Source organism: Phacochoerus africanus, chromosome 9 (genome assembly GCF_016906955.1).
Source record: "Phacochoerus africanus isolate WHEZ1 chromosome 9, ROS_Pafr_v1, whole genome shotgun sequence".
NCBI classification, from domain to species: Eukaryota; Metazoa; Chordata; class Mammalia; order Artiodactyla; family Suidae; genus Phacochoerus; species Phacochoerus africanus.
In genome coordinates this window covers 124,379,486-124,517,764 of record NC_062552.1, presented here as the reverse complement: position 1 = coordinate 124,517,764, position 138,279 = coordinate 124,379,486, and the positions used below count along the sequence as shown (strand labels likewise).

The 138,279-nt window shown below is 44.9% G+C and overlaps 4 long non-coding RNA genes, 55 other non-coding genes and 9 pseudogenes across 62 annotated transcripts; all 68 read right to left on the bottom strand.

The window, feature by feature from the left end:
- Window positions 1–28,829: 28,829 nt before the first annotated feature.
- Window positions 28,830–28,976, bottom strand: LOC125137052 (small nucleolar RNA SNORA79). The gene has a single exon (XR_007137359.1). It is a non-coding gene; the product is annotated as a small nucleolar RNA SNORA79 (small nucleolar RNA).
- A 2,807-nt stretch (window positions 28,977–31,783) lies between these two features.
- On the bottom strand, window positions 31,784–31,860 carry LOC125137015 (uncharacterized; annotated as a pseudogene).
- A 535-nt stretch (window positions 31,861–32,395) lies between these two features.
- Window positions 32,396–32,465, bottom strand: LOC125136972 (small nucleolar RNA SNORD113/SNORD114 family). Its single transcript, XR_007137295.1, has one exon. It is a non-coding gene; the product is annotated as a small nucleolar RNA SNORD113/SNORD114 family (small nucleolar RNA).
- Window positions 32,466–35,811: 3,346 nt separating this feature from the next.
- On the bottom strand, window positions 35,812–35,887 carry LOC125137002 (uncharacterized; annotated as a pseudogene).
- A 1,416-nt stretch (window positions 35,888–37,303) lies between these two features.
- On the bottom strand, window positions 37,304–37,382 carry LOC125137034 (uncharacterized; annotated as a pseudogene).
- A 2,748-nt stretch (window positions 37,383–40,130) lies between these two features.
- Window positions 40,131–40,203, bottom strand: LOC125137007 (small nucleolar RNA SNORD113/SNORD114 family). Its single transcript, XR_007137325.1, has one exon. It is a non-coding gene; the product is annotated as a small nucleolar RNA SNORD113/SNORD114 family (small nucleolar RNA).
- Window positions 40,204–41,678: 1,475 nt separating this feature from the next.
- On the bottom strand, window positions 41,679–41,753 carry LOC125136994 (small nucleolar RNA SNORD113/SNORD114 family). The gene has a single exon (XR_007137317.1). It is a non-coding gene; the product is annotated as a small nucleolar RNA SNORD113/SNORD114 family (small nucleolar RNA).
- A 2,023-nt stretch (window positions 41,754–43,776) lies between these two features.
- On the bottom strand, window positions 43,777–43,846 carry LOC125137017 (small nucleolar RNA SNORD113/SNORD114 family). Its single transcript, XR_007137331.1, has one exon. It is a non-coding gene; the product is annotated as a small nucleolar RNA SNORD113/SNORD114 family (small nucleolar RNA).
- A 1,031-nt stretch (window positions 43,847–44,877) lies between these two features.
- LOC125136970 (small nucleolar RNA SNORD113/SNORD114 family) lies at window positions 44,878–44,949 on the bottom strand. The gene has a single exon (XR_007137294.1). It is a non-coding gene; the product is annotated as a small nucleolar RNA SNORD113/SNORD114 family (small nucleolar RNA).
- Window positions 44,950–45,177: 228 nt separating this feature from the next.
- LOC125136102 (uncharacterized) lies at window positions 45,178–52,395 on the bottom strand. Of its 4 annotated transcripts, XR_007137117.1 has the most exons (9): window positions 52,358–52,395; window positions 51,131–51,213; window positions 50,497–50,574; window positions 49,400–49,610; window positions 48,822–48,903; window positions 47,594–47,679; window positions 46,961–47,038; window positions 45,864–46,074; window positions 45,178–45,491 (listed from the first exon to the last, which is right to left on the bottom strand). It is a non-coding gene; the product is annotated as an uncharacterized LOC125136102 (long non-coding RNA). The 4 variants fall into 4 exon arrangements; XR_007137114.1 differs by lacking the exon at window positions 45,178–45,491 and having other exon boundaries at window positions 45,738–46,074; XR_007137116.1 differs by lacking the exon at window positions 45,178–45,491 and having other exon boundaries at window positions 45,738–46,074; window positions 47,594–47,676.
- LOC125137029 (small nucleolar RNA SNORD113/SNORD114 family) lies at window positions 45,858–45,929 on the bottom strand. Its single transcript, XR_007137341.1, has one exon. It is a non-coding gene; the product is annotated as a small nucleolar RNA SNORD113/SNORD114 family (small nucleolar RNA).
- Window positions 47,171–47,245, bottom strand: LOC125136983 (small nucleolar RNA SNORD113/SNORD114 family). The gene has a single exon (XR_007137306.1). It is a non-coding gene; the product is annotated as a small nucleolar RNA SNORD113/SNORD114 family (small nucleolar RNA).
- Window positions 48,164–48,235, bottom strand: LOC125136967 (small nucleolar RNA SNORD113/SNORD114 family). Its single transcript, XR_007137291.1, has one exon. It is a non-coding gene; the product is annotated as a small nucleolar RNA SNORD113/SNORD114 family (small nucleolar RNA).
- On the bottom strand, window positions 49,394–49,465 carry LOC125137028 (small nucleolar RNA SNORD113/SNORD114 family). The gene has a single exon (XR_007137340.1). It is a non-coding gene; the product is annotated as a small nucleolar RNA SNORD113/SNORD114 family (small nucleolar RNA).
- LOC125136982 (small nucleolar RNA SNORD113/SNORD114 family) lies at window positions 50,707–50,781 on the bottom strand. Its single transcript, XR_007137305.1, has one exon. It is a non-coding gene; the product is annotated as a small nucleolar RNA SNORD113/SNORD114 family (small nucleolar RNA).
- On the bottom strand, window positions 51,701–51,772 carry LOC125136966 (small nucleolar RNA SNORD113/SNORD114 family). The gene has a single exon (XR_007137290.1). It is a non-coding gene; the product is annotated as a small nucleolar RNA SNORD113/SNORD114 family (small nucleolar RNA).
- A 531-nt stretch (window positions 52,396–52,926) lies between the features above and the next one.
- LOC125137027 (small nucleolar RNA SNORD113/SNORD114 family) lies at window positions 52,927–52,998 on the bottom strand. Its single transcript, XR_007137339.1, has one exon. It is a non-coding gene; the product is annotated as a small nucleolar RNA SNORD113/SNORD114 family (small nucleolar RNA).
- Window positions 52,999–54,240: 1,242 nt separating this feature from the next.
- Window positions 54,241–54,315, bottom strand: LOC125136981 (small nucleolar RNA SNORD113/SNORD114 family). Its single transcript, XR_007137304.1, has one exon. It is a non-coding gene; the product is annotated as a small nucleolar RNA SNORD113/SNORD114 family (small nucleolar RNA).
- A 923-nt stretch (window positions 54,316–55,238) lies between these two features.
- On the bottom strand, window positions 55,239–55,310 carry LOC125136965 (small nucleolar RNA SNORD113/SNORD114 family). Its single transcript, XR_007137289.1, has one exon. It is a non-coding gene; the product is annotated as a small nucleolar RNA SNORD113/SNORD114 family (small nucleolar RNA).
- A 1,159-nt stretch (window positions 55,311–56,469) lies between these two features.
- On the bottom strand, window positions 56,470–56,541 carry LOC125137023 (small nucleolar RNA SNORD113/SNORD114 family). Its single transcript, XR_007137336.1, has one exon. It is a non-coding gene; the product is annotated as a small nucleolar RNA SNORD113/SNORD114 family (small nucleolar RNA).
- A 1,249-nt stretch (window positions 56,542–57,790) lies between these two features.
- Window positions 57,791–57,864, bottom strand: LOC125136997 (small nucleolar RNA SNORD113/SNORD114 family). Its single transcript, XR_007137320.1, has one exon. It is a non-coding gene; the product is annotated as a small nucleolar RNA SNORD113/SNORD114 family (small nucleolar RNA).
- A 2,135-nt stretch (window positions 57,865–59,999) lies between these two features.
- LOC125136980 (small nucleolar RNA SNORD113/SNORD114 family) lies at window positions 60,000–60,074 on the bottom strand. Its single transcript, XR_007137303.1, has one exon. It is a non-coding gene; the product is annotated as a small nucleolar RNA SNORD113/SNORD114 family (small nucleolar RNA).
- Window positions 60,075–60,976: 902 nt separating this feature from the next.
- LOC125136992 (small nucleolar RNA SNORD113/SNORD114 family) lies at window positions 60,977–61,046 on the bottom strand. Its single transcript, XR_007137315.1, has one exon. It is a non-coding gene; the product is annotated as a small nucleolar RNA SNORD113/SNORD114 family (small nucleolar RNA).
- A 1,155-nt stretch (window positions 61,047–62,201) lies between these two features.
- LOC125137026 (small nucleolar RNA SNORD113/SNORD114 family) lies at window positions 62,202–62,273 on the bottom strand. The gene has a single exon (XR_007137338.1). It is a non-coding gene; the product is annotated as a small nucleolar RNA SNORD113/SNORD114 family (small nucleolar RNA).
- LOC125136250 (uncharacterized) lies at window positions 62,203–64,000 on the bottom strand. The gene is made up of 3 exons (XR_007137140.1): window positions 63,956–64,000; window positions 63,318–63,395; window positions 62,203–62,419 (listed from the first exon to the last, which is right to left on the bottom strand). It is a non-coding gene; the product is annotated as an uncharacterized LOC125136250 (long non-coding RNA).
- On the bottom strand, window positions 63,528–63,602 carry LOC125136979 (small nucleolar RNA SNORD113/SNORD114 family). Its single transcript, XR_007137302.1, has one exon. It is a non-coding gene; the product is annotated as a small nucleolar RNA SNORD113/SNORD114 family (small nucleolar RNA).
- Window positions 64,001–64,526: 526 nt separating the features above from the next.
- LOC125136964 (small nucleolar RNA SNORD113/SNORD114 family) lies at window positions 64,527–64,598 on the bottom strand. The gene has a single exon (XR_007137288.1). It is a non-coding gene; the product is annotated as a small nucleolar RNA SNORD113/SNORD114 family (small nucleolar RNA).
- A 1,159-nt stretch (window positions 64,599–65,757) lies between these two features.
- LOC125137024 (small nucleolar RNA SNORD113/SNORD114 family) lies at window positions 65,758–65,829 on the bottom strand. The gene has a single exon (XR_007137337.1). It is a non-coding gene; the product is annotated as a small nucleolar RNA SNORD113/SNORD114 family (small nucleolar RNA).
- Window positions 65,830–67,080: 1,251 nt separating this feature from the next.
- Window positions 67,081–67,155, bottom strand: LOC125136978 (small nucleolar RNA SNORD113/SNORD114 family). The gene has a single exon (XR_007137301.1). It is a non-coding gene; the product is annotated as a small nucleolar RNA SNORD113/SNORD114 family (small nucleolar RNA).
- Window positions 67,156–68,077: 922 nt separating this feature from the next.
- On the bottom strand, window positions 68,078–68,149 carry LOC125136963 (small nucleolar RNA SNORD113/SNORD114 family). Its single transcript, XR_007137287.1, has one exon. It is a non-coding gene; the product is annotated as a small nucleolar RNA SNORD113/SNORD114 family (small nucleolar RNA).
- Window positions 68,150–69,352: 1,203 nt separating this feature from the next.
- LOC125136988 (small nucleolar RNA SNORD113/SNORD114 family) lies at window positions 69,353–69,425 on the bottom strand. The gene has a single exon (XR_007137311.1). It is a non-coding gene; the product is annotated as a small nucleolar RNA SNORD113/SNORD114 family (small nucleolar RNA).
- A 1,449-nt stretch (window positions 69,426–70,874) lies between these two features.
- Window positions 70,875–70,949, bottom strand: LOC125136977 (small nucleolar RNA SNORD113/SNORD114 family). The gene has a single exon (XR_007137300.1). It is a non-coding gene; the product is annotated as a small nucleolar RNA SNORD113/SNORD114 family (small nucleolar RNA).
- Window positions 70,950–71,872: 923 nt separating this feature from the next.
- LOC125136961 (small nucleolar RNA SNORD113/SNORD114 family) lies at window positions 71,873–71,944 on the bottom strand. Its single transcript, XR_007137285.1, has one exon. It is a non-coding gene; the product is annotated as a small nucleolar RNA SNORD113/SNORD114 family (small nucleolar RNA).
- Window positions 71,945–75,020: 3,076 nt separating this feature from the next.
- Window positions 75,021–75,095, bottom strand: LOC125136976 (small nucleolar RNA SNORD113/SNORD114 family). The gene has a single exon (XR_007137299.1). It is a non-coding gene; the product is annotated as a small nucleolar RNA SNORD113/SNORD114 family (small nucleolar RNA).
- A 1,117-nt stretch (window positions 75,096–76,212) lies between these two features.
- LOC125136985 (small nucleolar RNA SNORD113/SNORD114 family) lies at window positions 76,213–76,284 on the bottom strand. Its single transcript, XR_007137308.1, has one exon. It is a non-coding gene; the product is annotated as a small nucleolar RNA SNORD113/SNORD114 family (small nucleolar RNA).
- Window positions 76,285–77,463: 1,179 nt separating this feature from the next.
- Window positions 77,464–77,537, bottom strand: LOC125137030 (small nucleolar RNA SNORD113/SNORD114 family). The gene has a single exon (XR_007137342.1). It is a non-coding gene; the product is annotated as a small nucleolar RNA SNORD113/SNORD114 family (small nucleolar RNA).
- Window positions 77,538–78,996: 1,459 nt separating this feature from the next.
- Window positions 78,997–79,069, bottom strand: LOC125137003 (small nucleolar RNA SNORD113/SNORD114 family). Its single transcript, XR_007137322.1, has one exon. It is a non-coding gene; the product is annotated as a small nucleolar RNA SNORD113/SNORD114 family (small nucleolar RNA).
- A 1,871-nt stretch (window positions 79,070–80,940) lies between these two features.
- On the bottom strand, window positions 80,941–81,015 carry LOC125137011 (small nucleolar RNA SNORD113/SNORD114 family). The gene has a single exon (XR_007137327.1). It is a non-coding gene; the product is annotated as a small nucleolar RNA SNORD113/SNORD114 family (small nucleolar RNA).
- Window positions 81,016–81,563: 548 nt separating this feature from the next.
- LOC125136999 (uncharacterized) lies at window positions 81,564–81,644 on the bottom strand (annotated as a pseudogene).
- An 892-nt stretch (window positions 81,645–82,536) lies between these two features.
- On the bottom strand, window positions 82,537–82,605 carry LOC125137018 (small nucleolar RNA SNORD113/SNORD114 family). The gene has a single exon (XR_007137332.1). It is a non-coding gene; the product is annotated as a small nucleolar RNA SNORD113/SNORD114 family (small nucleolar RNA).
- Window positions 82,606–83,481: 876 nt separating this feature from the next.
- LOC125137016 (small nucleolar RNA SNORD113/SNORD114 family) lies at window positions 83,482–83,551 on the bottom strand. The gene has a single exon (XR_007137330.1). It is a non-coding gene; the product is annotated as a small nucleolar RNA SNORD113/SNORD114 family (small nucleolar RNA).
- Window positions 83,552–84,442: 891 nt separating this feature from the next.
- LOC125136993 (small nucleolar RNA SNORD113/SNORD114 family) lies at window positions 84,443–84,515 on the bottom strand. The gene has a single exon (XR_007137316.1). It is a non-coding gene; the product is annotated as a small nucleolar RNA SNORD113/SNORD114 family (small nucleolar RNA).
- A 733-nt stretch (window positions 84,516–85,248) lies between these two features.
- Window positions 85,249–85,317, bottom strand: LOC125137022 (small nucleolar RNA SNORD113/SNORD114 family). Its single transcript, XR_007137335.1, has one exon. It is a non-coding gene; the product is annotated as a small nucleolar RNA SNORD113/SNORD114 family (small nucleolar RNA).
- A 2,397-nt stretch (window positions 85,318–87,714) lies between these two features.
- On the bottom strand, window positions 87,715–87,789 carry LOC125136975 (small nucleolar RNA SNORD113/SNORD114 family). Its single transcript, XR_007137298.1, has one exon. It is a non-coding gene; the product is annotated as a small nucleolar RNA SNORD113/SNORD114 family (small nucleolar RNA).
- A 921-nt stretch (window positions 87,790–88,710) lies between these two features.
- Window positions 88,711–88,782, bottom strand: LOC125136959 (small nucleolar RNA SNORD113/SNORD114 family). Its single transcript, XR_007137283.1, has one exon. It is a non-coding gene; the product is annotated as a small nucleolar RNA SNORD113/SNORD114 family (small nucleolar RNA).
- Window positions 88,783–89,987: 1,205 nt separating this feature from the next.
- On the bottom strand, window positions 89,988–90,060 carry LOC125136987 (small nucleolar RNA SNORD113/SNORD114 family). The gene has a single exon (XR_007137310.1). It is a non-coding gene; the product is annotated as a small nucleolar RNA SNORD113/SNORD114 family (small nucleolar RNA).
- Window positions 90,061–91,509: 1,449 nt separating this feature from the next.
- Window positions 91,510–91,584, bottom strand: LOC125136974 (small nucleolar RNA SNORD113/SNORD114 family). The gene has a single exon (XR_007137297.1). It is a non-coding gene; the product is annotated as a small nucleolar RNA SNORD113/SNORD114 family (small nucleolar RNA).
- A 349-nt stretch (window positions 91,585–91,933) lies between these two features.
- On the bottom strand, window positions 91,934–104,669 carry LOC125135219 (uncharacterized). The gene is made up of 4 exons (XR_007136917.1): window positions 104,597–104,669; window positions 99,317–99,389; window positions 94,632–94,716; window positions 91,934–92,018 (listed from the first exon to the last, which is right to left on the bottom strand). It is a non-coding gene; the product is annotated as an uncharacterized LOC125135219 (long non-coding RNA).
- On the bottom strand, window positions 92,335–92,406 carry LOC125136990 (small nucleolar RNA SNORD113/SNORD114 family). The gene has a single exon (XR_007137313.1). It is a non-coding gene; the product is annotated as a small nucleolar RNA SNORD113/SNORD114 family (small nucleolar RNA).
- LOC125136986 (small nucleolar RNA SNORD113/SNORD114 family) lies at window positions 94,432–94,504 on the bottom strand. Its single transcript, XR_007137309.1, has one exon. It is a non-coding gene; the product is annotated as a small nucleolar RNA SNORD113/SNORD114 family (small nucleolar RNA).
- LOC125137032 (small nucleolar RNA SNORD113/SNORD114 family) lies at window positions 103,077–103,147 on the bottom strand. The gene has a single exon (XR_007137343.1). It is a non-coding gene; the product is annotated as a small nucleolar RNA SNORD113/SNORD114 family (small nucleolar RNA).
- On the bottom strand, window positions 103,995–104,069 carry LOC125136991 (small nucleolar RNA SNORD113/SNORD114 family). The gene has a single exon (XR_007137314.1). It is a non-coding gene; the product is annotated as a small nucleolar RNA SNORD113/SNORD114 family (small nucleolar RNA).
- Window positions 104,670–105,247: 578 nt separating the features above from the next.
- Window positions 105,248–105,327, bottom strand: LOC125137001 (uncharacterized; annotated as a pseudogene).
- A 1,064-nt stretch (window positions 105,328–106,391) lies between these two features.
- On the bottom strand, window positions 106,392–106,466 carry LOC125136996 (small nucleolar RNA SNORD113/SNORD114 family). Its single transcript, XR_007137319.1, has one exon. It is a non-coding gene; the product is annotated as a small nucleolar RNA SNORD113/SNORD114 family (small nucleolar RNA).
- A 452-nt stretch (window positions 106,467–106,918) lies between these two features.
- On the bottom strand, window positions 106,919–106,993 carry LOC125136968 (small nucleolar RNA SNORD113/SNORD114 family). The gene has a single exon (XR_007137292.1). It is a non-coding gene; the product is annotated as a small nucleolar RNA SNORD113/SNORD114 family (small nucleolar RNA).
- Window positions 106,994–109,391: 2,398 nt separating this feature from the next.
- On the bottom strand, window positions 109,392–109,466 carry LOC125136969 (small nucleolar RNA SNORD113/SNORD114 family). The gene has a single exon (XR_007137293.1). It is a non-coding gene; the product is annotated as a small nucleolar RNA SNORD113/SNORD114 family (small nucleolar RNA).
- An 893-nt stretch (window positions 109,467–110,359) lies between these two features.
- On the bottom strand, window positions 110,360–110,435 carry LOC125137012 (uncharacterized; annotated as a pseudogene).
- A 1,196-nt stretch (window positions 110,436–111,631) lies between these two features.
- On the bottom strand, window positions 111,632–111,708 carry LOC125136971 (uncharacterized; annotated as a pseudogene).
- A 2,222-nt stretch (window positions 111,709–113,930) lies between these two features.
- LOC125137000 (uncharacterized) lies at window positions 113,931–114,007 on the bottom strand (annotated as a pseudogene).
- A 662-nt stretch (window positions 114,008–114,669) lies between these two features.
- Window positions 114,670–114,744, bottom strand: LOC125136989 (small nucleolar RNA SNORD113/SNORD114 family). The gene has a single exon (XR_007137312.1). It is a non-coding gene; the product is annotated as a small nucleolar RNA SNORD113/SNORD114 family (small nucleolar RNA).
- A 3,015-nt stretch (window positions 114,745–117,759) lies between these two features.
- On the bottom strand, window positions 117,760–117,831 carry LOC125136960 (small nucleolar RNA SNORD113/SNORD114 family). The gene has a single exon (XR_007137284.1). It is a non-coding gene; the product is annotated as a small nucleolar RNA SNORD113/SNORD114 family (small nucleolar RNA).
- A 1,909-nt stretch (window positions 117,832–119,740) lies between these two features.
- LOC125137013 (small nucleolar RNA SNORD113/SNORD114 family) lies at window positions 119,741–119,813 on the bottom strand. The gene has a single exon (XR_007137328.1). It is a non-coding gene; the product is annotated as a small nucleolar RNA SNORD113/SNORD114 family (small nucleolar RNA).
- Window positions 119,814–120,344: 531 nt separating this feature from the next.
- LOC125135030 (uncharacterized) lies at window positions 120,345–122,892 on the bottom strand. The gene is made up of 3 exons (XR_007136887.1): window positions 122,851–122,892; window positions 120,741–120,774; window positions 120,345–120,624 (listed from the first exon to the last, which is right to left on the bottom strand). It is a non-coding gene; the product is annotated as an uncharacterized LOC125135030 (long non-coding RNA).
- On the bottom strand, window positions 122,170–122,244 carry LOC125136998 (small nucleolar RNA SNORD113/SNORD114 family). The gene has a single exon (XR_007137321.1). It is a non-coding gene; the product is annotated as a small nucleolar RNA SNORD113/SNORD114 family (small nucleolar RNA).
- A 1,606-nt stretch (window positions 122,893–124,498) lies between the features above and the next one.
- LOC125137004 (small nucleolar RNA SNORD113/SNORD114 family) lies at window positions 124,499–124,573 on the bottom strand. Its single transcript, XR_007137323.1, has one exon. It is a non-coding gene; the product is annotated as a small nucleolar RNA SNORD113/SNORD114 family (small nucleolar RNA).
- Window positions 124,574–127,280: 2,707 nt separating this feature from the next.
- On the bottom strand, window positions 127,281–127,355 carry LOC125137010 (small nucleolar RNA SNORD113/SNORD114 family). Its single transcript, XR_007137326.1, has one exon. It is a non-coding gene; the product is annotated as a small nucleolar RNA SNORD113/SNORD114 family (small nucleolar RNA).
- Window positions 127,356–129,179: 1,824 nt separating this feature from the next.
- LOC125137020 (uncharacterized) lies at window positions 129,180–129,257 on the bottom strand (annotated as a pseudogene).
- A 1,649-nt stretch (window positions 129,258–130,906) lies between these two features.
- On the bottom strand, window positions 130,907–130,981 carry LOC125137014 (small nucleolar RNA SNORD113/SNORD114 family). Its single transcript, XR_007137329.1, has one exon. It is a non-coding gene; the product is annotated as a small nucleolar RNA SNORD113/SNORD114 family (small nucleolar RNA).
- Between the last annotated feature and the right edge of the window lie 7,298 nt (window positions 130,982–138,279).

The following is a 138,279-nucleotide window of genomic DNA, read 5'->3' as shown; positions in this document are numbered from 1 at the left end:
GGCTCCTACTTATTTTTAAAAGGCAGGAGGGGAAGCCCCTGAGAGGGTGACCCCTCTTGAAATACTGCAGATTCACCCTGGCCCCAAAGCCGCCTACATCTTCTCCAAAGTTGCCACGCGCACCAAGATGCCATGCCACTGATGGACTGGGTGCTGATGGGTAGTCAAACGGGTGACCTACATCGTAAATGAAGTGCACGTCACCGGTCTACCATCCTCTCAGCTACCCTGGAGAGCGGCCGGTGTGTCCACAGAGCCATCCGAGCAGGACCTCACGTCGAAGCGCCACCAAGCCCCCACGCGTCACCAGACAGACGGAAACTGCCAGGAGTGACCTCCCTCCGCCGCGGAAACACAGGCCCTCTTCCAGCCTGGGCTTCCCTCTGAGAAGCCAGCCGTGGAGGACTGGATCCCAAGGGCCACCCTCCACCTCCGCCCCGGCACCCGGCGCAGGGCCTGCCTTCCTCGCGCCTACCCAGACTGCAGCTGGCAACGTCCCTTCCCTGAAGGCCGCATCAGGAACAGGAAGTGCCTCCAGGGGGGGATTTGATACTAAAAAAGAGGTTTCCCGTGTATGTTTCATCATAAGTAAAGAGAAGACAACACGGACAACCTCTCCTTCGAGTATCGAAGCTTAGCACCGATCGAAAAAACAAAAATAACACCAAAAACGAAACTGCTGAATCTTCACAGACATGGGTGGCACCTGCAGGAAGTCTTCCCACAGCCACTGTGCCCCTGGCAGACCAGATGTCAAATGTCCTATTCGGGCGAAGAGTCTGATCAAGGGCCCTGGAGTGGTATCTGGAGGTCAGCCAAGAAACTCTTTAAGACTTGATACCAAGAAGAGGTCACATGTGACATTTTCCCCCAGCAATCAGAGACCAGTTCGTGTACAACCTCTCTCCAGGGCCTGGAACTTTCCTGATGGTGTGACCACTGTCTCTTTCTCAAGGTCAGCGCATCAGGAGAGGACTCACAAATAAACCCCGCACTTTGCGGTCAAGAGGCAGGTGATGCGGTCTGCTGTGGACTAACACCCAAGCCCCTGCATGGAACCAGCCACGAGTCCAGGGAATCTTCTGGGCAAGGTGTGGTTCTGCAAACAGAGGTACGGTATTAGGTTAGTCGTGACTAAAGGGAGTACCCGCTGTGACCTCCTGCCAAGGCGAGGCGGGAAAAGCTGGGAACGGGCCCAGGCCCCCATCCTCCAATAAGACAGTACTTAACGCCTTCTGCTGCCTTCCACTTAATTCAGCAGAAATGAGGAAGAAAGGCGATTTTCAGCTCTGCCAGTCAGTGTGCCAAATGTTTGTGCCAAATCTGGGTTGGCTTTTCTGTTTTGCCACAAAACCGTGTTGAGCACACTTCTTTCACTGCAGTGGGCATGTGGGTACCTCCCGACCTTTTTTCATCCTCGTAGGGAGTTAGGCCAACCCTGATGGGACTGGAGAGACAGGAGTCAAAACTCAAGGGTGAGAAGAGCCCAGGTGTCCTCTCAGAGTTGTGCAATTGTGCACCAACCCCTCTCCTAAGCTGCCCTCTAGACAGAGGTCCGTGTTCGGGTGCTCAGCACGCCGAGAAAAACTCTGCCCTTCTCAAGACCCCAACGACCCTTCCTTCTCCAAATGCCACAAAAAAGCCCAGAACCAAGTCACAGTTTACTGCCATCAAAACAAATGCGCCGCCAACAACCTACCTCGGTGCCCAGGCTTCAGAACCACTTCCTTTCCTAGAGGTTGGCATCGCTTCCACCCAGTCCCCCTGAAAAGGATGGGTCAGGAGCATCAGTGCCAGACGTGACACACAGAGCAAGGGAGGCAGATGTCTCGGCTCGCTCACCCTGGACTGGGCCTGACAACTTGCAGCTGGATCAGGAAGTCTTCCGAGTTGGTATTTGATACCGAAGAGGAGGTGGGTGGGAATGATTTAGCATCAACAAATTGAATACCCACAAGGGAACCTTTCCTCGAGTACCACGGAGAAGAACCAACTGCAGAAGCACAGCCTCTTCCCTGACGGCAGCATTGCCTCCTGAGGATGAATCAGATACAGTGGTTGGTGGACCAGGTAGGTGTGTCCCTGGCGAAGCACATGGCCTGTAGTCAGGGAGCTGCTCATTTCTCCCGGACCAAGGGTGATGAGAAAGCCCTCTTCCCTAAACTGGTAGACCATCAAGCACTCGTCTTGCTTTAAAATACGTCCGCTCTAGAATTCTTGACTCATTTCATAGATCTCCACCCACCCCAAGGCCTCCTCTTGATCCCAGAACCAACCTTCCTTCCTAAAGATGTCCAGAGCATCTTTTCAGAATCAACTGGAGGCTGAGGGTGGTGGGTCCGGCCACCTACGTGGTCTGCCCAGGGCATGGTCCCCATGTAACAGGCATTCACCACCGTGGGTTGGGCTATAGCTCCGAGGTAAATAAAAGCACAGGTAACCTACCTGCATGTTCCAGGCATGGTGCTTTCATGGGGACCCGTCTTCCTCCAGGTGAGCTTCACCTTGGGGAGCATTCCTAAGAATGGATGAGATATCGATGGTTAGTGGAATAGAGAGAGGGTTAACGTCAGAAATATGGGACAGGCTTTGGAGTCAACCATTTATTCACGTCCACAGTACCCCTTCCCTGAAGCTGAGCTCTGGACCAGACATCCCCCACGGGAGGATTCGACACTGGAAAAAAGGTTAACCAGGGGTGTTTCATCCTCATGAAAGAAACAGAGACCCAGAAAACCTCTCTTCAGGTACCGCGGGGTACCACTGATGTGAAAGCCACTGATTCGTCCTGAGGCGTGACATCCACTCCCGGAAGTCCTCTTAACACGGACTGGACACTGGCGGTTCGAAGGTCAGGCGACACTCGGCATATGTATACACACACGCATATAAGGCACAGGCTTTGCAGTCCACCACCCATGTCTGTCCACGCGAAGGGAGCCGACAGTAATGCCTTTCCCTGAAGCTGAGGTCTGGACCAGAAGGCCTTCGAGATGGGATTTGATACTGGAAAAGAGGTTAACCAGGTGTGTTTCATCCTCATCAAAGAAACAGAAACCCAGAAAACCTCTCTTCAGGTACCACGGAGTAACACACTGACAAGGACACCAGTGATTCTTCCCCAGACCTGACATTCAGTCCCGGACGTCCTGTTAAACACGGAATCAGACAGTGTACAGTAGTCGATGCCCTGGTGGAAACCATTAGATGAGTGCATGCTGTCCATTCACCACCCACCCAAGCACCCCAGTGGAGCAGCCCCCCATGGCATCCTGAACTTTCTGAAGCTGGCAGCACGGCCAGAGGGCGGTGAGATGATTATTAGAGATGCTGCTCATGAGAACTGTCACATTTTTGGTGAAGCCCCAGGGCAAACGTTTCTCCGTTGCCATAGAGACACGGTCGGCCCAAGCCAAGCCGGGCGCCCCCCAAAGGTCCTCCCAAGGACTCTCTGGACACTGAGGTGTGGTGGGTGACCTGGGTAGTCAAGAACGTGCTCGCACTCTGGTCAGCTGGTCACTCGAGTACTTTGGGGGTGGTGCAGACAGCATGCCCCTTGCCCTGTGTTTGGACGGCCTCATGTCTGGGAGGCCCTCCAAGGAAAGCGATCCCACTGAAATCAAGTCCAAGTTTGCCGGATCTGGCACAGGTGTGGCGAACGCCTTGCCGATGTTCTCTCTTCCGAGGCTCGCGGAGCCCGGCTGCTGGCCCCGCTGCAGTATTTCCATCGCCAGCGTTGGCACTTCTTCCGGAAGTTCTCCAAGGGGGGGATTAGATACTGAGGGTTAGTGGACCAGGTCACAAACGGCACAAATAAAGCGTGTGCTCTCTGGTCAACCACCTCATGTACCCAGGCACGTGTTGACGCCACTCTTCTCATCCAGAAGTGAGCCCTGCCCTTGAAGCTGCCAAGCCAGAGGGGTCTGCTGAGGAGAAGGCTGCCCCCCAACCCCCGACCCCGCGGGGTAACACCACACACGAGACAAGCGCAGCACAAACCAAGCCCGCTGAGGTGCAATGGGCGTGGACCCAGCGTCCCACCCCACAGTTGATGTTAGCTCCAGGAAAGCTGGCCAGGCGGGATTAGATACCGCAAAGAGGTCGACCGTGTAATGTGCGCCATAAATAAAGCGAACGCGCCACGGACCACCTCTCTCCAAGTACCAAGCAGCAGCAGCACCTGACACCAGGACAGCGGCTCTTCCTCAAAGCTGGTATCGCCTCCCGGAGGTCTTCCGAGGCGAGATGTGATATTGAGAAGAAGTAGACCATGTGTCCTACGTCACAAATAAAGCGTACACACCATGGTCAACCGCATCTTCAAATACCATGAAGTGACGCTGAGCCCACCTCTCTTCCCTGACTTTGGGGTCACCTCCAGGAAGCCCTGGCGGCACGCATGGCGAGTGATCAGCGATCAGCAGCGAGCACAGCCCCACGCCCAGTGCCCCATCGCCTCCAAGATGCCCTGTCAGGCCGGGACGGAGTGCCGAGGAGTGCTCTGGGAACCCGGAGGTCACAAACAAAGCACGCGGCCTGCGCCTGATGGCGCCCACCACACAGGCCCTGCTCTCAAGCCGGCACGGCCTCCAGCAAGTCCCCGCAGGCTGGCCGATGCTGAGAACCAGTGCACCGTGTGACACACGTCAAAAAACAACGTCTACGTTTCAGGGTTGACCATCTCTCCACCTACGGTGGGAGGGTGCTGACGCCAGACCCAAGTGTCTCCCACGAAGTTGGCTTTGCCTCTGGGAAGCCCTCTGCGACTGAATTTGATATTGAGAAGACGTGGACCATATTACATACGACACAGAGACAGCGCATGTCCTATGGTCAACCATCTTTTCAGGTACCGTGGAAAGGGCTGATGTCAGAACCGGCGTCTCTCTCTTCCCTCTCATCAGCCTCACCTCCGGGAAGCCTTCCGAGACTGGACTCGGTATTGAAAAGAGGCCACCCTACACCGTCTGCTATAGACAGTTGGACGCAGCCCAGGGAAAGCCCCCCGAGGACCCGGAGTGGAGATGCTGCCAGAACGAGTGCCCTGCCTGATACTCAGCAGGGCCTACAGGACCCCCCCCCACCCCCACCCCGAGGTGCCTCTGCTGTTGTGAAACCGTAGCTGCACCAAATTCCATGCGTGGTAAGTAAGACGTATGAAGCATGGTCAACTTCTACTAAGTATCCCCCAGCAGCACTGGGGCCAGAACCAGCACCTCGTCTCCGGAGGCTGACACCCTCCCCGGAGACCTTCGAGGCTGGCTGTAATACTGAGAAGAAGCCGACCGCATTGCATACGCTGTTAAGGAGACACATGCAGTGCGGCTGAACCCTTTCCAGGTACCGTGAGGCAGGAGCTGGCGCCAGAACCAGCGCTCTGACACGCCCCTCAGGCTGGCAGCCTCCTCGCCAGGTTCTCCAAGGCTGGAGCCGAGGCAGGGGGAAGAAGCGGGCCGTGGAACGTGCATCACGGGTAAGCGTACGCGGCCGGGCCAATCAGATCTTCGTGGAGAAGCGATGTTGAGTCCCCGGCCAGGGCATCTTCCCCGAGAAGACTATACTTGAGACGGAAAAAAGATAGACTACACGCATCGTCAATGACACACACGGGTCGGTGTGTCTTCAAGTACCTGGAGTGGCATCATCTTGCAGGCACCGGATCTGCCTCTACAGGGGCACTCGGTCCCGGAGCCATCTGGGGGCAGCTTGGAGGACGCCAGGCGGCAGAGGGTGCACCGCGCCTCCTGCGTGAACGTCCGAGGCGCCGGTCACCGTGTCTTCAAGGACTCTGGTTGAGGGGGGGGGGCTACGCACCCAGGCGAAACTGGGACACCTTTCTAGAGGTTCTCCTTGCCCTAAGGAGGCCCTTGGAGGCTGCATTTGACACTGAGGAGAAGACGGTGTCGCAAGCATTAACAGGTTAAGTACACACCTAACAGTCTACCAGTCCGCCAAGGACCACGGAGCGGGGGGCGGACGCGGAGGCCAGCGTGGCTTCTTTGACTTCCGGTTCTGTCCAGGACGGTTTGGATGGCTGGGCTGGATACCAAGAAGCGGTTTACCGTCCCACATACATATGCAAAATGTATGTGGGACGGTAAACCATTTCTTCAAGTACCGCACAATGGCAGGGACGGCTGGAGGACGGCTCCTGTCTGCCAAGTCACCTCCGAGGAGCTCTTCCGGGCCGGAGTTGATGCTGAGAAGAAGCAGGTCATGGCGGACACTAAACAAGAGTTTCGGAGTCAACCACGTCACCGAATGCCACAGAGCAGCACAGGTCCCAGAAAGAGAATCAAGATCTCCTCCCCAGAGCCGGCGAGATTTTCCCGAGGCAGAACTTGGTGTAAGAAGAGCGACAGAGTGTCACTTCGCGTCATGCAGCAAAGAGCATGCCATACAGATAAACCATCTCTTGGGTGCCGTGGCGGGCCTGACGCGGGGTCCAATGGTGCCTGCCCGGAGACGGCGTCGTTCGCGGGAGCCTCGAGGATGGATTTGATACTGAGGGTTAGTGGACCGTGTTACATACGTCACAGATAAAGCGTACGCTATACGGTCTACTATCTCTCCAAGTACCACACGGGGACGCCGAGGACAGAGGCTGCGGACACGTCCAGAAAGCCTTCCAGAGCTGGAGGGAATCAGAGGGCGGGTCGCGTACAAGACATGCATCATGCGACAAGCACACACAGGCTAGGGTCTTGTCTCCACGGTCAGGAGCTGATGCTGACGTTGGAACTGCGGGCTTATGCCCCAAAGCTGGCCACTCCTCCGGGAAGCCCTCCAAGGCGGCAAGTCCCACTGAGCAGAAGCGGACGGCGCTCTGGATGTCACCGATCCTGAAACACTGATCGCGTGCCTACCATGTGCCAGGCAGCGTGCTGGATCTGAGGGCACGGGCAGGTGGGTGCAGCGGGAGGGTGGGCCTGGCACACGGCTGACAGAACCATGTGAGGGGGTGGCAGGCAAAAGGAGAAACAGAAGCTGGCCTACGTGCAACCCAGAGGAACCCCTGTCTACTTAGACTGCGTGGGCCAAGCAGAGTCTCAGGGCACGTGAAGCCCAGGTCACGAGCCCTAGCTTTGAGCGTTAAGAAAAAAAAAAAAATGCCACAAGAAAGACTGACAGCTGTCTCTGCCCCAACGCCCAGGGCATTTCCAGGAGGTCCTCTTGGATCTGAGCGGCAACCACCAGGCCATCTTCATAAACCAAGTAGACGTAGTTTGTTGGTTTGTTTGTTTTGCTTTTTCTTTTTAGGGCCGCGCCCGCGGCATATGGAAGTTCCCAGGCTAGGGGTCGAATGGGAGCGGTAGCTGCCGGCCCACACCACAGCCACAGCCACACCAGATCCGAGCCATGTCTGCGACCTACACTGCAGCTTGTAGCAACGCTGGATCCTTAAACCACTGAGCCGGGCCAGGGATCGAACCCACACCCTCACGGAGACTATGTCAGGGTCTTACTAACCCCCAGGCCATGACGGGAACTCTGCCGGTGCTGCTTTGGTCAAATGACTCCCTAAGAGGAGAACCTCCGTCTCATTGCCAGTTGTGGCACTGCCTCTGGGAAACCCCCGGGACGGAACTTAACATTGAGCAGGTGGCTCTTGGCACGTACAGAGGAACCCTGACCCAGGGTGGTATCTCTTTGATGCCACGGAGCGTGATGGAGGCTGGGCTGCTGGCTCTCCCTGAAGGCGTAGCACTGGTTCCCTGAAGCCCCCCCCCCACCCAAAGCGGGCCGGGCTCCTGGGGAGGGTGGAGCGCATCGCACAACCCTTTCCTGGCGTGTGTGGCCCTCGGCAAGCTGTCTCTTCAAGTGTCCACAGCTGAGGCCGGGACTGGTGTCTGTCCCCCAAGCTGTGCCACCTCCAGAGAAGCCCCCAGAGGGTGCCTTTAAGAGGCCCTGCTGCAGGACTGGGACGTCCACCATGGGCCAGAGGGATAACCAGGCAGCAGGGCCTCCGCTACAGCCAGGGTTCTGCTCCCTCACGCTGGCAACACCGAGGCTGGATTGGATCCTGAGAGTGAGTGGACCATGTTACATAGGTCAAAAGTCACAACGCCTACGTTCCACAGTCTACCACCTCTTCAGGAACCACGGAGCGGTGCCGACCCCAGAGCCAGGGCTTGTCCCTGAAGCTGGTGTCGCTTCCAGGCTTCCAGGAAGCTTTCTGAGGCCTGCCTGGGCATTGGGAAGCAGGCACCTGGGGAACATAAACTGCCCCCCGCCAAATATGGGGGCACAGTTGTGACAGGGAAAACGTTCCTCCACCCTGAAGCAGCATCTCCCCCGGGAAGGCCATGCCAACTCAGACAGACTGCGGAGGGGCAGACCATCGACACGGACCCTGCTTTGGCCATTACATGGTCAACCGTCTCAGTGAAGCGTAGTGGTGGGCTCTGCACGGCAGGATGGGAAGCTCTCAGAGCAGCGCTCATAGGTGAAAGGGGGGGCCCTCAACTTCTGGGTGGCAATGGGTCCCACCTCCCACGAGCTCTGATAGCCCTCGCCATGTGCCACACAGAGCTGGGCGGGTAGCAAGCTCTCCTCCCGAACCTGCTCGACCTCGCCATCTGCTCCCGGGGGGCTTCCTTGGGTCCTTCCGGCCCCTCCTGCAGCCCAGCTGTCAGGCCCTCCCCCCTCTATGAATGGGAGGCCCAGCCAGCAGGTTGGTTGATATCCAAGGAGAGGACAAGGACAGGCTCCGGGGCAGCGCGGTGGGAGGCACGGCTGTCCTCCAAAGTCTCAAAGCCCATGGCAGGTCATCCTGCTCACGACCCAGCTGTCAGGGACCAAACTCCTCCGAACAGCACGCACCCCTCTCTCTTGCCTGCTCCCCAGGCCCTGACGCTGCCTCGGCCAGCTCAGGCCTTTGCCTCCCCTGACCTTCCGTGGCTCCCTGCCCTCGTCTTGCCTCCCTGATGACATCTCCCATGTGGTCAGTCACAGAAATGACCTCATCTTGATGAAAACCCTGGAGTGCTGGAGCTGGAGCTGTGAACAAAGCAGGGTCTCCAGCATCCTGGAGCATCTAGCTTAGCAGGGGCGACTCACATCGAAATAATTATTGCAGAGTGTTGATGTCATAATTAAAAGGGGCCAAAATGCTGTGAAGGAATGGGGAGCGTATGAGAAGAAGAAGATGGTCTGACTAATTGGGGGAGCTTCTCAGAAGAAGCCTAGAGTAAAAGATGAAGACTGAGGAGACTAAGCTAGGAAGAGAGGGGACAGGAGGGGACGATGCAGGTTTGAAGCAGAGGAATGGATGGAATGTGGACTAGAGAGATGGCTCATGGACCTGACAGGTAGAGCAGGAGCCAGATGCAACACGGAACAGATGGAGCATGGAACCGATGGAGCATGGAACCGATGGAGCACGGACCAGACACATGGCTCATGGGCCGGATGGCTCATGGACCACACAGAGCATCATCCAGATGGTGCATGGACCACACAGGTGGCTCACGGACCAGACAGAGCATAGTCTGGATGGAGCACGAGCTGGATGGACCACGGTAACCAAGAGAGCATCTACGTGAACTGAGCATGGAGAGCCAGAAATGTGCCAGAAATGATGCTGAGGGGCTAGGTGAGGACTAGATCATGCAGAGCCTTACAGCAAAGATATAGGATGAAAGATTTTTATCCTCAAGCCAAAGGAAAGCCCTCATTAGCTGATAAAGGTCTTGAGCATCACATTTTTACCTCTCTCACTGATGTGAAAAGAAAGTGCTGGAAGCAAAAGAAGGGGAGGGAGAAAGAGTGCAAGAGTCCAAAAGGAGAGAGTGACACCTTGGACAGGGCAGGAGCCATGGAAATGGGTACAAGGGAGCAGGTTTGGGGATAGTTTAGCAAGAGGAGCATGGGAGACTTGCTCAGGTTCCAGATCAGGAATGGGGAACAGGAAGAAAATGAGAAAAATCCTTGCAAGTGTTTGGCGTGGAAGCCAGGGGAGGGTGGTGGCGCCCTCTGAGCCACCAGATGAAGCACAGGAGTTGGCAGGGGAGCAGGGGTCTAGTTGTGAACTTTTTTTTTTTTTCCCATTTGAAGTGTTGGTGAGAAATCCTAGCAAGAATGTGGAGTCAGCGATGGAGGTCACTGGTGATCCTAACGGAAGCCCTTTCGGTGGAAAGGTAGTGTCGGAAGTCAGGCAAAAAAGAGAGAAGAGAACCCACGGAGAGGATGGTGGAGAGGAGGTGGGTTCCCGAGAGTCTTCGGATTCACAGGACCACGCTGTGGTGAGAGCCAAGGGGAGGTTCTGGAAGGGGGCGTTGGCCGGGGCTCTGTGACACTCCCAAGAAGCTGCAGGGATGGAGCCTAAGCTTGGGGGCAGGTGCCACCGAGCCAGGGGCCTGTCACTTCCTCCACTGGCCGTAGGGATGGAGAAACATGGGAACAATGACGGTGGCTTTTATTTTCCCTGTGCCCGTGATGGAAGAGGAAGTCCCTCTCTTGCCCCCTTGGTGTGGGAACTCCTCTGTGGCACGAAGGGGTCACTGACCTTGGCCTTGCATCTCCAGCACCCAAGAAGGGATCTCCACAGGGAAAGAAAAGACAACTCTGAATAGCAGAGACTGGCCCTGAAAGCAGACTTGTCCTTCCGTGTACGTGACATGCATCCCCCACTTGCCTCCTGGATCTCTCGAGAGGTGGGCCAGCCCACCCTCCTCACCCAGCCTCCCGTCCCCGATGACCGGGGGCCCTTCTCACTCATTTCCAGGCCCCAGGCATCACTCCACTCCCTCACCCGTCCACCTGCTCGGCCATTCTTTCAACAGCCCCTTGATACACCCACCTGCTCACACACTCTTCTTTCTCACCAACACTCCTTTGGGCACTTTCTTGCTACCCCGCTGCTCATCCTCACACCGACTCAACCCTGCATCCTCCCAGGCCCTCAGCCAGGAACACACGCGTGCCGGCACGAGTCCTGCGCGGAGGCCAGGGTCATCCTGGGCCAACACTCAGGATTCCTAACCCCCAGGAACGCCCAGGATCGGGGAGAGATGGATACGACCCACACAGGGACCCCTGGTCATGGAGGGGCCGAGTAGTAGGAGTAGGAATAGTACGGAAGTTCAGCTGCTGCAGAGGGGGGCGGGCCACCAAAAGCACAGAGGCCATTTGCTCCTCTTGAAGGGTAGGGCGCGGGGGTGGGAAGGTAGGAAGAGACGGTGATAGAGCCCACTCACGACTTAGCGTTTGGAAGGGGGTTCACGGGATAACCGGGAGAAACAGCTACATCCTCAACATAATAAGTTACACACAGAGCAGAGGGAGGGCAGAACGCTTTCACTTTTTTTTTTTTTTAAGCCACTGGGAAATACACATGTAAGCATGTTTGTTTGTTTGTTTTAACTGAGATGTGAGCAATAATAGACTTAGAAACTGAATGTATGCTTTCTGAATCATCAGAATTTTTTTTTTTTTGGCTTTTTAGGGCCGCACTAGCAGCATGTGGAGGTGCGCAGGCTAGGGGTCAAGTCAGAGCTACCACTGCCAGCCTATGCCACAGCCCCAGCAACTCAGTATCTGAGCAGAATCTCTAACCTACACCACAGCTCACAGCAATGCCAGATCCTTAACCCACAGAGCGAGGCCGGGGATCGAACCTATGTCCTCACAGATACTGGTCAGGTTTGTTACCGCTGAGCCACAACAGAAATTCCAGAAAAAAAAAATTTTAAAGAAAAAATGTAGCCTGTATAATATAATAAAAGACAGCAGGAAAGAAAGAAGGATGAAGAAAAAAAAAACCCAGCATTAAGTGCAGTATTGTTAAATTCAGACAAGACAATCCAGGAAAAAAATGTAAATGAGTTACACACCCTTAAAAGAGGGAGTTTTTAATTCACACCAAACATTCTCAAATCCAACTGTATGTTGTCTACTTGATGCACACTTTAAAGAAATTCACTCAAAAGACCCCTTCGAATCCAAGGGATAGGCCTCAATTTTCATGCGTTTGACTCTCAGGCAGCCCACACAATCATGCACTAACATCTCAAAAAACCATGGAATTTACATAGCGGCCGAATGCCAGCAATCAACTTCTGATCAACGGGATCCCCAGTTCTGCATACGCAGCAATTTGTTCCGTTTGCTTGTGCAATTGCTTAAATATCTCATTGCAGAGGTTTTTAGAAAGTATTCTGAGGGGCACAACCCTCCCACCCCACCACCCCATCACCCCGTCACTGTCAGGATGGTGCCTACAGCTCCGGGTCTCTGCCCAGCTCCACACGGGGCAGTTTTGATTTGATCTATTTTACTTATTGGGCTTCTGGGTACTATTTGGTCTGAACAAAGGTTTTGGCTGTATTTGAAAACCAGTATTTAAGTACATTCTGCTCTTATTGTTTTATAAAAATAGTGGAAAATGGAAAAATAAAATTGCCGCTATCTGTGGTAAGAGCACAGATTGTGTATATACTTCAGAAATTAAGACAAAGATGGAAATCATTAGACAAACCCAATGGAGCCAATCCTTAGCCTCAATAATCGAATTGAAGGCAGTCAACTATGTGTTTGGAAAGAAAAGAATTAAAGAACATCTGTGGAATGCTAGAAATTGCCTGGAAAGGTACAGAATACTGAGCTCTCGAGGAGCAGAATTCTTTGGAACATGCAAGTGTCTGGTTCAACTTTCAAACAACACTCTGCCTTGAATACAGACTTCCAGAAACAATTACATGAGCAAGCAGGGTTACCTAACTCAGGAACACACATGAAAATAAAGCAGAGGTACTTCTGCAATTTCAAGTACCCAAGAGTGAAGTCATTAAACAGGTGGAAGAAAACCACCCGAGACAGAAGGTACCATCCACAGCAACCATATGACATTCACGAATATTTACATTAGGAATAAAACTCCACCCCAAGATGGGGAAACAGAAACACACGTTCCAGAGCCTTCTCAATCCTAAAGACATCAAATAGGCAGCAAGCAAATGATAAACACACCTCAAACCTAGAGGCAAGCAAAACCATACTGAACAAAAAATGAGAAATGAAGAAAAGATGCTTGCTTCATCAATATTAGTTAACATGCTCCAAAAAGCGCTGACCAACATAACAAAACAAGAGATAAATGTTCTAAACTATTAGAATGAGGTTTAAAATATGGTTACGTACAGATCACTTAACTCTTTACCAAGAAAATCCCAAAGAATCAACTGAAGAGATAGTAAAGCTAAATGTCTTTGCACCAAAATCTGTATCCTATAAAGAAGATGCATATCTTACTTTGAAAGGCCTGTGAAACATTCACATAATTGATTATATAAGGCACAAAGAAGACATCCGTAAATTCCCCAAAGTAGAATTTGTGTGTCCACATTCTCGATCCACAATGAAATATGACCAAAATTGAATAAAAAGATATAAGCAACAATATACAACCCAAATAAATTAGAAATTAATTTTTAAAAAGCTCTACTTTTGCACATTTAATTCAGATAATCATTTCTTCTAAGAACAAAAAGAAATGAAAAGCACAATTACAAATATTTTAAAATATTGAAAAGACTACATATTAAAACATATAACATGCAGTCAAAATTGCAACCAGAGGCAAATTCATACTGTGAGATGTTTTCATTATTAAAGAAGAATAACATAAGGGACATGAGGATAGATCCATAAAACAAGCTTAAGAAAAGCAGAAGGAAAGAATCAACAGAGATAAAGGCAGATATTGTTGAATTTGAATACGTGCCCGTGCACACACACACACAAATGAACAGTTAAATTGACAAATTACTCCAAGAACTAATTCCTCGAAAAACCTCTAAAACAGACGCTCCTCTAGCTCACCTAGTAAAAAAGAGATAAAGTACACATACGCAAAATTGAGAATGAAAAAGATGACATAATCATAGAAATGGATAAATTCTATTTTAAAATAGTATGTATAAGTCTATTCTAAGAAATACTTAAATCTCAGAAAAATACATTATTTTCTCGGATTAATATTAGCTTAAAAAAATCATGGAGCATTCACTATGTGTCAGGCGCAGTGCAAGATACTTTATCTCTTTAATGCTCACAGTGGCCCTCTTAGCTACATGCTCTCATTAACCATTTAACAAATGCAGAAACAGAATTAGGGAGAAGACATAGTTTTCCTGAGGTCACATGAGAAATGACAGAGCAAGAATTTGAACCCAAGTTGTCTGATTCCAGTCTCTGCACATTTAAACATTGAGTTGTATTAGAAAAAGAAGCAAACATTCTAAAGATGTAGAAAAACCTAAAAGAATCCAATAAATACAGAAGAAATAGGAAAAGTTGCCAGAATTATTACAGGAGAGTTATATGGCTGAGTTCTTTCAAGCTTTCATGGAATAAATCATTTAAATGATGTTTGTATGGTACAGAATATAGAAAAGGATGGAATGTCCCCTGATTCATTTTACAAAGCCAGCATAACTCTGATATCAAGTGAACAAAAAATTAATTTGAGAAGTCCTAAATGAAATACTAGCAGGGCAAATCATGTAGTATCATGTAGTATGTTAAAGAACAATATGCCATAACCAGGTAGAATTTGATTCAAGAATGTTTCAGAGTTATGAAACATTATTATAATTCATTGCATCAACAGGTCAACAGAGAAAACAACAATATCAAAAAATTTCACAAAACACTAAATCCATTCCCAATTTTAATCATACATAAACTAGAAATAAATTCTTCATTAGCATTATAAAAAACATACAGCCTAAAAAATTATGTGTCATCATACTTAACATGAGCCAGAAATGAGACAAAGATTTCTGTTATCAGCAATTCCATGTTTTGGAAGATCTAGCCAATATGATAAGACAAGAAAGAGAAATAGAAGAGATAAAATATTTCTCAAATTTGATATAATGCCATAGATATGAATGACTCTTTACCTAGAAATTCCAAAACATTCAACTAAAAATTATAAAACATATCAGAGAATTCAACGAGAGAGACAATAACAATAAATACACAATCTCTTCCCTACATACCAGTAATAATCAGTTAGAAAATATAAGAAAACATTCATAATAGAAGCAATACTTAATTCCTTGAAATACACCTAATGACAAACTGTGAATGTGTCAAAGTTGACAAATTGTGTATATATCAAAGTGTAACATATGCAAAGCCCAAATATCAAAAATATCAATTCTCTTTAATTTACAATTTTATAAAGTTCCACAGAAAATCTATAATGAATGGTTTTAACCTCATTGCATCACTAAAATTCACCTGGAAGAATAAACAAGTGAGACGAATCAAGAAAAACAAGAATGAAAAAAGACTACTGCTATCAAATAATAATATTTGTTATAACAATACAATATATTATAACAAATCAATACTAGGGTAAGAATAGAGAGATTAATGGCATAATAGAGAGCCACAGCAAGAAACAAAAACTACAGAAGTATCTAGCATATGGTAAATGTGGAAATGGGGCACACAGCTGCTTCTCACAATAACGAAAGGATTAAAGAGTCAATATAAAGATGAAATCATGAAAGAACTAGAAAAAAATTAAAGTGACTAATTAGATGAGCCTGGGGTAGGAGAGGTCTTTCTAAGCAAAGAAGAAAAAATAGAAATAAAGAAAAGAAATAATTAGTAATAGATTTTTGAATATAAATTTTTTAAATGAAAAATTTAAAAGCTCCACAAACAAAATGGAATGGCAAATGAAAACTGGGGGAAAAATGGTAATATAGGGTGGAAAGAAAAATCACCATTCTTATTTTGAAAGGTCTTATAAATTAAAAATAAAAGATACGCAGAGGAAAAAAATAGGTACACAATTTTGAGTTCAATGTGGTCAATACAGATGTTTACCTACTCGCTTTCATATATATATTTACATATCAAATTTAAATAAACATATATAAATCTATACCTTTATCTATATCATCTATATCTATATATCTCTCTATATGACCAGAGAGTTGAGCAAAGCACCTAACATGAAAGTTAGAGAAACACTTAGAAGGAAGAAAAGAAAAAAACAAGCTTGGAGACTCTTTAAGAGAAAGAAAATTTCAGAAAACCTATTATTAATATTAAAAGGACAATCAAGAAGCAATTCCATCCATGAAAGAAACTGTTATAAAGTAATATTTAGGGTATAATTTTAAAATCTTGAAAATCAGATATTGCAGAAATGAAAAGAGGTTAAAAGATGAAGACAGATAAATCTCTCAGGAACAAAACAAAGAGATTAAGAGATGAAAATCAGAGGAAAAAATACATGAATTGTAAAGCACTAGTCAAAGAGATCCAACATACAAACAATATAGATTCTAGCAAGAGAAAACAGAAGGACATTATCCAAGGAAGTGTTCAAGAAAACTGCCCACCACAGAAGGGCACACATTTTCAGATCAAAAGGGCCTGGCAAAACGGATGAAGGTAGATCCACATCAAGACAGATACACACGAAACTCCAAACACGAGAAGACAATGAAAAAACACAAGTTCAGGCAGGAAGAGGGAAAGGTCCCTTACAGAGCTTGCAGACTTATCAACAGCCCTCGAAGTTAGACGACAACTCTTCATGCTTTCCAAATCTGAGGGGAAAAAAGGTACCAACTGGAATTCTATACCCAGTCAAACCATCAGCATCAGTGTGGGCTAGGCATTTCCCTTTTCACACGTAAGAGGTCCCTAACATTTCACCTCACGTGAACCTTTTCTCAGGAAACCACCAGAAGATGCACTCTAGCTAAATGGGGGGTGGGGGGAGTAAACAAACAAACAAGAAGGATAACATGGGCTTTACAACATCAGGAATCCAACCACGGAGTGATGGTCAAGGGAATCCTCAGGAAGAAAACAAGGAGGACATCCCAAGATGAGGGCATGAAGCCTGAAGATCAAGCAATCCAAAACAGCCAAGGAGGTTCCATGGAGAGATTTCTTCAAACCACTTGAAATTAAAACAAAACAAAACAAAACAAATGCTAATGGGATTGGATGTATGGAGGGGCTCGGGATAAATGTGTGCCAAGTTAGGTTCATTAACAACTACGCAACCAGTCAAAGAGTGAAGGGAAAAACACACACAAAAACCAAAACAATTATTAACTCCAGAGAAAACAAAAAGCCATAAGAAGTAAATAACCTTCATGCTGCCGTTCAGCTATCAAGAGTGTTTGCACTGTTTTAATAACAGAAACACTGACAATTGACCAAACCGAAATTGTGAACTAAAGATACTGAAAGGATGGGACAGAGAGCTGTTCTTGTGTGTGGTGAGGCCAAGGCATTTCTGGAAGAGAATTCGAACCTTCATCTTCTGTTGAAAAGTCAAGGTAATGCCTACACTAAAAAAAAAAAAATGTTTTTGGATAACTAGAAAAATGTTATCAGAAACAGGGTTGTAAGTATCAAGACACACTATAAATCAACCATAACAAAAAATTTTTTAAAAAAGAGTCAAATAAAAAAAGTATCAAGACAATCAGTTAAAAGCTGTTGCTTCTGTGGAGCAGACTATGGGGTTGGAGTGGAAAGCTAGAGCTCTGATGCTTCTACAAAACCTTGTTTAAAAAAAATGATTTGACTCTTCGAATGAGGTATATGCATGACTTTGACAAAAATAAAACTAAATGAAAACTGAAAAATGCAAAGAAACTTCACTGGCAATTCAGATACACAGAACCAATGAAGGTATGAGGGGAAAAATGTTCTTATCACAGGTAATAAATGAATGGAAAATGAAAAGAATGAAATTATGTTTTGACAAATTGGCAAATGTTCAAAACCTTGATAATTCCCAGAGAAACAGCTGCTTCTTAAACTCATTCTGAGAATGTAAGTTGGTACAAAGGTTAAGGAGGGAATCTGGCCATAAAATGCTCACATCTTTTGACACGGCCATTCCACCTTTAGAATGCACTGCAGGAAAGATAATCAGAGACATTTGTGAAGATGCATAAACAACGTTGCTCATCCTAACTTACAGCATCCAACTTCTAAAAAGCATGTAAATATCTGACAAGAGTGGATCCATTAAATCAATTATGAAATAGCTTAGGATATTAGGCATCATTTTAAAAAAACCATGAGATGGGAAATTACTTTATGGCATGAGAAAATGTTCAGGATGTATATATAGTCAGGTGAAAAATTAGGACGACTATGATAAATCCAATTAAAAATATACATACATATGTACACACACACACACACACACACACGCTTATGTAAAACAAAAGACCAGAGGCTGATCACCAAAACGTTGGCAGTGGTCATCTCTGAGTGGCAAGGCCAGGGTGACTCCTATTCTTCCTCTTGTTCTTTTTAGCATTTTACAAGCTTTTACAATAAACATGGATTTCCTTTCTCGAGAATCATTACATGTAATAAATTTTAGTTATGACCTTAGTATTTTTCATGGCTCCCCCTTATTTATTCTCCACTACAGAAATGAGTTAACAAAACACAATTGTCTGCATAATGTGTGAAAGAGACTCACTTGGGGCAGGGGTGTGAAGGTGACCCCAGGCCCCAACTCAAGCTGCCCTAAAGGACTGGTGTCTGGTCAGCTGCAAAGTGGCCACCTGGGTGGGAACCAGAGATGAGGGCCAGCTGTCCAGGGTCGAGCCCCTGCTGACCTCGCCTCTTCACTCTGGGTAACTTCTGAGCGGCTTTGTCCTCCACTCAGGGAAGCAGCTGCCAGGACCGGCCTGGCCTCTGGGCATTTGGGGCATGCGGGCCCTCTGAGGCCCTCAGCTTGCTCCAGCCCTCCGCCCTTCTCTGATCACCTCTAGTCTTTACGTTCTCAAGACCACGCCTGCACCCCCCGTCGCAGGTCCATATGCCTCTCAGAACATAGCCAAGGAAAGCATAACTCACCCAGCGAAGCAGGCGCTCCACCCATCCACAGACGTATCCCCAGAGAGTCTTGCGTTCAAGGGACCTCACTTCCACGCTCCACGAGGATGGACCTTCCAGGGCGAGAGAACCAAGTCACAAAGCCGAACCCAACTGAGTGAGCGCGTGCCGCAGGTCTGACCAACGGGATGCATCCATCCAGGGTTGGAGGCGGGGGGGTGTGAGGCCGGGGCAGAGCTGGCTCCTGCCCGTGGGAAGCTCATAGCCCAGTGTGAAATGAACGGCCGTGGAATTCAAGGCTGGAGCTCCGCATGGGGCTGATCATGGGGGGTGAGGGGAGGTGTGACCTGGGGAAACTGGAGAAACGGGCTGGAAACAGGCGGAGGCGAGGAACGGGAAGGGGACCTCGGTTTCCAGCAGCCGGGACAGTCACTGAGATAAAGAGCCCAGGGGTCTCTGGGACTGGCCTAGCCGATCGGGGCGGAGCCCCTGACTTCTACCCAGCCAGTTATCACTATTGTTGGTGTTACTGCTACTGTCCACTGCATTCAAGGATGCACGGAATTGGACTGTTCCGTCTTCATTCCATGGCACTAGTCATCGCTGGTCCATGAATGGCTCTTTCACTTTATTCTCTTTATTCAACTTTTAAAGAATTTAATGCACATGCAGAAGCCCGCCAGAGCTCCAAGCCAGAGCCAGGACACTAACTGTAGCGTGCCTCCCCCAGGGTGGAGCAGACGTCCCGGGGACTCCCCTTCACCCTGACATTAGAGGCTGAGGCCCATCCTGGTGACACCCCCTGACCCTAGGTTCAGAGCTACTGACTGCCTGCCCGGGTCAGCATGGATCTCCACTCCATTCCGGCCTGGGAGCCACGCTCAGCCAGGCTCTCTCTGCTGGGAAAGAAGAGGGCTGTTCTCAACAACAGAGAAGGCCCCACTGGGGTTCTCCCTGAGGTTGTGGAGGCCAGGGCTTGGGGGCTCTGGGGCGGTGGGCAAGCTCAGGTCGGCCACAGGGGGCCCTGGACCCTCACCCCTGATGGGCCGGGCCAGAAGTAAGCTCGTGTGTCTGCGACTTGAAACATGCTATTTGGGGCAACTGTCAGGAGCAGGGAAGTGAATTTTCCAGATGCTTCCCTGCAGGGATTTCATGAAAGGCCACCAAATGGGTAAACTTAGCCAGGAAAGTTTCAAGTTCTCTTGTCCTGATGAACAAAGCATGAACATGTGTTGTGATGCTCTCAGGACCCAAACCCACACATGAGAGGGGACAGTGCCTCTGCTCCCACAGAGGGAGGTGGCAGACATCCAGGCTCTGGGCACAGAGCATCCCCTGCCCCACACTTCCCTACCTGGGGCCAGGGGACACACACTGAGCTCAGGGCAGGGCTGGGTTCGCCATGCTCCTCTAAGCTCAGTTTGCTTCTCTGCAAGAAGGGTGACGATGAGCCCCCTGCAGCACTGGGGGCTTCACAGCAAGACCCACCGGCTTAGCCCACTCCAGGGGAGATGGGGAAAGGGAGGGCGGAGGTGGGCTGGAGGTCCAAGAAGGGCCTCCCCCTCCCTCCTTTCTCCAACATCTGCCCAGCGCTTTCTAGGTCATCTTTCCTCTGTGCTCTGCTGCATCCCAGAGAATGGCCACTAGGTGGGGGACCTCGTCTCCAGGCAACCCCGCCCCATAGCCCCCTCCTCTGCCTCTGCACACAATGCAGTCCCTGAGAAGGGGTGGAGAGGAGAAGGAGCCCGGGAGGAGAAGCAGGGAGAGGTGTGAAGTGAAGGACTCGAGCCAGAGGGTCTCAGTGGCCCTCTGCAGTTCTGGGACTCCTTTGGTGGGACCCCCCCCCCTTTAAGTTTGGCTCCTTCAAGTCTGATGAGCGCCACCCGCTGGATTGACAGCTGAGCCAAGGCGTGTGGGCTGACCATGCTGGGGTACTGAATATTTGGATACATGACCTGCAGAGCAGTGGGGGCAGAGGGGAGGGACCGGTGGGTATAGAGAGGGCGGGTATGAACGGGAGCGGGCAGAGGCGCAGAGATGCAGAAAAGCAGCAGAGCGACCTAAGGGGCACAGGGACCTCGACAAAGGGGCAGTAGCACCTGCCGACTCTGGGAACATCTGCTGGGCATGAGGTCCAGCCCCTGCCAAGCTCGCTGGACTCTCCTTGTGCTGAGTTAAAAAAACAAAACAAAACAAAAAAAACCAAAACAAAAAAAACAACAACAAAAAAACACGTGCTGGTAGGAGACACCTCAGATCAGAGGGAAAAGAAAATCAAACTGGCCCCCAAATTGCAACTGAGGCTCAGGGGTCCGGAAGGACAGAAAAGAGGAGGGTGAGGACTGCAGTGAAACGGGGAGAGGTCTTTTCTCCCTCCCGCGCGGACACGGTGCGATGGGGGACCCTGGGGTCATCAGCCTTGCTCTAGCTCTAGAGACGGGGAAACTGAGGCCAAGCCGGGCAGTCAGTGGCTCCAGCCCAAGACTCAGACGGTGAAAGGAAGGACCCTCCGCGAAGGGACAACTGGCAGCACCTCTCGGGTTTGGGGGCGCAGGACGTGTGACACAATGTGCACGCGTCCCGGGGTCCAAGAGCGCCACGCTGGGGCCACGTGCTCACTCACGTGCCCAGCTCAGAGCCCTTTGAAGGCGTCTGCAGAATGAATGAAATTGACTTCCCTCTTAAGGACGATGGCAGTGGAACGTGGAGGGTCCCGGTGGCTTCTCCAAGGGCACACACTGCTACCTTTCCTGGCAGAGAAGAGACAAAAAGAAGTCAAGAGAGAACAGGAGACAAGAGAGTCACCTGTCCTCAGGGCCAGTCCAGAGCCAGCATCCACTCCACCAAGGACAGTGCGACAGGAGGACAGCAGTCGCAGGGCTACCTGCCCCATGCCTGCCCCCACCAGCCACTTCTGTCATCTTGGGGCCCAGCCCCAGGCTTTGCTCTGTGCTCTGGGTGCCCACGAGAAACATCCCAGGGAGAGCATGGGACATGGAGTCATGACTGCCTGGCTAAACAGTGGCCCTAGTGGGACCCAGGGAACAGCACTGCCCTCCCCAGGCTCCAGGGGCCTTGTCTCCGCAGTGAGGAACTGAGGTCACCCTCTGCTGAGTCTGGTGACAGCAGGCACAATATAACGTTATTATGCTTTCTCCTCAATATCACGACCGACCAGGCTCCGAACCCCAGCTTCCCTGAGATCTGCCCCCCCACACCCCCACCCCACTCCCTGCCCTGGGAAAGCGAGCCTCTGGCCTCAGTGGGCCTCCAAGCAGGGCTGGACAGTCCCCAGGCCTGCCCTTGTGCATCTGTCCTCCAGGCCTGGGCCAAAGCCTGGGTCCCTCTAGCGCTCACACATTCATTTGGCGACAAACTCAAAGTCCCCTCTGGCTTCCGGAGGGTTTGAGGTCCCCTGTGGAAAGCTTGAAAGAAGAGCTGCTTTCAGGGTGACCATGCCCACTCGAGTTTCATCAGAGCAAAACCAAACCACGCAGTTCTGTTTTGCAAGCCCTCATCTGCCCCAGCGACAGCTGAAGCCTTGTTTTCTACATTCACTCTCCTTCTTGGGAGGAAGCCCCAAAGACCCCCACAAGCTGGACTTGGCTCTGGCCAGTGGCCATGGGGTGTCAAATTTTGAAACGGGCCTTTTGCCGAATGTTCAGTTTCAAGCCCTGGTCCAATTGCCCACATCCTGTCCAAACTTCCTGGGGGGGTGAGATTTATTTAAGAAAAAGGAATGAAGACTCTGTGTTCACGCCATTGACGGAAAACACCCTCCGTCGCAGGCAAGTTCAAGGGTTAAGGGGACATATCTCTTAATGAGTCGCAGGCGGAAGGCAAAGTGGAGTTGGCTGGAGCGGGAGGGCCAGCCTCGGTGGTGGGGAGATGCTGGTCCTGAGGCCAAAGACCCTGGTTCTCTGCCAGGGATGTAATCTGTCCCCAAGTAGGGCCACGCAATCATGCTTTTGTGCATTCATTCTTTCACTCACCCAGCTTCCCTACTGATGGATCAGCTACTCTGTGCAGGTTCTGTACTGAGAGTGGGGGGTCTGAGGCACCCAAGACCAAGCACCCCCAGTTGGGGAACTCAAGGTCTGGTTAGGAAGGCAGATGCCTAAATAGGTGACAGAAAAGCAACAGGACAAGTTTCTGAATGAAAGTCAAGTTCAAGGTCATGATGAGTTACCAGGTGATTCATCCCCCTGCAGAGACGGGACAAGCCGTGCAGTGACTGAGCACTGTGAGGAGTGGCCTAAGGGTTGGGTTTGTGCAAAGGTACAGAGACACGGTGCATGAAGACTTGAGGGAGGGGGAGTCTGCTGGGGATGCCCAAGGCCAGGGAGCTTGGCCGGAGGTCAAGTCTTGAGATCCTGGAGATTGGAGCCAAGGAGCTTGGGCTTCCCCCTGGGACTTCTGGAACTCACAAGAGAGCTCTAAGGAGCAGGGGACTCTTCTCCAGGCATTCTAGAAAGATGCACAGGGAGGAGAGCAGATTGGAGGAGGAGCAAGAAGACCAAGCAGAGGCTGATGCCAGCCCCAGGAGCTTGGACGGATGCAGCAGTGATGGAGAAGAGAGGCAGATTCATGGGCTTACCAGATGCCATGGGGGTTGGACTGGGGTTGGGGGTGGAAGGAGGGAGGCCCTGGGGACGGTGACTTTAGAACGTGAGGGCAATGTCAGCGTCAGCCAGCGTCCCAGGCAGCCGCTTTGAGAAACCCGGCATGAAACGTGGTAGAGGACAGGTCAACGTGCATTCTACCCGCGGTCTGTCATCTGGCAACACCTCGAAGAGAAATGCTTGAAAGTTGATGGGGCAGCTCAAACCCTGACACTCAATAGAACCTTCCTTAACAAGCACGATGTTTGAGTGACTGCAGGGGATGGCTGGCTGGTCACAACTGCCCAGGAAATGACCAGGCAGCAGCGGCACGAGCTCCAACAACCCACTGGTCTCTCTTTCCTCCGAGGACGTCCGAAGACGCCGCTGACCTGACCGAACCCGGAGATCCAAAGCCACTGACCAACTCCCACCGAGGTCCTAGCCTTGCCTTTCTTCCAGTGAAGACGCCAAGTCAGAGGCCCAAGTGTCCACAGTTAGGAAGGGGGGAGTCTACCCAATTCAGGCTGAAGTAGAAAGGCCCATGATTTGAGCCGACATCAAATCTTTGTGAAGGAGACAGCTCTGGTCCAAGCCAGAGGACGCAGCACCGCTCCCACGTTCAAAGGAAGGATGCAAGACCAGGTTGGGAGATGGAATCCAGGGTCAGGCGTGGATGCTGACCATCTAGCTGCGGAAGCGAGGGAAGCGGGGAGAGAGGTGTAGGAGGATGGAGAGAGGGAAGGAAGGAAGGGGAGGGGGGAGGGAGAGGGTGAATCTTGGCCAAATGCCCCATGGAGTGCAAAAGTGCTGCCAACTCACACTTCTTGGTGTCTGTCCCTGGTGGAAGGACACACTGTCCTGCCTGAAAGGTACCAGGTCTGGCCTGGCCCGTCCCATTCGGACGGGCACGCTTCCAAAACGTAGCTGAGGTCTCCATTCTTCTGGGACAGGGGGACATGGGAGCTTTTATATAAATGCCGTTGACACCGTCAAGGTCAGCTACTTCAGGTAATTTCTAAGGCATCTGTCCCCCCAAGTGCCGCACTACGTACACAGCAGGTATTATGTCCTGTGAGGGCCGGTGCTGAGCTTTTGTTCGACAAGGTTAATTCTCAGGGCAACCCAGCCGGGTAGGGATGTACCCTCCTCTCATAGGTGGAAGTGAGGCCGGAGGCCTCAACCTGCTGTGTCCAACCCACAGTCTCGAAACTAGGACCAGGAGGAGAGTCAGGGAGTGGGCCCACTGGCTGGCGGCGTACAAGTAGGACTGGGTTATTTTCCACCTCCTGACTTGGCAGAGGCCAGGGTGGCTTTCGGGAAGATCCAGGGCTTCCATTCCACCCTTCCAAGCGAACATTGCCCAAGGATGGGCCCGTGTCCAGGGCAGTCAGAACTGCCAGTGTCCTGTCTCACTGTCTGGCAGGAGCCAGACTCGGGGAAGAACGTGCAGTTGCGTAAGAGGGGCTGCAAAGGGTCTGACACACAGCATGCCTCCCCGCAGAGCAGCCCCCAGGGCCTGCAGAGAAGGGCCAGCCTGGTTCCACAAAAGCACAGGTATTTTTAGCTCTTTGTTCCTTCATTCACATTCAGCCACCATTTTTTTGTCGTTTATTTTGTCTTTTTTTTTTTTTCAGGACCACACCTGCAGCTTATGGAGGTTCCCAGGCTAAGAGCCAAATCTGAGATGCAGCTGCCGGCCTTTACCACAGCCACGGCAACGCCAGATCTGAGCCATGTCTGCCACCTACACCACAGCTCACACTAACGCAAGATCTTTAACCCACTGAGTGAGGCCAGGGATCGAACCCATGTCCTCACGGATACTAGTCAGGTTCATTACTGTTGAGCCACAACAAGAACTCCCCATTCAGCCATCATTTACTGGGTGCCTCCTGGGCCTGGGCTGGGCAGGCCCTGGGGAGACCGAGAAGACGCTGACCCCAATCCTGGCTCTTGGGACCGGTCAGCTCAGTGATGACATAGAAACAAATGCCCAGGACAGAGTAGAACGGGTGCCCTGGGCAGTGTTTCTAAGGTGCTGAGAGGCTCCCTCTGTCCGGCGTGGTCAGGGAAGGATGCCCAGTGTGACCTCATCTGCTCTCTGCCTCGCACGTGGGTGACCGACTCACTCACTCGTCGTCTGCTGATTCCGACACTTTCCCACCCGCTCATTCACAGAGCATGGATTTTCTCCTGGGTGACATATACTCCTTCACTGCCTCCTTCACCCGCTCGCTGATGATTCTCTGATCCGATGACACTAAGATGTCCCCTGCTCCATCCATCTGCCTATTCATTCCCGCATCAAGGTGCCTCCTGCACTGACTGATGTATTTACCCCTTCGTTAAACTGTTCAACGCCGTCCTCGTTTCATTGTCCGATTTATTTACTCACTTATTTGTTGACCTCTTAATCAATTCATTCACTTTGTTCCTCACTGACTCCCTGGCTGATTCATCTCCTCGTTACTAATTCACTTTCGCTAATCCATCCATTCATAGACTTGTTCAGGAATCCACTCATTAATTCACGCATCCGTTGTGCACTCATCTTTCACTTATGGAGCCCCTGACCCCCGGGTCTTTCATTCCTTCCTTCCTCGACTTCCTCGTCCATCACTCACGCCCACCTCTTGACGTCTCTTACGCCCTTGGCTCATCCAGATGTATATGCATCATACCTGTGTTTCAGTTCATGAATGTCAGTGGGGCAGAACTGTAATAATCGCAATCCTTGTTTCACTGGCCCATGATGTGACTTCTTCTCATTTAATTTTTCACGGACTGATCTGCAATAGTGAACAGTCATCATGATGAACACAGTAACACTCCTGAACCCACTGAAATGCAAGAACAAAACCAACAGACATTTTACCATCTACGTCCTCAGGATGAACCACGTCCTCTACACACGCACACACACGCACACACACGTAGATACAAAGATACGGACACACGTATTTATCTATGTCCAATGTCACATTAAATCTCTTAGGTTAAGTGGATCTCGAACAGGCAAAATTGGGTTGATGATAATTCTTGCTTCGTACAATTGTATCACTGGGACACTTGGGTTACTTTAATTTTCTTTATATATAAATTTTCCCTCGTTGTTAATTTAGTCAGGCACTCATTTTCAAAAATAAAGTCAAAAGTAAAGACTCTACTTCCAAACAAGGGAGAAATTTTTGACTGTTAAGTCTGTGTACTTCTTTTTTGTGTGTCTTTTTGCCATTTCTTGGGCTGCTCTCATGGCATATGGAGGTTCCCAGGCTAGGGGTCGGATCGGAGCTGTAGCCACCAGCCTACACCACAGCCACAGCAACGCGGGATCTGAGCCGTGTCTGCGAGCTACACCACAGCTCACGGCAATGCCGGATCCTTAACCCACTGAGCAAGGTCAGGGATCGAACCCGCAACCTCATGGTTCCTAGTCGGATTCGTGAACCACTGCGCCACGACAGGAACTCCCAAAGTCTATGTACTTCTTAAGTAGAGTGGCAAACTGTTAACCTGAATTAAACCAATTCTTGTTTTATGAATAATCACATCATTGGTCATGAGTGGCCGCTGTGATTTTACTGGCTCTTTATCTTTAATTTTTACGTTTCTTTCTTTTACCAGCTTATTTTGTGGTTAATTATTTATAACCCAAGGAAAACACAACCAACCCAAGAACAAGATCCTTGACCAAGCCTAGAAGTGCCTATAATCTTCTTACTCTAAGAGGTGGTAATCAACCTTTCTAATGGAAACCTGTTTTTTCGGTTTTGCAAAATGATTGAACCATGATCCTTTTCAGACAAGTTTTTATCATTGGTCTCTGCCTGTGCTGCTTTGATTTGTTTTATGATTGCATGAAGACATCTCTTTTTTTTAAGAATCATAGGCCATCCATAAACAAAATGATGAAACCACGAATAAATATTTCATCTGTTACTTACCCCAATCTCTCTGCTCTCCTTGGCCACAAAGGTAAGAGCCAAGATCTTCATCATTAAACAAGGACGGAAACAAACAAGGTGCAGCCATTCTGGGGCACAAAGCAGATGTCAAAAAGAATACAATACATCCATCATCGGTTCATATTTTGCACCCATCCACTTAGTTAACCATTTGTTTAATCCTCATTTCTTCATGAGTCAAATAGCTAGTAATCCACTTCAAACGAAGAGCAAAGCATGGACTATTAAACACCTCTTTTTAGCTGCTTCTAACATAAAGTGGTAACACTTCATGTATATGTTTTCTTAATGGACCAAGGTGTTACAGAACTGAAGTAATATTCCTTGTTTTATTTCACAGCTTCAAAATTGGTCTGTGTTCTGACCTCTTTCTTTTCTTTCACACGTATCTGTTTATTGACTCATTCCTTTATCCACTAATAATATAAAACCAATGTCCACGAACCCTCTCAACTAGAGTCTCACTTCCCTAAGATCATCCCCCCCACAAGTTATACACCAGCTCTCTTTTTGCCGTGGACCTCAGTGGTTCAAAACACGACTGATCATAATTTTTATTCAGATGCATTCCCTTTACATCATTGGTCCAGGCGTGCCCCTTCCGCATTTAATTCGAACGATTTTCAGCTGCTACAAAGAACAGCCATGAACCTGCCATCTTACTCCACAACCGAGTACCGACTCCCTAAATGAGCAGCTGCCTGGGTCTTTATCAAGAGGAGGATGTTTAAATAACCAATGCGACAAACATAAAATGATATGCTTCTGTTTTGAAACAAAGGAAAGCTACCGGGTTATCGGGGGCCTCGTCTGTGCTAAATTGCATTCATCATAAACGCTGGTTCCCAGCACTTGCTCATCCGCGCATGCTCTATGCATGACATGGACACGTTTAAGTACATTTCCTCTTTTTTAATGATTCCATAGAAGCTCGGGAGCTCCCCACCCAAACCAAGAACTTTATTACTCACATGACATGACATGGCCCTTTCTCCGAGGGACAAGGTGGCAGCTCTCCATGACTGGGGAATAATTTAATCAGCTGTGGGTCACACATCCTGTGGAGTGTAAAGTTCTTGATGAATGAAAAGGCCTGGATTTGGGGTTGAATTTAGTGAACAGGAGGCAACCATGACAAACATTCATTTTAAACAATGATTTATTGCACATTCTTCTCTCTGGTTCATGCATGGACCACATGTATTCAGGTACCCATTTTAATAACATAATCAGCACCCTTACGTAAGCCACCCAACATGAGAAGAACAAAGAGCCTCTGGGTCCCTAACCCACAGAACTGATTCTGAAGAGTGTCTGTTGTGCTGAGCCAGGTTTATTATGAACCTTGGTTTAGGACAATCTCATCATTGGTCCTTATGGGATCTTTCACTACCTTCCGTACCTTCTATTGTTCAACTGTTTGACTCTGCAAAAATCAAGAGTCACTATCGGACGGACAATCCATCCGCATGGTGCTCTGAGTGAAAACAGACCAGCTTGCTCTATGATGGACTGAAATCCCACCACCCACGGTGCAAAGTAGTGAGAGGAACAGCCATCAATGATATCCCACAGTTTTTCAGCACACATTGAATACGCTAATTAGACTCCCCAGCAAAGACAGGACAGAGAACTCGACTATTACTCACCTTGAACCATGTGGGTCTTGATCATTGCGGCGTGATTATCAGCGCCTGTCCGTTCTGTGAAGCACAAAGCAAACAGCACCGAAAAAGGGGGAGAGGGGAAATGAATATACATTCTTTTATAACTTTAAATTTTTAAAATAAGACAAGGTATATGGATTTTCGTGTTAAATAAAATAAGCATATCCCTTGGCCAAAAAAAGAAAATTGCAAAATTCTCTCCGCTGCTTCATGGTTCCCCGCCAAGATTGACTTGCTATTTAGGTATTAATTCATTCATTTCATTCGTTATTTCTCTTAATTAAATAAACAAACTAGAACTCATCACTGATCCAGAGCAAGAACACTGACGATGACTATTCTCCGTCTAAATGGCCTTTGCCATAAAGAGGCAACATCTCTGATGTATTTGGTAATGAACCTCAGAGTTCATTAGGATGACATTCAAATACAGACAGTTCGACAGTCGCCTGACTGATCACATCCTCATCCTTGGTATGTAACGCATTCCTGTTTCTGGTCTTTTTAAATTCTGTGTACGGATGTAGCCAATTATCCATTTTTTGGTAACACAACGAACACCCATGGGGAAACTACCCACCCGAGGATGCGAACGTTGTGTGCCACCCTTACAGGTCTGCAAGCTTCTTACCCAGAGACTCCCTGACCACCCAGTTTACCCGCGAGGAGCCACTCTGGGGAGTAGAAAGCAAATGCTAAAAAGAATGAAACATCCTAGATTTCCAATGTGCCCCGATATGCTAATGGAGGCAGGGAGAGCGGGTTTAGATTAATCTTAACCTTTGGGCCATGTCCCTTGCTTCAATTGGCAGAAAAGTCACATCTCCTTTGATCTAATTATCTCAAGGATGAATTTTACAGTGTTACCTAATATCACATATATGTGGAATCGAAAGCATGGCATTTGTGTAGAGACAAATGAACATATATGCAAAATGGAAACGGACCCACAGACAAAGAGACCAGACTCGTGGTTGCCAAGGGGGCAGTGGAGGGAGTGGGATGGGCTGGGATTTGGGGTTGGGAGGTGCAAACGATGAGATTTAGAACGGATAAGCCATGAGGTCCTGCTGCCCAGCACAGGGAACTTCAGCTGGTCTCTTGGGACAGACCATGATGGAAGATGATATGAGAAAAGGGAATGTGTGTATATGTACGACTGGGTCGCTTTGCTGTACAGCAGAAGTAGGCACAACATTGTAAATCAACTATACCTTAATTTAAAAAAAAGATTAAAAAAACAAACCCAGATACCTTTGAATCCACCATCTGAATCAAGAGCCAGAGCTGTCTGTGAGGCTTCCATCCCAATGCTTCACCCATACAGATAACCACCTGCCTCGCTGAGCCTCCCTTGTGCAGAGTTAGAGTCGTCTCTTTTCAAGGAAATGTCATACCAATGAACAATGAACTCGATCCTACTTTATTCATTTATTTATTAACTTACAAATTAATGCAGACGCTATTCATTCTTTTTAAAGAAAGGGCACAAGAGTTAAAGCTTCAGAAACCCAGGAAAGAAATGCTATTGCGTCTGTCTGTGTTCTTAACCAAACTTGCCAGAGCCAGGATTTTTGTCTTAAGAGGAGCATCATGGGAGTGGAACCGGTTAAATCAATAATTCTTCCAAGACACGTTCGTCACTGGCCCATGCTTTGTCCCTTCAAGCTACTGATTGTCATTAACTTATTCATTTATTCACTGTAATGATAAAATTGCACACACTCAGTGCAACAGAACTGAATAATAGTAATGCATGTGCAGTTAGTTGCTCATTACTAAAGAGATAACAGACTGTGTAATTCTGTAATGGAATTTAGTGAGAACAATAGCTGTTGTTGCATGACAAACTGTTATCACTGGCCTTCTTTAATTTAAATAGTGCTTAATCTTTTATTTAATTTTATAAATGTTTTTCCTATTTAGGAATAGAACAAACCACCAGTAGACCAAAGAATATCCCAGAATGTAAAATTGACAATTCATATATCTGTCTATAGGTGCTGCATTCTGAAGGATTTAAAAAAAAAAAAAAAAAAAAGAATCCGGCTCCTCCAAAATAGATACGTGTTTCATTAGGTAGGTATAGTTGGTTCATGTTTTTATTCACTTATTCCTGTATTTTACTGAAGTATAGATGATTTACAATGCCGTGTTAGTTTCAGGTGTATAGCAAACTGATTCAGGTGTGCATACACATTCTTATTCTCCTTCAGGTTCTTTTCCCTTATAGGTTATTACAAAATACTGAGTAGAGTTCTTTGTGCTATAGATTAGTTCCTCACTGCTTATTTATTCATTTTTTTTAAGGCCACACCTGCAGCATATGGAAATTCCCAGGCTAGGGGGCGAATGAGAGTTGCAGCTGCCAGCCAACACCACAGCCACAACTGAGCTGCGTCTACAACCTACACCGCAGCTCATGGCAATGCTGGATCCTTAACCCACCGAGTGAGGCCAGGGGTCGAACCCACGTCCTCATGGATAGTGGTTAAGGTCACCACCTGCTGGGCCACAATGGGAACTCCCTATTTATTCCTATTTGCTACATCTTCATGCATTAATTTACTTAGACTGCACTTGTAGTAATAGGATCATTACCCTTGACCCAGAAAAGTGCAACAACAGCCTAACGGAGTATATGGCACGGCTCTCCATAGGGCCATTTCCAGCAGAGGAATGGGTTAGATGTCTTCTCGCATTAGACCTCAGATGTGCAAACAATGCTATTAACCAGCCTTGACTTGGCTGACACCACTAGTTGTCATCAAAGGTCCAAGCACATGAATCTTCTTCTTCACTTACTCTTTGCCTGTGGATTTGCTTATTAAGTTACGACTTACGAATAAAGAAATACACATGAATCAGAAAAAAAAACTGGAGTAAGAGCCTTGATATCCCGAATGTCTACCTAGAAAATCATTTCCCAGACACTAGATCTGTTTCTTGAATTGACCTCAGTGTGTCCTACATGGACGCCTCAATGCAGTATTTCCTATCAATGCCATGTTCCTCCTTGGACTATGGCTGCCCTTCTGCGATCAAAGTTCCTACTTCTTAAGAAGGCATTGGCCCCTAGAAACCACCCAAACCAAGACGAGTGCTTTGAAGATTACTCACACGATCTCCACGCTCCTAAGAAACCACTGAGTATGAGGCCAGGGCAGAGTGCTAAAATCAGCACAAGACTGACTGTTCTGGGGGTACAAGAACAGAAGATCCAATTTGAGACCGTCTACGCACTGGTCACTTGCATTCCACCATGCATGTACTCAACCAATGGATATTTATTAATTCACAGTATTCTTTCCTGTTGGATCTCAGAGTTCCAGACACGTAGTCATCGTGCAACTCATACGCCACGGGTAGTCATCATCGATCCAACACCAGCCCTCTCTTTCTTCATTTACTTCTATTTGCATATTGATCAAATCACTAGTTCACTCATAATAATGTTTAATTCCTATGATTCATAAAAACCCAGGAAGAGTTTTCATATGTATAATCGGTACACAGAATAATTTGCCCATCGATATATTAATATCAGGGTTAATCTTTAATTTCTTGCTTGAATCCCTGAAATCATGCCTGTAGAACTCCATCAAACATTTGTACTAAGCTCCCTAATAAATCTACATTTTTTTGCCCTCAATCTTCAGTTTTACGTATGTTCGGTAACCAACATGTGCATCATATATGGCTCATCTGCAGTTGGCCATCTTGGATTATGTTTCACACTTTTGAATCATATTTTGCAAACTCTTAAGCAAACCACCCAAACAAGACAAGAACTTTGTAACTCACACGGGTCTTCAGGCTCCTAACACAGACGCATCCAAAGAGCCCCTGACCATGGGAGATGCTTAAATCCACTCCAGCGTATTCATCCTGAAGAGTACAAAGCAGACCAAGAAATTAAAAAAAAAAAAAAATCAGACCTCATCTCCATTGATCCTTGATTTCTGTATTTCCATTACTCATTGAGGTATTTATTACTTTTCCAAAACGAATCTATTTTTTTTTTTTTTTTGGTTTATAAAAGGAATAACTTCAAACTTGGCGCTTATCCAGACCAAAAATTGGCTCTTACTAGACAACGTCTATGTGATCCTAAACCAAAGAGGTGACATTCTGGAATTCTTTCTTAATGAACATTAATGTTTTCTGTTAACTGGTAGTATTTTTTGCCTCACCACATATGTTCATGTTGAAAAATGCTTCACCTTCCTCTTTACTGATTTATATTTGTTGACTGGTTCTATCATTGCGTCACGACTAACAGTAAATCTAAATCTATGAATCTAAAATAAGGACATGATGTTTGTATACTACTGACATCTGCCCCAGGATCATTTCAAACAGAGGAATAGACAAGGTCTCACTTTGAACTTCAGAGTCCCATACATGTATTACGCATCACCTGTTAACGGTCCACGTTAGCCCCTCATTTTCTTCATTTGTTTCACATGTGTATTGATTAAATCATCAATGCATGGATATTAACAAAAATCACATTATTTAAGAAAACCCAAGAACAAGACCCTTAGATATTCTTAAAGTCTGCCTGTAGAATCTTTTCCCACATGTACTAAACTTTTTCATTAAATGCCTTCAGCATCAATTAGTCCATAGGATGTTTCCTATGACATCTCTTATTGGGCAATGGGTAACTTCATCAAAAGTGTATTTCATACGTTTTAATAACACCAGGAATGCACTTAAACAAATGACTGTAACCAAGATGAGATCTTTGACTACTGTTGACACCAAGCAGAACCCTGTGGGCTCCTGGGCATAAGCCTTTCTGTGTCCCCCATTTCTTGTTTTTAGAGAGTAAACTTGAGCCTCCATGACCTTCCCTGAGCTCCTAGGGACGGGTTCAAACAGTTGCTAATCAGGGAAGGGAGGGGATGCAGAGACCAGGGAGGAGCCACAACAATACAGGGAGGAGAAACAACAATGCAGCCTTGGGGCAGGGTCCTGGTTCCTCCTCAAGTACTATAGATAACAATATCTTTGAGTTCTGCATCATTAACCCCCCCCCCCCCAAATGCAAACAAGAGAAGACAACCACCAGAACCAGCCCTGGGCCACTAAACACCTTTGAAGAAGAGCGCAAGCTCGCACCTAACCGATCCTGATCGGTGGCCCTACTTCCTGCTGCCAAACTGTAGAACCACTTCCTCTTCTCTTCCAAAGGGAGGGCACAGGCTTTAGGACCTTAGCCTGCCATGGCCCCTTTGCCTGGCAAAGCCATAAAGATAGTTGTTTAACCTTTGGGCACAACTCTGGCTCCGCATTTGTATTTGGCACCAGTGGACAGAGGTGGAGTTCTGGCGATGCTATCACTTACCTGTTCTCTTTTCAGCATCTGCTAAGGGTCCATGGTAGACAACACATTAGGCAACATATTCTTGACTGCGGCAGAACCTAAGATCAGTGTGATGCGGCCGTTCTGAAGGGTACCCAGCAGACACAATGATTAAAAAAAAAGTTGAGACATTCTTCTCTCCCCATTTACCCACACTTTCCATCCTCCATGTGCATAACCCTGTGTTTATTAATCCACAGGAATTTTTATTTTTCTTTCAGTACAATAAATATCAAACCTGCAACGGACTCAGGGCAGTAACTACTACTTATCACTGTCCATATCACGCTTAATTCACGACATACTATATCTGGGCCCTTTATTATCTATTCTAGTATATATATTAATATTCATTTCCTGACTACATATTTTATTGATGAACAATGCTTCACCCTCTTCATCTTTATTCATTTACACATTTGCTAATTTATTCTGCCATGGATTCTTTTATAATTATATTTTTAAAATTCATGAACGCAGAGACCAGGAAAAAGACCACTGTATAATCCTGAAATCTATTTACAGTCACTTAGAACAGGGTGAGTGTACCAGAGACCTTTGGTGCTGGACCTCAAAGTTCCAGACACGCAGAATCTCTCACATATGACATAGGACACTCATCATCTTTAGACCATGACTGGCCATCTTTCTTTGCAGTCTCATCTATATTTGCTTATTCATTCATTAATGCAAAATAAGATTCTCGAATATCCCATAACATCCCCCGTAGTCCTTCCTTTTAACTGTCTCTTTCACTGAACGGAAATCAATGTCCACTGATGGCTTACTCAATGTAAAGGTTCATGTTAATCTGATACTAAACATCAGTATGGCTGGGGCTCTTTGAGTACATGCAATACTTTTTAGTAACACAGTGAATAATTTTTTAAAAACCCGCCTAAACCACGTCAAGAACTTCATTACTCACGATGTCCTCCACGCTCCTGATACAAAGACGCAACCACACAGCTTGTGATTCTGGAAGAATCCTTACATCAGCACAAGCACGTCCATTCTGAAAAGCAGAGAGCAGAGCAGATGATTAAAAAATTGAGACATTCTATCCATCGATCCATAGCTTACACCATTCATTTATACAATCATGCAAGGATTTACTGAAATAGAGTAATATCTTTTTCTTAATAAATCAGATTGTCAAACTGGATTTGAAAGTGTGGCAGTCAATAATAACTGACGGTTCTATTTGCCTCCGTTCATCAAAGACAGGACGCACTTGGTCAAATACACATGGTACATGTATTGTTCATTTGACATCACGACATTATTTTCCCTCACACATTCCAGACGTCAGTTTGAAAGGTCAATTCGAACAGAGTTGATGAGCTGGATTTTGCCCATGGGACCCTCAGAGTTCCAGACACATATCCACCATATATGATAACTCATATACCATCAGTGATCACCACTGATCCAATAGTGTCCCTTTTTTCTCCGTTTACTTCTGTAGGTTTGTTGATAATTACTTCACGAACAGTAATTTTTAAATCCTTTGATTCGCAAAAACTCAAGAATACTTTTTATATCCCTAATCTGTATATAGAATTATTCTCATAATATATTGCTCATTAATGATCCACAGTTTTTCTTAGCTACATTAATTGGTATAATGGTAACTATATCCTATCTTTATCACTGAATAGAATGGCATTCTTTCAATATATTTCGCACCTTTTTAAAATGAATCTCTTAAAAAAAATGCAACAACACTGAAACCAAGAAAGTAGCTATTACTCACATCAATCTCTGTCTTGCTATCATATTCAGGCAACTGCAGAGCTCTGGACAGTGGAAGATGCTGAAATCTGCTTGAGAGCATCTGTTCTGGGAAGTACATCACAGAGCAGACGGTAACAAAAATTGAGACCTAATCACCAAGGATCCTTGCTTTCTACATTTTATTAACTTTCTTTCCTTCTTTCTTTTTCTTTCTTTCTTTCTTTCTTTCTTTCTTTCTTTCTTTCTTTCTTTCTTTCTTTCTTTCTTTCTTTCTTTCTTTCTTTCTTTCTTTCTTTCTTTCTTTCTTTCTTTCTTTCTTTCTTCTTTCTCTCTCTCTCTCTCTTTCTCTCTTTCTTTCTCCCTCTCTTTTCTTTCTTTCTCCCTCTCTCTCTCCCTCTCTCTCTCTTTCTTTCTTTCTTTCATTTCAGACCTGAGCCGCAGTTGCGACCTACGCCACAGCCGCAGCAATGCCAGATCCTTAACCCACTGTGCGGGGCCGGGGATGACTGTATCCCAGCACTATATAGACGCTGCCAATCCTGTTGCACCACAGTGGGAAATCCAATTTGTTATTTTTTCTTACTATACATTCTGTAATCCTAACAAAAGGAAAAGCTCGATCTTGAGACTGAACAGAAAAATAAAATTGACTCTTGCTTAGTGGTGTCTATGAGCCTGAGCCACAGAGGTGACCTCTTTATGCATCAATTTCTTTACTTTTAAGTTAATTTTTTTGGCCTCGCCCCTGGCATGCAGAGGTTCCTAGGCCAGGGATCAAACTCGAACCACACTGGTGAGCCAAGCCACAGCAGTGACAATGCAGAGTCCTTAACAGCTAGTCCACCGGGCAACTCCTACATCAACCTCAACAGACATCAAAGTTTTCAATTTTATTAATAATATCTTTTGCCACACAACATACATTCAAAATTGGACAACACTTCAGCCTACTCTTTTTATATCTTTAAATTTGCCCAATGATTCTATCATAATTCCATCAATAATAACAAATCTAAGTCTCTGAAATCAACACAAGAGTATGATCTTTGTATGTATCCCACATCTCTTCATAGACACAATTACAACAGACGAATATGCTAATTTGGTTCCAGGTTGGTTCCTCAGAGTTTCAGACACATATTTTTTTCATCGTTTCATGATTCTCATACCATTCATTCTCATCATTAGTCCCTGATTTGGTCTAGTCTTCCTTTGTATGATTGAATAAATTAAATTATGAATTCATTGATAAGAACAAAAATAATACATGGTTCATAAAAACTCTAGAACAAGATTCAAAGATATTCCTATAGCATCGGTTTCCTGAGTCATTCCCCACAAAAACTATATGTCTTTTATTAACAGATCTCAATTCTTCACATTGTTGATTAATCAACATAATATCATGTTTCATATCATATTTATCATTAGGCCATGGTGAACTTTTTTCTTTTTTGCTTTTCGGGACTGCACCCACAGCGTATGGAAGTTCCCAGGCTAGTGACTAATTGCAGCTACAGCTACCAGCCTATGCCACAGCCACAGCAACACCAGGTCCGAGCTGTGCCTGTGACCTACACCACAGCTCGTGGCAATGCCAGATCCTTAACCCACTGAGTGAGGCCAGGGATTGAACCCACATCCTCATGGATCCTGGTCGGGTTTGTTAACCACTGAGCCACGAAGGGAACTCTGATGAACTTTTTAATTAATATTTTTAATAATAGGGATACACAATGAGGTCCTGCTGTACAGCACAGGGAACTATATCCAGTCTCTTGGGATAGAACACGATGGAAGAGAGTGTGAGGAAAAGGATGTCTACGTATGGATGACTGGGTCACTTTGCTGCATGGCAGAACTTGGCATAACCCTGTAAGCCAACTATACTTTAAAAAATACTGCAAATAGCCTCACACAGGTGACCCAATCTGAGACCACAACGGTGACGGTTACTCACCGTGGTCTCTTCCCACTTAAGCAGGCAGTGGGCCATCTTGGTGAGAACAGAAGCCAAAATCAGCTTCAGCATCTGCTCTGAACAGTCACAAGCAGAGAAGACGATAAAAATCATCTTGAGACTTTCTCTCCACTGACTCAGTTTCTTTTTTTTTTCTTTTTTTTCTTTTTTTTGGTCTTTTTGCCATTTCTTGGGCCGCTCCCTCGGCATATGGAGGTTCCCAAGCTAGGGGTCTAATGGGAGTTGTAGCCGCCAGCCTACGCCAGAGCCACAGCAACTCGGGATCCGAGCCACGTCTGCGACCTACACCACAGCTCGTGGCAATGCCGGATCATTAACCCACTGAGCAAGGGCAGGGACTGAACCCGCAACCTCATGGTTCCTAGTCGGACTCATTAACCACTGCGCCACGACGGGAACTCCCCAGCTGACTCAGTTTCCACAGTTCGTTGGCAAAGCCACTTAGGCATTTGTTAACTTATGGTAACATTGACTTATTTTTCTCCTAGTGAATCAAAGGCCCACAGTGTAACGGAATCGGTCGACACACTACCATTCTCACTCGAGGGCAGGCTCCCTCGATCCTTTTCTCTTCCTTTCCAGTTCACGACAGTGCGGGTCTTTGGGATGTATTTTAACAAGGAACGGTGTTTCTGCTCTTCGGATTCATTCATTCACTTGATCTATCCTGCTACTGATTTCTTGGTAAAGCTGCATTGAGATGCTCGTGTAGAAAGAGACTACAAACATGATTCTCATATATGCCTGACACCCCCAGAGAGGATCCCCCCAATGGGGCGGGGGTGCGTTAGATTTCTTCCGTAAAGGACCTCAGAACTCGAGACTGTAGGTTCCTCACCAAAGACTCTACCAAGTCATTTATTGGGTCACTTACCTAGATTTGGCTGTCATTACCCTCATTCATGGCAACCTAGTTTTCATTGATGAATTCATCCATTCACTAATAATAATCAAATAAATGCTGAACGGTCACAAAAAGTTTAAACAAACAAGATCCTTGGCTCTTTCACTCGTCTATAGAATTATTTCCCACAGAAACGGTCCTTAATTGACCTCCAAGTTTCTTTTGTTTGTTTGTTTGTTTCTTCTTAGGGCCACACCCACGGCACATGGAGGTTCCCACCCTAGGGGTCCAATCGGAGCTGTAGCCGCCGGCCTCCACCACAGCCACAGCAACGCCAGACCCGAGGTTCATCTGCAACCTACACCACAGCTCACAGCAACACCGGATCCTGAACCCACTGGGCGAGGCCAGGGATGAAACCCGTGTCCTCATGGATACTAGTAGGATTCATTTCCACTGCGCCACAGTGGGAACTTCCGACCTCAAAATTTCTGATATAGATCTATTAATATAACACTTCATACTAACCCTACTTTTACTATTCGGCTGTGGTTGATAAAGAATGCAATGAAAACCTTATAAAAAAATAAAAGCACAAAACCAAGACCAGAATTTTAACTATAACTCACATTGTTCCCTACGTTCTTGACAAAGTAGGAGATTAAAAAGAAGTTACGGTGATACATTCATTAGTCCTGGAATTTTACCTTTCATTTAGTCAGTTACAGAAGTAGGTAGTGAACTGGGAAATTTTATATTTTATTTTCCCCTAAGCAAATGAGGAATATGGATCTCGACACCGAGAGAGAAGGCACCTATTTCACTTACCAATAACTATATCACCCTTAGTCAAAGAAGAACATCCCTGTACCATGCATTTCCTAGTGAATTCTTGCTTTTAATATATATATAAATAGTATTTCTGGCCTAACAACATATTTCTATAACTGGACAAAGTTTCACCGCCCTCATTGTCATCTATTTGTACACTTACTATTTCATTGATCCAATTATAGAAATGGAAAGAAAACGCATCAACATAAAACAAGATCCTTGTATGTTCCTGACATGTGTCTATAGGATCACCTGAAACGGGGGCAATGGGCCAGAATCCACTGGACCTCAGAGCCGCAGACATGTATTCATTGTCCACGACTCACAATGCACTGGAGAGGCATCAGTGATCCAGTGTTGTACCTATTCTCTTCATTCATTTCTACAGTGTTTACTAATTCACTAATAATAATTTTAAAGCCCAATCATTCACAAAAAGCCAGAAAAGCCCCAAATCCCTATTTGTATACAGAATTAGCTTCACATCAGTGCATCTCTTTTCTTTATGCTCTTTATTTTTATGTGACATATTGATTCAATATTTATCACTGGGCTATATTGGGCCATTCTTAGTACATACGGTAATTTAAAACGATAAAATAAAAACCCTAACAAATCACTGAAATCCACACAAAATTTGACCATAATTCATATTGGTCTCCATGCTCCTAACACAGAGATGCAATCTTAAAGCTCACTGAATCACTTCAAGTGTGTTCTTTTTGAACAACACAAAGTGGTTGATAATAAAAAAAAAAGAGGAGAAAAATTACTACCATTGATTCCTATTTTATACATTTAATGCATTCAACCATCAGCAATTTATAACTTTATCACCGTGTGGAGATTTTTCTTCTACAGTCAAAACCAAGCTCAACCTTCATTGGGGCCCAGTCCGATAAACTGACTCAATTCTTTACACACATAAGATTCTTGGGCAAAGAATTGGTATACTTGAGCCATTTATTACAAAGTGGGTATCAGTGGGGCCATTTTCACCAAAACATCTTCCCTGTCCTCAGGTCTTCCTGGGAAGCAATCGTTTAACTTATCTTCTCCGTGTACTCTTTCCATATCTTCCAGGGTTCTATCATTCATCCATTAGGACCCTTCCATCTGAAGGTCTTAACCCCAATGGAAGACAGGAATGGATCCAGTCCCAACACCTCTCCAAAGGAGCCAATACGAGACCAAAATGGACTTTGGGTTCTCTGGGGCCTCAGGGATCCAGACAGCGATTCCTCGTTGACCATGCCTGATACGCTACCAATCCTCACTACAGGCTCATTGAGGTCCAACTTGACACCCACGCATGTCTCCATTCCTGTCAAGCCCATCATTACTTCACTGACAAGAATCCAAGCGAGACATGTGGATGAGGGGCAACAAAGACCCCTCAAAGACCAAGACCCTCCAACCTCCCTAACTACTTGTTCCTCCTGACCCTCTTTCCTTCTTGAATATCCATGTTCTATATCCTCAACGCATCAGCATAAGGGGGTATTTCTTCCTGGTTGGTGCACCATCATTCACCTTGGGATTCTATTTAGGACCCCGGCAATGACGTTGAAATCCGTGATACCAATAACCCAAATCAAGACAGCAGCATGGGCCAAGACTCACCTTGGTCTCTCTCCTGCCCCAACCCCAAGAGGGGGAGTCTCATCCCACGGAGGCTGGCATCGCCTTCGGCTTCTGCCCTAAAAAGTACCAAATGGAGAAGACGAGACAAAGACTGAGATTCCATCGATTGGGTTCTTGATACTTTCCTTGGTTCTATTAGAATCAAGGATGAAAAGGCATGAAGAGAAGGACTGTGTTTCTTTGGTATGGATCTCAGACTTCCAGGCATATGTTATTCGTCATCGATAACTCATACTTTGGAATCTGTCATCATTGATCCATAAAAGACCACTTTCTCTTCATTCACCTTATATTCTTTATTGACTAGTTTGTTAACTTACTGGTTACAATGTTTAAAACTCCATGGTTAGTAAAACCCAACAAAGCCTTGGTATCTATGGTATGTTTCTAGAACTTTTCTCACTTCATAATCTCTCATATTTATTATCAGTTTTCACATATTCATGAATCAATATAATATTTTATATTAATTGCTTTATTATCAATTAAATAAAATGCCCTTCTTTAGTTATAAGTCAAACATCTTATTAATACAGTAAATGCACCGAGACAAACCACCCAGCTGAATTTAGTAATTTGATTCTGCTCACACTAGTCTTCTGGCTCCTAAGACAACGATGCAGTTCTCACCTGGTGTTCAAGGAAGAGGGCTTCATTTAGGTCCAGTGTGTCCATTCTGAGGAGTATAAAGCACAGTAGTTGAAAAACAGGGTTGAGACAATTTCTCCATTGATTCCTGATTCAACACTCACATAATTATTTAGACAATCATTACTTTAGGGTAAATGTTTAGTGTGTTGAGAAGAAGAACAACATTGACCTTGACACTGAGCCAGAACATGACCATCATTTGTAACTTATCCTGTGTCCGTCATCCTTACCCTAAGTGGCAACAGTCATGAACCATCCATTTCCTATTGCAATTCAGGGTTTCCATGGTAGATGAATAGCATTTCTTATCTCAAAACATATTTTGCTACTGGCAAATTGTATTACAACATGGGTCCTTTTATATGATGTTTATTTATAAAATCTCGCATTATCAAATGATCATAGTGAGATGAAAATGCATGAATATAAAGGGCAAAAAAAAGATCTTCCTTATTCCTGACATCTGCCTATTGGATGCCTTCTCCACTTGAAAACAGACTAGACCGATTTAATATTGGACTTCACATTCCAGACACATTCACTGTAAACAACTCGTATTGATGACCAGAAATCATGGATCCAATATTATTCCTTTTTCTAAATACATTTCTATTGATTGATTGATTTTGTAAAATTCACAATAATATTATCAACACAATTTAAAAACACAAGGAGAGCTGTGATGTATATAGAATTCTTCTTCCTTTAACATATCTCTCATTAAGCTCTCAGTTTTCTGGAGTTTCTGTCGTGGCTCAGTGGTAAACGAACCGACTAGTATCCATGAGGACATGGGTTCGCTCCCTGGCCTCACTCAGTGGATCTGGTGTTGCTGTGAGCTGTGGTGTAGGCTGGCAGCTATAGCTCTGATTCGATCCTCAGCTTGGGAACTTCCATATGCTGCAGGTGTATCCCTAAAAAGACAAAAGACAAAAGACAAAAAAAAATTCGCCTTAATCAACATAGTGGTTTGTACATTGATCCTCAACACTGGGATGCAGCTGCCTCCTGTACTTATATTCCACTGTGATAAAGCAATGAATTACTTTAATAAACAAATTGAGAAAAGAACTTCAACCATCATTCACATTAATCTCCATCCCGCTATGACAGAGAGGCAACCACAGAGCTCACGCCCATGGAAGACGCTAAAGCACACGCATAGAAGGTGATGAAGATACTGAGACCTAATCGCTACTGATCCTTGTTTTCTAATTTTCACTTATTCAGTATTTGCTATTTTTTCTTTCTGTCTATATTTTTTTTGCATTGTTAAAAGAAAAAACTCAATCATTCGTCTGAGGCAGAACAGTTAAAGCGACCCTTACTTCTGCTTTTCGATCGAACCTCGGTCAGAGAGGTGGCCCTGCCCCATTTACTTAACGAGCATCCCTGCTTTCAGGGTTTACGGACAGTTTCTTTCCCCCACGAGATATGTTCCTACTTGGACACTGCATCACCCTGTGTTTCCTCACGTGTTAGTTTACGCTGGCTTGATGGCTCTAACACAGCTCTAGTCAGAGCCGCAAATCTAAGTGCGTGAAATAACACGAGGAGGTGATGTCTCCGTTTTCCTGACATCGCTCTACAGGCACAGTGACACCCGAGGCGAGAGGCGACTCGGGCGCTGGGTTGGACCTCAGAGTTTGAGATGTTGTCATCGTTCAGGACTCCTCCCGTCACGACCCTCATCACTGGTCCACGACCGAGTCTCTGTATCTCGCTCATCTCCGTACCGGGGTCGATGCTATCGTTACGTCATCAAGAAGTGTCAATACAATAAAGGGTTCGCGACGTCCCCCCAGAACAAGGTCCGCCAACACCCCTTAGCTCAGTTGGTAGCGTCCTCTCCCACCGAGGGGCTCTCTCTTCCACTCTCCCACCTCAGTCCTGCCCAGCATCCCTCACCAGGCAGTGAGGCGCAGCCCCTCTCGCGTGGAATGACGAGTACCTTTCGGATTCGTTCCACGCTTTCTAATAGTACCCTGAGTACCCGCAAACAGATCACCCGAGCCCGACAGCAACCTGCCCCACGGTCACCTTCGCTTCTTTGCGGGCGCGGAGGCGGCCTGACAATCTTGAGCTCAGCAGAAGCCGAAAGAGCGGGAACATGTCCTCTGAACAACAACAAGCAGACAAGGTTTTAAAAATATTGAGATAGTCTCTCCCTTGATCCAAATCTTCCACTATCCATTTGCACAGTAGTGGAGTCACTTATTAATTCTAGGTAAGTTTATTTCTTTTTCCCTTAAGGAATAAAATGTCTAAGTAGTAACTGACTCAGTCAGTAGCTATTACCTGTGACTTCCTATATCACCATCAGCCTAAGATGTGATAACCAGATACCATATCTGTCCTAATGGTTATCAGTCTTTTCAGTATGTTAATGTATTAATATAAGTTAGTAATTTTAGCCCAATAATATATTTCTATAATTAGATATGGCATTACATTCATCTTTATTTTTTGGCTGTGCCCAAGGCATGCAGAACTTCCTGGGCCAGGGATTGAACCCCCACCACACAAGTGCCATGCTAAATCCTTAACTTCTAGGCCACCAGGGAACTCCATCATTTTAAAATGTTCACATTAGTATATTGACTCTTTCATTGATCCAATTAAAAAAAATGCAAATGGCATGGTCGCAATGACCAAAAAGAAAGATCTCTGTGTATTCCTAACTTCTGCCTGAGAGATCACCTCAAACAGTTCATCGGACCAGATACCCCCGCACTGGACCTCAGCGTTCCAGACATGTATTCATCGTTCACGACTCACACGCCACCAGGAGTCATCATCGATCCGATATTGTCCCTCTGTTTCTACATATAGTTCTAGCTCCTCATTGTTTCAATCAAAAATGCAACAATCATTTTCGAAGTACAACTACAGAAGTACAAGCACCAAAGAAACCAAGAGCCTTGATGTACATCGAATGACTCCTCGTTTAATCCATCTCACATAAATACTCTCAGTTTTCCATATGTTCAAAAATCAATATAATACTTTGTATAACCACACTCAACACTACATGCAGCTGCCTCCTGTACTTATATTTCACATTTCTTAATAATACAGTGAATTACTCTGATAAAAAAACCATTCTGAGAAAAGCACTTCAACTATTAACGCACATTAATTTCCATCCTCAGACTATGCAGAGGTGACCACAGAGCTCACGTCCACGGAAGATGCTAAATTACTCCAGTTCCTTCATTCTGGGCAGCACACAGAACAGACGATGACAAAGGTATTAGGACGTAATTGGCACTGGTCTCTGTTTCCTGTATGTCACTTACAAAGTATTAAACCATAAATTATTCTTTTTTCTGTCCATGTATTTTACCCTGTTAAAAGACAAAAAATGAAAATTTTAATCTCAGGCAGAACAATGAAACTGCCTCCTACTTATGCATTTGCATCTAACTTTGGACAAAGAGGTGACCCTTTCCCATTTATTTCCCGGAATAAAGGTTTACAATTTTTATGCACACTATCTATTACCTCCCAAGACAATTCCTACTTCTACAATGCTCGAACATATTTCTTCCATATACATTTACTGTATATTTGCTTAGTGATGCTGACACGGATCCATTCCTAACAAACCCAAGTCAAAGAAATAAATACAAGAACACATGACCTTTTTATATCCCTGGCATCTCTCTACAGACACAATTTCACCCGAGAGAGGAGACTACTTAGGTGCTGGGACAGACCTCAGAGTTTCAGAGATGCTTTCATCCTTCAGGACTCTTCCCGTCACGCGCCTCATCACTGGTCCGTGACGGAGTCTCTGTGCCTCGTTCGCGTGTGTTACTTCATTGACGGATTCAGTAATTCCCACACAGTCATTCAAACACGCAACCATTCACAACACCCAAGAGGACGTGGGACGTCACCGTGGGATCACGCTCAATCCGCTCCAGCCTGAGCACGTTTGACAGCACAAAGCACAGCCCATGATTAAAAGGAGAAAGAAAAGAAAAGGGATCACCATCGAGTCTTGCATCTACATTTCATCTGCCCTGTTACTGAAGAATTTAAAGCATAGCCATGCTTTAGAGACTGTTTTTTCTCTTGACTGAAAGAACTACCGCCAACTTGAAACTGACTCACAACAATACAGGAAATTCCTCACACTTAGAACTCTTCAAGGCCCTCTGATAATTGGCCACAAAGGTGACAATTTTACTGATTTATCTCATAAGGAGCGCTGCTGTTGGCAATTTTTATTAATATTTCTTTCTTCAACATATTTGTTCATAATTAGACAACAACATATGCTCTTCAGCTACCATCTATACCTTGCATGGGGTTCTCATTGCTTTATTAATACTTTGAAAGCACACTGTAAGAACCCGAACTTTGTATGTTCCTAACATCTGTCCACAGGATGGACTAAACAGAGCAAAAGAGGATGGACTGTGTGGGGCCACAGGGCTTCAGACCCTTATCATTCTCATTCATGACTCACCATTGGGCCCTGTCCCGTGTTCTAGTCATCACGGGTACATTAGGCCAATGTCACTTCCCATGTTCATGTTTTTGCATCAATTTAATGTTTCACTGGTAACTTGATTAACAAAAGTCAAAGTACAAGACACGTGAATATCCCTGATGATCTAAGTAGTACCAAAAGAGATTGTATCTTCCTTTTGTGAAATCCCTATTGTCAATTAACCAGCATAAAGGTTCATGACTTAGTTATCAAAGGACGATTATTCACCTTGGGATTCTACATAGGACATTTTAAACATATGGAAAACACTGGCCCCGATGACCCAAACCAAGACAGCCCAAGGCCATGCCTCACCTTGGGATCTCTCCTGCCACCACCGCCACTGGAGGGGTCTCGTCCCCACGGAGCCTGGCCTGGCCTTCAGCTTCCACCCTACAAAGGACCCAAGAGACAAGGGGAGACCCACAGTGAGAGGCCATCGGCAGGGCTCCTCGGGCGGTCGTCGCTGCCCCGTTGGGCTCGAGGATGGAAAGGCAGGAAGAGAAAGGCCCCGTTTCCTTGCGAGTGGACCTCAGAGTTCCAGACACACATTATTCGTCATCGATGCCTCATACGCTGGCATTGATCATCATCGATCCAGAAAAGGGGGACCTTCTCTTCCCTCGCCATGGCCCGTGGAGTCAGGCATTCCTCCCCGCACGGCCACTGGGCAACCCAAGGGGCCCGCCCCACCCAACGAGGTCTCGCCATCCCTCGGGCGGCCTCTAGGACCCGTCCCCTGGCTTTCGGTCTCTCTGGGCCACGGAGGACCAGCTGGGCCCCTGTGCAGGACGCCCAAGAGACCTTCCTAGCCAGAGCCGTCCCATCCCTGGGACGCCAGAGCCCTTCTGGACTGCTGGCCTCGCCCGCATCTGCCGCCCACCCTCCACCAGCCCCTCGGAATGCCCTGCCCAGCCCAGCCCCGACAAGCCCTGGGATGCTGCTCACACTGCTCCCCTGGCTCCAAAGACAACGCTGCCATCCTCGCCTGCTCATCCAGGAAGGAGCCTGCCTTCGGGCCTGGCGGCTGCCTGCTGTACACAAAAAAAGCCAAGAGCAGGAGACCCAATGGCACGGCCATTCTCCAGGCTCGCGGCTTCCACACGCACACCTCCATCAGGGCAACCCTGCTGGCAGGGCAGAGCCGTGTCTCGGGACACCCACCAACCACCAGCTGGCCACCCAGCCCCGGGACAGAGGGGGGCCCTCCCTGACCCTGCCTACCTCACCCTTGCCCCACGGCCTCAGCCTCGCGGACATCAGTCCACGACCTCTGGCCAACCTGCAGCCCATGGCATGGCAAGAGGCAGACCATGGGGGGTGGGGTCACCAGGGACCTGGCGCCTTGGGAATGCCGGCCCTCCCTCGCTCTCCTCCTTCAGTTCTGGCAGGCTGGTCCACAGGGGCTCCCACTGGCCCACTGCGCGAACCCAAGCACCGGGAAGGCCCCCCAGAGGACACATGGATGGCCCCCCTGGATGCCTGGCCTCGCCCGTGAGGGTCACGGCACGGAGGACATTGGACCTCAGCGTTCCAGACACGTATTCATCGTACACGACTCATACGCCACCAGTAGTCATCATCGATCCAATACTGTCCCCCTTTCCTACTTAACCCTCGAACTTCTTTGGTGACTCAATTAAAAAAATGCAGTGGTTCTCTGGGGCCTAGCATCTAAGGATCAGCCTTGTCACTACTGTGGCCGGGATTGGATCCTTGGCCTGGAAACTCCTGTTTTCCACACAAGGACCAAAATAAATTAATCAAATCAAAAAGTTAGGAATAAGTTTACAAGTACCTTTCACAAACAACATACTAAACAAGAACCCCGAATCTTTCTTCCTTTAACACATCTCAGATCAACGCTCTCTTTCGCTATAGGTGCCTTAATCAATAGCATGGTCTATCCTCCATACTCAACACTCAGATGCTGCTGCCTCCTCTCCTTAGATTCTGCATTTCTTTTGGATTCCGTACTGGATTTTTTTATTTTCTTCCCCGTGACTGTGGCACAAGAAAGGTCCCACGCCCGTCCTCAAACCCACACCACAGCAGTGACCCAGGTCAAGCCCGATCCTTAACCCACCGCTGTCAGGAAACTCCCCCGCATTTCTTAAGAGTACAGTAACCACTTGAATCGAAAAAGTCCAAGGAAAGAAACTCAGCCGTTACTCACATTAATCTCCATTCTACTACATAGAGGCAACCACGGAGCCCGTGCCCGTGGCAGGTGTTCAACCATCTCTAACGCCTTCACCCTGGGCGGCACAGAACACAGAGGGTGACAAAGGCGTTAGGATCTAACTGCCACTGATCATCGTTGCCCGACTTCCACTTACACAATATTTATGCATTTATCACTTCCTATATACTTTCATTCTAGTGAAGGAAATAAAAAAAAGAAAAACCTCAATCTTTACTCCGGGGCAGAACTGAAACGGACTTTTATGAACGCATTGCTATCTAACTTTGGTCAGATAACCGACCCTTGCCAGGTATCTGATGGGCCGCACTGTTTTCAATGTTCATGAACAGCCTCGTTTCCTAAGCCTGTTCATATGTGGACCATGATTCACCCTATTTTTCCTTATTTGTTCACTTACATTTGCTTAATGATGCTGGCACGGATCCATTCCTAACAAACCCAAGTCAAAGGAATAAATACAAGAACACATGACCTTTTTATATCCCTGGCATCTCTCTACAGACACAATTTCACCCGAGAGAGGAGACTACTTAGGTGCTGGGACAGACCTCAGAGTTTCAGAGATGCTTTCATCCTTCAGGACTCTTCCCGTCACGCGCCTCATCACTGGTCCGTGACGGAGTCTCTGTGCCTCGTTCGCGTGTGTTACTTCATTGACGGATTCAGTAATTCCCACACAGTCATTCAAACACGCAACCATTCACAACACCCAAGAGGACGTGGGACGTCACCGTGGGATCACGCTCAATCCGCTCCAGCCTGAGCACGTTTGACAGCACAAAGCACAGCCCATGATTAAAAGGAGAAAGAAAAGAAAAGGGATCACCGTCGAGTCTTGTATCTACATTTCATCTGCCCTGTTACTGAAGAATTTAAAGCATAGCCATGCTTTAGAGACTGTTTTTTCTCTTGACTGAAAGAACTACCGCCAACTTGAAACTGACTCACAACAATACAGGAAATTCCTCACACTTAGAACTCTTCAAGGCCCTCTGATAATTGGCCACAAAGGTGACAGTTTGACTGATTTATCTCATAAGGAGCGCTGCTGTTGGCAATTTTTATTAATATTTCTTTCTTCAACATATTTGTTCATAATTAGACAACAACATATGCTCTTCAGCTACCATCTATACCTTGCATGGGGTTCTCATTGCTTTATTAATACTTTGAAAGCACACTGTAAGAACCCGAACTTTGTATGTTCCTAACATCTGTCCACAGGATGGACTAAACAGAGCAAAAGAGGATGGACTGTGTGGGGCCACAGGGCTTCAGACCCTTATCATTCTCATTCATGACTCACCATTGGGCCCTGTCCCGTGTTCTAGTCATCACGGGTACATTAGGCCAATGTCACTTCCCATGTTCATGTTTTTGCATCAATTTAATGTTTCACTGGTAACTTGATTAACAAAAGTCAAAGTACAAGACACGTGAATATCCCTGATGATCTAAGTAGTACCAAAAGAGATTGTATCTTCCTTTTGTGAAATCCCTATTGTCAATTAACCGGCATAAAGGTTCATGACTTAGTTATCAAAGGACGATTATTCACCTTGGGATTCTACATAGGACATTTTAAACATATGGAAAACACTGGCCCCGATGACCCAAACCAAGACAGCCCAAGGCCATGCCTCACCTTGGGATCTCTCCTGCCACCACCGCCACTGGAGGGGTCTCGTCCCCACGGAGCCTGGCCTGGCCTTCAGCTTCCACCCTACAAAGGACCCAAGAGACAAGGGGAGACCCACAGTGAGAGGCCATCGGCAGGGCTCCTCGGGCGGTCGTCGCTGCCCCGTTGGGCTCGAGGATGGAAAGGCAGGAAGAGAAAGGCCCCGTTTCCTTGCGAGTGGACCTCAGAGTTCCAGACACACATTATTCGTCATCGATGCCTCATACGCTGGCATTGATCATCATCGATCCAGAAAAGGGGGACCTTCTCTTCCCTCGCCATGGCCCGTGGAGTCAGGCATTCCTCCCCGCACGGCCACTGGGCAACCCAAGGGGCCCGCCCCACCCAACGAGGTCTCGCCATCCCTCGGGCGGCCTCTAGGACCCGTCCCCTGGCTTTCGGTCTCTCTGGGCCACGGAGGACCAGCTGGGCCCCTGTGCAGGACGCCCAAGAGACCTTCCTAGCCAGAGCCGTCCCATCCCTGGGACGCCAGAGCCCTTCTGGACTGCTGGCCTCGCCCGCATTCTGCCGCCCACCCTCCACCAGCCCCTCGGAATGCCCTGCCCAGCCCAGCCCCGACAAGCCCTGGGATGCTGCTCACACTGCTCCCCTGGCTCCAAAGACAACGCTGCCATCCTCGCCTGCTCATCCAGGAAGGAGCCTGCCTTCGGGCCTGGCGGCTGCCTGCTGTACACAAAAAAAGCCAAGAGCAGGAGACCCAATGACACGGCCATTCTCCAGGCTCGCGGCTTCCACATGCACACCTCCATCAGGGCAACCCTGCTGGCAGGGCAGAGCCGTGTCTCGGGACACCCACCAACCACCAGCTGGCCACCCAGCCCCGGGACAGAGGGGGGCCCTCCCTGACCCTGCCTACCTCACCCTTGCCCCACGGCCTCAGCCTCGCGGACATCAGTCCACGACCTCTGGCCAACCTGCAGCCCATGGCATGGCAAGAGGCAGACCATGGGGGGTGGGGTCACCAGGGACCTGGCGCCTTGGGAATGCCGGCCCTCCCTCGCTCTCCTCCTTCAGTTCTGGCAGGCTGGTCCACAGGGGCTCCCACTGGCCCACTGCGCGAACCCAAGCACCGGGAAGGCCCCCCAGAGGACACATGGATGGCCCCCCTGGATGCCTGGCCTCGCCCGCGAGGGTCACGGCACGGAGGACATTGGACCTCAGCGTTCCAGACACGTATTCATCGTACACGACTCATACGCCACCAGTAGTCATCATCGATCCAATACTGTCCCCCTTTCCTACTTAACCCTCGAACTTCTTTGGTGACTCAATTAAAAAAATGCAGTGGTTCTCTGGGGCCTAGCATCTAAGGATCAGCCTTGTCACTACTGTGGCCGGGATTGGATCCTTGGCCTGGAAACTCCTGTTTTCCACACAAGGACCAAAATAAATTAATCAAATCAAAAAGTTAGGAATAAGTTTACAAGTACCTTTCACAAACAACATACTAAACAAGAACCCCGAATCTTTCTTCCTTTAACACATCTCAGATCAACGCTCTCTTTCGCTATAGGTGCCTTAATCAATAGCATGGTCTATCCTCCATACTCAACACTCAGATGCTGCTGCCTCCTCTCCTTAGATTCTGCATTTCTTTTGGATTCCGTACTGGATTTTTTTATTTCTTCCCCGTGACTGTGGCACAAGAAAGGTCCCACGCCCGTCCTCAAACCCACACCACAGCAGTGACCCAGGTCAAGCCCGATCCTTAACCCACCGCTGTCAGGAAACTCCCCCGCATTTCTTAAGAGTACAGTAACCACTTGAATCGAAAAAGTCCAAGGAAAGAAACTCAGCCGTTACTCACATTAATCTCCATTCTACTACATAGAGGCAACCACGGAGCCGTGCCGTGGCAGGTGTTCAACCATCTCTAACGCCTTCACCCTGGGCGGCACAGAACACAGAGGGTGACAAAGGCGTTAGGATCTAACTGCCACTGATCATCGTTGCCCGACTTCCACTTACACAATATTTATGCATTTATCACTTCCTATATACTTTCATTCTAGTGAAGGAAATAAAAAAAAGAAAAACCTCAATCTTACTCCGGGGCAGAACTGAAACGGACTTTTATGAACGCATTGCTATCTAACTTTGGTCAGATAACCGACCCTTGCCAGGTATCTGATGGGCCGCACTGTTTTCAATGTTCATGAACAGCCTCGTTTCCTAAGCCTGTTCATATGTGGACCATGATTCACCCTATTTTTCCTTATTTGTTCACTTACATTTGCTTAATGATGCTGGCACGGATCCATTCCTAACAAACCCAAGTCAAAGGAATAAATACAAGAACACATGACCTTTTTATATCCCTGGCATCTCTCTACAGACACAATTTCACCCGAGAGAGGAGACTACTTAGGTGCTGGGACAGACCTCAGAGTTTCAGAGATGCTTTCATCCTTCAGGACTCTTCCCGTCACGCGCCTCATCACTGGTCCGTGACGGAGTCTCTGTGCCTCGTTCGCGTGTGTTACTTCATTGACGGATTCAGTAATTCCCACACAGTCATTCAAACACGCAACCATTCACAACACCCAAGAGGACGTGGGACGTCACCGTGGGATCACGCTCAATCCGCTCCAGCCTGAGCACGTTTGACAGCACAAAGCACAGCCCATGATTAAAAGGAGAAAGAAAAGAAAAGGGATCACCGTCGAGTCTTGTATCTACATTTCATCTGCCCTGTTACTGAAGAATTTAAAGCATAGCCATGCTTTAGAGACTGTTTTTTCTCTTGACTGAAAGAACTACCGCCAACTTGAAACTGACTCACAACAATACAGGAAATTCCTCACACTTAGAACTCTTCAAGTCCCTCTGATAATTGGCCACAAAGGTGACAGTTTGACTGATTTATCTCATAAGGAGCGCTGCTGTTGGCAATTTTTATTAATATTTCTTTCTTCAACATATTTGTTCATAATTAGACAACAAACATATGCTCTTCAGCTACCATCTATACCTTGCATGGGGTTCTCATTGCTTTATTAATACTTTGAAAGCACACTGTAAGAACCCGAACTTTGTATGTTCCTAACATCTGTCCACAGGATGGACTAAACAGAGCAAAAGAGGATGGACTGTGTGGGGCCACAGGGCTTCAGACCCTTATCATTCTCATTCATGACTCACCATTGGGCCCTGTCCCGTGTTCTAGTCATCACGGGTACATTAGGCCAATGTCACTTCCCATGTTCATGTTTTTGCATCAATTTAATGTTTCACTGGTAACTTGATTAACAAAAGTCAAAGTACAAGACACGTGAATATCCCTGATGATCTAAGTAGTACCAAAAGAGATTGTATCTTCCTTTTGTGAAATCCCTATTGTCAATTAACCGGCATAAAGGTTCATGACTTAGTTATCAAAGGACGATTATTCACCTTGGGATTCTACATAGGACATTTTAAACATATGGAAAACACTGGCCCCGATGACCCAAACCAAGACAGCCCAAGGCCATGCCTCACCTTGGGATCTCTCCTGCCACCACCGCCACTGGAGGGGTCTCGTCCCCACGGAGCCTGGCCTGGCCTTCAGCTTCCACCCTACAAAGGACCCAAGAGACAAGGGGAGACCCACAGTGAGAGGCCATCGGCTGGGCTCCTCGGGCGGTCGTCGCTGCCCCGTTGGGCTCGAGGATGGAAAGGCAGGAAGAGAAAGGCCCCGTTTCCTTGCGAGTGGACCTCAGAGTTCCAGACACACATTATTCGTCATCGATGCCTCATACGCTGGCATTGATCATCATCGATCCAGAAAAGGGGGACCTTCTCTTCCCTCGCCATGGCCCGTGGAGTCAGGCATTCCTCCCCGCACGGCCACTGGGCAACCCAAGGGGCCCGCCCCACCCAACGAGGCCTCGCCATCCCTCGGGCGGCCTCTAGGACCCGTCCCCTGGCTTTCGGTCTCTCTGGGCCACGGAGGACCAGCTGGGCCCCTGTGCAGGACGCCCAAGAGACCTTCCTAGCCAGAGCCGTCCCATCCCTGGGACGCCAGAGCCCTTCTGGACTGCTGGCCTCGCCCGCATCTGCCGCCCACCCTCCACCAGCCCCTCGGAGTGCCCTGCCCAGCCCAGCCCAGCCCCGACAAGCCCTGGGATGCTGCTCACACTGCTCCCCTGGCTCCAAAGACAACGCTGCCATCCTCGCCTGCTCATCCAGGAAGGAGCCTGCCTTCGGGCCTGGCGGCTGCCTGCTGAACACTAAAAAAGCCAAGAGCAGGAGACCCAATGGCACGGCCATTCTCCAGGCTCGCGGCTTCCACACGCACACCTCCATCAGGGCAACCCTGCTGGCAGGGCAGAGCCGTGTCTCGGGACACCCACCAACCACCAGCTGGCCACCCAGCCCCGGGACAGAGGGGGGCCCTCCCTGACCCTGCCTACCTCACCCTTGCCCCACGGCCTCAGCCTCGCGGACATCAGTCCACGACCTCTGGCCAACCTGCAGCCCATGGCATGGCAAGAGGCAGACCATGGGGGGTGGGGTCACCAGGGACCTGGCGCCTTGGGAATGCCGGCCCTCCCTCGCTCTCCTCCTTCAGTTCTGGCAGGCTGGTCCACAGGGGCTCCCACTGGCCCACTGCGTGAACCCAAGCACCGGGAAGGCCCCCCAGAGGACACATGGATGGCCCCCCTGGATGCCTGGCCTCGCCCGCGAGGGTCACGGCACGGAGGACATTGGACCTCAGCGTTCCAGACACGTATTCATCGTACACGACTCATACGCCACCAGTAGTCATCATCGATCCAATACTGTCCCCCTTTCCTACTTAACCCTCGAACTTCTTTGGTGACTCAATTAAAAAAATGCAGTGGTTCTCTGGGGCCTAGCATCTAAGGATCAGCCTTGTCACTACTGTGGCCGGGATTGGATCCTTGGCCTGGAAACTCCTGTTTTCCACACAAGGACCAAAATAAATTAATCAAATCAAAAAGTTAGGAATAAGTTTACAAGTACCTTTCACAAACAACATACTAAACAAGAACCCCGAATCTTTCTTCCTTTAACACATCTCAGATCAACGCTCTCTTTCGCTATAGGTGCCTTAATCAATAGCATGGTCTATCCTCCATACTCAACACTCAGATGCTGCTGCCTCCTCTCCTTAGATTCTGCATTTCTTTTGGATTCCGTACTGGATTTTTTTATTTTCTTCCCCGTGACTGTGGCACAAGAAAGGTCCCACGCCCGTCCTCAAACCCACACCACAGCACTGACCCAGGTCAAGCCCGATCCTTAACCCACCGCTGTCAGGAAACTCCCCCGCATTTCTTAAGAGTACAATAACCACTTGAATCGAAAAAGTCCAAGGAAAGAAACTCAGCCGTTACTCACATTAATCTCCATTCTACTACATAGAGGCAACCACGGAGCCCGTGCCCGTGGCAGGTGTTCAACCATCTCTAACGCCTTCACCCTGGGCGGCACAGAACACAGAGGGTGACAAAGGCGTTAGGATCTAACTGCCACTGATCATCGTTGCCCGACTTCCACTTACACAATATTTATGCATTTATCACTTCCTATATACTTTCATTCTAGTGAAGGAAATAAAAAAAAAGAAAAACCTCAATCTTTACTCCGGGGCAGAACTGAAACGGACTTTTATGAACGCATTGCTATCTAACTTTGGTCAGATAACCGACCCTTGCCAGGTATCTGATGGGCCGCACTGCTTTCAATGTTCATGAACAGCCTCGTTTCCTAAGCCTGTTCATATGTGGACCATGATTCACCCTATTTTTCCTTATTTGTTCACTTACATTTGCTTAATGATGCTGGCACGGATCCATTCCTAACAAACCCAAGTCAAAGGAATAAATACAAGAACACATCACCTTTTTATATCCCTGGCATCTCTCTACAGACACAATTTCACCCGAGAGAGGAGACTACTTAGGTGCTGGGACAGACCTCAGAGTTTCAGAGATGCTTTCATCCTTCAGGACTCTTCCCATCACGCGCCTCATCACTGGTCCGTGACGGAGTCTCTGTGCCTCCTTCGCGTGTGTTACTTCATTGACGGATTCAGTAATTCCCACACAGTCATTCAAACACGCAACCATTCACAACACCCAAGAGGACGTGGGACGTCACCGTGGGATCACGCTCAATCCGCTCCAGCCTGAGCACGTTTGACAGCACAAAGCCACAGCCCATGATTAAAAGGAAGAAAGAAAAGAAAAGGGATCACCGTCGAGTCTTGCATCTACATTTCATCTGCCCTGTTACTGAAGAATTTAAAGCATAGCCATGCTTTAGAGACTGTTTCTTCTCTTGACTGAAAGAACTACCGCCAACTTGAAACCGACTCACAACAATACAGGAAATTCCTCACACTTAGAACTCTTCAAGGCCCTCTGATAATTGGCCACAAAGGTGACAGTTTGACTGATTTATCTCATAAGGAGCGCTGCTGTTGGCAATTTTTATTAATATTTCTTTCTTCAACATATTTCTTCATAATTAGACAACAACATATGCTCTTCAGCTACCATCTATACCTCGCATGGGGTTCTCATTGCTTTATTAATACTTTGAAAACACACTGTAAGAACCCGAACTTTGTATGTTCCTAACATCTGTCCACAGGATGGACTAAACAGAGCAAAAGAGGATGGACTGTGTTGGGGCCACAGGGCTTCAGACCCTTATCATTCGTCATTCATGACTCACCATTGGGCCCTGTCCCGTGTTCTAGTCATCACGGGTACATTAGGCCAATGTCACTTCCCATGTTCATGTTTTTGCATCAATTTAATGTTTCACTGGTAACTTGATTAACAAAAGTCAAAGTACAAGACACGTGAATATCCCTGATGATCTAAGTAGTACCAAAAGAGATTGTATCTTCCTTTTGTGAAATCCCTATTGCCAATTAACCGGCATAAAGGTTCATGACTTAGTTATCAAAGGACGATTATTCACCTTGGGATTCTACATAGGACATTTTAAACATATGGAAAACACTGGCCCCGATGACCCAAACCAAGACAGCCCAAGGCCATGCCTCACCTTGGGATCTCTCCTGCCACCACCGCCACTGGAGGGGTCTCGTCCCCACGGAGCCTGGCCTGGCCTTCGGCTTCCACCCTACAAAGGACCCAAGAGACAAGGGGAGACCCACAGTGAGAGGCCATCGACTGGGCTCCTCGGGCGGTCGTCGCTGCCCCGTTGGGCTCGAGGATGGAAAGGCAGGAAGAGAAAGGCCCCGTTTCCTTGCTTGAGTGTGGACCTCAGAGTTCCGACACACATTATTCGTCATCGATGCCTCATACGCTGGCATTGATCATCATCGATCCAGAAAAGGGGGACCTTCTCTTCCCTCGCCATGGCCCGTGGAGTCAGGCCATTCCTCCCCGCACGGCCAATGGGCAACCCAACGGGGCCCACGCCCCCACCCAACGAGGCCTCGCATCCCCCTCGGGGGGGCCTCTAGGACCCGTCCCCTGGCTTTCGGTCTCTCTGGGCCACGGAGGACCAAGCTGGGCCCCTGTGCAGGACCCCAAGAGACCTTCCTAGCCAGAGCCGTCCCATCCCTGGGACGCCGAGAGCCCTTCTGGACTGCTGGCCTCGCCCGCATCTGAACGCTCATACGCCACCAGTAGTCATCATGATCCAATACTGTCCCCCTTTCCTACTTAACCCTCGAAACTCTTTGGTACTCAATTAAAAAAATGCAGTGGTTCTCTGGGGCCTAGCATCTAAGGATCAGCCTTGTCACTACTGTGGCCGGGATTGGATCCTTGGCCTGGAAACTCCTGTTTTCCACACAAGGACCAAAATAAATTAATCAAATCAAAAAGTTAGGAATAAGTTTACAAGTACCTTTCACAAACAACATACTAAACAAGAACCCCGAATCTTTCTTCCTTTAACACATCTCAGATCAACGCTCTCTTTCGCTATGGTGCCTTAATCAATAGCATGGTCTATCCTCCATACTCAACACTCAGCTTTTTTTCCTTATTTGTTCACTTACATTTGCTTAATGATGCTGGCACGGATCCTTCCTAACAACCCAAGTCAAGAAATAAATACAAGAACACATCACCTTTTTATATCCCTGGCATCTCTCTACAGACACAATTTCACCCAAGAGAGGAGACTACTTAGGCTGGACAGACCTCAGAGTTTCAGAGACGCTTTCATCCTTCAGGACTCTTCCCCGTCACGCGCCTCATCACTGGTCCGTGACGGAGTCTCTGTGCCTCGTTCCGCGTGTGTTACTTCATTGACGGATTCAGTAATTCCCACACAGTCATTCAAACACGCAACCATTCACAACACCCAGAGACGTGGGACGTCACCGTGGGATCACGCTCAATCCGCTCCAGCCTGAGCACGTTTGACAGCACAAAGCACACCCATGATTAAAAGGAGAAAGAAAAGAAAAGGGATCACCGTCGAGTCTTGCATCTACATTTCATCTGCCCTGTTACTGAAGAATTTAAAGCATAGCCAGCTTTAGAGACTGTTTTTTCTCTTGACTGAAAGAACTTACCGCCAACTTGAAACCGACTCACAACAATACAGGAAATTCCTCACACTTAAACTCTTCAAGCCCTCTGATAATTGGCCACAAAGGTGACATTTTGACTGATTTATCTCATAAGGAGCGCTGCGTTGGCAATTTTTATTAATTTTCTTTCTTCACATATTTGTTCATAATTAGACAACAACAATATGCTCTTCAGCTACCATCTATACCTTGCATGGGGTTCTCATTGCTTTATTAATACTTTGAAAGCACCTGTAAGAACCCGAACTTTGTATGTTCCTAACATCTGTCCACAGGATGGACTAAACAGAGCAAAAGAGGATGGACTGGTGGGGCCACAGGCTTCAGACCCTTCATTCGTCATTCATGACTCACCATTGGGCCCTGTCCCGTGTTCTAGTCATCACGGGTACATTAGGCCAATGTCACTTCCCATGTTCATGTTTTTGCATCATTTAATGTTTTCACTGATAACAAGAAGTACTTGATTAACAAAGTCAAAGTACAAGACACGTGAATATCCCGATGAATCTAAGTAGTACCAAAGAGATTGTATCTTCCTTTTGTGAAATCCCTGTTGTCAATTAACCGGCATAAAGGTTCATGACTTAGTTATCAAAGGACGATTATTCAACCTTGGAATTCTACATAGGACATTTTAACATATGGAAAACACTGGCCCCGATGACCCAACCAAGACAGCCCAAGGCCAACGCCTCACCTTGGGATCTCTCCTGCCACCACCGCCACTGGAGGGGTCTCCGTCCCACGGAGCCTGGGCCTGGCCTGGCTTCAGCTTCCACCCTACAAAGGACCCAAGAGACAAGGGGAGACCCACAGTGAGAGGCCATCGACTGGGCCTCCTCGGTGGTCGTCGCTGCCCCGTTGGGCTCGAGGATGGAAAGGCAGGAAGAGAAAGGCCCCCGTTTCCTTGCGAGTGGACCTCAGAGTTCCAGACACACATTATTCGTCATCGATGCCTCATACGCTGGCATTGATCATCATCGATCCAGAAAAGGGGACCTTCTCTTCCCTCGCCATGGCCCGGGGTCAGGCATTCCTCCCCGCACGCCACTGGAAACCCAAGGGGCCCGCCCCACCCAACGAGTCTCGCCATCCTCGGGGGCCCTAGGACCGTCCCCTGGCTTTCGGTCTCTCTGGGCCACGGAGGACCAGCTGGGCCCCTGTGCAGGACGCCCAAGAGACCTTCCTAGCCAGAGCCGTCCCATCCCTGGGACGCCAGAGCCCTTCTGGACTGCTGGCCTCGCCCGCATCTGCCGCCCACCCTCCACCAGCCCCTCGGACTGCCTGCCCTGCCCAGCCCCCGACAAGCCCTGGGATGCTGCTCACACTGCTCCCTGGCTCCAAGACAACGCTGCCATCCTCGCCTGCTCATCCAGGAAGGAGCCTGCCTTCGGCCTGGCGGCTGCCTGCTGAACACTAAAAAAGCCAAGAGCAGGAGACCCAGGGCACGGCCATTCTCCAGCTCGCGGCTTCCACACGCACACCTCCATCAGGCAACCTGCTGGCAGGCAGAGCCGTGTCTCAGGACACCCACCAACCACCAGCTGGCCACCCAGCCCCGGGACAGAGGGGGGCCCTCCCTGACCCTGCCTACCTCACCCTGCCTGCCCCACGGCCTCAGCCTCGCGGACATCAGTCCACGACCTCTGGCAACCTGCAGCCCATGGCAATGGCAAGAGGCAGACCATGGGGGGTGGGGTCACCAGGGACCTGGCGCCTTGGAATGCCGGCCCTCCCTCGCTCTCCTCCTTCAGTTCTGGCAGGCTGGTCCACAGGGCTCCCACTGGCCCACTGCGCGAACCCAAGCAACCGGAAGGCCCCCCAGAGGACACATGGATGGCCCCCCTGGATGCCTGGCCTCGGCCCGCGAGGGTCACGGCACAGAGGACATTGGACCTCAGCGTTCCAGACACGTATTCATCGTACACGACTCTACGCCACCATAGTCATCATCGATCCAATACTGTCCCCCTTTCCTACTTACCCTCGAACTTCTTTGGTGACTCAATTAAAAAAATGCAGTGGTTCTCTGGGGCCTAGCATCTAAGGATCAGCCTTGTCACTACTGTGGCCGGGATTGGATCCTTGGCCTGGAAACTCCTGTTTTCCACAGAAGGACCAAAATAAATTAATCAAATCAAAAGTTAGGAATAAGTTTACAGTACCTTTCACAAACAACATACTAAACAAGAACCCCGAATCTTTCTTCCTTTAACACATCTCAGATCAACGCTCTCTTTCGCTATAGGTGCCTTAATCAATAGCATGGTCTTCCTCCATACTCACACTCAGATGCTGCTGCCTCCTCTCCTTAGATTCTGCATTTCTTTGGATTCCATACTGGATTTTTTTTATTTTCTCCCCGTGACTGTGGCAAAGAAAGGTCCCACGCCCGTCCTCAACCCACACCACAGCAGTGACCCAGGTCAAGCCCGATCCTTAACCCACCGCTGTCAGGAAACTCCCTCCCGCATTTCTTAAGAGTACAGTAACCACTGAATCGAAAACGTCCAAGGAAAGAAACTCAGCCGTTACTCACATTAATCTCCATTCTACTATATAGAGGCAACCACGGAGCCCGTGCCCGTGGCAGGTGTTCAACCATCTCTAACGCCTTCAACCCTGGGCGGCACAGAACACAGAGGGTGCAAAGGCGTTAGGATCTAACTGCCACTGATCATCGTTGCCCGACTTCCACTTAACACAATATTTATGCATTTATCACTTCCTATATACTTCATTCTAGTGAAGGGAAATAAAAAAAAAGAAAAAACCTCAATCTTTACTCCGGGGCAGAACTGAAACGGACCTTTTATGAACGCATTGCTATCTAACTTTGGTCAGATAACCGACCCTTGCCAGGGTATCTGATGGGCCGCACTGTTTTCAATGTTCATGAACAGCCTCGTTTCCTAAGCCTGTTCATATGTGGACCATGATTCACCCTATTTTTCCTTATTTGTTCACTTACATTTGCTTAATGATGCTGGCACGGATCCATTCCTAACAAACCCAAGTCAAAGGAATAAATACAAGAACACATCACCTTTTATATCCCTGGCATCTCTCTACAGACACAATTTCACCCGAGAGAGGAGACTACTTAGGGGCTGGGACAGACCTCAGAGTTTCAGAGATGCTTTCATCCTTCAGGACTCTTCCCGTCACGCGCCTCATCACTGGTCCGTGACGGAGTCTCTGTGCCTCGTTCGCGTGTGTTACTTCATTGACGGATTCAGTAATTCCCACACAGTCCATTCAAACACGCAACCATTCACAACACCCAAGAGGACGTGGGACGTCACCGTGGGATCACGCTCAATCCGCTCCAGCCTGAGCACGTTTGACAGCACAAAGCACAGCCCATGATTAAAAGGAGAAAGAAAAGAAAAGGGATCACCGTCGAGTCTTGCATCTACATTTCATCTGCCCTGTTACTGAAGAATTTAAAGCATAGCCATGCTTTAGAGACTGTTTTTTCTCTTGACTGAAAGAACTACCGCCAACTTGAAACCGACTCACAACAATACAGGAAATTCCTCACACTTAGAACTCTTCAAGTCCCTCTGATAATTGGCCACAAAGGTGACAGTTTGACTGATTTATCTCATAAGGAGCGCTGCTGTTGGCAATTTTTATTAATATTTCTTTCTTCAACATATTTGTTCATAATTAGACAACAACATATGCTCTTCAGCTACCATCTATACCTTGCATGGGGTTCTCATTGCTTTATTAATACTTTGAAAGCACACTGTAAGAACCCGAACTTTGTATGTTCCTAACATCTGTCCACAGGATGGACTAAACAGAGCAAAAGAGGATGGACTGTGTGGGGCCACAGGGCTTCAGACCCTTATCATTCGTCATTCATGACTCACCATTGGGCCCTGTCCCGTGTTCTAGTCATCACGGGTACATTAGGCCAATGTCACTTCCCATGTTCATGTTTTTGCATCAATTTAATGTTTCACGGATAACAAGAAGTACTTGATTAACAAAAGTCAAAGTACAAGACACGTGAATATCCCTGATGATCTAAGTAGTACCAAAAGAGATTGTATCTTCCTTTTGTGAAATCCCTATTGTCAATTAACCGGCATAAAGGTTCATGACTTAGTTATCAAAGGACGATTATTCACCTTGGGATTCTACATAGGACATTTTAAAGCATATGGAAAACACTGGCCCCCGATGACCCAAACCAAGACAGCCCAAGGCCACGCCTCACCTTGGGATCTCTCCTGCCACCACCGCCACTGGAGGGGTCTCGTCCCCACGGAGCCTGGCCTGGCCTTCGGCTTCCACCCTACAAAGGACCCAAGAGACAAGGGGAGACCCACAGTGAGAGGCCATCGACTGGGCTCCTCGGGTGGTCGTCGCTGCCCCGTTGGGCTCGAGGATGGAAAGGCAGGAAGAGAAAGGCCCCGTTTCCTTGCGAGTGGACCTCAGAGTTCCAGACACACATTATTCGTCATCGATGCCTCATACGCTGGCATTGATCATCATCGATCCAGAAAAGGGGGACCTTCTCTTCCCTCGCCATGGCCCGTGGAGTCAGGCATTCCTCCCCGCACGGCCACTGGGCAACCCAAGGGGCCCGCCCCACCCAACGAGGTCTCGCCATCCCTCGGGGGGCCTCTAGGACCCGTCCCCTGGCTTTCGGTCTCTCTGGGCCACGGAGGACCAGCTGGGCCCCTGTGCAGGACGCCCAGAGACCTTCCTAGCCAGAGCCGTCCCATCCCTGGGACGCCAGAGCCCTTCTGGACTGCTGGCCTCGCCCGCATCTGCCGCCCACCCTCCACCAGCCCTCGGAATGCCCTTGCCCATGCCCAGCCCAGCCCCGACAAGCCCTGGGATGCTGCTCACACTGCTCCCCTGGCTCCAAAGACAACGCTGCCATCCTCGCCTGCTTCATCCAGGAAGGAGCCTGCCTTCGGGCCTGGCGGCTGCCTGCTGAACACTAAAAAAGCCAAGAGCAGGAGACCCAATGGCACGGCCATTCTACAGGCTCGCGGCTTCCACATGCACACCTCCATCAGGGCAACCCTGCTGGCAGGGCAGAGCCATGTCTCGGGACACCCACCAACCACCAGCTGGCCACCCAGCCCCGGGACAGAGGGGGGCCCTCCCTGACCCTGCCTACCTCACCCTTGCCCCACGGCCTCAGCCTCGCGGACATCAGTCCACGACCTCTGGCCAACCTGCAGCCCATGGCATGGCAAGAGGCAGACCATGGGGGGTGGGGTCACCAGGGACCTGGCGCCTTGGGAATGCCGGCCCTCCCTCGCTCTCCTCCTTCAGTTCTGGCAGGCTGGTCCACAGGGGCTCCCACTGGCCCACTGCGCGAACCCAAGCACCGGGAAGGCCCCCCAGAGGACACATGGATGGCCCCCCTGGATGCCTGGCCTCGCCCGCGAGGGTCACGGCACGGAGGACATTGGACCTCAGCGTTCCAGACACGTATTCATCGTACACGACTCATACGCCACCAGTAGTCATCATCGATCCAATACTGTCCCCCTTTCCTACTTAACCCTCGAACTTCTTTGGTGACTCAATTAAAAAAATGCAGTGGTTCTCTGGGGCCTAGCATCTAAGGATCAGCCTTGTCACTACTGTGGCCGGGATTGGATCCTTGGCCTGGAAACTCCTGTTTTCCACAGAAGGACCAAAATAAATTAATCAAATCAAAAAGTTAGGAATAAGTTTACAAGTACCTTTCACAAACAACATACTAAACAAGAACCCCGAATCTTTCTTCCTTTAACACATCTCAGATCAACGCTCTCTTTCGCTATAGGTGCCTTAATCAATAGCATGGTCTATCCTCCATACTCAACACTCAGATGCTGCTGCCTCCTCTCCTTAGATTCTGCATTTCTTTTGGATTCCATACTGGATTTTTTTATTTTCTTCCCCGTGACTGTGGCACAAGAAAGGTCCCACGCCCGTCCTCAAACCCACACCACAGCAGTGACCCAGGTCAAGCCCGATCCTTAACCCACCGCTGTCAGGAAACTCCCCCGCATTTCTTAAGAGTACAGTAACCACTTGAATCGAAAACGTCCAAGGAAAGAAACTCAGCCGTTACTCACATTAATCTCCATTCTACTATATAGAGGCAACCACGGAGCCCGTGCCCGTGGCAGGTGTTCAACCATCTCTAACGCCTTCACCCTGGGCGGCACAGAACACAGAGGGTGACAAAGGCGTTAGGATCTAACTGCCACTGATCATCGTTGCCCGACTTCCACTTACACAATATTTATGCATTTATCACTTCCTATATACTTTCATTCTAGTGAAGGAAATAAAAAAAAGAAAAACCCTCAATCTTTACTCCGGGGCAGAACTGAAACGGACTTTTATGAACGCATTGCTATCTAACTTTGGTCAGATAACCGACCCTTGCCAGGTATCTGATGGGCCGCACTGTTTTCAATGTTCATGAACAGCCTCGTTTCCTAAGCCTGTTCATATGTGGACAATGATTCACCCTGTTTTTCCTTATTTGTTCACTTACATTTGCTTAATGATGCTGGCACGGATCCATTCCTAACAAACCCAAGTCAAAGGAATAAATACAAGAACACATCACCTTTTTATATCCCTGGCATCTCTCTACAGACACAATTTCACCCGAGAGAGGAGACTACTTAGGTGCTGGGACAGACCTCAGAGTTTCAGAGATGCTTTCATCCTTCAGGACTCTTCCCGTCACGCGCCTCATCACTGGTCCGTGACGGAGTCTCTGTGCCTCGTTCGCGTGTGTTACTTCATTGACGGATTCAGTAATTCCCACACAGTCATTCAAACACGCAACCATTCACAACACCCAAGAGGACGTGGGACGTCACCGTGGGATCACGCTCAATCCGCTCCAGCCTGAGCACGTTTGACAGCACAAAGCACAGCCCATGATTAAAAGGAGAAAGAAAAGAAAAGGGATCACCGTCGAGTCTTGCATCTACATTTCATCTGCCCTGTTACTGAAGAATTTAAAGCATAGCCATGCTTTAGAGACTGTTTTTTCTCTTGACTGAAAGAACTACCGCCAACTTGAAACCGACTCACAACAATACAGGAAATTCCTAACACTTAGAACTCTTCAAGTCCCTCTGATAATTGGCCACAAAGGTGACAGTTTGACTGATTTATCTCATAAGGAGCGCTGCTGTTGGCAATTTTTATTAATATTTCTTTCTTCAACATATTTGTTCATAATTAGACAACAACATATGCTCTTCAGCTACCATCTATACCTTGCATGGGGTTCTCATTGCTTTATTAATACTTTGAAAGCACACTGTAAGAACCCGAACTTTGTATGTTCCTAACATCTGTCCACAGGATGGACTAAACAGAGCAAAAGAGGATGGACTGTGTGGGGCCACAGGGCTTCAGACCCTTATCATTCGTCATTCATGACTCACCATTGGGCCCTGTCCCGTGTTCTAGTCATCACGGGTACATTAGGCCAATGTCACTTCCCATGTTCATGTTTTTGCATCAATTTAATGTTTCACTGATAACAAGAAGTACTTGATTAACAAAAGTCAAAGTACAAGACACGTGAATATCCCTGATGATCTAAGTAGTACCAAAAGAGACTGTATCTTCCTTTTGTGAAATCCCTATTGTCAATTAACCGGCATAAAGGTTCATGACTTAGTTATCAAAGGACGATTATTCACCTTGGGATTCTACATAGGACATTTTAAACATATGGAAAACACTGGCCCCGATGACCCAAACCAAGACAGCCCAAGGCCACGCCTCACCTTGGGATCTCTCCTGCCACCACCGCCACTGGAGGGGTCTCGTCCCCACGGAGCCTGGCCTGGCCTTCAGCTTCCACCCTACAAAGGACCCAAGAGACAAGGGGAGACCCACAGTGAGAGGCCATCGACTGGGCTCCTCGGGCGGTCGTCGCTGCCCCGTTGGGCTCGAGGATGGAAAGGCAGGAAGAGAAAGGCCCCGTTTCCTTGCGAGTGGACCTCAGAGTTCCAGACACACATTATTCGTCATCGATGCCTCATACGCTGGCATTGATCATCATCGATCCAGAAAAGGGGGACCTTCTCTTCCCTCGCCATGGCCCGTGGAGTCAGGCATTCCTCCCCGCACGGCCACTGGGCAACCCAAGGGGCCCGCCCCACCCAACGAGGTCTCGCCATCCCTCGGGGGGCCTCTAGGACCCGTCCCCTGGCTTTCGGTCTCTCTGGGCCACGGAGGACCAGCTGGGCCCCTGTGCAGGACGCCCAAGAGACCTTCCTAGCCAGAGCCGTCCCATCCCTGGGACGCCAGAGCCCTTCTGGACTGCTGGCCTCGCCCGCATCTGCCGCCCACCCTCCACCAGCCCCTCGGACTGCCCTGCCCTGCCCAGCCCAGCCCCGACAAGCCCTGGGATGCTGCTCACACTGCTCCCCTGGCTCCAAAGACAACGCTGCCATCCTCGCCTGCTCATCCAGGAAGGAGCCTGCCTTCGGGCCTGGCGGCTGCCTGCTGAACACTACAAAACCAAGAGCAGGAGACCCAATGGCACGGCCATTCTCCAGGCTCACGGCTTCCACATGCACACCTCCATCAGGGCAACCCTGCTGGCAGGGCAGAGCCGTGTCTCAGGACACCCACCAACCACCAGCTGGCCACCCAGCCCCGGGACAGAGGGGGGCCCTCCCTGACCCTGCCTACCTCACCCTTGCCCCACGGCCTCAGCCTCGCGGACATCAGTCCACGACCTCTGGCCAACCTGCAGCCCATGGCATGGCAAGAGGCAGACCATGGGGGGTGGGGTCACCAGGGACCTGGCGCCTTGGGAATGCCGGCCCTCCCTCGCTCTCCTCCTTCAGTTCTGGCAGGCTGGTCCACAGGGGCTCCCACTGGCCCACTGCGCGAACCCAAGCACCGGGAAGGCCCCCCAGAGGACACATGGATGGCCCCCCTGGATGCCTGGCCTCGCCCGCGAGGGTCACGGCACAGAGGACATTGGACCTCAGCGTTCCAGACACGTATTCATCGTACACGACTCATACGCCACCAGTAGTCATCATCGATCCAATACTGTCCCCCTCCGTCTTCCCTGAGGGCCACCCTCTGGGTCGACCCATTCTCCAAAAGGCCGCCAAGACGTCCACACCCTCTGCACCCTTCACAACCTCAATGCCGGCTCCGGATATCCACTCAGCGCCCTCTCGCCCAACCCAAAGGCACAGACCAGACTCTTACCCACACTGCTTCCTTGGCCATCTCCCCCACTGAAGCAATCTTCTAGGGGCCTCACCAGGGAAACGGGCCCATTCTGCTCGACGGGGTCCGGTGGGCACCCCACGACACAGACGCGAAGCTGCCAGAAAGGAAAAGACCCGTACGGCGACAGACAGAGCCAGGCGACAGACAAGAGGGACAGACCGAGGCAGAGACCCCGAGACATTGAGTCAGGGACAGCAACAGAGAGACAGGGACAGCGAGGAGGACCCCCACTGACTCGCCCTTTCTGCACTCAGCGGACTCAAGCGTCACCCCGTTCTGCTCCTTCCCCGGGGTCCAGGTGTTTCTGCTCCGAGCCCAAGGAGGCAGAACCTCGGGGCTTGGGGGTTGAAGGTCAGGCTGGGGCTGGGCTGCACTCAGTCCCCTATACGGGACCGCCGTTGCTTCACAAGGACACACGTCCCTGCCGGGACAGAGCCCGGGCCCCCTTGAGCCATCCATCCGATAACCCGCATCTGCCAGGCCCGTCTCGTGACACCTGCTTCCCTGCGCCCCGGTCTTCCCACAGAAGAGTCACTGGACCAGGCTTCTCCATCACCCAACTCCATCCCGTCCGCGACCCAGACAGTGACAACGGAGGTCCCTGGCCCCTGAAGGTCTCCAGCCCCTGAGCAAACGAGATCGGGACTGGGTCCACTCCCAGCCCACTCCCAAAGGAGCCCATCCCAGTCCACAGTGGACTCTGGAGGCTCTGCCACCTCGGGGGTCCAGACAGGGCGTTCCTCACTGGCCTGGCCTCATCCTCTACCAATCCCCACCACTGGCTCATGGGGCTCCAACCAGACACCCACTCCGGGCTCCATGCCTCTCTGGCCCATCATGGCCTCCTTGAGAGGAAGCCAAGCGAGACATCATGTGGATGAGCTCAAGACCCTGCCACCTCCTGAACTGCTCACCCCTCCTTCCCCATGGAGTGGGGCCCTCCGTCCCGCCTGAGTAGCCATGTTCTCCTGGCTCAGTTTCCGGAGGACTTGGGACTCAGCTGCATCAGCATTGGATCTCAGAGTTCCTGAGGTGTATTCACCATGCAAGACTCATACACGCACCAGCAGTCATCATCGATCCGATACCTTTCCTCTGTCCTCCCCTGTGTCTGTCTTCCGTGTGGACCAATTCTAGAAGGTGCTCCTTTAAGTAAACTCCTCTTTACTAGTCACAACATCTAAGCTATGTCTTCTGCGTCCATCCTCCTCATGTCCACACTGCAACCAACCTCTGCGACCAAGGCCACGTTCCTGACGCTTACTTACATTGCTCCTCCTCTGTCACACCCACTGTTTGCACTTTCAGGGGCTTCCCCAGGGAATGGCTCTGAATCCACCCAAATGTGTCCACTGTGCAAAAGAAAAGGGGTGGGGGGGCAAAAGCAATTACGTCATAAAACAAAGGGACACAGTGATACAGTCAAAGTAAAAAGATCAAGAGTGAGACCAATCCACCATCGCTGAGTCTCACTTTCTACCTGGAATGGACTCGTGCCTCACCACTTTCAAATTTTCTCATCACGTTGAGGTACTTCTGCTGCAAGCAACATCAAGCTGAACCTCGAGTTTTGGGAATTTAATGTCGCGCCAATAAACAGGACTCATAACTATTCTTACCTACAGGTTTCCATCAGGACAAAGCTTTGTCCACCTGGTGCCATTTATCACTTAATGGCCATCAATGACACCATACACATGAAAACTCTTGCCCTGACCCCAGGTTGTCCCAGGAAACAATCCCTGAACTTTTCTTCTCCATCTCCAATTTCCATATTTTCTAGGGTATTACCAATCAGCCACAAAGACCCTTCTGTCTGAAGGTCTTATCTCCAGACTTAAAGAGAGCAGGAATCAATGCATTCCAAACAGCCAAGGATCGAACATGACACCAAAATGGACTCTGGATTCTCTGGGACCTCAGGGGTCCAGGCAGCAATTCATCATCGGTCATGATACCTCCTCCTCCAATCCTCAGTATCGGCTCATTGGGGTCCAATTGGAAACCCCCTCATGGCTCCACTCCTGTCAAGCCAGTCATGACTTCACTGACAAGAATCTAAGCAGCATATGAGGGGCAATGATCAAAGGTCAAAACCCCTTCAACCTCCCTAATTGCTCACCCCTCCATCGCCACGGAGGGAGGACCACTTATCCTCCTGAATAGCCATGTGCTCTCCGCCACTCATCATGTCCGAGTGGCAGGTCGCCCTTGGCCATGGGCTCTGCTTCAGCTTGGGCCCCACGGTAGAACCCTGGCCAGGACACCCCAGTCCCTGGCCGCCATGACCCGAACCCAGATGGCAGCACGGGCCATGCCTCACCTTGGGATCTCTCCTGCCACCACTGCCACTGGAGGGGTCTCGTCCCCACGGAGCCTGGCCTGGCCTTCAGCTTCCACCCTACAAAGGACCCAAGAGACAAGGGGAGACCCACAGTGAGAGGCCATCGACTGGGCTCCTCGGGCGGTCGTCACTGCCCCGTTGGGCTCGAGGATGGAAAGGCAGGAAGAGAAAGGCCCCGTTTCCTTGCGAGTGGACCTCAGAGTTCCAGACACACATTATTCGTCATCGATGCCTCATACGCTGGCATTGATCATCATCGATCCAGAAAAGGGGGACCTTCTCTTCCCTCGCCATGGCCCGTGGAGTCAGGCATTCCTCCCCGCACGGCCACTGGGCAACCCAAGGGGCCCGCCCCACCCAACGAGGTCTCGCCATCCCTCGGGGGGCCTCTAGGACCCGTCCCCTGGCTTTCGGTCTCTCTGGGCCACGGAGGACCAGCTGGGCCCCTGTGCAGGACACCCAAGAGACCTTCCTAGCCAGAGCCGTCCCATCCCTGGGACGCCAGAGCCCTTCTGGACTGCTGGCCTCGCCCGCATCTGCCGCCCACCCTCCACCAGCCCCTCGGAATGCCTTGCCCAGCCCAGCCCAGCCCCGACAAGCCCTGGGATGCTGCTCACACTGCTCCCCTGGCTCCAAAGACAACGCTGCCATCCTCGCCTGCTCATCCAGGAAGGAGCCTGCCTTCGGGCCTGGCGGCTGCCTGCTGAACACTAAAAAAGCCAAGAGCAGGAGACCCAATGGCACGGCCATTCTCCAGGCTCGCGGCTTCCACACGCACACCTCCATCAGGGCAACCCTGCTGGCAGGGCAGAGCCGTGTCTCGGGACACCCACCAACCACCAGCTGGCCACCCAGCCCCGGGACAGAGGGGGGCCCTCCCTGACCCTGCCTACCTCACCCTTGCCCCACGGCCTCAGCCTCGCGGACATCAGTCCACGACCTCTGGCCAACCTGCAGCCCATGGCATGGCAAGAGGCAGACCATGGGGGGTGGGGTCACCAGGGACCTGGCGCCTTGGGAATGCCGGCCCTCCCTCGCTCTCCTCCTTCAGTTCTGGCAGGCTGGTCCACAGGGGCTCCCACTGGCCCACTGCGCGAACCCAAGCACCGGGAAGGCCCCCCAGAGGACACATGGATGGCCCCCCTGGATGCCTGGCCTCGCCCGCGAGGGTCACGGCACAGAGGACATTGGACCTCAGCGTTCCAGACACGTATTCATCGTACACGACTCATACGCCACCAGTAGTCATCATCGATCCAATACTGTCCCCCTTTCCTACTTAACACTCGAATTTCTTTGTTGACTCAATTAAAAAAATGCAGTGGTTCTCTGGTGCCATTTCTGTTTGTTTTTCAACTAACTCAGTAAATTGCTAATAATAATTTTCTAGCTCTATTATTCCCCAAACTCAAGAAGTCATAACCTCCCTATTATATAAATAGGTCATTCTCACAGCGAGATATCTTTTTTAACTAGATGGTGTTTTTCTTCTATAGAGTAATTAATTAGTGTTTCCTAAAATTCAATATTTGCACTGAAATAAATCTGGCATTCTGTTATTCCATACGGAATTTTTAAACAACACACTGATTTCTGCATTAGATGAAAAGTCATCACTTAAACCCAGACAAGAAACCTAACTGATATTCACATTGTTCCTTGTGCTTCTAACACAGATATGCAATCACAAGGTCCATCACCATTGAATCATCCTTCATCTGTTCCAGTGTGTACATTTTCAACAACATAAAGCACAGTTGATGTTTAAAAAGATAAAGAAAATTTATCACGATTGATTCTTGTATGCTATGTTTCATTTACCTAGTTTTTTAAGAATTTAGAATAAAAAGAAGAGAAAATTTACTGTCATTGACTCTTGCATTCTACATTTCATTTACCCATTCAGAAATTTACAACTTACCCAGATATCCATTAATCTTCTACAAAAGAGGCAAGAACATAAAATGGGGAAAAGACAGTCTTTTCAGCAAGTGGTGCTGGTAAAACTGGACAGCTGCATGTACATCAACAAAACTGGAACACACCCTCACACTATGCACAAAAATAAATTCAAAATTGCTTAAAGACTTAATGGCTTAAATGTAGGACAAGATACCATTAAACTACTAGAAGAGAACACAGGCAAAATGTCCTCTGATATCAACCTTACAAATGTCTTCTCAGGTCAGTCTCTCAAAGCAACAGAAATAAAAGCAATGGTAAACCAATGGGACCTAATCAAACTGTCAAGCTTTTGCACAGCAAAGGGAACCATAAAAAAAAAAAACCAAAAAGTCAACTTAGAGAATGGGAGAAAATAGTTTCAAACGATTCAACTGATAGGGCTTAATCTCTAAAACACACAAACAGCTTATAAAACTCAACTGAAAAAAGCCAATGACCCAATTGAAAAATGGACAAAAGACCTGAATAGGCTATTTCTCCAAAGAAAATATACAAATGGCCAACAAGCACATGAAAAAATGCTCAACATCACTGATTATTAGAGAAATGCAAGTCAAAATTACTATGAGGTACCACCTCACACCAGTCAGAGTGGCCATCACTAATAAGTCCACAAATGACAAATGCTGGATGTGGAGAAAAGAGAACCCTCCTGCACTGTTGGTGGGAATGTAAATTGGTACATCCACTATGGAAAACTGCATGGAGGTACCTCAGAAAACTATACATAGAACTACCATATGACCCAGAAATCCCACTCTTGGGTATATATCCAGACAAAACTTTCCTTAAGAAAGACACATGCACCTGCATGTGCAGTGCAGCGCTATTCACAATAGCCGAGACATGGAAACAGCCTAAATATCCATGACAGATGATTGGACTGGGAACATGTGGTATATATACACAATGAAATACTACTCAGCCATAAAAAAAGAACAAAATAATGCCCTTTGCAGCAACATGGATGGAACTAGAGACTCTCATACTAAGTGAAGTAAGTCAGAAAGAGAAAGACAAATACCATATGATAGCACCTATATCCGGAATCTAATATATGGCACAGATGAACCTTTCATAGAAAAGAAACACATGGCCGTGGAGAACAGACTTGTGGTTGCCAAGGGGGAGGTGGAGGGAGCAGGATGAATTGGGAATTTGGGGTTAATAGATGCAAACTATCTCCTTTAGAATGGATAAGCAATGAGATTCTGCTATGTAGCACAGGGAACTATACCTAGTCACTTATGACGGAGCAGCATAATATGAGAAAAAAGCATGTATACATGTATATGTGACTGGGTCACCTTGCCATACAGTAGAAAATTGACAGAATACTGGAAACCAGCTATAATGGAAAAAATAAAAATCATTATTAAAAAAAGGAAACTGCCAAAAAAAGGAATTTACAACTTTTTCATATTGCAGACATTGTTTTCTCTTGACAGAAAGAACAGCCTTAAACTTGACATTGACTCAGAACAAGAAAATAAACTCCTAATACTTCAAGTATATTTGGTTGTTCAGAGACATGAACCCTGGGTCCATCAATTTTATAATGGGCATGGGTGTTAGCAATTTTATTTATAAATTTTGCCTCACCATATATGTTCATAATTAGACAATGATTCTTCTGTTCTCCTTCATCTATCATCTATATATTTTAATGGTGCTATCATTGCTGTTGTAAGAATTTTAAAACAAAATATAAGACCTTGAAGTTTATGCATTCTTACCCTTTGCCTATAGGATGAAATAAACAAGAAAAAGTACGGATTATGTTGAGCCTAATTATCCATCATTCACTACTTACATGCTAATTACAATTGGTTAGTTTGGGCCCACTTTTAGGTCATTTATCTATCTTTAGTATCAATTACATTATCGCTTCATTAATAATACTAAAAGAAAGATTGGATTAACAAAGCAAAGACCGACATTTGAATACCCTTGACTTCTCTCTAATTAGTACCAAAAGATATTTTATTTTTCCTTAATAAATATCAAGGTCATATATTATCAATTAACATAGGGCTTCTTACCAAGTTTATCAATAGACCATAGTTAAATTTTGATTACATTTACTACTTTGTAAGAAGACAATGAAAACCCTTATCCCAATGACCCAAACTGAGGCAGCAGCATGGGGCCATGACTCACCTTGGGATCTCTCCTGCCACCATCGCCACTGGAGGGGTCTCGTCCCCACGGAGCCTGGCCTGGCCTTCGGCTTCCACCCTACAAAGGACCCAAGAGACAAGGGGAGACCCACAGTGAGAGGCCATCGACTGGGCTCCTCGGGCGGTCGTCGCTGCCCCGTTGGGCTCGAGGATGGAAAGGCAGGAAGAGAAAGGCCCCGTTTCCTTGCGAGTGGACCTCAGAGTTCCAGACACACATTATTCGTCATCGATGCCTCATACGCTGGCATTGATCATCATCGATCCAGAAAAGGGGGACCTTCTCTTCCCTCATCCTATATCATTTATTAATTCATTAATTCACTAGCTACAGTTTAAAAACTCTATGAGTTACAAAATAGCAAGAAAGAAATATTATCCCTGCTAAGTATCTACAGTCAGTCTCACATCAACGTACCTCTGTCATTAATTATTCATTTTTCATGAATGCTTTGAATTAAGATAACATCTATTAATCCCATATTTGTCACAAAGAGAGAGTTGTACTTCTTTGAGTATTTTCTATTCTTTTCCTTAATACAGTGACTGTCCTTAGCAAAATACAAAAACCAGGGAAATAATTTATTTTTTTTTAATTTTTTGTAAATTTATTCTTCACACACTCAGAAGTTAATTGAGAAATACCAAGCAGAAGGGAGTTGTTCAGAATCAGCTATTTCTTCTGTTAAAGCTATTTATAAAGTGAGTAAAAAAATTTCCTGTGATGTGAGGTCATACTAGCATTTTGACATATTTCTGTATTTTCCAAAAATACCATATATGAACAACAATTCTTTTTCGTCTTCATTCTTTTTTTCAACTGGTTATTATTATTAAAGTATGTCTGACGTCCAATGTTCCATCAGGTTCTGTTACTCACAATGAATTCCAGGCTCCTAAAACAGACATGCAATCATATGGCTCGTGATCAAGGAAGGATCCGTAAATCAGGTCCCATGGGACCAGTATGAGGTGTACAGGGCAGAACAGATGATAAAGACGGTTGAGGCGTGGCCTCCACTGATGCTTGCTTTTTCCCTTTAGTCAGTCCCCAGTCAATCATTGCTTTGATGTGACAATTCTTTTCTCTTAAGAAAATGAAGACATTTGATCTTTGACCCAAATTATGAACATTATTTAAGACTCTCATCCCCTTTGTCCAACACCTAAGAGTCACATGCCTTTCACGTATTTGTAAGATGGACAATGCTTCACTCACTCATCTTTACTTATTTCTATATTTATCTATAGATTCTCTCATTTATCCAATTATAATAACAGATGAAAATGCATGAACATTAGGATCCCATTACAAGATCTTAGTACATTGCTCATATCTGTGGTAGGATGCCTTCGAATAGTGAAAATGGACTAGATTAATTTTATTCGACCTCAGAGTTGGAGACCCATATTCATCATGCATGTCTCATATGCCACCGGTAGTCATCATTAATCCAATATCGTATGTTTCCTTCATTCATTTCTACACTATTTATTGGTCAATTCATAATTCAGTAATTATAATGTTAAAAACATCCACTGGAACCACCAAGAGCTTAAAATTCTCTAGTATGTATTCATAATCAGTCTTATGTCAACATCTCTCATAATTATCCTCATTTTTCATTTTACGAATTAATCGATATAAGACTTCATATGGATCCCATATTTCATACTGAGCTACTTGGATTTCATTGGTTGTAATTGACTTTTTCCATAAAACAGTCAATATCCTTAAAATCCTTACAATGGAGAAGCTAAGAGCCCAACTTGGACCACGACTCACATGGTCTCCATGGTCCTCTCATAGGAAGGCACCCTGAGAGCTCATTACCACGGAGGGCCATTCTCCTTGACTGCACCCAGTCAAAGGAGTACCGAGAAGAAAAGGTGATAGAACATGTCAGACCTGGTCTCCATCAATCCTTGTTTTCCACATTTCATTTACCCTTTTAGGCATTCATTAATTTTTTTCATAATGTAGTATTTATTCTCTTAACAAAATAAGGCCTTAAACTTGAGACTGACCCAGAACAATAATGTTGACTCTTACTTATCAGTGTCTGTAGGATCCTTTCAACAAAGAGGCAAAACGCTTATTCCTTTATCACTTAATGAAAATGAATGTTTTCAATTTTATTAATAATATTTCTTTTTTTTTTTTTGTCTTTTTGCTATTTCTTGGGCCGCTCCCGTGGCATATGGAGGTTCCCAGGCCAGGGGTCTAATCGGAGCTGTAGCCACCGGCCTACGCCAGAGCCACAGTAACACAGGATCCGAGCCGCGTTTGCAACCTACACCACAGCTCACGGCAACGTTAACCCACTGAGCAAGGGCAGGGATGGAACCCGCAACCTCATGGTTCCTAGTCGGATTCGTTAACCACTGCGCCATGACGGGAACTCCTATTAATAATATTTCTAATCTTACCACATACTTCCTAAAGGAACATGCTTCACCTTCTTATTTTTATCTGTCTTTACATTTTAATGGCTTGATTCCTTCCTTATTTGTTGTTATGAATAATACTCTAAATCTGAACCCAAACCCCAAAACAGGAAAGTGCTGTTTTGTCTATTCCTAACATCAACCCACGGGGTCATTTATAACAGAAGATAGACTAGACTGTGCCTTGTATGGAATCACAGTTCCAGACACAATGTATTTACCATGTATGACTCCTGTGCCTCTTGTCATCACCAAGGGCCCAAGATGGGCTCTTTTATCTACTGTCATTGACATTTGTTTATTGATTAATTCACTGTCACTTAAATAAAGATAAATTAGATAAAAGAAACCCATTAGTAAAACCCTGGAAATACCTAACATCTATCTGTACAATCATTTCCACTGAGCCCAACTCTTTCATTAACTGAACTCAGTGTTTCATATAGGGATTCATCACCATATGGCTTCACATCAAAGGTATTTTGACACTGGAAAGTTTAAACTGCTATTATATTTAATACTTTTTAACCATACAATAAATATCTTTTTATTTCATTTACTTATTTATTTATTTCATTTTTTGTCTTTTGTTCTTTTAGGGCCACACCTGTGGCATATGGAGGTTCCCAGGCTAGGGGTTGAATCGGAGCCGTAGCCACCGGCCTACGCCAGAGCCACAGCAACGCGGGATCCGAGCCGCGTCTGCAACCTACACCACAGCTCATGGCAACGCCGGATGGTTAACCCACTGAGCGAGGCCAGGAATCGAACCTGCAACCTCACGGTTACTAGTCGGATTCATTAACCACTGAGCCACGATGGGAACTCCCTAAATATCTTTTTTTCTTTTTTTTTTGTCGGTGTTGTTGTTGCTATTTCTTGGGCCGCACCCGTGGCATATGGAGGTTCCCAGGCCAGGGGTTGAATCGGAGCTGTAGCCACCGGCCTACGCCAGAGCCACAGCAACACGGGATCCGAGCCGTGTCTGTGACCTACACCACAGCTCACGGCAACACCGGATCCTTAACCCACTGAGCAAGGCCAGGGACCAAACCCGAAACCTCATGGTTATTGGTCGGATTCATTAACCACTGAGCCACGATGGGAACTCCCTAAATATCTTTTTTAAAAATGGCTCAATCCAGGACAAGAACATTCTGTTACATCGCTCTCCATGCTCCTAATGCACAGATGCAACCCCCGGGCTCCAGGGCATGGAAGCTCCAAGACATCCACTCTGAGGAGTACAGGGAAGAGCAGATGATAAAAACTGAACACTAATCGCCATGGATCCTTGCTTCTGCATTTCGTTTTCAGTGATTTAGACCATCATTCATTTGGAGTTCTTTATTTCATTTCCTCTTAAGAAAATGAATTAAGAACTTGTCCTTGACCCAGAAAATGACCGACGATACAGCTACTACTGTCCATATTATTCTCAGTCAAGGTTTTTTCAGTCATGTGCCATTTACTTCTCGCTGCACTTGTGTTCAAATTTACTAACAGCACATTTGCGTCTCCACATACTTTTATAATCGGACAAGAGTTCACCGTTTTCATCTTTATGTATTTATTGGGTTGTTTATTCTTTATTTCATTGATCCAATTATTTCAAAAGAAAGTACATAAATATTAAAACCCACAAACAAGTTTCTTGTATTTTCTAGACATGTGTCTCTAGAATCACCCCAAACAGGACAATGGACTAGATTCCACCCACACTGGACCCCAGAGTTCCAGACACACATGCATTGTACATGCCTCATATGCCACCAATAAGTCATCATCAATTCAATGCTGTCCCTCTTTTTCTTCACTCATTTCTCCGTGGCTTATTGACAAATTCAGTAAATCACTAAAAATAATTTAAAACCATTTTTCACAAAAACCCTAGAAAAGACATGATATCCTTATTCGCTAAGTTTATTCTCACAGTAATATATCTTTTTAAAACAGTGATGCTGGGGAGTTCCCATTGTGGCTCAGCGGTAACAAACCCGACTGGTATCCACGAAGATGTGAGCTCAATTCCTGGCCTTGCTCCGTGGGTTAGGGATCCAGCATTGCTTGAGCTGTGGCGTAGGCTGCAGATGTGGCTTGGATCCTGTGTTGCTGTGGCTGTGGTGTAGGCCGGCGGCTATGGCTCCGATTCAACCCCTAGCCTAGAAACTTCCAAATGCCGTGGGTGTGGCCCTAAAAAAGACAAAAAAATAATAATAATAAAATAATTATGCCATTTTTTATCTATGCAGTAATCAATGAATATTTCATAAAATTCAATACTTATCACTGAGCTGGCCTTCTGTTATTCTATACGCAACTTACAAACAAATGTGTACACAGAAAAAAATCACTGAAATCAAGACGAAATTTGACTATTCCTTACATTGGTCCCTGTGCTTCTAACATAAAGATGCAATGCTAAGGTGCATCCACATGGAATCACGCCTCATAAGATCAAATGCGTCCATTTTCAGAGGTACAATGCATAGCCGATGTTAAAAAAAAAAAGGAAAGGAAAATTTATTGTCATTGATTCTTGCTTTTTAGATTTGACATATGCACATCATTAGGAATATATAACTTTTCCATAATTTAGAGTTGTTTTCCTATGAACAAAAAACCCTCAAACTTGAGAATGACTTAGATCAACAGAACTGACAGTTAACCATTCACATCTACATTATGCTTGGCCAAAGACGCGCCACTGTTGATTCATTCATTTCTTAATGAGCAAGTGTGTGAGCAATTTTCTTTTTTTCTCTTTTTCAATTTTTCATTTTATTATTTTTTTAAGTTTTTTGTATTATAGTTGGTTTATAACATTCTGTTAGGAGTTTCTGCTGTAGCGCAGCAGAAATGAATCTGACTGGTACCCATGAGGCTGCAGGTTCGACACCTGGCCTCACTCAGTGGGTCAGGGATCTGGCATTGCGGTGTAGGCCACAGATGCAGCTTTGATCCCACATTACTGTGGCTGTGGCATAGGCCGACAGCTGCAGTTCTGATTCGACCCCTAAACTGGAAGCTTCCCTATGCTGTGATGCTGTGGGGGTAGCACTAAAAAGCAAACAAAAAACAAAAAACAACAACCAAAAAAAACCAAAAAAACAGTGTTCTGTCAATTTCTGCTGTACAGCACAGTGTATATAAACATACACATTCTTTTTTTCACGTTTTCCTCCACCATATTCCATCACAAGTGATTAGATTATAGCCATACCCATGGCATATGGAAGTTCCCAGGCTAGGTATCAAATCGGTGCTACGACTGAGGCCTAAGCCACAGCCACAGCAGCATCAAATTCAAGCCACATTTGTGATCTACACTGCAGCTTGTGACAATGCAGAATCCTTAAGCCACTGAGTGAGGCCAAGGACCAAACTGGTATCCTGATAGAGATGAGGTCAGGTCTTCACCTGCTGAGCCACAATGGGAATTCCACGATTTTCAATACTACTTCTTGCCTGACCATATACTACATACGTAGATAATAATTTACCCTTTCTTCTTAAATCTATTATTTAAATATAATGGTTCTATTATTGATCCATTAACGATGTTAAATTGAAATCTATTAACCCATAAAGAGGGCCTGAGTTTATGCATTTCTAACGTCTGTCCATAGGATCAAATAAACATAGAAAATATAATATGTATTATGTTGGACCTCAGGGTTCCATACACTCCTTATGCATTGTCCATGACTCGTCCTCTACCAGTCCTCATCACTGGTAGATTTAAGCCCACTTTTAGTTCATTCAAGTGTATATTTGTATCAATTAAATCACTACTTTATTGATAATAATAAAATAAAAATATAATTCACCAAAATAAAAGAACAATACCCTAAAATTTCCCCAATTTCTCCTCTAATTATTACCTAAGTAGATTATAAATCTTTCATTAATGACCAACAACGTTACCTATTATCACTTCTTTAACGTAAGATTTCATGTCGTATTTATCAATGGGCCATCCTTAACCTTTTGATCATATTCATTGCTTTAATAATGCAGCGAAACCCTAACCAACCACCCAAACCAAGACAGGAACTTGGCCCTGACTCACCTTGGTCTCTCCTAGAACAACTCCAAGAGGAGAGCCCTCATCCCAGCGGAGGCCAGCATCCCTTTGAGCTCCTGTCCTGAAAAGTACCCAACAGAGAAGGTGATGAAGAGACGGAGACTTTTTCCCCATTGAGCCACGTTTGGCTACCGAGTCTTTCGCTGGTCCAGTTAGAATCAAGAATGAAACCGCATCAAGAGAAAAGCCTCATTTCTTCCCCTGGACCTCAGAGTTCCAGACACGTACTACTCATGCTCATCGTCGCTGACTCACACGCCGGCTTTCATCATCACTGACCCAGAAAAGATGGCTGTCCCTTCATTCTATATTGCTGATCGATCAATTCATTGATTCGCTGGTTATAATTTATAACTCTATGATTCACAAAACCCAAAAAGCCCTTGCGATACCCACTACGTGTACAGAACCATTGTCACATCATTCTACCTCTGTCACAATCATGATTGGTTTTTCAAATGTGCATTAATCAGTATGATGGTTCATATTAATCTCTTTATAGCAACAGGATAAAAATGGACTGCCTTACTTATATTTCAAACATTTTATTAATGCAGTAAATACCCTTAGACGGACCACCGAAACCAATACCAGGAATAGGATGCTGCTCACACTGGTCTCCTGAGTCCAAAGATAATGATGCCATCCTCACCTGCTCATCAAGGAAGAAAGCTGCATTCAGGTCCGGTGCATCCTCCTGAGCAATAGAAAGCAAAGAGGATGGTAAAAAAACACAGTCTCTCTGCTAATCCCTGCTCCAAAATTCAAAAAGAAAATGATTAATTTAGTACATACACTTAGTCTGTTAAGAAGAACAACAACTCTGGTCTTGCCACTGAGCCAGAATACGATGGTTGTCCGTAACTGATCCTGGCCATTTCATCCTTACCCATAAGCATTAAGCATCATGGACCCCATTAATTTCTAATCGAACTTCAGGGTGCCATGGTATATCAACTGTATTTCTTGTCTCAACAAACACTTCAGTAACTGGAAATCATTTACTCCATTATTTTGTTTTTAATTATATATTTACAGATTCTTACACAATACAAGGATAATAATAGGAACGAAGTCCATGAAAACAACAAAGAAAAACAAGCCCCTCATTTATTCCTGATAGCTGTCTATAGGATGCCTTCACAAGTTGAGAATGGGCTAGATTAATTTTATGTTGAATCTCAGAGTTCCACACGGGTAGTCATCATATATCACTCGAAGACTAGAAGGAATCACTGATGCAATATTGTTTCTCGTTTTATACGTACCTTTTCTATTGGAACTGAATACATCAAAATTCACGATTAATTTTTAAGCAATACAATTAAAAAAAAAAAACAAGAAAAACCTTGAGGGATACAAAATTATTCCTACTTAAATACACATCTCCCTTTAATACTCCGTTTCCAGATAGGCATTAATCAGTGTTTCACATATCTATACGCAACACTAAGTGCAGCTGACTCCCGTACATACATTTCACATTTCTTAGTAATACTGTAATTTAATAATAAAAAAAAAAACTGAGAACAGAACTTCAGCGATTACTCACATTATGCTCCATCCTCCCACTATACAGGGACAACCGCAGAGCTGGTGCCCATGGAAGACGCTAAAGCCCCTCTCGTCGTTCCAAGGAGCACAGAGGAGATGATAAAGATATTAAGATATTGAGATCTAATCACCAGTGATCACCGCTTTCTAAATTTCATTTACTCAGTATGTAGAAATTTATTTTTTTTCTTTCTCAAGATATTTTTCTTGTTAAGAAACTCAATCATTCGTCTGAGGCAGAACAGTTAAGGCGACCCTTACTTCTGCTTTTCGATCGAACCTCGGTCAGAGAGGTGGCCCTGCCCCATTTACTTAACGAGCATCCCTGCTTTCAGGGTTTACGGACAGTCTCTTTCCCCCACGAGATATGTTCCTACTTGGACACTGCATCACCCTGTGTTTCCTCACGTGTTAGTTTACGCTGGCTTGATGGCTCTAACACAGCTCTAGTCAGAGCCGCAAATCTAAGTGCGTGAAATAACACGAGGAGGTGATGTCTCCGTTTTCCTGACATCGCTCTACAGGCACAGTGACACCCGAGGCGAGAGGCGACTCGGGCGCTGGGTTGGACCTCAGAGTTTGAGATGTTGTCATCGTTCAGGACTCCTCCCGTCACGACCCTCATCACTGGTCCACGACCGAGTCTCTGTATCTCGCTCATCTCCGTACCGGGGTCGATGCTATCGTTACGTCATCAAGAAGTGTCAATACAATACAGGGTTCGCGACGTCCCCCCAGAACAAGGTCCGCCAACACCCCTAAGCTCAGTTGGTAGCGTCCTTTCCCACAGAGGGGCTCTCTCTTCCACTCTCCCTCCCACCTCAGTCCTGCCCAGCATCCCTCACCAGGCAGTGAGGCGCAGCCCCTCTCGCGTGGAATGACGAGTACCTTTCGGATTCGTTCCACGCTTTCTAATAGTACCCTGAGTACCCGCAAACAGATCACCCGAGCCCGACAGCAACCTGCCCCACGGTCACCTTCGCTTCTTTGCGGGCGCGGAGGCGGCCTGACAATCTTGAGCTCAGCAGAAGCCAAAAGAGCGGGAACATGTCCTCTGAACAACAACAAGCAGACAAGGTTTTAAAAATATTGAGATAGTCTCTCCCTTGATCCAAATCTTCCACTATCCATTTGCACAGTAGTGGAGTCAAATCCTCATCGCAATATTTATTTCGTTTGCCCTCAATAATCAAATGTCCAACTGTTAACTGAGTTAATTACAATTACCCGTCACTTTCTACATCACCCTTAGCCAAAGAGATAGCGTATTAATACCGCTTTTCTCACAACGATTATCAGTCTTTTCAATAAGTATTAATATCTTAGTATAAGATAATAATTTCTGCCTAGAGACACATTTTTATAATTAGAAAAGGCATCACCTTCATCATATTTTTAAAGTTACACACTATGCAAATAGGAAAAAAATGCATGGTCAGGATCACCAATACGAACACCCTTTTTCATTCCTAACCTCTGCCTATAGGGCCACTTCAAACAGGACAATGGAACAGATTCCATCCACACTGGACCTCAGAGTTCCAGGCAGGTACTCATCACATACCACTCATAACGCCACGGGAAGTCATCATGGATCCAGCTGTGCTCCTGTTTCTCTACATGGCTTTCTATTGCTTGATTGTTTAAATCGAAACCAACTGAGGAAGGAATCGCAACGGTTACTCACGTGACTCTCCCACGTCCTAACACGTGTGTACAGAGGCAATCACAGAGCTCGTGTCCGTATGGAAGATGCTAAAGCATCTCCAGGGCAATCACTCTGAGGGGTGCTCCCTCTAAAGATAAGGAAAACAACCAGATCTCATCACCCACACTATTGGTTCTCTGCACTTCATTTACTCAGAATTGAGAAATGGATCACTGTTTTTCTCAATATTACTCAGTTTAAAAAATCAGGCATTAGTCTGAGGCAAAGCAATTAAATTGTCTAACTTCCACGTGCCTACCTAACTTTAATTAAAGACGTAATCTTCAACCATTTGTTTAATGGGCACCACAGTTTTCATGTTTTTCCTATTTTTTAAAAGATTCTTATTTTTTCTATGACAGCTGATTTACAAAGTTCTGTCAGTTTCGATTTTTAGTAACGGTACGTTTGGTTAAGAGAGCTACATCCAATACTGACAATGAATAAAGCTTCAATCTATTTTACTGATATCCTTAGGGATACATGCTTAATAGTTCTATAAATGCATTGATAAGAACAAATACAGATCAATGAAACTGATACAAGAATATGATCATTTAATATTCTCGACGACTCACTACAAAAAAAACTTAACCAAAGAGAGCAGAAAACTGACGTTCTGCGTTGGACCTCAGAGTTTCAGAGATGCCTTCATCATGCATGACACATCCCATCATGAACATAATACGTCCATTACTGACTCTCCATTCGTTGTTCATTTTTATTTGTCTACAGACAAATTAACTACTTCATTTATTACATATTTAAAATGTATTACTCACAAAACCAAAACGTGTCATGATCAAAATTGTGCAGAGATCCTACTCATTATATGAAGCACTTTTAAAATTAAAGGATGCTTTTTTCCAAAACATTACACAATTACTGTACCACAAATGTTTACCCTAATCAGTAAACTATGATGAAGCGTTAAAGACTATATGGAAATTCAAAAAGCAAACTGAACACAGAAGGCAAAAAATTAAAGAAATTTGAAAATATTACACTGTTGCACCTCTTGGTACCTGTGATTCCAAAAGAGAGAAGCAAAACTAAACGGGAAAAAAGGATGAGAAGCTAAATGAGCTAATAAGGGTATCTACTGCACTCAAAAAGCAGAAATACGATTAAAAAAAAGTAAAAAAAAAAAAACAAACCTCACCATTGATAATTACTTTATCTATTTAATTGAAACACAGGGAAGAAATTTATGCAGTTTTCACAGTGTCAAGAATTAGATCTCATACGAAAAAAAAACCAGGCTAAATCTCAAAAAGAGGCCCAGTATGATAAACAGAACACTTAAATATTCTAAACAATAAAATTTGGGACAAAGCATTGCTCGCATTGAAACACTTATGGCACAATGGGCATCAGTGGCCATTTTCATGAAAACAACCTACATCTTCACAAAGTGTTTCTATGGAGCAATATTTTAAGCTCAAAATAGTATTTCTGACTTCAAAGGGTCCTTATATGCATCCATGAAGAGATTGCATCAGAACATCATAACCACAAAGGAGAAGTGGAATGAATCCCTTCCTAACACTTCTCGAAGGGTGATGATATGAGGACAAAATGGATTTGGCTCCTCTGTGACCTCAGCAGTTCAGGCAGGGATTTCCTCATTGGGCCATGCCTAATCCTCTACCAATCCTCACTACTGGCTCAACGGGCTCCAAATGGACATGCACTCATGACGCCACTGCGACCAAGCCAATGCTGGCTTCCTTGACAAGAATCCAAGCAGGACAAGCGGATGAGGGGCAACAACCAAAGGTCAAGACCCTTCCACCTTCCCGAATGCACGATCACCCTTACCCACACGGAGGGACCCTCATGAATATCCATGTTCTCGGTCCTCCACTAGTGAGCCCGGAGGGGCAGGGCTCTCCAGTCGAAGGGCTGTCCTTCATGTTGGGACTCCATTTAGGACTATGACAATGAAATCAAAACACCTGGCCCAAGGACAAAACTGCAGGGAGCAATGCAAGCCATGAGCCACCTTGGTATCACACCGGGCACAACTAAAAACAAGACGCTTCATCACCATAGAGGTGGATGGCACATTCAGCATGTTCACTAAAAACACCAAACAGAGAAGACGAGACAGAGATTAAGACGCCATCAAAACGATTCTCAATAATTTCCTAGGATAATGAGAAACAAGCATGAAAAGGAATGAAGACAAAGAAGCTGTTTCTTTGCATTAGACCAAAGAGCTCCAGAAAAGGATTATTCGGCATAGAGGAATCAAACGCTGGCATTTAACATCATGCCTCCAGGAAAGGAGGACTTGTTCTTCATTCGACAAGGCCCAAGAAGGCATGAATTCCTCAACTGACGCCCATGGCAAAACGTAAAGGATTGCACAAACCACCAGGCTTTCAAGTGGATCAAGGATCTCAAGGGCATGAAACCTCTGTTCTGTCTCTCTTGGCCATTAGGACGGGCCAAAGAGACCTCATAACCATACCTTTCCAACAAAACACAAAAGAGGCATTTTGTAGTTCTGACGATCGAATGTGTCGCCCACACTTAATCATCACTGTGGGCACTCCAAAAAAGCCAAGAGAAGCATGGGCTACTGCTCACAAGAGCTCCATGCCTTTCAAGCACATCATGGCCTCCTTGAGAGGAATCCAAGCAAGACGTATGGGGGTGAGGGGAAACAAGCCAAAGTCAAGAACTTCCACCTTCCAAACTGCTCACCCCTCCTTGCCCATGGAGTGGGGACCTACTGCACTACTACAAAGGGCAGTTTGACCTGCTTGGTGGGCTATGCTTCCCCTTCAGCCCCAAGGTAGGACCCTGGCCAGGACACCCCAGACCCTGGCCGCCATGACCCGAACCCAGACGGCAGCACGGGCCATGCCTCACCTTGGGATCTCTCCTGCCACCACCGCCACTGGAGGGGTCTCGTCCCCACGGAGCCTGGCCTGGCCTTCAGCTTCCACCCTACAAAGGACCCAAGAGACAAGGGGAGACCCACAGTGAGAGGCCATCGACTGGGCTCCTCGGGTGGTCGTCGCTGCCCCGTTGGGCTCGAGGATGGAAAGGCAGGAAGAGAAAGGCCCCGTTTCCTTGCGAGTGGACCTCAGAGTTCCAGACACACATTATTCGTCATCGATGCCTCATACGCTGGCATTGATCATCATCGATCCAGAAAAGGGGGACCTTCTCTTCCCTCGCCATGGCCCGTGGAGTCAGGCATTCCTCCCCGCACGGCCACTGGGCAACCCAAGGGGCCCGCCCCACCCAACGAGGCCTCGCCATCCCTCGGGGGGCCTCTAGGACCCGTCCCCTGGCTTTCGGTCTCTCTGGGCCACGGAGGACCAGCTGGGCCCCTGTGCAGGACGCCCAAGAGACCTTCCTAGCCAGAGCCGTCCCATCCCTGGGACGCCAGAGCCCTTCTGGACTGCTGGCCTCGCCCGCATCTGCCGCCCACCCTCCACCAGCCCCTCGGACTGCCCTGCCCAGCCCAGCCCCGACAAGCCCTGGGATGCTGCTCACACTGCTCCCCTGGCTCCAAAGACAACGCTGCCATCCTCGCCTGCTCATCCAGGAAGGAGCCTGCCTTCGGGCCTGGCGGCTGCCTGCTGAACACTAAAAAAGCCAAGAGCAGGAGACCCAATGGCACGGCCATTCTCCAGGCTCGCGGCTTCCACACGCACACCTCCATCAGGGCAACCCTGCTGGCAGGGCAGAGCGCTGTCTCAGGACACCCACCAACCACCAGCTGGCCACCTACTCCCAGGACACAGGTGGTCCGTCCCTGAACCGCCTACCTCACTCACCCTTCCCCACAGGGTCAGCCTCAGGGACATCACTCTTTGCCACTTGGATGACCAGCTGCCCATGGCATGGCAGGAGGCAGACCATGGGGGGTGGGGTCACCAGGGAAGTAGTGCCTTGCCAATGATGGCCCTCCCTTTGCTCTCGTCCTCCAGTTCTGGCAGGCTGGTCCACAGGGGCTCCCACTGGCCCACTGCGTGAATGCAAGCACCAGGAAGGCCCCCCAGAGGACACATGGATGGACCCCCTGGATGCCTGGCCTCGCCCGCGAGGGTCACGGCACGGAGGACATTGGACCTCAGCGTTCCAGACACGTATTCATCGTACATGACTCATACGCCACCAGTAGTCATCATCGATCCAATACTGTCCCCCTCCGTCTTCCCTGAGGGCCACCCTCTGGGTGGACCCATTCACCAAAGGGCCGCCAAGACGTCCACACCCTCTGCACCCTTCACAACCTCAATGCCGGCTCCGGACATCCACTCAGCGCCCAACTCGCCCAACCCAAAGGCACAGACCAGACTCTTACCCACACTGCTTCCTTGGCCATCTCCCCCACTGAAGCAATCGTCTAGGGGCCTCACCAGGGAAACGGGCCCAATCAGCTTGACGGGGTCCGGTGGGCACCCCACGACACAGACGCGAAGCTGCCAGAAAGGAAAGAGACCCGTACGGTGACAGACAGAGCCAGGCGACAGACAAGAGGGACAGACCGAGGCAGAGACCCCGAGACAGAGAGTCAGGGACAGCAACAGAGAGACAGGGACAGCGAGGAGGACCCCCACTGACTCGCCCTTTCTGCACTCAGCGGACTCAAGCGTCACCCCGTTCTGCTCCTTCCCCGGGGTCCAGGTGTTTCTGCTCCGAGCCCAAGGAGGCAGAACCTCGGGGCTTGGGGGTTGAAGGTCAGGCTGGGGCTGGGCTGCACTCTGTCCCCTAAATGGGACCGCCGTTGCTTCACAAGGACACACGTCTCTGCCGGGACAGAGCCCGGGCCCCCTTGAGCCATCCATCCGATAACCCGCATCTGCCAGGCCCGTCTCGTGACACCTGCTTCCCTGCGCCCCGGTCTTCCCACAGAAGAGTCACTGGACCAGGCTTCTCCATCACCCAACTCCATCCCGTCCGCAACCCAGACAGTGACAACGGAGGTCCCTGGCCCCTGAAGGTCTCCAGCCCCTGAGCAAACGAGATCGGGACTGGGTCCACTCCCAGCCCACTCCCAAAGGAGCCCATCCCAGTCCACAGTGGACTCTGGAGGCTCTGCCACCTCAGGGGTCCAGACAGGGCGTTCCTCACTGGCCTGGCCTCATCCTCTACCAATCCCCACCACTGGCTCATGGGGCTCCAACCAGACACCCACTCCGGGCTCCATGCCTCTCTGGCCCATCATGGCCTCCTTGAGAGGAAGCCAAGCGAGACATCATGTGGATGAGCTCAAGACCCTGCCACCTCCTGAACTGCTCACCCCTCCTTCCCCATGGAGTGGGGCCCTCCGTCCCGCCTGAGTAGCCATGTTCTCCTGGCTCAGTTTCCGGAGGACTTGGGACTCAGCTGCATCAGCATTGGATCTCAGAGTTCCTGAGGTGTATTCACCATGCAAGACTCATACACGCACCAGCAGTCATCATCGATCCGATACCTTTCCTCTGTCCTCCCCTGTGTCTGTCTTCCGTGTGGACCAATTCTAGAAGGTGCTCCTTTAAGTAAACTCCTCTTTACTAGTCACAACATCTAAGCTATGTCTTCTGCGTCCATCCTCCTCATGTCCACACTGCAACCAACCTCTGCGACCAAGGCCAAGTTCCTGACGCTTACTTACATTGCTCCTCCTCTGTCACACCCGCTGTTTGCACTTTCAGGGGCTTCCCCAGGGAATGGCTCTGAATCCACTCAAATGTGTCCACTGTGCAAAAGAAAAGGGGTGGGGGGGCAAAAGCAATTACGTCATAAAACAAAGGGACACAGTGATACAGTCAAAGTAAAAAGATCAAGAGTGAGACCAATCCACCATCGCTGAGTCTCACTTTCTACCTGGAATGGACTCGTGCCTCACCACTTTCAAATTTTCTCATCACGTTGAGGTACTTCTGCTGCAAGCAACATCAAGCTGAACCTCGAGTTTGGGGAATTTAATGTCGCGCCAATAAACAGGACTCATAACTATTCTTACCTACAGGTTTCCATCAGGACAAAGCTTTGTCCACCTGGTGCCATTTATCACTTAATGGCCATCAATGACACCATACACATGAAAACTCTTGCCCTGACCCCAGGTTGTCCCAGGAAACAATCCCTGAACTTTTCTTCTCCATCTCCAATTTCCATATTTTCTAGGGTATTACCAATCAGCCACAAAGACCCTTCTGTCTGAAGGTCTTATCTCCAGACTTAAAGAGAGCAGGAATCAATGCATTCCAAACAGCCAAGGATCGAACATGACACCAAAATGGACTCTGGATTCTCTGGGACCTCAGGGGTCCAGGCAGCAATTCATCATCGGTCATGATACCTCCTCCTCCAATCCTCAGTATCGGCTCATTGGGGTCCAATTGGAAACCCCCTCATGGCTCCACTCCTGTCAAGCCAGTCACAACTTCACTGACAAGAATCTAAGCAGCATATGAGGGGCAATGACCAAAGGTCAAAACCCCTTCAACCTCCCTAATTGCTCACCCCTCCATCGCCACGGAGGGAGGACCACTTATCCTCCTGAATAGCCATGTGCTCTCCGCCACTCATCATGTCCGAGTGGCAGGTCGCCCTTGGCCATGGGCTCTGCTTCAGCTTGGGCCCCACGGTAGGACCCTGGCCAGGACACCCCAGACCCTGGCCGCCATGACCCGAACCTAGACGGCAGCACGGGCCATGTCTCACCTTGGGATCTCTCCTACCACCACCGCCACAGGAGGGGTCTCGTCCCCACGGAGCCTGGCCTGGCCTTCGGCTTCCACCCTACAAAGGACCCAAGAGACAAGGGGAGACCCACAGTGAGAGGCCATCGACTGGGCTCCTCGGGCGGTCGTCGCTGCCCCGTTGGGCTCGAGGATGGAAAGGCAGGAAGAGAAAGGCCCCGTTTCCTTGCGAGTGGACCTCAGAGTTCCAGACACACATTATTCGTCATCGATGCCTCATACGCTGGCATTGATCATCATCGATCCAGAAAAGGGGGACCTTCTCTTCCCTCGCCATGGCCCGTGGAGTCAGGCATTCCTCCCCGCACGGCCACTGGGCAACCCAAGGGGCCCGCCCCACCCAACGAGGTCTCGCCATCCCTCGGGGGGCCTCTAGGACCCGTCCCCTGGCTTTCGGTCTCTCTGGGCCACGGAGGACCAGCTGGGCCCCTGTGCAGGACGCCCAAGAGACCTTCCTAGCCAGAGCCGTCCCATCCCTGGGACGCCAGAGCCCTTCTGGACTGCTGGCCTCGCCCGCATCTGCCGCCCACCCTCCACCAGCCCCTCGGAATGCCCTGCCCAGCCCAGCCCCGACAAGCCCTGGGATGCTGCTTACACTGGCCTCCTGGCTCCAAAGACAACGCTGCCATCCTCGCCTACTCATCCAGGAAGGAGCCTGCCTTCGGGTCCGGCGGCTACACACTGAGGAGTACAAAGCCAAGAGCAGGAGACCCAATGGCAGAGCCATTCTCCAGGGTCGCTGCTTCCACACACACACCTGGCCATAGCCTGGCATGCGGCATACCATGGGGGTCACCAAGGACCTGGCAAATGCCTTCACTCCCTTTCTCTCTAGATTCAGTTCTCTGATACTGCCGGACAGGTGCTCACATTTTCCCATTGGGCTAACACCAGGAAAATGCTGGAATGCCCATGCTCTGTCAGTCACCCTCATTGTTTCCTGACCTCTGCCTATTGGGTCACTGCTTTGTGGACACTGAACCAGTTTCCTTCTTCAGTGGACCTCAGAGTTTCAGACAGGTTTTCATCGTACAGGACGCATATGCCACCAGCAGTCATCTTCAGTCCAATACTGTCCCTCCTGTGTTCCCTTAGCTTGACCTTCTTTGTTGATCAATTTATTAAAGGGCTGGGTAAGATATCAACACCCTACCTGAACTTCCAGGGGTCCATGGGATGAGAAGCGTCCCATGACATCTGTCACCATGGACTGTGCAATTTGGTCTTGCCTTTACTCCCTCTCCCTTTGGTTTCCTTTTCTTTTTATTTAAACATGGAATTCCCTTTCCCAGGCCCCCCAAAGCAAGTTTTTAAATTTTAATATAAAATAATTTAAGAAATTCTCACTTAATCTCCATATTTCTTTTAATGTATGTTTCCTTTTTTATGCACTCATTAAATTTTTATTTTTCATAACAGTTTTTACGTATAGTTGATCTACATTGCTGTGCCCATTTCTGCTGTGCAGCATAGTCATATACTTATACACATTATTTATCCTACGGCCTTCCATCATTTTCTATCTCGAGAGTTGGGATACTGTTCACTGTGCTGTACAGTAGGACCTCTCTGCTTATCCATTCTAAACATAATAGTTTGTTAATGTGGTAGTTTTCCTCTTATACACAAACCCTTTAAAAGAGACTCATACCACACAAAAATGTTGACTCTCATTCATCAGTATCTGTAAGATCCTTTCCACGAACATGCAAAATGCTTACTCATTTACTGCTTAATTATAGCAAACATTTACAGTTTTATTAATAGTACTTCTTGCAGTTCCCGTCGTGGCGCAGTGGTTAACGAATCCGACTAGGAACCATGAGGTTGCGGGTTCGATCCCTGGTCTTGCTCAGTGGGTTAGGGATCTGCGTTGCCCTGAGTTATGGTGTAGCTTGCGGACGGGGCTCAGATCCTGCATGGCTGTGGACTCTGGCGTAGGCCAGCAGCTACAGCTCCAATCAGACCCCTAGCCTGGGAACATTCATCTGCCACGGGAGCAGCCCAAAAAATGGCAAAAGCCAAAAAAGAAAAAAAAAATACTGTTTCTTGTCCTACCACATGTTTCATATGACAATCCTTCAGCTTCTTTTATATGGTTGTTTTATTTTACAATTGTTCTTCTATGTGTTATTAATTATACATTTACATTTATAAACTCCAAATGGGAATCTGACATTTGTCTCTTCCTAACTTTGATCTTGGGCATCATTTCCCACAGAAGCATACTGGCTCTTTTCTCGTTCATGGACATTTCTGTTTTGATTAATTCACAATTACTCAAACCAGCATCCATCACAAAAAAACTGTAAGTCCTTTGAATAATCCTAACATCAGTCTATAAAGTCACCTCCGCAGAGGCCCAGCCCTTTCATTAACTGAGTTCGGTGCACCACATACGGATGTAGCATCACATTCTCGTCCACCCGTGGTCACTGACAGTGGTGCGTTGGGACTTCTTTGATTGTACTTGATATTGTCAGTAACACAGTAATACCTTATCTAAAAACATGGCTCCGTCCCACACAAGGACACTGACGATTCCACTGTGCTCCATGATTCTAACACAAAGATGCAACCAGAGGGCTCTTGATCATGCAGGAAATTTAAATCATCTCAAGGCATCCATTCTGTGACGATGTCCACGAATCGAGACCTAATTGTCACTGGTCCTTACTTGCGCATTTCACTTTTCAGTGATTTAGACGATCTTTTACTTGGAGTATGTTTTATTTTCTCTTGAGAAAATGAACTTAAAACTTATCCCTGACACAGGTGAGCCACGACTATTACTTACTATTGTCTGTATTATGTTAGCCAAAGATTTAAGTCATGTACTCTTTCCTTCTCTTTAGTTTTAAGTGTTTTCTCAATTTTCTACAGCATTTCTTGCGTGAATACAAATTTTTATATGAGATAGTCACACACTCCATTTCACTTATTTACTTATTTGATTATTTATTTCCCTGCTCCGACTATAATAATGAAGTGAAAATTCATGAAAGAACACAAGAAATAAACAAGATCTTTGTATATCCCTGACTTCTACCTACAGGATCCCTACAGAGAGACTGACTTAGATTTTTTTTTTTTGCTGGACCTCAGAGTTTCTGACACATGTTATTTATCATCCATGATTCAAACCACCAGTAATCATCATTGGTCCAGGACTGGCCCAATTTCTCTTTGTTCATTTCTAAATTGTTCCTTAATTTATCAATTTATACTAATCATATAGTAAATACTCTTAAGCGAACCACCCAACCCAACGCAGGACCTTCGACTGTTACTCACCCAGGTCTCCACGCTTGTGCTGTGTAGATGCCGCCAAAGAGCTTGTCATCACGGAAGGCGCCAAACCCCTTCAGGCAGGTCCACTCTGAGGAAGACACAGCACAATAGTTGATACGGAGAAATTAGGACTGTATCTACCCTGACCCTTCCTTTCCATCTTTCACTTACTCCATTTTTTAGATATGTATTAATTTCTCACAATTTTCTATGAACAGAAAGAACCGCCTCAACCCTGAAAGTTGTCCAGACCAGTAAAACTGTCCATACCTACATGATCCTTTACCAAAGGAGGAGTCTCCTAGATCCACTTATTTTTTAATGAAGGTCGGCGTCTTCACTCTTTATTAATAATATATCTTGCATCCTCACATGTTGGTGACTGAATGATGCTTCATTTTCTGCTTTATCTTTTTAATGGTTCTACCTATACTTCATTAATAATGACAAATCAAAACCTATACATCCCGAATAAAAACATGAACTTTGTATATTTCTGTCATTTGTCTATATTATCATTTCCAAACGAGGGACTGAACTAATTGCGTTGTGTGTTGGATCTTAGCATTTCAGACACTGCGAGTTGTCATCATTGGTCCACGTTCGCAGTGCGTGTTCTTCGTTCGTGTCTATGTTTTATTGATTCAATTGTTCTTCTTTGATAATAAGTACAAGATTCACCAAAAAACCCAAGGCCAAGATCCTACAGTCTATCTATAAAATCATTTCCCACCCTGACCTTATCTCGTCTATTAATCTAGCTCAACTTTATACATTATCAGTTAATCAGGATGTTTCATATCATACTTTTTATTGGACAGTAATTAACTTTGATTAATTTTTTTTGTCTTTTTGTCTTTTTAGGGCTGCACCCACGGCACATGGAGGTTCCCAGGCCAGGGGTCGAATCGGAGCTATTGCCGCTGGCCTCCACCACAGCCACAGCGATGCCAGATCCGAGCTGTGTCTGCGACCTACACCACAGCTCACGGCAACGTCGGATCCTTAACCCACTGAGCGAGGCCAGGGATTGAACCTGCATCCTCACGGATGCTAGTCGGGTTCGTTTCCAGTGAGCCGCAACGGAACTCCAACTTTGATTCATTTAATACAATTTAATAATACAGACACACGCTTAAAGGAAGACCCAAAGCGAGATGAGACCTCTGACCATTCATTACTCACCTATAAGTGAAATTATTTGCCAAAGAGAAACAGACTCGCAGACTTTGAAAAACTGATGGTTACCAAAGGGGATAGGTGTGTGGGTCAGGGTGGAGGGATGGACTGGAGGTTTGGGATTGGCATGTGCCCATGTGCCCACTGAGCTACATGAAACGACTGGCCAACAGGGACCTACTGTAGAGCACAGGGAACTCTAGCCAGCACTCTGTGATTATCTATCTGATAATCTTTCTGATTCTTTTTCAGAAAAGAATCTGCAACAGAATGGGTGTGTGCATATGTATAACTGATTCACTTGTACTGCAGAAGTTATCACAATATTGCAAATCCACGAAACTTCAATAAAACTTTAAAAAATGGAAAAAAAGGAGGACCAAAGCAGAGACAGCCTCATCATTAATCTACACTATTCTTCATATACATAGTAATTTAGTTATTTATTAATTCATAGTAATATTCGTATATTTTTCTCTTCATAAGTCAAACGTCAAACTTACTCTACTATTGATTCTTTTATAACAGCATTTTAACAATTTATGGCCACAAGTCCAAGAAGAAGATCACTGTATGTTCCTAGACAAATGTCCTTAGGAAAATTTCAAACAGGTGAATGGGCTGGATTCTCTTCCAGTTGGACCTCTGAGTTCCAGACCCTACTAGTGAGTCCCAGACATCTGCACCGGTCCAGGTTTGGCCCTCTTATTCTTCATTTTTTGCTTAATTCAATCATTCACAAGTAAAAACAAAATTAACATGTGCAAATCACAAAGCCTAAGAAGTTTCTTGCAAATCCCTATTATCTCTCTATAGAAGGATATTCCACAGGGTCGGCAGCTCGTCCTCTATGTGGCCTCCATGTCTAATATTCATCGGTGGTAACGGGTCAGTTAATCAACATCATGCCTCATATCAAGACCAGCTTCATTCTTAGACTAGGGTTGGCCTTCTGTCCTTTGTTTCCTAGATCTTTAAACAGGGAGTACCCTTAGCTGCCTTGACATGAAATGTATCTATTACTCACACAGGTCCCCACACACAGACGTAACCATAAAACTTTTGAGTACAGGGACGAGGGCAAAACCCTAAACAGCTTTGCGCACCCACTCTGCCGAGCATAGAGGAAAGCAGGTGTTAAACAGATTGAGATGTTATTTCTACGGATCACTGCTGTCCACATTTCATTTCCTTAGTCATTTAAAGGGATTTAAATGATGCTAAATGATAACGTCACTAATTGATGTTAATAATTTGTCTCATCTCTTAAAAAAAGAACAACGCCAAACTCACCGCTGATTCAGAGCAGTAACACTGACAATTTATTATCTCTCTCTGTGCGCTGGTTCACCAAAGAGGCAGCACCCTTGATCCAATTATTCCTTAATGGGCACGCATATTTCCAAATTAAATTAAAGCTAGGTTTTGTCTTATCTCACATAAGTGGACAATGCTTCACCCTCTTTATCTTTATTTTCTTACATAATTCTGTAGAGCTCTGTTGATTTTTTGTAACAATAATAATAACCATCAAAATTCATGAATCAGGAGTTCCCGTCATGGCGCAGTGGTTAACGAATCCGACTAGGAACCATGAGGTTGCGGGTTCGATCCCTGGCCTTGCTCAGTGGGTTAACTATCCGGCATTGCCGTGAGCTGTGGTGCAGGTTGCAGACGCGGCTCGGATCCCGCGTTGCTGTGGCTCTGGCGTAGGCTGGTGGCTACAGCTCCGATTCAACCCCTAGCCTGGGAACCTCCATATGCCACGGGAGCAGCCCAAGAAATAGCAAAAAGACAAAAAAAAAAAATTCATGAATCACAAAGAGGCAAGAACAAGATTTTTGTGTGCATTCCTAGTCTGTCTAGAGGATCACTTCCAACAGAGGCCGCAGACTAGGCGATGCTGTATAGTAGCTCAGAGGCAGATGCATATTACCCACTACCCATGATTCATACCCCACCAGTTATCCCCGACTGGTCCAGGATTTTCCTTCTTTTTCCTCATTCATTTGAACAGTTGTTGATTTTTCATTTTTAAGTGGATTTTTCATTTAATAAAATATATTTACCTTAATCACAAAAGCTCAAGAATAGGAGTCTTAAGTATCCCTAACATCTGTACTTAGAATAATTTCCCCCAGCAACCAACTACATCTTTCATCAATCAATCTGAGTTTGCAGGTCTGCATTAAGGAACATATGTCACATGTGAATCCCACAGTGGGCTTATATTTGACACATGCTTTCAGCAAAACAGTGAATATTCTTTGCCCACATTTTTTAATTAAAGTATAACTGAGTTACAATGCTGTGCCAATTTTTGCTGTACGGCAAAGTGACGCAGCAGTACACATATATGCATTCTTTCTCTTATAGAGCTTATATCATATTTTCATATTGTGTTATATATTATTGTATACATAGTATATATTATATGCATATATAACATTATATTACATATTATATTATATGTTATATATAACATTATATTACATATTATATGTTATATATAATATATACTATATACATATTATATATCATATTATATTTTCTTCTGTCATCGGGATACGGTCTATTCCGAGAGATGGTTTATGGTTCCCTGGGCTGTACAGCAGGACCTTATGGCTTATCCATTCTAAACGTAAGCGTTTGCATCGACTAACCCCAAACTCTCAGTCCATCCACTCCCTCCCTCCAATCCCCTTGGTAAGTACAAGTCTGTTAAAATAGTGACTATTCTTAAACAAGCCCCCCATACACCAAAATAAGAGCTTTGACGATTACTCACATTGGTCTCTTGGCTCCTAACACAGAGTTTAGAGCCATGGCAGAAGGATAACACCACTTCAGTTCATTCACTCTGAGCATGAGCAACACAGATCATAAAACACGGAGACAGTCTTCCCATTAATACATGCTTTTCTCATTTCATTTTCTCAGTCATTTAAATATTTACTATTTTAAAGTGTGATTTCTTTTTCTCTAAACACACTGCTCGAACTCACAACTGACTCGAAGCAGGAACACAGATTAATACCTGTCCCTGTCTACGTCATTCTCACCCGAAAACGCAACTCCCCTGATCCAGGTATTGCGTGGTGAACCCCTGTGGTTCCACATGGTTAAGAGTAATTCAGGCCTCACCAGATACTTTCATAGCGAAATAGCTTTACCCTTTTCATCTTTATACACTGACGTATTTGTTTACTTTTATTCACTTAAGGCAATAAAATCAAAATCCATGCAGCCACCAAAGGCTGAGAATGTGATCCTTGAATATGACTGAAATCTATTCTATCCAAGGCATCATCCCCAGAGATGTAAACACTTAATTTTTGTGTGTGATGGACCTCAGGAGGTTGCACGTGTTTTGATCATAAACCGTAGTTCAGAATGCATTCCTCGCTCATCATTGGTCCGTGGGTGGCCTTTTTGTTCATATCATTTGTACATCGTTTCTATAGACAGCACAACGCACCATCAGAACCGGGACACGGGCTAGTACTTACAGTGCCAACTTGTTCTTCCCTTCCCAGGAAAACAGCTTACATCTTTATCAACGAAGGAATCCTTCCAGAAAACCTGAAACAGACATTGAAAGAGAATGACACGGACTCCGCCTGCTTTTAAACTCATCCCAAGTGATGACATTAATCATAATTAAATTAATCATACATTTGGGTTCCCCAGCATTAGCACAAGCCTGTCCCTGTTTGATGTGCTCATGTATTGTTGCCATCCACTCATCTTAACTATAAATCCCTAAACATCGCAGCAGCCTCGAGACCTTGGTCTTTTTAGAAGGCCAAAGTCAGCTAAGATGCATCAATTTTGTGACATATACATGTGATCTCAGACTCACAGACACAGAGAACAGATTTGTGGCTGCCAGGGGGGGAGGGGGGAGGGAGTGGGAGAGACTGAGAATTGGGGGTTAACAGATGGATTCAAACAATTACATTTAGAATGGATAAGCAATGAGGTCCTATTGTAGAGCACAGGAACAATAGCCAGTCTCTTGGGATAAAACACGATGGAAGATAATACAAGAAAAATAAGTCTGTACACACACATATATCTATGTGCACCTGGGTCACTCTGCTGTACAGCAGAATTGGGCACAACCTTGTCAATCAACTCTACTCTCATTTTAAAAAGAGCTGATGTCCAAGACTGTGACACCGTCTCCCCTGAACCGAGCTGGTCCCCGTTCACTTCCTTCGACGTTTAGATACTTATTAATGAAGGTATTTGTCGTATCTCTAAACGCAAGCAACCTGGAACTCAACAGTGACGCCCAGCAAGAGGACCATTATGACAAGCCTTTGACCGTGACCACGACCGCGACCGTGACCGGCCGAACGTGAGAATGTACGAGAAATGCAGGTGGGCAGACCTCACACCAGTTTGACGGAGACAGGGCGTGAGCAGTCTGTAGCTTAACCAGCCCTCCAGGCGGTTCTGATGCTCAAGTTTGAGAACACGGCTCCATGGTTCTCTAACCCACAGGGGTGACAGCCTTGCTCCACTGGTTTCTTAAGGCACAGTCACACTTCAAAAATGAATTTCGGTCACACATTTTTTCTTAATTAATCCAGCCTTATTCTCTTTATCTATCTGTTAGTTATTTATTTTCCATATATCCATCTAACAGCGCTTTAATGTACTCCCTTAGAATAATGCAGTAAGTCCCCAGCATCCATCCAACCCCCATAATCAAATTCTTGAAAATTACTGACATCTAGCTATAGACTCATTCCCACACATAGAATGTACCAAATGTCCTTTTGAAATGAACTTCCACGATGGAGAAATGAATTAATCACAAGACACATTCAGAATGCATTCCGTGCACCTCACGGGTCCCCCTGCTTGACACTTTTTCATTTAACTTCTACTTTCTTTAAAGATATAAGAAAGAACAGGCATGAACCCACTACCCACTCCATATCCAAACACTGTAAATATCTTACAGATGCCTGGGGGTTGCTTCATTGAATTAACAACTTAAATCTTGTGTTCAGTTTCTCACAATCACAAGTGTCAAAGGACTATGTACGTTTCCCCCCAACTTTATTGAGGAGTAACTGACAAATAGTTGTCTATATTTAAATGCACAACATGAAGATTTAAGTTACATAAACATTGTGCAGTGATCATAATGGAACAGTCAAGCCAAGGACTTGATCACAATTTGTTATGTGACACCTTTTTTGTCACTGGTTCATGCTCAGCACTCTTTAATGCAGTTCGCTAGGTGAATACACTTTTTTTCCCTATTTCATAATTTTTAAAAAATGCCTGTAACCCAAAGATAGCACAGAACATGAACACTAATAATTACAAGCATCTCTCCCTGTGCCCCTTATGCTAAAGTACAAAAGCCTCTGTGTGTGTGTGTGTGTGTGTGTACATATTGCTTTTTAGGGCCACACCCTCAGCATATGGACGTGCCCAGGCTTGGGGTCGAATCCGAGCTGTAGCCACCGGCCTACACCACGGCTCACAGCACCACCAGATCTTTAACCTGCTGAGCTAGGCCAAGGATCAAACCCTCATCCTCATGGATACTAGATGGATTCATTTCCCCTGCACCACAACAGGAACTCCCAGCCTCTAAACATTTTTAATGGACTTCAATTTCTTGGAAATAAATTGCGAGTGATGTTTGTTCTCTGACACACTCTATAGTTATTCCAGATTCGGCCCTATTTTTCCTCCATTTGTTAATAATTTCTTTAGTTATTAATGTATTGCTTAACTTTTAATAAGCAATCAGTATCTATGAAACTCAAAAGGTTACAAATAAGCTTCTTGGTTATCCTTAACCACTCTTCCTAAGACCATTTGTTTCAGAAGAACAGACTAGATTTCTTTTTGCTCTGGACCTAGTTCTGGGTGAGCATCCCTCATCCTCCAACCCATACGCCACCAATTCTTAATATTAATTCAGACTTCACCCTCTTTGTTATTCAATTATAATTTTGTTTAGCGATAAATCACTGAGTCACGAATAATAAACACATACCCATGAGTTTTTAAAGTCGTTTTAATCTCTAACATCTGTACCTAGAATCATTTTCTACAGAGTGAGTCTTCTAGGTTTCTTTTGTTAACCAACCTTGTGTCGAATGTATGGATTAGCCAACATAATTGCTTCATTTCATCCTCTTACTTTGTTTATCTTTATTCCAAGGCTGGCATGGACTAATCCCTAACACCTCAGCAATCCACCTGTTTCATTAATTGACTTCAATGTTTCAATTTAGATTAATAAACATAATGCTTCATATTAATTCCATTTGGGGGCCACGGTTGGCATTCCCCAATTGTATTTCACCTTTTTTAGTAATACAGGAAGTACCCCTAAACAAAGCACCTAACGTGAGGCAAGAACGTTGACTATTACTCACACTGGTCTCTACGGCCTACGGTATACATGCCACCATTGTGACCATGGAAGAATCCTTAAATCAGCTTGAGGGGGTCCATTCTTAGGAGTACAGAGCAGAGCAGATGGTTTTAAAAGGTTGAGACCTAATCTCCTTTGGTCCTGCTAATCCACCTTTCATTTAATGAGTCATTTAGGGAATTAGCCACTTGGGGAAATGTTTCTTTAATTTCTCCTAAATTAACAAACAACAACAATCTTGCCACTGACATGAAATATGAACATTGCCTATTAACTATTCAACTCCGTCTATAAAATCCACAACTAGAGGGCACACCCTTGCTCCAGCTGTTTCCTAATGACACATATGTATCAAAAGTATTTCTCGGAGTTCCCGTCGTGGCGCAGTGGTTAACGAATCCGACTAGGAACCATGAGGTTGCGGGTTCAGTCCCTGCCCTTGCTCAATGGGTTAACGATCCGGCGTTGCCGTGAGCTGGGGTGTAGGTTGCAGACGCGGCTCGGATCCCGCGTTGCTGTGGCTCTGGCGTGGGCCGGTGGCTACAGCTCCGATTCGACCCCTAGCCTGGGAACCTCCATATGCCGCGGGAGCGGCCCAAGAAATAGCAACAACAACAACAACAACAACAAAAAAGACAAAAGACAAAAAAAAAGTATTTCTCGTCTTAATACATATTTTCATAATTGGACAATGCTTTATGACTTCCATTTTTATGTTCCCAGTAGTGGATGGATTACTTTGTTGCTCCAATTATAAAAAGAGAGATGGTAAGAACAGAAACCAAAAAATGAGACTCTTCTACAGTCATGATTCTAGAATCACTTCACACAGGGCAATGGATAAGATTTCTTTTGTTTGGGACCTCTCAGTTCCAGAGACTACGCATCCCACAGGACTCACAAACCACCAGCAGTCCTCATGGATCCAACACTGTCCCTCCTTTAATTCAATCATTTAGACATTGTCCACTGATTAATTGATGGTTTCACCCATAATAATTGCTAAAGCCTCTTATTCGCCGAAACCCAAGATGAGCTAATCTGTATATTAGGATCATTCTCCCATCAATGTATCTCTCTGACTCAAGATCCTGTTTTTCCTCTATGCATTAATCAATATAATCAATGCCATCTTTATTTAATCGATTCCATATCTGTCACTGGGCCAAAGTTGGCCTTTTTAAATTATACGTCACCTTTTATAATGATATAGTGAATATTCTTTAAAAAAAAAAAAAAACCACTAAAGTAAGGCATGAATTTTAGCTATTACTCACGCTGGTCTCTATGCTTCTACGACAGGCATGCAACCATAGTGGGAGATGCTTAAATCAGCTCGTGTGTGTCAAGGAATAGAGAGGAGAGCAGATGATCCAGACAACTGAGACACTATTTCCACTGATCCCTGCCTTTCACCTCTCATCTACTCAATCATTCGGGGATTTACATGCCCCTGATGCTGTAGCTTTGCAACAAAGGAAATGATGACAAACTTGAAAGAGAACCGGCACCCAGAACTCTTATGTCGTAGAGTCTGGATGATTCTTAGCCAACGAGGCAACATCCTTGATTCACTTATTTCTTAGGGGGCATCAGTGTCTCCCTCAATGTTTATGAGTAGTATTTATTGCCTTACCACATTCATTCACAGACAGCACTTAACTAGTAATAATAAATTAAATTAAAATCTATGAACTCAAAGTCAGAACATGATTTTTGTATATTCCTGACATCTCTTTATAGGATCATTTCCAAGTGAGATTCTACTAATTATGTTAGACCTCAGGGTTTCAGACACATTGTATTCATTGTTCCTAATTTATATGCCATCAGTCGTCATCACTGGACTATGGTTGCGTTTCTTTTTCTTCATTCATTTCTACATCTGTATTGAATAAATCAAATAAACCCATTGATAATAATATAATGAATACATGATTCCAAAACCCCAGAACAAGATATTTAACTACCCCAAATACAGTAGACAGAATCGTTTCCCATGTAGACTTCACTTCTGTGATTAATGAACCTCAATATTGATTAAACAACATAATGTTTCCTTACTGATTAAGCTTCATTATTATTTTTATATTTAGACATAGTTAATTTTTATCATCTGTATTACTTTTAATACTACAGAGAAGCCCTTAAACAAATGACCCAAGGAGTTCCCGTCGTGGCACAGCGGAAACAAATCTGACTGGAACCATGAGGTTGCCGGTTCGATCCCTGGCCTCGCTCAGTGGGTTAAGGATCCGGTGGTGCCGTGAGCTGTGGTCTAGGTCACAGATGTGGCTCGGATCTGGCATAAAAAGACAAAAAAGCCAAAAAGAAAAAAAAAACCCAAACCAAGACAAGAACTTTGACTCCTACTCACCTTTGTCTCTTTCCCAACACGGAGGCAACGTGACAACCTTAATCACAGAAGTTGAAATCAGCTTAGAGGATCCATTCTGAACAGTACCAAGCAGAGAAGATGATAAAAAGATTGAGACATTCAATCCATTCATTCACTGTTTCCAGCATTCATACACATAGTCATTTGGGAATTTACTTCTTTATTTACTCATTTATTCGTTTATTTTTGACTATCCAACAGCCAGTTGATTTTATTACCTCACAGCACAACGTATTAAAAGAATTCAAAGATAGAATTGATTAATGGCAAAATTATTTTATGTTGCTCTTAATAAATTCCGCATGAAGAGTGTAACTGACTCAAAGCAGAAGCTATGACTTATCACTGTCTATAACATCCTTAGTCAAAGGTGTAATTCACGTGACCCACTTAAAGTTGATTTCAATTTATATCAGTGTTATTTTCCGTACCATACATTTTAGGCATGAGTAGTATTTCTGCCTCTTCATCTTTGCTTAATCATTGGTTTATTTACTCTGCCATTTATTCTTTTAGAGTAAGATTTTGTAAAATTCACGACACAAAGACCAAAAATGACATCTTTGTATATTCCAGACATCTGCCTATGGAATCACTTTACACAAAAGGAATGGGCTAGATTGCCTCATGTTGGGCCTCAGAGTTCCAGACACACAAGGACTCATCGTATGTAACTCATAAGCCACCTGTCATCATGACCGATTGGCCCAGGAGTGGGACCCTTTCTTCCCTCTCATCGCTATTTATTTACCGATCGATTTGTCAGTTCGCTCATAAGAATGACATAAATATCTGTGAATCAGAAAGAGCATAAGATCCTTAATATCCCTAATTTCTATCTATGGAATCATTAGCCTCATCAAATATACCTCTTTCATCAATTGTCATCTTTGATGCAAACACCTATTAATCAACACAACACTTCATGTCAGTTCTGTATTTATCCACGGACCATGACTAGCCTTCTTTGAATATATTTAACGCTATTTTTTTACCAGTACCGTGAAGAAGCGAAACCCGAACTAAGAGAAGACTCTGACTGTCACACCATCTGCTCGTACTTTACTTGCGCACAGGACCACCCGTGCAGCTCCTGTGACGGCCAAATGCTTAATCGGTTCAGGTGCATCAGTTCTGAGAAATACAAAGCAGAGCAGATGATAATAATAATGAGAGGCCCTTTCCTGATAATGCGCACTTCAACTTTCATAGAGTCAGTCACTTAGGAATACAAGGGATCATGTGTATGAATTTATTCTTTTTTGTTGTTGTTCACTCCCATGGCCTACGGACGTTCCCGGGCTGGGGATGGAACCCATGCCACAGTGGCATCCAGAGCCACAGCAGTGACAAGGCTGGATTCTTAACCTGATGAACCATGAGGGAACGCCTATGAATTTATTCTTAATGAACAAAACCACAGGAAGCTTTACACAGACCAAGAAGGAGACTTGTGTCACTTCCGGTCTGTATCAGTCTCGGACAAAGAAGTCAGACCTGTGAACCGTTTCCATTTCCTAGTGAATTTCAGATTTTCTTTTTTTTTTTTGAACTTTTTTTTTTATCGCCTGTACCACGTATATGAAGAGGATAAATACACTTCAATCTCTTCCTCTTAACTTACCTATCTGCTCATTGTTTATTTGGGCCATTTTTTTTTTTAACAGTACACTCAAACTTCGTAAACACAAACCAAGAAAATCGATCTTTTATTTTCCTAACACTCATCTATAATAGCATATCAAGTAGAGGTGACAGATTACAGTTCTTTTTATTGGACCTCAGCATTTCAGACACGCGGTATTTATCATCCATGACGCATGCGCCATCAGTCATCATCCTTGGTCCACGTATGGGCCTCTTGGTCTTCATGCTTATCTGCATACGTGCATCGATTCATTCATTAACTACCAGCAGTAACTCTATTTCATTTTTAACCGCACAGTGGAATATCTGAGAGTTAAAAAAAAAAGCCCTCAAAGACATGAATTTGTTTACTGTATTTCTCACATGGGTCTGCAGAGCACGGGACCACGGAAGATGCTTAAATCCACTAGCGGGCATCCAATCTGAGGGGTACAGAGCACAGCAGGTGGCCAAACAGTTGAGACTTTCTCTAAATGGGTCCTTGTTTTTATCATTTTGTTTACTCTGTCATGAATGTGTCCATTTTCCTAATGGAAACACATTTATAAGCGTAAGTATAAATAATATAATGAGGTGATCCTTCGACAAAGGATTCTAACATCTGTCCACAGGATGTCTTCAAACAGAGGCAACAGACTCTATTCCATTTTTTTATTGGACCTCAGAGTTTCAGACACAAAGTAGTCATCGTCCATGACTCGTACTCCACCAACCGTCATCACTGGTCCACATCTGAGCCTCTGATGGGGGTTCTGGACTATACTTCACACTTTTAACAATGCAATGAACACCCTTTCAAAGAACTTCTTAAAGATGAGAAGGTTAACCTTTACTCACCTTCCTCGCTAGCTCTTCACACACAGGAGAAACCACGGGCAGTGACTGCACCGGCTTGAGAGCATCCACTCTGGGGCGGGATAGACAAAGCGGACGACCACAGTTCTCAGCCTCTGCCTTCGCCATCGGCTTTTGCTTTAATCACTTCATGCGTCCATTTCCACACGTATTTATTATTTGTTCAGGTCCTATGTACATAGGACAGAAATACGCACATAATACGAAATTGACCTCATCTCCTTGAGACAGACCCAGGCTTTTGAAACTGAGTCTTACTGATCAGTGTCAGTGTCTGTATGAGCCTCAGAAAAAGAGAATACCACTGGCCCACTTCTCTCTTAACAGGCATCAGTTTCTTCAGTTTATACTGATAGTATTTCTTGGAGTTCCCATCATGACTCAGTGGTTAACGAACCCAACGAGTATCCATGAGGACACGGGTTCGATTCCTAACCTCGCTCAGCTGGTTAATAAGGATCTGGAGTTGCCATGAGCTGTGGTGTAGGTCGCAGACACAGCTTGGATCTGGCGTTGCTGTGGCTCGGGTGTAGGCCAGCAGCTGTAGCTCCGATTTGACCCCTAGCCTGGGAGCCGCAGGTGCGGCTCTAAAAAGATAAAAGACAAAAAAAAAATAGCATTTCTTGCCTTGCCACATACATCATGAGGAGACAAGGCTTCATCCTCATATTTATTCATTTGTAGTTTGTGTATTGGTTCTTTCATTGATCCATTTATATTAACAATATAGAAATCATGAATCCAAAATTACAAGGACAATAGCCTTCTATTCTAACATCGAACCAGAGGATTATTTGCAAGAGAAGAAACAGATTCTGTTTTATTTTGTTTTTTGAATTATCTATTTTTTCAATTAAAGAATAGTTGATAATTTTACCTTTTTGTTTATTTATTTATTGTCCGCACCCATGGCACATGAAGGTTCCCAGGCTAGGGGGTCTCATCGGAGCTGTACCTGCCAGCACAGCCACAGCCACATGGAATCCGAGCCACATCTGCGACTTACACCACAGCTCATGGCAATACTGGATCCGCCACCCATGGAGCGAGGCCAGGGATCGTACCTGCAACCTCATGGTTCCTAGTCAGATTCGCCTCCATGACAGGAACTCCAAAGAATAGCTGATTTTAAATGTTGTGCCAATTTCTACTGTAAAGTGACCCAGTCATATATAGAGATACATTCTTTTCATATTCCTTTCTATCACGGACTACCCTCAAGAGATTGGATACAGCTCCTGGTGCTGTACAGTAGCATCGCATTGCTTACCCAGTCTAAATGTAATAGTTTGCATCTGCCAACCCCAAGACTAGCGGCATTCATCCCATGAGACTCGTACGCCACTGGTCCTCACCAGCGCTCTGGGAATGGGTCTCTTCTTCATTCTCGTCTACATTTGTTTACACGTTAAGTCATCAATCCGCTAATATCAGCTAAGTGAATTTATATGAATAATACAAATGCAAGAGCGAGAGCCTCCAGCATCTCTATCGTTTTTCCTTAGATTCACTGCTTAATTGAATACACCTCTTTCATGAATTGTGACCACCGCAAAAAGAGATGAATCAAAGTGATGGGTCAGACATTTCCAATTTAATCCCTGGACCATCATCAACCTTTTTTCTTGTATTTAATACTTTCTGAATTGTTACAGTGATACGCTAAGCAAGTCGCCCAGACCAAGATGAGAACTTTGATTGGCACTCACATTGGACTTGATGGTTCTAGACAGAGATGCTGCCTTGATGTCCTGAACGTGGTGGCTTGATTGAGTTCAGTGCTCTCTTTCTGAGAAGAACAAAGCAAGGCAACCAGAACAAGATGGAAACATTATCTCCATGGCCATGTGCACTCCACCTTCCATGCAGTCCGTCACGGAATGACGCATTAATTGGGGATAATCCTAATTTTCTCGTTAAAACATGAATAACGGTGGCATACTTGCTACTGGCCCAGAATAAGAACGTCTCTATTACTATTGGCCACAGAGGTGAGAGACCTGAGCCACCTACGCCTCTTAATGGAATTCAGCATCCTCAATGCATCCTCATCGTTCTTCTTGCCTCACTCTAGACCTAACGATGGCGCATGCACCATATGCTCTTCATCCTCACATGTTTATCTTTGTTCATTGACTCTTAACTGGCTCTATTTATGGGAAGAGAATCACAATCTAGAAAAATAATCGAAGCCAACGGCCCCTTTTGATTCCTAAAATCAGTCTACAGGAGCACTTCAAACAGAGGCAACAGAAGGCTCTTTTTTGCGGTGCTGGATCTCAGACTTCCAGACATGAAGTAGTCATCGTTCAAGACTCGTACTCCACCAACCGTCATCATTGATCCACGCTTCAGCCTCTGGTCCCTTCCTTCTCCAGTACAGTATCTCATTACTCAATGCCCGGCTCACTGCCGTTCATTTTTAAAACCCTACGATGCATTCACGCACACAACAAAAACAAAGAATAAGAACTGTGAACAGTCTACATGTGTCCAAGGAATCATAGATCATATCGATGTCTCTCTTCCACTAAGTATTCTTAATTGACCGTAAATGGATGGATAAATATAATCCCTAGTAATAATCCATTATTTATCCCTGGCCGTGGTTGGCCAACAAATACCCCATTTTCAAAAACCTGTCCCGTGAAGACATGAACTTTATTACCCATTCTGGTCTCTACACGCCTAGACGTGGAGGCAACCGGAGAACGTGACCATGAGAGAATTTTCCAGTCATCTCGTTGAGTCCAGTCTGAGAAAAACAAGGTAGAGAAGACGAATTTCTTTAAAATGAGGGTTTTGTGTAAATGGCTTTTTCCTCCACATTTTATTTATTCAATCTGGTAATCATTAATTTTTCATACTTTAGGTTTCTTTTCTCTCCACAAAAGCAACAGCCTCAAATTTGGGACTGGCCTAGAAAATGCAATTGACTCTAATCACCAAAGACTAGACGATCCTTAGCCAAAGCGGTGACACCCCGCTCCATTTATTCCCAAAGAGCCATCAGTGTTTTCAACTTATGTTAATAATAATTCCTGCCGCACCACATGTACTCACAGCTAGAAAATGCATCGTTCCTTATTTATTTATACTTCTTTCAAGGCTCTATCACTGATCCATCAACAATGATAAAAGTCATCAGTGAACCCAGGGTGAAACAGGAGCTCTGTATTTTCCTCGTATCTGCCAACGAGATCATGTCCACCAGTGGGATTCGGTTAGTTCTGTTTTAGGTTGGACCTTGAGCCTCCAGACACATATTATTCACCACCCATGACTTATCTGCCACCAACATGTCTTCACTGGTCCAGCCTTGGGTCTCTTGTTCTTTGTTCATTTCTACATTTATGTCAAGAAAATCACTAATTCATGGATAATAATAAAATGAACACCTAACGCACAAAATCCAAGACCAAGATCCTTGACTATCGCCAACATCTGTCCGTAGAATTATTTTTCGCGTGGACTGATTCTCTTTCACAAACGAGTCTCAATGATGCACTGCTCAACCGATGACTCAACATAATGTTTCCTATCGTATTTATCATTGGGCAGGAGTACATTTTTCAGTATGCATAATATATTTTTGGCTGCACCTGAACCCTGCGGAAGTGCATGGCCTGGGGATCAAACCCACACCACAGCAGTGACCCCAGCCACAGGAGTGACAATGCTGGATTCTTAACCCCTAGACGACCTCAGTAATTTTTAATAATTCAAGGAATAAATTGACAGAACACTGTAAATCAACCGTAATAAAAATTTTTAATTAAAAAAATTTCAATGAAGACCTTTATACAAATTATCCCATCGAAGACGACAACCCCGACCATTACTTGCCTTGGTCTTTCACAAAACGGAGGCAACAGGACAGTCTTGATCGTGGCAGAAGCTGAAATCAGCTGAGGCGTGGATTCTGAATAATGCCAAGCAGAGCAGGTGATACAAAGTTTGATATTCTCTTCATAGATCCATTCTTCCCACCATTCATATACATGGTCATTTAGACATTTTTAAATGTATGGCAATATGTATGTTTTTCCCTTATTAACAAGCATCCAGCTTGCAATAGACTCAGATAATTGACTGACTCTCACTTATCACTGGATATATCATCCTTACCCAAAAAGGCATGCTACATTTGATCCATTATAAAATTTAACTTATATTAATATTATTCTCTTTGCTACATATTTAGTAACGAACAAGTCTTAGCCTCTTCATTTTTAGTCACTTATAGATTTGTTTATTCTGCCATTAACATTATAATAATAATATTTTCAAAAATCGCATGAACCACAAAGAATAAAACAAGGTCCCTCTCTATTCCTGACATCTGTCTGCAGGAACAGTTCCGAGAGAGACGTGGACTAGATTTCTTTTTTCTAATTTTTTAAATAATTTCTCATTGAAGTGTAGTTGATTTACCATGTTGTGCCAGTTTCCGCTGAACAACAAAGTGACCCAGGCATCCACATACACAGTCTTTCTCGCGCATTCTCTCTGCTGGACCTCAGAGTTTCAGACACATAGTATTCATCGTATATACAACTCATGCGCCATCAGTCATCATCATTGGTCCAAGCTTCAGACTCTTTTGCTTCATTCTCCTCTACATCTGCTAACTGGTCCATATATTAATTCATGAATTACAATAAAATAACTATCCGTGAATCAAAACACTCAAGGAAAGGGAGCTCTCATTGTGGCTCAGCAGGTTATGAACCCGACCAGTATCCATGAGGAAGCAGGTTCAATCCCTGGCCTCACTCGGGATCTGGCGTGGCCATGAGCTGTGGTGTAGGTCGCAGACATGGCTCAGATCCCCTGTTGCTGTGGCTGTGGCGTAGGCCGGCAGCTGCAGCTCTGATTCAACCCCTAGCCTGGGAACTTTCCTATGCCACAGGTGCAGCTCTAAAAAGAAAAAAGAAAAAAACACCTCGAGGACAAGATCCTTAAGCATCCCTAACTTCTGCCTATAGAATCTCTTGCCTCAGTGAATATACTTATTTCAATAATCACCCTCATTGTAGCAAATATCAATTAATCACCATAATGGATCATGTCGATTCAGTATTTTTCATTGAGCCATGCTTGGCCTTCTCTAGATGTAGTTAATGATTTGTAATATTACTCTGAATATCCAACCCAAACCATCTAAACCATGAGCAGAATCTATTACTCACATTGCTCTCCATGCTCTTACACAGGAAGTCATCCAGGGAGCGTCTGACCACAACCAAATGCTCAGACAGGTGCCAGTATATCCATTCTGAGGCATCCGCAGCAGGAGAAATAATAACAATACTGAGAGATTCTACTGATCCTCATTAACAAGCATCAAGGTTGCAATGGACTCAATTAACGGGCGGTCACTTCTCCTTCCCCCTTCCTGCAGTCAGTCACTTAGGAATATAATACATTCAGATCATGTCTATCATTTTCCTCTTTAAAAAAAGAACAATATCAAGTCCGACACTACCACAGAATAAGAACTTCGAAGTTATTCACTGTCTAGGTCATTCTTAGCCAAAGGGGTCAGACACTTGAGCCATTTACATTTCCTGATGAACTTCAGGACTTTAAATCAATGTGAGTAGTTTGGACTGCCAAGCCACATATACTAAGAGTGAAGTAAAAAACCAACAACCCAATGGAAAAATGGGCAAAAGAACTGAACAGACATTTCTCCAAAGAAGATATACAGACGGCCAACAGGCACATGAAAAAATGCTCAATATCACTGATTATTAGAGAAATGCAAGTCAAAACTACTACGAGGTCCACCTCACACCTGTCAGAATGGCCATCATTAACAAATAACAACTGCTGGAGAGGGTGTGGAAAAAAAAGGGTACCCTCCTACACTGCTAGTGGGAATGTAAATTGGTACAACCACTATGGAAAACAGTATGGAGGTACCTCAGAAAACTAAATATAGAACTACCATATGACCCAGCAATCCCACTCCTGAGCATATATCCGGACAAAACTCTCTTTGAAAAAGATACATGCACCTGTATGTTCACTGCAGCATTATTCACAATCGCCAAGACATGGAAATAACCTAAATGTCCATTGACAGATGAATGGATTAAGAAGATGTGATATATATACACAATGGAATACTACTCAGCCATAAAAAAGAACAAAATAATGTCCTTTGCAGCAACATGGATGGAACTAGAGACTCTCATCCTGAGTGAAGTAAGTCAGAAAGAGAAAGACAAATACCGTATGGATATCACTTATATCTGGAATCTAATATGCTGCACAAATGGATCTTTCCACAGAAAAGAAACACATGGACTTGGAGAACAGACTTGTGGTTGCCAAGGGGGAGGGGGGGGGAGTGGGATGGACTGGGAGTCTGGGATTAATAGATGCAAACTATTGCATTTAGAGTGGATAAGCAATGAGATCCTGCTTCATAGCACAGGGAACTGTATCTAGTCACTTATGATGGAACATGATGGAGGATAATGTGAGAAAAAGAATGTGTACATATATGTGTGTGTGTGAGTGTGTGTATGTGACTAGGTCACTTTGCTGTACAGTAGAAATTGACGGAACACTGTAAACCAACTATAGTGGAAAAAACAAAAATCATTAAAACAAGAGTGAAGATGCTTCACCCTCTTCATCTTAACTTATTTCCACTTGTACATTGATTACGTCTTTGGACCATGTTTTTACCGTAAAATCAAAATTCATCAACACAAACCAGGAAAACTGCTCTCTTATTTTCCTGACATCTGTCTATAATAGCATATCAAGTAGAGGTGACAGATTATAGTTCTTTTTATGGGACCTCAGCATTTCAGACACATGGTACTCACCCCCCATGACTCTCATGCGCCATCAGTCGTCATCCTTGGTCCATACATGGGCCTCCTGGTCCTCACGTCATCTGCATAAGTGCATCGATTCACTCATTAACTACTGAGAGTAACTCTATTTCACACTTTTAACAATACAGTGAATATCTGAGAGTAAAAAAAAGCCTTCAGAGATATGAATTTGCTTACTGCATTGCTCACATGGGTCTGTAGAGCACAGGACCGTGAAAGACGCTTAAATCTGCTAGCGTGCGTCCGATCTGAGGACTACAGAGCAGAGCAGATGGAAAAAAACTTGAGACCGTCTCTAAATCGATCCTAGTTTTCTTCATTTTGCTTGCTCAGTCATAAAAGTATGTGTTATTTTTCATGTCTTATACCCATATATGAGCATGGCTATAAATACAATACGACCCTTCGAAGAAGAGATAACACCACTGGTCCACTTATTTCTTCACATGCATTAGTTTCTCCAATTTATATGAATAGTATTTCTTGCCTCACCACATATACTCAGAGTTGATAACGCTTCATTTTGTTTTTATGTTGCTCCATTTTGTTTATTAGTTCTATCACTGATGCATTCGTATTAATAATATCAAAATTTAGGAATCCAAAATGAGAAGAACGACATCCTTCTATACTCCTAACGTCCATCCATAGGATGATGTGTGAGAAAGGAAACAGACGAGCTTTCACGCTGGGTAGGACCTCGGACTTCCAGACATGTGCCATTCATGGTATATGACTCATGTGTCACCAGCTGTCATCACCGGTCCAGGTTTGGACTTCTTTTCATTCAACCCACCTACTTCTGTTTAGTGAGGAATTCATCTTTTTTTTTTTAATTAGAGTAAAATTGATTTATAATGTTGTGCCACGTTCTGCTGTAAAGCATAGTGACCCAGTCAAACAACACACATACACGTTCTTTTTCTCATACTACCTACCATCATGTTCTATCCCAAGATAGGGGTTATGGCATCACTGTACAAATAGTAATTAACTATCTATGGATCACAAAACCTCAAGGACAAGAGCCTTCAGTATCCTCACTCTTTTTCTTTAGAACCATTGCCTAATTGAACATACTTCTTTCATTAATCATTCTCATGAGTCTAAAGATAGACTAAGCAACATATTATTTCATACATTTTTCCAATTTAATCACCAGACCATGGTTAGTATTTTTCCTTATATTGATTTTTTTTTTTTGGCCATGCTTGGAGTTCCTGGCCAAGGATCAAATGTGTGCCACAGCAATGACAATGCCAGATCCTTAATCTGCTGTGCCACCTGGGAACTCCCATGCTGAATATTTTTTAAAATATTTTACTCACATTGGTTTTCACGTGCAGGCTAATTCATAGACTGTAGACCAAGGCTCATGCTTCAATCAGCTTGAGTGTGTCCATTCTAAAATGTAGAAAGTAGGGAGTCCCCATTGTGTCTCGGTGATAATGAACCTGACCAGTATCCATGAGGATACAGGTTCAATCCCTGGCCTCGCACAGTGGGTTAAGGATCCAGCATTACCACAAGCTGTGGTATAGGTCACAGACATAGCTCAGATCCCGTGTCACTATGGCTCTGCAGCTACAGCTACAGCTACAGCTCCAATTTAACCCCTAGCCTGGGAACTTCCATATGCCATGAGGGAGGCCCTAAAAAGACCCAAAAAATTTTTATCAAATGTAGAAAGCAGAGTAGGTGATTACCTGATTGAGATGTTTTCTCTATCGATCTTTATTCAGTGATTATGTTACATATTAACTGGAGGTAACATATAACTTTTTCCTGAGAAAACAAGCCACGCTGAACTTTCCGCTACACCAGAACAATACTATTGGCCATTATTTATATCATCTACAGCATCCTTAGCTAGAGGAAACACCCTTGGACCACTTATCCCTTTTTTGGCCATGGCCATGGCATGTGGAAGTTCCCAGTCTAGGGACTGAACCTGTGCCACAGGAGTGACCCAAGTCACAATAGTAACAACTCCAGATCCTTAACCTACTGAACCACCAGGGAACTCCTGGACCATTTATTTCTTACCTGACTTAGTGTTTCAATATTTAATATTATTTCTTGCCTTCCTATATTTCTTCATAATTGGAGGATATGGCCCCTTTTCATCTTTATTTCTTTCTTTTATTGATTCATTGGCTATAATAGAATCAAAATCCATAAACACGGAGACCCCAGAAAAAGGTCCTTATGAAATAAATCCTAGATCTGTCTGCAGGACCGTTTCCAACAGAGGTGATCAGCTAGGTCTCTTTTTTCTGTTGGGCCTCAACGTTTCCAGCACGTAGTAGTCACCATGGGCGACTTACGACTCATCTGCCACCAGTCGTCATCCCTGGTCAAGAACTGGCCCTCTTCTTCTCCACTGATTTCTTCATTTGTTTATTGATTAATTCTTCATTTCCGTAAGAATTAAATAACTGTGAATTGCAAAAACGTAACACACGATCTTCTAAGTTCCTTAATAGCTCTCAATAGGATCATTTACCATGTGGACTCTATCTCTTTTTCAATCATTCTTAAGTTTGCAAGTATTACTTCATCAACATAATGTTCATGACACCGTCATATTTATCAGTGAACCACTGTTGGTCTCCTTGGACCAACAATACGGTGAAGATCCTTTAAAAACACCCAAACCACGATGAAGCTTTGCCTATACTCACATCAGTCTCCATGTTCCGAACACGTTGAGGCGACCAGAGAGAGCAGGACTCTTGAAGATGCTTAAATTCACCTGGAGCGCCCACGCTAGGAGCACAAAGCAGAACAAACGAGAAGAAGATTGAAACATTCCTTCCATTTATCCTTGCATCCCACTTTGCATTTTGTGAGTCATCTAAGCATGTATTAAATGGTGGTATTTTTCTTTCTTGAGAAAACAAACAACAATGAACAAGACCTTGACCAAACAAAAACAGGGACTATTATTCACATTGTACATGTCATCCTCAGCCAAAGAGGTAAGACCTTTAAGACATTTCTCTCTCAATGGCCTTCAGTGTCTTTAATATATATTAATAGTATTTCCATTAACATATTTTCATAATTAGACAATGCTTCGCCCTCTTTATTTGTATACAGTTGACCCTTGAACAACACAGGTTTGAACTTTATGGGTCCATTTATACAGTAAATATAGTACCTGTATTTTCATTTTCGAGATCTTTAAATTAACAAGTGTGACTACATATAATAGATAGGTTAACAAGGACCCACTGTATAGCACAGGGAAATCACTGAATACTGTGTAATAACCTATATAGGAAAAGAATCTGAAAAGGAATATATATATATATATATATATATATATACACACACACACATAGCTGATTTACGTTGCTGTACACAAGAAACTAACACAACTTTGTAAGTCTACTATGCTCCAATAAATTGTTTGTAAAAATTAGCTAACTGTGGAGAAAAGTTTGTGTTTGATTAAGAGTTCATAATATGTGGATCAAAAGAAACAGGGTTTCAATCCTGATTCTAACCAAACTGGTTCAGAGTCCTGACCTTGGGTGCGTCATTTGTCAGTTTCTTGGCTTCTGAAGCAGAGACAGCCGTGAAAGGATTTTTGAATCCCTGAGGTTACCCAACAAAACGGGGCAACGGTGTTTATTGCTTGGTGCTTTCAGTGATGCACTCCTAACAATGCACTCGAATTCCATAAACACAAAAACTGAGAAGAGGATCCTTGAGACCCCGAACATCTACCCATAGAATAATTTCTCAGAGACGTTGCAGACCAGACGGCTTATCGGGTTGGACCTCAGAGTTCCAGACAAGTAGTCATCGTTCATGACTCATACTCCACCAGTCATCATCATTGGTCCAGGGCTGGCCTTCACCATCTCCAATCATGGCTGCATGTCTTTATGAAATCATTACTTCACTAATAAAAATAAAATGAAGACCTAGAGGTCATAAAATCTTGAAACAAGACCTTTGAATATCTCTAACATTTCTCCATAGAATTACTTTCCACAGACAATATGTGTGTTTCACGAACTGGCCACAATGTCTCCTATATAGATTAATTAATATAATACTTCATATTAAGCCCATTTTACTGTTGGAAGGTGACAAAATTGTGTCTTGAACAAGGGGGGTTCAAATGAACTGTGACTCATATTAAATTGAATAATACATTATACATTAATTCATTAATTGAGTAATTAACCATGAAAACGAATAAAATGGTCTTTCTTTTTTCTCCTCAATTGACCACAGATGTGCTAAGCTGGCCCACACACGACCTCCATTTATTTAATTTGTACATGTAGCCATTTATTCCCTTCCAATAACAGAGTTAACATCCATGACAAACCACCAAACCAGAAGCAATTACTTTGACTATTACTTACGTAAGTTCTATAGTCTTTAATTGAATCATTGCACATCCATTCTGCAGAGTACAAAACAAATATTAAAATAGACAGATTATCTCAGATAGATAGATAGATAGATAGATAGATAGATAGATAGATAGGGAGATAGAGATAGAGAGACAGGACAGCCTAGATTCAGATTTTTTCTAGTGGAGTTTTAAGTCAACAATGGACTATGAATAAATTTTAGTGCTTGTTGTATATTAAAACTCTGAATGGCATATTTGTTCACTGAATCAAAAATTTAATTTAATGAATATAATCAACAACTTTGAAACCAACACCAAACAAAAGAATAAGAACTATGGCCACTACACATATCTATTTATACATCCCCATCTGGTCAGGTGAGAGCTCTAACTTCTTGCTAGATGAATCTTTTCCTGGAAAGAATTAGGTTCATCTGAATCTTGGATTCGAGTATATCTCCATCAGCCATTGTCCAGGCTTGTCCCATCTTTATACATGTAAGCATGTAGGTAGGGATATCGTTACACATGGAGTCATTTATCTTCCATTTTTTAAAGCAATTGGACCAACAAGCAAGGAAGAGATATCCTACCTAAATATATTGACCAGTTCAAAAATTAAGAGCCTCGATCTCGTCTCTTTATCTGGAGAACAATTACGTAGATGTGGATTCATCACTCTCCTTGTTCCAGAACACATGGTCCTCAATGGTCCATACATTGCCTTCTTTCAAGTAACTGATTAAAATATTAACTTATTCTTGTATACATATATATATCCATATCATTAATATCTGTGACTCCACAGAAACAGGACAATGTTAATCCCTGTCCATGTGGCCCATCAATCACAGAAAAAAGATCACATTTTGTTCTTGGTTGTTTTTTTCATTAAAAATAGTGAAAATCCATTGGGTTAATCATAACCAATCATGTGACAGATCCTTAACATATATCTCTGCATAAGTCCTCTCTCAATTACGTAGTTATTTAATCAATAGTTAATTTAAGTAAACGTTTTACCCTACTCTTAATAAAACAAAAATCCAAGAACCTAACCCAGAAAAACAACAGGAGCTCTCACATCCATTTATCTAAATGCTCTTTACCCAAAAGGGTCGGCTTTAATAAATTTATTTTACTGGAACCCAGTGCTTCAGAAATATATTAATAATGATTTTTATATTATATATATTACATTACATTCTCCCATATTTGGACCAGGAATAAACCATTTTGTCCTTATTCATTTATACTTCCTTGATTTATTCATGCATGGAAAACACGATACTCAGAAACCCAAGCACAAGAGCAAACTTGAAAATTTTTAACTCTTACAAAAAGCTTATTTCCATAGCGATAGCAAAGAAGGATGAATCTTCTGTAACGGACCTCAGAGTTATAGGGTTTAATCAAAGTCCTCGACTTCAGACACCGCAGGGTACTCATCATCGATCCGGGCTAAGCAATCTTTTCCTTCATTTATACCTTTGTTTATTGACCCATTCGTTGATCCATGAAGGATGGTTACATCAACACCCAGGAATTTTTGAAGAGCCAAGAACAAGACCCTCGGATGTAACCAAGATCTGTATAGGCTCTCTTCCCATGAACTAGATCTTTTCTCAATAGATAAGGTCTCTTTTTGTAGTGGCCCTCACTGAGGTATCTACGGATCAACGAGCATCCTTGCTTCTCGCATCCTCCTCCAACTCTCTTCCATCTTCCCACAGGACAAGGAGCTGTCCCATAGGACAGGGCATGACGACATGAATGTGCTAGGACCACGCCCCCCAATGCAATCACATTGCCACACACAGCTCCGAAGAACCTGAAATGTGGAGAGCGCAACTGAGGAGCTGAATTTAAACAGCCACGGGTGGCTACTGGAGACAACCAACCACAGTGGACAGTGTGGCCCTAGGTTTTGCTACCAGATGAGAGTTTAAATCAAATGCAGCACAAAAGTAAGATGGATTATTAATCCGCTTGGAAAATGAGTAAGATGTATTCCATCCTATTTTTAACCAGAATCGCACCCAACTGGATTAAACTATGAGCTTTGTTTCACAACACACTCATATCATGGGCCTGTGGATGGCGTAGTCGAAATAATCCAAAGGACGCTAGTGAAAAACCCACCCCAAGATCTCGTGACAAGATCTTTTGGCTACTGTTATTTCACTTTAGTTGTTGGGTTTCTTACCCAGAAGGGTAACAGCCAAGATCTTCCTCAGAACAGATGGAGGCAATCAGCCGTGATCTTCATTCTGCGGAGCAATGGTCAGAAGGACAAAGAGTCCAAATTGAGACTGACTTAAAGGACACTGGTTGGTGGTGCTAGGTTAATCGTGAGGTTGATTCAAGTCTCACTGTCGTCACTGACCCAAGAACAGCATCCTTTCTGTTCCTCGATTTACCTATGAACGTTAAAGAATACAATGAACACGTTTGAGTGCATCATTCAAAAATAAGAACTGTGACAACTGCTCCTGTCCAGCTACAGACCCTCCACCCTTATTATAGGTAAGGGCCTACATAATCTTTTTTGTTGCTGTTGTCTTTTTAGGGCCGTCCCTGCAGCATATGAACGTTCCCAGGCTGGCGGTCAGACCGGAGGTGCAGCTGCTGCCCTACACCAGAGCCACAGCGACGCCATCTCTGAAATGCAACTGTGACCTATACCACAGCTCATGGCAATGCTGGATCCTTAACCCACTGATCAAGGCAGGGATCAAACCCTCATGGATACAAGTTGGGTTCGTTACCACTGAGTCCCAGCGGGAACTCCCATAATCTTTTTTTTTTAATGGACTCAGTTTGTACAGAAAAGGATGACCTTAAAACTTGTGATTCACGCCATATTCTCACCGAGTTCTGTGCTTGACACAACTCATATATTAACTCAATTATTCGCTGTTTCATGTATTCATGGAATACTCAATCATACACTCAAATATACAAACACACACACAAGATAAACCCACGAACATCCCAGAAGAGAAATGACCTTCACGTGGAAGGGTTCATCTGTTCATACCAAACTATGAACAGAGGATCAGAAGTAAACGCAAAGATCAGTCATGATTTTTGCTTCATACTGAGCTATGTTCGCCCCTTTTAAACCACCGACTGTGACTAGGACTTAATTTATTCACAGGTAAGAGTACATCAATATATAAGAATTAACTAACATTAGAAAGAACACTCGAATAAAATTTATTGTCTCCATATGTCTATTTCATTATCCACAAAGATCCAAACACTAGATGCTTTTATTGTTTTTAATAAAACTCAGCAAAGTTAGATTAATAAGAACACTTTTTATGAGGCACGTTCTCAAGACGAGCTATGCTCATTCTTTCTTCAATTAAATAACTGCTTAACAAGCAGTTATTCAAGTAGTCTTTCCCTTCTCTAAATAAGAACAACCCAATAAAACAACCAAATAAAAAACAACCTCCTGCTTCAAACAACAACACTGAGTCTTACATACATCTAGATACATACTCCTTCCAAAAACAGGGCAACAGAGCCTAAAGAATGTGTGTCACTGGAATTCAGGCCTACAGAAATGTATAATAATAACCCCTTTTTCATTTCACACTCTCATAATTGGTCCATGGCCAGGTTTCTTTACATGTACCTGTTTTCACATTTCTCCACCTAGTCATGCATTTCTTCACTCATAAAAATCAATCTGTGCTCATAAAGCATGCACACGTGATCAAGATACCTGCTTATTTTGAACTTCTGCTATAAGCTCATTTTCATAAAGGAAAAAAAAAATAGAAGAGAGAGACCACTTTCAAATGATGGACCTCAGAGTTACAGACGGCTTTAATCAAAATTTTGGATTTCAGACACCCTCCAATCTCATCATTGGTCCAGGCTTGACCCTCTTTTTCCCCCTTAATTTATACCTTCGCTTTCCCAAGAATCACAGATGCCCAAGAACAGGGTTGAAATAACTATGATGCTTGTTTCTAGACTTATTTCTGACAGAGCTTTCAGACTAGATCTAAGTATAACCTTGCTTCATATCAGCACTGTCTCAAAAAGCAGCCCATAACTGGGCCACATTCATTGAATTCATCCGATTTTAAACATGGCCTAGTGCTCATTCAAAACCACAATGGTATCCTACATCCAGAACACACACAATATATGTCACCTTCTGAGCGCTTCCTCTAAACAATTAGTGGGCCAGACTGCTACCACTATGGAAATGCCTAAACCACCTGTGGGCCAGAAACAATACGGAAGCACAAACAGTTTTGAAAAACAATGAAATGCCTCCCATCTTTTTTTTTTTAAACGAACCTGCTGAAATGTGTTCATTCTACAGCCCACTCTCGGTCCATACTTGTTGTTCTTGGGTTTTGTTTTTAGGTTTACAGCCCTCTTTGTTCTGTTGAACTACCCGGATGATCACACAGGAACAAACCACACAGACCAAGAAAAGACACTCTCCTTGCCACTAAAGGGCGCCTTACCCACAGAAGTCACGGCCAGGATCTTCACCACTGGACATGGACGGAATCCAGCGGGGGGTGTTCATTCAGCAGGAAAACGCGGGTGTTTTTACAAAAACGAAAAGTGAGAATTTAGATTTTTTTAATAGAACTTAGTTCTGCACTACTAAGTTAATCATAAACATTGGTTAGTGTCACATTTTCAGCATCAGTCCAACAGTGGTATCTTTTTCCACTACTGACTTAATTTTTAGTGTGAAATAAAATAATGAAGGCTTTTTAAATGTTTTTAATGAAGACCACTTAATCCATCACCCAATATGAGAAGAACTAGACCTATTATTTTCATTTGTCTATATATTCCTACAAAAAAGCAAAAAGGCCAGTTTTTAATGGAGAAAACTTTTGCAGAATATGATGAATTTAAATTCTTTTCTTTTTTGCAGGGGGTGGCGGGGGGAGCCACAAAGGAACTTTATGAATTTAAATGCTTGTTTCACAAAACAATCTGACCCATGGTTGATGCCGTATACTTGAAATATGTATATATTGATTCATTTATTTATTCACTGATTTGGAATTATTCCATTATACATTATAGTCATCTACTCTCTAAAGAAAACAAACTCGTGGAGCCACCTGCTACTCCAATCTAACTATGATCATGCGCAACTTTCCTCACAGATGGGATTTGCTGCAGTGACGGAAATACCCTCTATTAGCCACGGGCTCAAAATGTGGCTAGTGCTACTGAGGAATTAAATTTTTATTTTGGACCATTAGACTTTAAATGTTAACAGCAAGATGTGTTTAGTGAGAGGGCTCTATATAATCCCTCCCTAAGGAAGGAGGGGCCTGGATCTTTATTATTTAGTGGACCTCAAAACAGGATTAATCCTACCCTTTCACACGTTAGGTATGCTCCTCACTGGCCCACGACTTATTAAATAACAGATTGAGATATGAAATTATTCTTGTACTCAGTTAAAATAATAGCACCAATATTGGTGAAACCTAAGGACACTTGATGAAAATGCTGAGGCCCTCCCTCTATTCATTTGCTTACTACTCACAAAAATCATCAAAGACATGCATTTGCTTTTTTAAAAATAACATCGATGAATACAAGAGAATTCATAATTATTATATTCACCAATCTCTTGCTTAGACCTTTTCCATGGTTCAACATCAAATCATCTAATTATTTTATTGTCCATTATTGACTACATTAAATTACTATTTCTTAAAATGTCTTACACACATGTGTTTCTCATGATGTGTTACATTATTATTGGATACATTTATTATATTAAGTGTTATTACTATGCAATTATATAAATATTTTTGAAACGAGACACACAACCAGAAACTCACCACCCACTGAGAACCGCACTGAGGTTCACACGTGCATATCCAGACGCTCCCAAAGGAGGAGCAGCCTCAGTCTCTTTTATTGAACTCCAATTTTCAGAAATATATTAACAGTAATTCTTGGCTCATTAGCTCCTTTCATAATTGGGTGAGGTGTAGCCCTCCTCTTTATCCGTGATTTATTCATGCATTGATTTACTTATAATAACACAATCCATATTCATGAGCCACGAAAGGTCAAGAACACAGTCCTTGAATATTTCTGACTTCCTCTGTAAGCACATTTCCCAAAGAGGCAAAGGACCTCAGAGTTACAGACGGGGTTTAATCAAAATAGTATTCAGATGCCCCACGCATACTCATCATCGATCCAGACTTGGTACTCTGTGCCTTTGTTTGATATGTGGTTCTTGACTTATCCTTGAGGCATTACTAATAACACAGTCCACGACCATGAATTAGGAAAATAAAGCCAAGGATCCTTGAAGATTACGGACATGTCGGGGAAAGTTCACTCCCTACAGAGCTAGAGAAGTAGCTCTCTTTGGACAGTGCACCCCAGCACTGCGAATATGAATTAATCCATTTCTTTGCATCATATCAGTTCCGTATTAGTCATTCATCCATGCATACTCTTTCATTTAATCTTCTTTTTTTTTTTTTTTTTTGCTTTTTAGGGCAGCACCCGTGGCATATGGAAGTCCACAGACTCGGTAGGGGTCGAATTGGAGCTGCAGCTGCCTGCCTACGCCCCAGCCATGAGAATGTGGGATCCAAGCTGTGTCTGTGACCTACACCACAGCTCACGGCAATGCCAGAGCCTTAACCCACCGAGCGAGGCCAGGGATCGAACCCACATCCTCATGGATACTAGACAGGTTCGCTATCGCTGAGCCACGATGGGAAGGCCCATATTTTTAAAACAGTATAATGAACTTCCGTTTTATACCACAACTAAGAAAAAGGCGAAGCTGTCTCTTCTCCTATATTCTCCTCCTCAAGGGCTTCATCGCCTCTAACAACATCGAGGGCAACGTGCTTAAATCTACTGCACTAAAAGATCCTGCTGAATAGCATTGAGAACTTTGTCTAGATACTCATGTTGCAACAGAAGAAAGGCTGGGGGAAAAATGTAATTGTAATGTATACATGTAAGGATAACCTGACCCCCCTTGCTGTACAGTGGGAAAAAAATAATAATAAATAATTTTAAAAAAAGAAATTAAAAAGAATAGTAACGTTTTCTGAGAAGGACGGACATGCCCTTCATCTGCTCATTCTAACAAACGTAGTCATGTGCTGAAATGGATTAATCACAATTCTGAACTCCTAACACATTTGAATCATCAGTCAAGGCATGGCCACCTTGGAGTTATTTGCCTACGCAGCCATTTATTCCTTGAACCATCCCAGCGAATTCCCATGACCAACCCCCCAGGTGAGAACCTGGACTTCCACTAGTACTTACGCGAGCCCGTCTCTCTTTATCCGGAGAGGTAAAGGTCAAGGTCTCCGTCACAGGCTAACGACCAAATCCGACAGTGTCTTCATTCTGAGCAGCAAAAAGCAAATTTTAAAAACAATCAATCTACATTTAACCATTTTAAATAATTAACAATCAGGTCACCATAATTCTTGGTTTGCATTCTATTCTCAACACCTAGAAAGAGAGAGCTCTGCTTTGTATCGATTAGCTTGCACAATTTTTAAATTTTAAATACTATAAGGAACACCACTGAATCCGACAGTAAACAGAAGAAAAATAACCATAATTATTAAGACTATGTCTCTCTCCTTCCTACCCACAAGGAGCCACAATCATCTTTTCTCTTGAACTTGATTTGTGCATAATTGGATACCTGAGCGATTCGATCCATGGTACAATCTCACCAATGGTCCAAGCTTGACCCTACTTCATCTATTTATTCATGGGAATTTGGGTTAATAGATGCAAACTATTGCCTTTGGAATGGATAAGCAATGAGATCCTTCAGTACGGCACTGGGAACTTTATCTAGTCATTTAGGATGGAGCAGGATAACGTGAGAAAAAAGAACCTACACATGTATGTGTAACTGGGTCACCTTGCTGTACAGTAGAAAATTGACAGAACACTGTAAACCAGCTATGATGGAAAAAATAAAAATCATTATAAAAATATATACGTATATAGCTATTCATTCACTCACTCATTCCTTTACTTAATAACACATGAGACCATCCCCTTATTTTTCTAAAGGAATTCCAAAACTTTGAAACAACCATCAAAATAGAACTGAAACACTGTTATTTACACAAGTCTCTGTGCACACGGGAAAGGCCTAGAACTCTTTATCTTCCCACGGATATCACTTGTATAAAACATGATAAATCTCTATCTTTACATCCAATTGCATGCGTTCCATTGATGCATTACTGGCTGACTTTTTTGCAAAATTGATTGAGATAAATGTACACATTTGTTCACTTACAATTATACTTCAATATCAGTGATCCCCTCACACTGGATAAGTACCTTGAATAATATTTACATCTGTCCTCATGTCACTACCCAAAAGAACTGGCAAACTGGCTCCTTTAATGGTTGTGTGCCCCATAAAATTGCATAAAGAAATTGAATTAATCACTAATGTGGTCGTATAAAATCACCTCATCATTGTTCCATGCTCTCCCTCTCAATTACACAGTTTATTCAATCAACTATTTATGTAAATGTTGTTCTCTTTGCTTAATAAGATGATCTATTGGCATCTCGCCGCAACACAAAACAAAAACATTGGGTTTTGTGTGTAGATGACCATATGCTCCTTACAAAAGTGATAAGAGTCTGGACTATTAATTTATTGGGACTAAGAATCTCCAAATTGTTTTCTATATCTGTGTTTGTCTATCTATGTCTCCTTACATGCCTTAAAAAGGAGTACACACATATCTCTCGTATTCCTCATGCATCGATATATTTCTTTATTCACAGGCTAATTTATTATAAAAATGCTATTCATACCCCAAACAAAAGAGCCCAAGATTAAGGTGTTGCAGGCTCATTTCCCACAAAGAGAATAATGAGATGTCCCTTTCTGATGGACCTCAGAGATGCAAATGGGTTTAATCAAAATTCCTATTTCAGAAACCCCATGACATTCATCACTGGTCCATGCTAGGAATTTTTTTTCATTGATTAGTTTCTGGTGTACAAATAATAGCATAATCACAAAATTCCAAAATCAAAATCCTTGAATTTTCGGCTCTTGTCCCCTACAGAGCCAATAAATGACATTTCTTCTGTAATGGAACTCACAAAGCTACACATGTGAAGGGGTCAACATGCCTACTTTGCATCAAACCCACATTCAGCATTCCTTCCTGTGGGGCCTTCTTTTATTTAATTCATCTGTACGTCAAAGAAGGCGCAGTAAAAAATAATGAAGCCACCATCTTTAATCACCTCTGGGCTGCCCCCAAGAGTTATCAGTCCCTCTACCCATATGCAATTAGTTAAATCATCCATGGTAAAAAAATAAAGAACAGTATTAAACTGCTCGAAGAACAAATTTGATAACTTTTATCCTCTTTTAAAAGGACCCGAGTTGTGGTGATTTAGATTAAACATAATTTTGGTTGGTGACACATTCCCATCACTGGCCCAAACGTGAAATGTTTATACAGTTCATGTATGTAGCACATCATTATAACTTTGGAATTCTTCAGCTAATACCCATGAATAAACCACCCAAACGAAGAATGTGAACCAGGGGACTTACTTATATTAGACTTTATGCTGCTTGCTCATGATAGCAATTCTTTATTAAATGATTAAATCAGCCATTCTCTGTTCACTCTGGGGAAGAAAAAAAGCGGATTTAGACCAGATTTCGATTTTTTAATGATTGTTAGGCAGAATTAGATAACAATAAACTTAGGCTCAAAAATGTAATTTGTTACTAATTCAGTATTGAATTCCTTGCTGAGAATAATATAATAACACTGTTAAGTCCACCACGTAGCCCAAGATTAAGGTCTGTAACGATTACAAATACCCACATGTATAAACATCAGCTAAGCAGATGGCTGTTTAATGGATTATTGACTAATGCAAACGCTTTCCCTTTTCTTCCTTTTTTTGTTTTTTTAATTTTTAATTTTTTTGCTTTTTACAGCTGCATCAACGGCATATGGAGATTCCCAGGCTAGGGGTCAAATTCGAGTTACACCTGCTGGCCTCCGCCACAGCATCGTGGGATCCAAGCCACCGAGCAAGACCAGGGATCAAACCCACAACCTCATGGTTCCTGGTCGGATTCATTTCCACTGCGCCAGGATGGGAACTCCCACTTTTCCTTTTCTTAACTTAAAAAAAAAATACCAAACTACCAAAATTCAAAACAATGCCTCTTGACTACAAATACGAATATGTTCCATGTGAAAGAGGATTACAGGCTAAACCTGTTCATTTCACGGCAGAAATGTATTAATATTAATACTTATTTAATTATAGTGCTCTACTAATTGTTCCATGAGTAGGCCTCTTAGCTTTTCAGATACACATTTCTTTCTCTTTTTTTAAATAAAGAAATCCTATTTTTATTTAATTTTTTTAAGGCCGCACCTGCACCACATGGAAGTTCTCAGGCCAGGGGTTAAATCAAAGCTGGAACTGCCAGCCTACACCACTGCCACAACAACACCAGGTCCAAGCCACATCTTCAACCTACACCGAAGCTTGTGACAACGGCAGATCCTTAACCCACTGAGCAAGGCCAGGGATCAAACCTGCATCCCCACAGACACTATGTCAGGTTCTTAACCCACTGAGCCACAATAGGAGCGCCTACCTTTCTTTTTTCAGTCATGCACTGATTCACTCGAAATAATACAGTCCATATCCATGAACCATAAGAGCCCAGAAACAAGTGTATTGAATTTTCCTAACTTCTACTAGCTAATTTCTACAGAGAGTATGGACTGGTTCTCTTTCTGTGATGGACCCCAGAGCTACACTGAGGGCTTAATCAAAGTGATGGATTCAGATACCTCCACCAAGACGCATCATTGATCCAGACATGGCTTCCTATCTCTTTCTCCACGTATGCCTTCTTGAACTGATCAATTCATTTATGGATTTACAAATAATAATTACACAATCAATAACATTCGATGACACAAAACCGAGAACAAAAGCCTTGAATACAACCAAGGTCTGTTCATTGCCCCATCCACACAGAGCAAGCAGACTTGGTGACCTTTCACAAAAAGGCTGTTTTACACATAGGGATGCATCAGCTCACCAGCCCCATAGGAACCTCTTACTTACCATTAGCGTCCACCTGCTCGTCTGCCTTTTGCCTGATTTGTCCTTATGGTAAAGCTGGTGTCGTAACACCAACACTGATGCTTCCTCACCTTGGCCTTTAATCTCCTAAGTCCCAGAATAGTCAGGGTCTTCCCAGGCAGAGAAGGACTAGATCAGCTTGCTGTGTTCACACTCCAAAGGAAAAAGAAAGCCTGTTATTAAAAACAATAGTTATTTAAAGCCGAAATTTGTCAAGAGGACTAGATGAACAGGAAATGCTACTTCCTATCACTTTCTCCTCATTTCCCTAAGAATGGCACTCTTTTGTTTACTTACTCTTTGCTATTAAATACTGGGACCACCACTGAATTTATTGCGCCACCCAAAATAAAAACCGCAATTAGAGACATCTGACTTTACCGGCTACGCCCACAGAGAAAGCCGACATCGTCTTATTGGACTTCTTTGTGCAGAACTGGACATACTTATTTCATAGGACAATCTCACCAGTTCTCCACATACAGATTTATGGATTCCGTCATTTACTGATTTATTTTGTTACTCAGGGAATAATAACACCATGCCTTTATTTTTCTAAGGAAAACTCAAAATGGTTAAATACCAACCCGTAATGATGTTGCTGGAACTTGGAAAGGTTCAGGCGCACCTTCCAAAAAATGGAAGCGCTGAGGATGTTTCCTCGAATACCTGTCTCGGAAAACAAGATGAATCCGTGTCCTCCTATCAAAACATGTGTCCTGAACTGGTCTGTGGCTTGCTGACTTTTCGAAAATACACTGAGGTATAAAATTATACCTTCTTCCTCTTATACAAATATATGTGCACCTATGACCATCCACTACACAAGAACACTTTTAACGAAATGGATGTCTATCAATAGTCACTGCCTTGGAAAATAACAGACTTCCTTCTATTCTTATTGCTTTAATAAAATTCAGTGGGGAACAAAGGATTGGCTTAATTAGAAGTATTGTCTTACAAAACCTTCTCATCATTGGTCTTTGTTTGGCTCTCGAGGATGGGGTCACCTAAACAACCATTTATACAAGTATGTGTATTTCCATTTCCTTAGTAACCACCCACCACCAACACGGATCAAAAACTGTTAGATACAAAGGAGCGTATACTCCTTTCCGGAGCAGGAAGAGCCTTTACGACTAATTTATGGGGGACAGACTCTCAACTAGATTTTAATAATAATCCCTGTTCCGTTACATTTCTTAATCATAGGCAGCAGACCTAGGATATTTTTCACAGATTAATACATTTTATTTATTTATGAGTCAACTTTGTACTAAAGAGACAGCCCATCCGTAACAACCACAAAAGTGGAAGCAGGGTGCACTCTGCACTCGGGTCTCACAGAGGGAAGGGTTTCGCTGCGTGTCTCTGTAACAGGACCTCAGAATTCCACATGGGTTTAATCAAAACTCCCGTTTCAGATACCCCATGGCACTCATCATCGATCCAGACACGTGGTTTTCTGCCTCTACCTCTTCATGTACTGACTTGTTACCTGATCCACCAAGAACAATGTAACCATAAAACCCCAGGAACAATACCTCCTTTTATAAAATGGGCCTCCGCGAGCATGTTTGACCAAATAACACCCATCCTTCATACCAAAGCCACATTCATCCCTGGCCCTTCCGCGGCTTTCTGTTAATTCACTTGCCCATTTTGTTATTACAGTTGATTTACAATGCTCGGCCCCTTTCTGCTGTACAGCAAAGTGGCCCACTTATACATATATATATACATTCTTTTTCGCACATTATCTTCCATCCTGTTCCATCACAAGCGACTGGATCTAGTTCCATAAGCGGTACAGCAGGATCCCATTGCTTCTCCACCCCAAATGCAAGAGTTTGCATCTCCTCACCCCAACGTGCCCGTGTTTTAAAGATGCTTCAATGAAAAGCGATGAAAGCTCTATCTTTTCAGAATTTGTTTTGTTAAAGGACAGTTGATTTACAATGTTCTATGGATTTCTGCTGCTGTACCGCAAAGGAAACCACCATCTTTAATCACTTTTCAAACACAACGTCTTCCACTGGCTGGTGGCCTGCAACACTAATAATTACCAGCCAGCCAGCGCTACACCAATATGGGAATGTTGGTGATTTGCAGAGAAACATAAAATGTAATACTTGATGGTTCTAAAAAGAAATGACCATTGTCTTTCTGAAATCCCGCCTCTGTTGTGCTGAACTAAATATGATCTTTTTAAGTTTTATTGAAGTATGGAGTTCCCGTCATAGCTCAGTGGAAACAAATCTGACCAGCATCCATGAGGACGCAGGTTCGATCCCTGGCACCACTCAGCGGGTTAAGGATCCGGTGTTGCCGTGGTGGTGGTGTAGACTGGCAGCTATAGCTCTGATTTGACCCCTAGCCTGGGAACCTCCATATACCATGGGTGTGGCCCTAAAAAGACAAAAAAAAAAAAAGAACTTAAGTTTTATTGAAGTATAGTTAATTTACGAGGCTGTGCAAACATGATTTTTGATTCATAACATATTCCCATCATTGATCCATATATGGGATTTTAATTTCTTTGATAGAATTGATTCTTTTGAAATACCACTAAATGCTTGTGAAAAAAAAAAAATCCTAACCAAGAATGGGCAATTTGAGTCTTACTTACTTAAATTTCTCTCTGTTCTTAAGCCACAGAGCTAACTGCTAAGATTTTGTTCCTTAGAAAATGAATAAATGTGCTGTCCTGTGGTCATTCTGTGGAGGAAAAAGGAGAATTAAACTAGATTTTAAATGTAGGTTAATTACATAGAAATAGGCAGTTATAAACTTTGGTCCTTTTTAATTAAGCCAATATTTTGCTTTTGCTTTTAGACGTTATAGCCTCTGTTGAAACCACTACATAGGAATAAGAGTAATATTTATCAAAAATATCTTCATATTTTAACAGTTTTCAACAGAATAAAAAATAACGCATGCTACTTTTGCAGAATTGGGTACCTTTAAGTCCAAATACCAGGGCTAATATCCAACATATATAAACAGCTCACACAACTCAACAACCAAAAAAAAAAAAAACCAACTTAAAATGTGTAAAACTGAATTGCAATTTTTCCAAAGCGGACATGCAGGTGGCCAATAGGCACATAAGATGTTCAACATCATCATAAGAAGATGCTAATCATCAGAAAATGCAAATCTAAGCCGCAAGCTATCATCTCACACCCGTCAGAATGGTGATCATCAAAAAGAACACAAAGAGCAAATGTTGGCGAGGCTGTGGGGAAAAGGGACCCCATACACTGTTTGTAGCAATGTAACATATGGAAAACAGTACAGAGGGTCCTCAAAAAATTAAAAATAGAACTACCATATGGTCCAAAAATTCCACTCCTGGGTATATATCCTTAAAAAAAGAAAGAAAGAAAAATACTCTTCACTACTTCAAAAAGATACACGCACCCCAGTGTTCAGAGCAGCAGCATTATTTACAATGGCCAAGATATGGAAGCAACCTACGTGTCCCACAACAGACAAATGGATAAAGGAGATGTGGTCTATATAATGGAATACTTCTCTACTATTAAAAAGAATGAAATTTTGGAATTCCCGCGTGGCGCAGCAGAAACAAATCCAACTAGGAACCATGAGGTTGCAGGTTTGATCCCTGGCTTGCTCAGTGGGTTAAGGATCTGGCGTTGCAGTGAGCTGTGTGGTGTAGGTCACAGATGCAGCTCAGATCTGATGTTGCTGTGGCTGTGGTGTAGGCCAGGAGCTGTAGCTCCAAATGGACCCCCAGCCTGGGAACCTCCAGACGCCGCAAGTACAGCCCTGAAAAGCAAAAACAAAAAACCAAAAAACAAAAAACACACCAAGATTGAAATTTTGCCTTCTGCCACAACATGAATGGACTTGGAGAGCATTTACGTGAAGTGAGCTAGACAAATACAGTACGACATCACTTATGTGTAGAAGCTAAAAATTACAATAAACTAGTGAATAAAACAAACAAAGAAGCAGACTCACAGACATAGAGAACAAGCTAGTGGTTACCAGTTGGGAGAGGAAAGTGGAGGGCAATGCAGGGCTGGGGATGAATAGGCACAAACTACTAGGTATAAAACAAGCCACAAGGGTGTATCATACAACAGAGAATACAGCTGACATTTTATAATAACTACAAATGGAATATAACCTTTAAACATTGCGAATTGCTATTTTGTACCCCTGTAATTATAAATTATTATCTATCACCTATACTTCTATTTCAAAAAAAGTAACCAGGGAGTTCCCGTCGTGGCGCAGTGGTTAACGAATCCGACTAGGAACCATGAGGTTGCGGGTTCCGTCCCTGCCCTTGCTCAGTGGGTTAACGATCCGGCATTGCCGTGAGCTGTGGTGTAGGTTGCAGACGCGGCTCAGATCCCACGTAGCTGTGGCTCTGGCGTAGGCTGGTGGCTACAGCTCCCATTGGACCCCTAGCCTCGGAACCTCCATATGCCACTGGAGCGGCCCAAGAAATAGCAAAAAGACAAAAAAAAAAAAAAAGCAACCATTATCTCATCTTTAAAAATCTTTATTTCACATTCTCAGTGATGACTCCTGCTTGGTTCTATATGTTCATTTATTCTTTCGCTTATTCATTTCCTTAACTATTCATGGCATGAGTTAATGCTCATAATATGAAAAGGCAAAATGGTAAACCAGTCAGTAAAATCCAGAAGAGAAATATTATCTTATGCAATGAACCATATGTCCCTCACCAAAAATGGGAGTAGGGTAGGAATTTTTTCTCTATATAAATATCAGTAGCAAAAACTCAAACTAATAATTATCATTGTCTCATAAAACGTGGTCACTAATGATCTATGTTTTCTCTTATTTTAAAGAATTAAGACAGGGTTTTATTCATACATTCAATTATAACAGTATGTTGATATCTGCGAATTCAAAGACACTGGACATACATCCTGAGTGATACAAACATCTATGTGTTTGTTAGTCACCAATTAACTGACTAAAGCACGTTTGGATTGTTAATAAAATTTAAAGAGCACAATCTGATCAATCCTAACATTTTTTAATAGGACATATTATCAATCTGTGTCCATAAGTGTTTCTCATTCAATGAGATATATACTCAATCAGTTATCCATTGATGTTAATGTTTCCTGTTTCAAAAAACAAAAACAAAAAATAGATGCAGCAGAAGCAATGCTAGGGGAGAATTTTATAGCATTGAATGGACATATTAGAAGAGAAGACCTAAGTGTTTGTTAACAGATGAATATGGATAAAGATATTGTCACACACACACACACACACACACACAGTGAAATATTATTCAGTCTGGTAAAAGCAGATCCTGTCACTTTCAACAACATGGATGAGCATGGAAGACATCATGCTAAGCGAAATAAGCCAGATAGAGAAGGAAAAATGCTCACATGTGGAATCTAAAAAAGGTGAACTCACAGAAGCAAATGAGAATAGAAGTTACCAGGAGCAGGAGATAGAGCAAATAAGGAGACATTGGTCAAAGGTACAAAGTTGCTGTTATGTAAGATGAGTAAGTTCTAGAAATCTAATGTACAGTATGGTAATATCAAGCTGTAGGCTGGAGATTTGCTAAGAGAGTAGATTTCAGGTGGTCTGATCACAAAAACAAAAAGACCAAAAAAAAGTGAATGAGAAAATGAATATGTTAATTAGCTTAACTGTGGAAATTATTTCTACATATATACATATCAAAACATTATGTTGCACACCTCAAATATACACAATTTTTATCTAAAGAAAAAAGAAAGATGTAAAATCAGTCATCTACGTTTTTACTTTAGAAAACTAGGAAAAAAAGAACAAACTAAATCCAGAGTGAGCAGACCAAAAAAAAATAATAATAATAATAAAAATTAGAGCAGAGGAGCCCCCTTGTGGCACAGCGGGTTGAGGATTCAGTGTTGTTACTACAGCAGCTCAGGTTTCTGCTGTGGCACAGGTTCAATCCCTGGCCTGGGAACTTCCACATGCCATGGGTAAAACAAAAAAAAAAAAAAAGAAAAAAAAATTAGAGCAGAATCACTGAAATTGAAAACAGGAAATCAACAGATAAAACCAATGAAACCAATAGCTGTTAATTTGAAAATACCAATAAAAGCAGTAAGTTGCTAGCCAGGCTAACTAAGAAAACAAAATGAGAGGATACAAATCACTAATATCAGAAATCCAAGAGGAGAAAGCACGACAGATCCCTGGGACATTGGGATAGTCACAGAATACTGTGAACAGCTCTATGCCCCAAAATTTGATAGCCTAGATGAAAGAGACTAGTTCCTCAAAAGTCACAATTTGCAAAAATCCATACAAGAAGAAATAGACAATATGAATAGGACTGTATCTATCAGAGAAATTGATCAATGAACCCTAACAGAAAACACCAGACCCAGGTGGGTTCACAGATGGATTCTATCAAATATTGAAGGAAAAAATTATACCAATTCTCTAAAACCTCCTTCAGAAGATAGAAGCCAAGGAAACACTTCTTAACTCATTCTGTGAAGCCTGCATTACCCTAATACCAAAAACAAAGACATCACAAAAAAACTACAGAACCATATGTCTCATGAACATATATGCAGAAATCCTCCACACAATAGTAGCATATGGAATCCAACAATGTATTTAAAAAAATACAATAGGATCAACGGAAATTTATCCCACTATGCAAGGTTGGTTCAACATTCAAAAGTAATCCATGACATCAAAAGGCTAGAGAAGAAAAATCATGTGATCATATAAACACCCATTCATAATTTAAAAAAAAACTCTCCGTCAACTAGGAATAGAAAGGAATTTCCTCAATTTGACAAAGAATATCTACAGAAAACCTATGCAGCTAGTATCATACGTCATGATGAAAATTTTGAAGCTTTCCCCACTAACATCTAGAACAATGTTAAGGATGTTCCCTCTCAACACGTCTTTTCTTTCGACATGGAACCAGAAGTTACAGCTAACACAACAAGAGAAGAAAAGGAAATAAAAGGTATACTATTCGTGAAGGAAGAAATAAAACTGTCTTTGTTAACAGATGACATGGTCATCTAGGTAGAAAACACAAAGGAACAGACCAAAGAGTCCGGGAACTCATAAGTAATTGTAGCAGGGCTGCAGATACAAAGTAAGTAAACAAAAGTTAATTTCTTTTGTATATAATATCAATGAACAAATGGAATTTGAAATTAAAAGCACAGTATCCTTTACATTGGCATCCAAAAAGTGAAAGGTATAAATCTAACCAAATACGTATAAGGTCTACATGAGGAAAACTACAAAACTCTGGTGAAAACAATCAAAGAAAAACTAAATGAAAATACATCCCATATCCATGGATAAGAAGACAATATTATCTAGGTGTCAGTCCTTTCCAACATGATCTACAGATTCAGAGCAATTCCTACGAAAACCCCAGCAAGTTATTTTGTGGATGTAGACACTTTGCTCCTAAAGTTTATTTGAATAGGCAAAACACTCAGAATAGCCAACACAATATTGAAGAACAAAGTTGGAACACTGGCATTGTCTGACCTCAAGATGTACAATAATCAAGACAGTGTGCGGAACTAGTGAAAGAATACACAAACTGAACCATGGAACAGAACAGAGAGTCCAGAAATAAGCCCTACATAAAGAGAGCAAACTGATCTTTGACAAAGGATCAAAGGCAATACAATGAAACAAAGACAGCCTTTTCAAGAAACAGTGCTGGAACAACTGGACATCCAAATTTTAAAAAAAAATAAAAGAAAGAAAGAAAAAGGATTCAAGACACAGATCTTACACCCGACTCAAAAACTGACTCAAAATGGATCATAGGCCCAGGTGTAAAATGCAAAACAATAAAACCCCTAGAAGAAAACATAGGAGAAAGTCTAGCTGACCTTGTGTTTGGCGATGACATTTTAAACACAACACCAAAGACATGATATACGAAATAACTGATAAGCTGAACTTCCTTAAATGTAGAAGTTTTTGCTCTGCAAAGAAACTTCCAAAAGAATAAATTACAAGCCATAGTTGGGGAAAGAATATTTGAAAAAGACATATCCGATAAATGATTATTCAAAACAAGCAAAAATCAACAAATAAGAAAATAAACAACTGGATTAAGAAATGAATCGAAGATCTTAACAGACACTTCACCAAAGAAGATACACAGATGGCAAAGAAGCCTATGAAAAGATGCTCAGCATCGTGTCATGAGGGAAATGCAAATGAAAAGGAGATACCACTACAGACCAAGCAGAATATGTATTTGACAGCTTCTTACAAAACTAAACATATTCTTACCGTACGATCCAGAAATCACATGCCTTGGTATTTACCCAAAGGAGCTGAAAACTTATGTCCATACAAAAACCTGCACATGGATATTTATAGCAGCTCTAGTCATAATTGCCAAAACTTGGAAGGAGCCAAGACATCCTTCAATACATGAATAGATAAATAAACTGTTACATCAAAACAAAACAAAGGAAGATTATTCAGCACGAAAAAGAAATGAGCTACCAATATGACTTGGCAGCACACTATATAATTCCAACCCCATTACATTGGGAAAAGGGCAAAACGAGGGTGACAGCTAATGGAGAGGTTGCCAGAGGTTGGAAGGGAGGGAAGGATGAATGAGCAGAGCACAGATGTTCAGGGCAGCGAAACATTCTGTCTAACACGATAATGGATACCCGTCATTACACACCTGTCCAGAGGCACAGATTTCACTTATAACC